The 113,334-nt window shown below is 36.9% G+C and overlaps 1 protein-coding gene across 1 annotated transcript; it reads left to right on the top strand.

Annotated features, from left to right (window-relative positions):
- The first annotated feature begins 30,433 nt into the window (after positions 1 to 30,433).
- Positions 30,434 to 103,669, top strand: LOC149781056 (general transcription and DNA repair factor IIH helicase/translocase subunit XPB-like). The gene is made up of 21 exons (XM_089938192.1): positions 30,434 to 30,571; positions 36,287 to 36,370; positions 44,525 to 44,649; positions 48,494 to 48,574; positions 51,597 to 51,752; positions 52,175 to 52,249; positions 56,294 to 56,422; positions 64,008 to 64,222; positions 68,494 to 68,565; positions 69,600 to 69,706; positions 73,115 to 73,218; positions 76,000 to 76,072; positions 77,416 to 77,535; positions 80,740 to 80,942; positions 82,412 to 82,477; positions 88,577 to 88,713; positions 91,231 to 91,327; positions 93,035 to 93,152; positions 96,955 to 97,103; positions 102,336 to 102,458; positions 102,620 to 103,669. The coding sequence occupies exons 1-21, from the start codon at positions 30,538 to 30,540 to the stop codon at positions 102,746 to 102,748; spliced, it is 2,397 nt and encodes a 798-aa protein (XP_089794318.1). The 5' UTR covers positions 30,434 to 30,537; the 3' UTR covers positions 102,749 to 103,669.
- Positions 103,670 to 113,334: the final 9,665 nt, after the last annotated feature.

Here is a 113,334-nt window from a genome sequence, read left to right on the forward strand (position 1 = left end):
ATGTGAATTATGCTTTCGTATGACTTTTAGCAAATATTTGACCAGCAGGTCGATCTGTGCTGACTCTTCCATCTTTGATCGTTTGAGAGCGGAATGAATACTCTGACGCTAAGACACTCTCCTTATATACAGAGACCTGCTGCGTATGAAACCTAGTCAAATGTAATTTTGCAATAAGATGAAACGATTTCATTGAGGAAGTAAAAGGCAATGATGTACCGTATCGCCTCACACAAAACCTGAAGTGTTAGTTCAAATCCGTGTCAGCGATTTCGAAGACGACATAACTGGGCTTTAATCAATGCTCTCCATTTCTGCCACAAAACCACGAGTCCTGATTCACGCCAAAAGAAATTTCGTTAGGTCCATAAAAAATAGTATCACATCTGAGAAACGCAAAAACGAACTTCCAGAAAACTGAGAACGACGGCTTACACCTACAACGTAAATGTATGAGTTCAAGTAGTGCGTAAAACTTAGTCAAATTAAATTTTTATAGTCAAGACGAAACGATCTCTTTTCGAAGAAGAAAGCAGACACCAAACGACAATGGCGATCCGTGTCACACAACACTTTTCAAAATGTGTATGATCAGAGGTTTATTTAGCGATCTGCACGGTTAAATTAAATGTTGATGTATTTTGCAATAAGACGGACACAATTTCCATGGGATCGCCCATGGTACGATTGTTCGTGCATTAGTTTAATTTTTAAAAATATTTTTTTTTATATAAATCGCCTATAGGATAGACCCAGTAAAGCATGGCCATTCTCGTCACTGTCTGAATAGCTACTCAAGTCAATTCGAAGCGAACGCGGTAAGAAAATAAGTATAGCCAATGAAATGGCTTACAATGGGTGATGCATTGTTTTGTTCTAGGACTGTGTGGCATAATAATCCCTATGTTCTTGCGTTGTTACCATTACAGTGCAGACACTGAAATGTGAACTTACAAGCCCTCTTTGTGTGTGTGTGTGTGTGTGTGTGTGTTGTACCATTTCCTCTTACCACATCAAAATACTGAGCGTCACAGTATTGGTTCGCGTTTTCAAGCTGACCATTTTTTTATATCTCACTTAAACATTTCGACATAAACACTCACACTCACATCGGTAGAATCAGAACAGACGTGTTACAGTATTGAGGGGCATGTTATCTTTTTTTTTTCAAACCAATAAATTTGGGGTTTGTATGAAGTAAAGAACCGAAAGTACAGTGAAACTCAAGGATGATGGCCCAATCTGTCTGCCTATTGATGCATGTATTTACTTAAGAAGAAATATGACCTCTAAAACACAAAGAGATACGGCAAGCATGATTAGATTAAACACAACGATGTTTTTCCTTCACGCCTGTGTAATTTAGAGTTTCAATCGTCTTTGAACACAAACTTGGTCTCCTTTTGTAGGGCTTGAAATAATAAAAAAAAGCTGAAAAATCTTAAGCACTTTGCTATAGATAATTTCATCAACAGACTAAACAACATAAATACCGTTACAACAATAGAAAGCCTTAAATCTTCTATCAAAAAGAAATGCATGAAAAAAATTAAAGATTAACGATAACTAACCAATGAAACCGAATTTAACAAAGGCAATGACATGTGAAGAAATGCCTCTCACTTTGGAAAGGTAGGCGAATGTACTCTGTCATGCACCATCAACTTGAAAAAAAATTATAAACAGAAAGAAACCTGAATTCAAAATTCAGTTGTTTTTTTTTCTTCAAAATTATTTCGTTTCTTTTTTCTTTTTTTTTGGAACAAATCTAAGCACTAATATAGAGTGGAAAAGGGAAAATGCACATACAAGCTTTGATATTTCTGAAAAAATGAGGGGATATTCCTAACGCTCATAACCACCTATATATGCTTGGACTTGTCTGTGACTTATCCACAAAACAAGATGTACATATTTCTGGTCAAGCTGCAAGTGTGTGCGTGTTTTTGAAAATGGTAAAAACTTGGATATACAATTTTCTCGTGACACTTATAAAGTGAAGAGTCTGTGCAAGTGTCAAAAGCCAAAGTCATATAAGTTTTGTATTTTGTACGGCTTGTAAAGATTTCCACTTTAGGAAATGTGAAGTATCACAAGTTATTATCACAAACAGAAGTGGAACATAGGGGCTTGCAAGAAAGAAAATAACCCAGACAGTTGGTGTCATCAAGAGTGCTAGAGACGGTACCCGAACTTGCTTGCTTGCTTACTTGAATTAAAGTGATTTTCGCTCTAATGGAGCATGTATCACTGGTTTAATAACGCACCGCGTGATTTTTAATTACTCCTGGGGAAGGAAAGAGAGCCTCATCCCCCAGGCTTTTATGTACTCACAGACTATTTTTAAATTTAGCCACTCAGGTGTAGGACTAACTAGTCCTTAACAACCTGACTGAAAGGCTTTACACATGAGTGGGAATTGTCTCACCACACACTCATTTTTCTGTCCGAGCGTGGTAAAGGAGGAAAAAGGTGCTCAGCAAGACAGCCATAGATGTTAAGTACTCACCAAAACGCTAGCCCGTACTTATTTCAAATCAAGTCCTGTTTTTGCTAATCGACAATAATAAGTACCAATAATGTGTTAACCACCTGTGCAATTAGTTCAAATCTAACGAGTCTGTTAAATTTCCTACTTCCTAACATATCTGTCTAATATTAGTACTTAGTGTACATAAAAATAGCCATACTGATCTTATTTTAAATTATTATGTCTAAGCGACATATACCAGTTTGGTCACTGTTAGGTTTAAAAAGTTAAGTTTGTTGTGGTGTTCCAATGGGTCAAGTTTGTTTCGAGAATAGTTTAGTCAAGGAGGGATACCAAGCCAAATATGGTTCCCTATTTAATAAAAAGCAATCTTTTGGAGCCCTAAAAAAAAGTCTGTTTTTCTGTTAGAAGGTAACACGTCTCTCTTTTGCTTTCACGTTCTTTCCCGCACTCCTAGTCACATGATTCTTGATATCAGGAAATGCGTAGCCATGATGGGCGGTAATGTAAGCAGCGGCTTCTACGAGTTGACTGAGGGGGTATCCAGTGTACGTTTGTCTGTAGAATTGGGGAAGAACTCTGACCCCTAATCCCCATTGAGAAGGTCTTGGTCTAAAGGTGTCTAGAGATCTGTAGGCAACGTATTGTATGGCTGTAATAAACTGCCCTGCAGCAGGGAGGGCGAATCCTACAAGATACTTTTCCGAGATAACCCTTCCAGGAAACTATTCCTCGATAGAGGGCTTATTTCGACGAAATAACACTTTTATTCAGAAAACGAGACAAAAAAAAATGTCCCTGAAAATGCTTTGTATTTCCGCTGATATAACGCGAGTTACTTCAATAAATCCGACTCGTATCCGACATAATTTCCACGGTGAGGTATCATCGAAAAATCAGGTGTAGTTTGCGCCTCCCTGCTGCTCTACGAAATGAGTTTCCAAGGAAAAACATTTTTATGTTAACCATACAATGTATCAAGTCCGATACGGTATCGTGTCCGCGGGTCGTGTAAATTTATTGTCACAAATCCATGCGGGGAATTAAATCATGGACAAATAAATAATGGCAAATATCGGAGAAGCACTTACTACTAGACTAGCACGAGAACGACTCGAAGCAATTAAAAAATTTATTCCCGTCCGTGATAGTGTCAGAGAAAAATTAAAGGCAAGACAAGAAGCAAAAATCGAATTTGCAACCGGTGTAGAAGAATTATTTAAGCCCGTTACAACAGCTACGGAAAAAGCCGCAACAGCCGCTGAAAAGGCAATATGGGGCGATATTAAAGAGGAGGAGAGAGAAAAGTTGGGTATTATCCCGTTGACTCAAAAAATAGCAAAAAGAACGAAGCAAACAAAAAAGATTTTACAAGATCTTCCGGCTGATATAGTTGCAGCTCAGCCTCCACCCGTCGCTGCAGCTCAGCCTCCACCCGTCGCTGAAGTCGCTGAAGTCTCCGAAGCTGCTACATCCCAACCAGCAAAGGAAATTGTTGAACTAACTGCGAGATTTGATCCGGGTTTTATTAAATTCCTTAAAAATACGCCAGAAGAAAAATTACCTGAATTGATATTAGATGGTTTATACTCCAAAGAAAAATTTTTAACCGAGAAGTATAAGAACACGACTGATGATAATTTTATTAAATGGACTTATCGTCTGTACTACGACAAGAAAACGGTTAAATCTAACGATCAGAAATACTCAGCACTTATAGGCGCAATAAAGAAAATTGACAAAAGTAGACAACAAGGATCTCCTCCTCCCTATTCACCGCCACCAGAGAAGCGTCCAGATGAAGGCAGTGATGTTCTCGGAGATATTGGCCTCTCTGGAGCTACAGGTAGTGGTCTTGGTGGTCACATTACTTGCCCTGATAATATCGTCAATGACGTATCACGGTTGGAAGTTCTCATCGGAGGAAGACGTGCCGGAAACAACTCTCCGGAAATTATAAATGAAGCCGCAAATATCTGTCAGAGACTATTTCAGCGTGGCATTATGGATATCGGCGTTTACCGGGGACTCATTGATGAACTCGCGGATGGTTACTACAGCGACTAGTAAATTTAGTTAGAGAAACAATAATTAAATAAAATGATCGTGCACAATTCTCAACCTAGACACACTAGCGTGTTACCAGTCCGCGTAGTGAACTCGCGATTACCAGTCTACAGAGCAACCTACGGAGATGGTCTCGGTGATACAGTTACTGGTTTGTTTTCAAGAATAGCCCCTAAGATGTTACCGATTGCAAAACAATTGTCGATGAAAGCTATTGATGTTGTCAAGGATAAAGCCCTTGGATCTGTTGGTGATCTCGCCGGGAAGGCATTCGCGTCAATCAAGGATAGACTGTTACGGTTAACTCGTAGATCAAAAAAACCGCCACCGGTGAAACTGGCCAGTACTGAACTTATGCCCGCGGACGTCAGTAAAGTAATAAATCAGGCTGCCAATCAAAAACTTGCAGAGCTTGTAACCCAAACACCCGAACAAATAAATACAAGCCTGATATCAGGAAGCGGATTTCGTTTTAGAAGACAATAATTTTATATAATGTTCAAACCTATATCTGATCCAGCGTTCGACATGGATGCACCAACACTAAAAGATGAGTCCGTGCGCGATTATCAGTATTATTCTTATGAGGCAACAGTACCTAATCAACGCGGACGAATTGAATTACGAGTCCAGGATACAAGTAGATATTTCCTGCCCGCTGAAGCATTTCTTGAAGTCACGGGTGAACTTGTAACAGATGTTGTCGCTAATACAGAATATGGAGCTAATGTTCGAGTTGGTTTTGTTAACAACGGTATCATGGCGCTGTTCAAAAGTGCTTCATACAGCATTGACGGAAGAGAAATTGAAATAATTCAGGATAATGTCGACGTTGCTACAACAATCCTGGGATTAGATCAGCTGGTCCGACTATGATGTTCGCTAAGGATAATTCTGATCATCCTGAACACAGATCTACTATTCAAGTACAAACAGCACAAGGCACTGCTATGGACCCGCAACCGGCTGGATTTCCGGCCAGACCAGGTGCTGCATTTCCAATATTAAGGCCTAGTCCAGATTACAATTTAGGTTTTGCTACGCGTAAATTAATGTTATCAGGTGAACGTAGGAGATTTTCATGCGCAATTCCACTGTCTCACATCTTTGGATTTTGCAGACATGTCAGAAAGGTTATTTTTGGAGCCAATCATACAGTTGTACTTAACCGAAAAAGTGATGACGTTGACGCTATCTGGCGAGAAGACGGTGTTGCTGGCGGTAAAGTAATATTATTCAAGCTTGCTTTGTGGATGCCAGTGATGTCCCCATCGATCACTGAAGAGCAACGATTACTCTCTTTCATGGACACAGGCGGTAAATCACTGATATCGTGGTTAACAACATCAACAGATTCCATTCAAGGTGCCGGTCTCGGGCAGTTTACGTGGCACATAGCATCACAACAGGGAATATCAGCGCCGCGACATATTTTTGTTGCACTCCAGCAAAATGCGAGGTTGACTTCCCAACTACAGAGTCATATGATATTTGACAAACTTAATGTCTCTGAGGTTTCGCTGCGGATAAACGGGCATCAGGAACCGTCCGAGGATATATTAATAAATTATGAGCGAAATGAAGTTGCACGGGCGTATCATCGTTTGATGACATTTATGGGACGTGATCAAAATATTGATACCGGGTTGCAGATATCACAACTGGATTTTACAACGCTGTATCCGATTTATTACTTTTCGCTGGAACATTTGGATCTAACAAAACAATCTGTCGTTGATATACACTTCAAAGCTCGTGTAGGTGAGTTTCCCCTCGGCCCGCCTGCTGGTTTTAGAGCGATCGCTGTCATACTCTCCGATAAAGCAATGCTACTTGAAGGTGTTGGCGGACGAATGAGGGTCATCGACGCTCCAGTAGAAAACATGTAACAATTAAATTAGTTTATAAAATATAATGTCATACAGTCACGTTAATGTCACCTTGACTTCCGGTCAAACGAAGAAATTGCAATCGAAACACGCTAGCACGTGCGGGACATCAATAACACTAAAACGAGATCAACTTGTTGGTGGTCCAAACAAATTGTCGTTGACTAATACTCAGCTTAAACATCTTAATAAGGCACTAACAGCAAAAACCGGTGTCCGACTTGATTTCTCTGCTGCAGCTATCAAGGACATGACCAAAACCGGTGGAATATTTCCGCTCATCCCAATACTAGCTGCTGCAATTCCAGGATTACTTGGCGCAGCGGCAAAAGCTGCAGCGTTAGGTGCAGTTGGAACCGCAGCTGGAATGGCACTAAAAAAGGCAACCGGAAACGGATATAAGGGGGGGCGCGTCGGTCTAAGATTATCGGGAACTCCATCACCAGCGGCAGCACAGGCGATAGCACTCGGTGCACTTGGACCGGCAGCTGGAATGGCACTAAAGAAGGCAACCGGACACGGGTACAAAAAAAAGGGACGCGGTCTAAGACTACCAGGAACTCCACCATCATGGTATCCAAAAAAATTCTAACGCCGTTGAGCAATTTTGATTTACTCGATGCTGTTAAAAAATTACGTATAAAACATTTCAGAGGAGTATTTATGCGAGATCAATTACCGACGCGGCCGAATAATCCAGAAACTGGCATTATCAATCTCGACAACAAAGATGGTCCGGGAACTCACTGGGTTGCTTACGCGATCGATCCACGTGGAATTATCTATTTCGATTCGTACGGTTTAGCACCGCCAACTGAGTTTCTCAGGTATGTCCGCGGAGTGCCTCGCACTCTCAACAGCAGATTTTTTAATATTCCAGTGTGGCAGTCGACGCTACCAACACAAACATTAGTTGATCCGCCCATTTGTGGAAACGAGGTTTTAAATGTTCTTGATGCAATCTCAAGAAATCCAGCAACGTCTCCGCATCGAGTAGTGTATGAATATACCGCATCGAGAAACGCTAGCGTTTCCAATGCTAAGCATTTTCATGCTCGCATTTGAAAAACAGCAATAAGAATAATGGTGGATATTTACGGAAGACCTTTCACAAGAAAAGTCAAACCAAGCACAGATGCTGATCTCTCAAAATATGCGACCAAAGATGAAGTCGATAATCTTTTGAATATAGCTGGAGTTGACCCAGATGAAGTTGCTATTTTTCAGGACAAGCAGGGAAAACTAAGAACGAGCAACATTAAGTGGAATGATATAATTCGCAGAGTTCTTGGAGCTACCAAGGATAACTTCGTTGCATTTAGTGATGGCGGCCGGATCAAGGACTCGAACATATCAATCGCAAGCATCAAAGACAGTATTGATAAAGGTGTTGATAAATGTGTGAAAAAAACCGGCGACGTAATGACCGGCGAACTCAGCATGAATGGAAACAAAATAACCGTACTCAGAGATCCAGCCTCGAACGACGATGCAGCAAACAAACAATACGTCGACACGCAGTACCAACACGTTGCTGGCCTAATCAGCGATAAAGTAACAAAAGCCGGCGACGTAATGACCGGCGAACTCAGCATGAACGGAAACAAAATAACCGCGTTAGCGAATCCCGAATCCGACCAGGATGCGTCAAACAAACAATACGTGGACATCGTCAACGGTAAACTAAATACGCTGCGGTCAGAGTATGATGTTCACGTGAACGGGTTTAAAAGACTCCAAAGAAACTTCGCAAAAACTGATGAGACCGTGGATAAGTTCTTTGGAACTCCTCCAGTCGTCGACACGAAACTTTCTGAAATCATACCAAATCTTACTAATAACGCCAACGATATCAATAAGATTAATACCCGGTTAGGTGTAGTCAGAACGGAAAAAAGTTTTTCAGATCAAGTTCAGATAATAGAAAATAACATTAACACGATCAAACAAACACAGCAGAATATCGTATCGGGTATTCCTGAGATCGTTAACAAAACCAGTCTGATTAAAGTCCCCGTTACAGTTACTCCCGGGCATATCACCAACATCGTATTCACGGTATCATCGGGATTCGCAACATGGTCACGACAAAATAACAACACTATCAAATATACAGCAACAGCCACCGGTGTTTACAGGTTGTCTGTGTTTTCATCCGCTAAATTTGAAATCTTCACAACATATCCTTGGAGATATTCCACCGATAAGTATTCGGGGGTTTGCACTGTAATACTAAACAGCGGAACCGAGGAAACATTTATGCTTGAAGCCGAAGACGAGACATTAACCGCAACATCTTACTGGTGGTGTTTGGAATTCGTCGCTGCAACACCTCAATTGGTTACCGCGTAATTGAAAATTACCAGCAATTGAAAATCGGCAGCGATTTTTAAATAAATGTCAACGACACCAGATGCTCAACAATATCGATACAATCAAGTCCGTGAGTGGCAATCTGAGTTAAAAACTGTCATCGAAGTAACCAGTCAAAAAGTAAAAAAATACAAGCGCCGCATAACAGTGTTAGACATCGCGGTTTATTCAGTATCTGCCGTTGTTGCATCCGCGGGAGTAATACTATCAGCGGTCACTCCGGTAACAGCAGTAGTCGCTGCCACGATCTCTGTTTGTGCGACCACAACCACGGCAGGAGTTTTCGGCATCATAGCAAAAAAAATATCCTCGTGTGCTAACACAAAATTACACGATTACACGACAAAATTAAATACAGCCACGACCGCATATCAGAAATTATCATCGCTGATATCATCATCGTTAGACGCGCAATCCAGCGACGCCGCGTTGATATCAGATTCTGAATTCAAACTAATGTCAGATGCGTACAATGACTATTTGAAAACTAAACAAATAAATAATGTCACTGATGGCAACGCCACAGGAACTGCTTCAGCAAATAGTCACAAACACAACACCGGTAAGGACCACAATGATCTCAGTGTCCTCGACGACACCAGAATTCAGCATTAATTTTCGAACTCCAATTCGGGTGAACGAAATCGCGTTGTCGAAGCTCAGTGCGTATCACAGCTGGCCCAATATCAGGTCGGAATCATTTGGCGGTCAGCAGCCGAATAATTCGTTTGTGTTTTCGTGGAAAACCAAAGCCGACTCTGACGAATTCGACTGGGATACAATTACGCTACCCACTGGGAGTTATCAGATCGAAGAAATCAACAATGAGATACAACGCCAAATAAAACGAATCACCGGCAAGGAAGCCAAAATATCTGTGACCGCGCACGAACCAACGCTGTCTGCGGTCATTGAAATCTCAACACCCGGATACGCCGTGGATATATACAATAGCTCAATTCGGACCGTATTAGGATGGCCACAAAAACGACCCGAGGTCGAACCGGGTCCACCAAAACCTAAAAAATCGGATTTTATGACCGATAAACAAGAACTACACGACCTCGTGTACGGCAATTATTTATTATTTTCAGATCAATTACAATCAGGAGAAGCCTGGTTTGCAAAATCAGATCCCCCCTTTGATATAAAGGCAGCTTTCACGGGGGGGGGAATACCGTCAATACCTTATAGAGGATATAGAAGCTCATTTTTTTAATCCGATCAAACAAGCACATAAACAACAGCTAGAACTGTTGAGAGTATATTTTCAGGATTATATTTCTGATTTAACAAGTGGAACTGCAAGCAGTTCGGGAACTGGAAACGCTAGCGTTTCTACAAGCAGTTCTCGCAATAAAATTATCACAGCCATAGAAAAACTAAACAAACTCGCATCCGCGATGGAAATTATAAATCTAAAAATAATTCAGTATCTACTGAATCTCAAGGGCGATTACGGAAACCAAAAAAGATCGGAGTTTGCAGCCCGATTTGGTATTCCCGTGAAGGATATTTTAGATTTTAAACTTCCTGGATATAACGCGCACACGCTGAGAAAATCAGTCCAGGATCTCATCGCGGAATCTTTCGAAGATATTTCTGCCACGTACACGCGAACAAAACCACAACCTGTTATTTTAAGACACGACAACAGTATAGCATCCGATGGCAGACACATCTCCGTCGGGATCGTAAATATCACAGATGTTATTGCGGTCAATCTTGTATGTGACGTCATCGACGGTAGCTACAGCGCATCAGATAATACTACACCCCAACAGGGGTTTATCCTGTATACGTTCACACCAAAAGATCCGCCCGGGTTTCTGATTGTGCAAGAACCAATCAATGTGGTCTATCTGCGGTGTAATAATCCGTGGTTGTCAACGATAAATTTCAAACTCGTCGACCAACGGGGGGATTTGTTGGACCTGCGTGGCGAGACTGTCTCCGTGAACTTACTGGTGAAATCCTGAAAATGCGCAAAGCACATTTTGGAAATGCTCTACTGGGCGTGGAAACTCGAAGAGTTTCTCCGGAAATGCAAAGCATTTCTCGTCCAAGGGACTTCTCATGCTAGCATCGCCAAGTGGTTATCAAAACCGGCATCGTTGGAAACTCGAAGAGTTTCTCGTCGAGGAGTTTCTCCTCAAGCGCGCATTTAAAAAAAACGGTTGTGTATAATGTGTGAGTACATTCACGCACGAGTTCATATTCATGATAAGCAAATTCTTCACACGGCAATAAAAACCGCATTTGGAAACGCTAGCGTTTCTGGAAACTCAAAGAGTTTCTCTGGAAATGCAAAGCATTTCTCAGGAAGTCCAAGGGACTTCTCGGGACAGTATTTCCCCGTTCGAATAATCGTTGACGTGTACGGCGACGAAGACTTCTTGTTGACGTCGTCACAATTAACACAGCTACAGCAAAATCATATGATCACAGCTTGGTGTCAACGAGAACAGATTATGAACTATTCTCATTGTTGTATTGATGTTGAAACGCTCAAGCAAATCCTGAACACTCATCGATGAGAAACTCTTCGAGTTGAGAAATGCTTTGCATTTCCAGAGAAATTCCAAGGCAAAAAAAAATAATACACTTTTTTTTTACCCTGGAAATTCTTTGAATTTCTCAACTCGACATTTCCACGCTGGCGTGCACGCGGTGGTATTTATACTTCTTCTGGGTCCGCGTCTAAGAAACTCTTTGAGTTTCCGTTCTTTATATACCCTTTTAACAGTCTCACCCTGGTGTTAATTAATTTTCGAGTCTCATACTCGGATGACAATTCAAGCCTGATCTTCTCAACTGCAACGCACAGTGGAATAAATTCAGATACCTGATTGGACGTTATCGTGGCAAGCGATCTGTAAATGCGATCTTGCAAACCCTTAATGAACCTATAACACGCAGGGAGATTGTTCTTCCCGGACCGTGATAGCTCATTCAAGGATTCAAAATCTGACATAATTGTTTCAGTGTCTAGTAAAATATTAAAACCCCGCTGTTGCAATTTTTCGAGTTCAACAATTATGACATTTATGTTTTCGTGATTCATATTATTATATATTTTTATATTTTTAAATGAGGAAACGCTAGCGTTTCTGAGAAGTCCCTTGGACGAGAAATGCTTTGCATTTCCAGAGAAACTCTTCGTTTTTTTTTCTTATACTGAGTTATCGTTGTTGTCAATGATATAACAGAATGAAATCTTCTGTTTGAGCTTCTTGGAAAATGCTGTTTTGTAGATCCCGGTTGCGACATGCTGTACAACAGGTGAACAAATACCGAAATACCTACTGGCGGCGTTTATTGACTGGAATACAATTTCTTCACCTGCGTTTATAGATTTAATAGCTCTTCTTGCAACTGTTTTACAACGCCCTGTGTTACCCAGTAGGCAGTTCTTGCTCTGAGTGACCACGCGAAGATTGTTTATAGAGTTATCAAGTATGTTACCGTTAATGTGATCAATGACAAAACCCTTAGGGATCACTCCGTTAAAAACCTCATAGACGAAACGATGACATAAATACCTCTTTGAGCACGTGGCAGTAAATCTTAAATAACCAGCATTATCAACTGTACCAACTGGTCGTCTTCGCGTGCAGTGTCGCACCGTGCCATCTCGGTTTGCCTCATAATTTGGAATAGTTGGATGTGGAACAAATTCTTGTTCGGGGGTGAATTCTTGATTCATTATACTATAAGCAAATCATTTGTCTAATTCATAATTTGTCTGAAAACTTATTTATGTAATCACGCTCCGTGAGAGCGTTCGAGGCTGGATTTTTTTTATCATAATACCGTTTTAGTTCTCGATAGCGTTTCCCCCCACACGCTGAACATAATTGCGTTTTTCCTCGTACTCCAATGCCGCATCTGATACACGGTATCGGTCCTAGACTCCCGCCGCGGACCTGTTGAGCATGTTGTCCACAGTATTCGCCTCTGCAACGTCTGTTACACGGCGCTGATGAATTTAGTTTGATCCACTTGCATGAGAAATGCTTTGCATGAGAAGTCCTTAGACTTCCAGAGAAACTCTTTGAGTTTCCGTTCATTATATATAATATTTTTGTCTATTTAAATACTTGTCTTAATTATAATATGGAGGAATTTGAAAGACTATCCAGAATAAAACCCGTATCAGGTTCTCGATTCGATCTTGACCGGTTAACCACTGATCGTCGACGAAGAGAGTTAAAGGAACTGCTTGGTGTTATCAAGAATGCCAAGGAAGAGTTTCGTCGTGATGGTGCCGCACATGTGTGGTCGACATATAAAATTATCCCCGACGCGAGCGTTATCATTGATGCTACCATGAACGATACAATCGCGCGTAACATAATTGGGTATCTCGACGATAGAAGATATTTCATACAGATAAAATTTATTGTCAAAGTGGTCAACGAAAACGACGATGACACGTGGATTATCCGTGATAAAAATGATCCTATCCTTGACATTAAAAGGAAAACTATTTTGTTGAGCAATAATTCTAGACCAGGAATGTTGACGGGGGTTGATATACCGTATTACGCCAGATCGTATCCAGTAACTGCAGTCGTTTACGGAATATATCCGATAAAGAAACCAAGTGTAGATAAACTCACGCCAATGAAAACATCAGTGGTGTTAAATTGTGTAGCTGAGCGAGTAATGGAACATTTTAAAAACGCAGCACGTGGAAATGGTCTAACTGAGATCAGAAAAAATAAAATAACAACATGGGCTAATCGAGTCAAAGATGTAGGGGCCACAATTAAGGATATTGCCGCGCTAGAAAAATTATTAAGATTTCCTATAACGGTATTATCACTAACAGGCGAGGAATTGTATAAATCGAAATACAACCGTAGTGGAGCTTCAATAACAATTATTGATCATAACAGCCACGCCTGGACGGAATCAGTTAAAATATTTCCACGCGATCGTGTTATAAGGTATTATTCCGCGGGTATGTTTGATTGTATTTATCAAATGAGTAAAACCGATCCGGTATCGGTATGGTTGTTTAGAAGTTCTGAAGTTGGTGATTATGACCAGTTCGTGACCCCGAACGGAGAAATATATAGAACTGCGGAGTTACAAAATGAAATGAAAGCGCTCACAGAAAAATATTCAACTGAGCAAGTTGATCAATTACTAACTAATTGTTTTACTGTTCCAAGTGTTGCCGCACATATAGCACGACAAAAAAATAATTGGAAACCAACCATGAAGAGTTTTCTCGAGAATGTTCAGCAGAGTTGCATCGAATACGGACACGGCGGTTTATGGAATAGTGTATTTGTTAGTGATAATATGGTATCGGTGGATATGATTGCGTGCTATCCAGGAAGTTTTCTTGGCTATGGCGAATGCGCTGAATACTTTAAACGATTTGGACATCCCACAAATTTAATGACAAGAGTAGCTATTAACGGACCTTTACCTGATTTTGACCTGACTGGATTTGCTCGCGTGGAATCGTTCGAATTTGCAACACGGTTACATCCTATTAATTATGCTTGGTTTGGCAGACATTTCCACGAAAGGAAGTGGGTGCCGTTTCCGTTGTTGCGGTTTATGGTTGACAAAACAATACTAACATCTGTTGTTGTCAGTGAGGGGATTATTTGTTACTCAAAACAAACCTCAGTTTGGTTACCAACTCCAACTGATACTGCGTGTTATTCTGACTTAAAATTAAATTATCCTACAGCGTCTGAAGAAGAATTACGCACACTGGCGTATAAACATGATGAGCGCAACTGTAAAGATCTCGGCCGAAGATTGATAGGTAAATTTACTCAAGGTGGAGCATATGATCATAAACGACATCACAGTCGATTAATTATGGATGAAGAAGAATTAAATTTCATTATCGCTGATACTACTGCGAAAGATACATTTTGTAGCCGCGAGGATATAATAATATCATTGCCGGGGATGCCTGGAAAACGATTAGGAACAGTTGTTAGTTATATCGACGGTGATTCAGCTCAGTACACTCATTTGAGATCCTCTATGCTGGCTTATGTTTCTATAAATTTATTGTCGATGGTGAATAGAGTTCCCTTCGCGGTAAGGGTTGCAACAGATTCGTTTTATATTAACGAAGACGATTTAACAGCGTTAGATTTACCAACATCGGATGATCAATGGGGAACATGGCGAGTAAAAAAGGAAGAGTTGCACGCGTACTGTGAATCAGCTGATGTTGAAATTAAAGATGAATATCGTAAATCAACAACCTTGTCGTGGACAACTTTGTCGTTGCCTTCTGTGTACGATCCAATTGCTAGACACAGAACAGTTTATTTGAACGGACCTGGAGGCTGTGGTAAGACAACTCGTGCAATCGAACTATTTCGCGGTTCTGATTTGGTCGTGCTAACACCAACACACAGACTTGCCAGAGAAATGATACAACGCGGAGTAAAGGCCTGCACTTATCACGGCTTTTTCAAATACAGCGGCGGTACATGGACTCCTACGCGAATGGGAACGAAGTATATCCCGGAGAAAATCATCTGGGATGAAATAGACACTGTGCCGCTGGATACATTACAACGGTTCCTGACGTGGTTGTTAACGAAAAATACCGCAGTTGTGATGTGCGGCGATCATGGTCAACCACCACCATTTGTCGGCGAATCTCCCCACGAATGGTTACGAGGGTTTGTTGATTATTACGAGGAAATGCGTGATGACATCAGAGCGCTTGATGACACATTAAAGGAGTTTAAAAAACTAATTAGGCTACAAACCAATAAGGTGCAATGTGAAATAATGCGTGAAATAATTCCAGAGACTTCATTTGATAACTTTTTAACGGCGTGGAAACCAGATGATTTAATTGTTGCAAGTAGAAAATCAGTCAGAGATACACTTCAGCGGCGACTATTTCAGTTACAGCGGCAGAAATTTCCAACGTTGGAAGTGCCGTTATGTTATAGACCAGATGATACACGATTGCAGAATATTGATGTTGATATTCCCGGAAAACCAGAGAAACAAAATTTAGTATTGAATGATATAGTAACAGTTAACGTCGATGCGGTCGAAGATGCATTAGCAATAAATAAATCACCGTGGACACTAGGATATGCTATGACGATTCATTCAGCACAAGGATTAACTATTTCTGATACAACTGTTTGGATCGTTGATGACCGCATCGAATGGTGAAATTTAGTTTATTTAGCCGTGTCCAGAGTAAGAAAGATGGCTCAGTTACGAAGAATTGTATTAGATACGTCAACGAAGTCAGCCGTTGTTGAGTTAACGCAAAAAGATCAAATAAGAAAAAAATTAGACAGTTACCGACAAAGCGATAAGAAAAATAATAGAGAGTTTAACCTGGATATCAACGCTGTGTTGTCGTTACGTGAGCGTCAGAATAATCACTGTGCGAGTTGTAATTGTTTATTGCTGTGGCAGTATCCGAAAAACGACCCAAGACAATTTACCGTGGATAGAATAGACAGCAATCTCGGTCATACGCGTGAAAATGTGATGTTGACCTGTCTTGAGTGTAATCGACGCAGAGGTGTTGCTGCAGTTATTTAAGTGATCGGGGTGGTAATTGTGTATCCGTGGGAATCACCTGAAGTTGCTCGCGTGTGAATCCACGCTGAGGAGCAGTCGAATCTAATCTGTAGATTGCGTTTCTCCCAGTTGATCTGGTTATGCTGGATATCTTGTGTGTGGTAACACTCCATGTGGGATCGGTTGCTCTTTTTTTTCCTCCTTCTAGTTCGCCTGGTTCGTATAAATACCTAACGGTGACATTACCCAGCAACGGGGACGCTAGCGTCGTTGGCTGCGTTGAAACACGTTCACTGACGCGGGGTATATATTTTTTTGCGATTGCATTTACAGGTCTCATGTTTGTTGTTCTGGTAATTTCATTATTCAGTGCGGCTATCACGTTTGGCAGTCTTGCAACCCATTCACGAGATCTCGTATCGTAAATGAATTCCCTCGCGTACTGGTATCCGAATAATCTCTCAGCGAGTGTTCTATTAAATCGCTCAACAATTGCCTGATCCCGATGAATTTCAGTATGTCCTCGTCGTATGGTAACGTTATGCTGCTTTGTCAGTGATGACACCGCGCCCTGAAATTCCTTGCCAGGATCAACTTGTAATAATCGTGGCCAGTTTAGAGGTCCTCGTTGATAAATTCGTTTAAACGCAGAGGCAACTTCAGCGGCTGTTTTAGTCGCTAACGGTTCTGCTTCTTTGTATCTACTAGCAACATCAACTACTGTTAGCGCGTATTTGTATGTTTTTCTACGGACAGTATCATGAGGCAGGAATAGTATGTCAGCCTGATGAACTTCATTGGGGGTACTAACATCAAAATGTGCAAAGTTGATTTGTCGAGGTGGTGGTAAGTAGATTTGCCATATTGCTTGTTTTGACAGCCATTTTTTGGCAACCTTGCGTGTTACTTTTGCTGCGCTGGCGAGTTTATTAATTGCTGAGTTACCTCTCCAGTATCCGGCCGGGGAATAATAAATCGCTTCCATTTTTATTTAATTATCCAGCGCCTAATACTAATTTAGATTTCATCGCTGATCTTACTAACCAATTAGCGAGTGACTCCTTAAATGATTTATTTTTTATGGCGCTTAGTGCATGAATTAATTTCACATCCGCGATATGCCTGTCTTGTAGATCTTTACTTCGATAAGCAACATCATGTATGTGACACGCTGCGTCGATAGCGTTTATCGGATACTCTCCCGGTTTTGGTTTAGATTGTTCATCAAGTCTGATATCTAGTCGTGTCCCTGGACCGCAGTAATTGTATCCTGGGAGATGCTTTTCTCCGGGATATTTAGCCCAAGGGGTACCTGGAAGTCGTCCGAGGGTTGCTGCGATGTCACCTCCGCCGACTTTGTCAGGCTTTTTTTTTGAAATCTAAATTTTTTTGTGCCACATCGCGCACACTTACCAGAGAGTGCTTGTCTGTTATTTTTTGTTGTAATGGTTGTTATGTCGTTTGTAGGGGTTCGTGCCTTACACTTTACACAATATAAATCCATAATTATTATTCTTTATATACAAATGGAAATTACAGATTTTTCTGCGACGCGAAGAAAGGAGCCAGTTAAGCATAATTCAGTGCTACCAAACTCTATCAGAATGATCATTATAGGACCGTCAGGATCGGGTAAAACGCAACTGCTACTGAACATGATAATGAAGTGGATGAAATGGGACAAACTATACTTGATAGCTCCGTCTGTGGATGATCAACGTTGTTATGATGTTATAAAAGATTTTAATGAGAATGCAAAAGCGCTGAGTGAAGACGGCGAGGATGTTGTTGAATTTATAACTGATATTGAAGAAGCTCCGTCCGTGGAAGACCTCGACGGGGAAATAAATAACCTAGTAGTGTATGATGATGTGATGCTGGACAAGCAAAAAAATCCTGCAAGAATATTTTCCCGGGGTCGTCATAAAAACACTGATTTTTCGATGATACCTCACCGTGGAAATTATGTCGGATACGAGTCGGATTTATTGAAGTAACTCGCGTTATATCAGCGGAAATACAAAGCATTTTCAGGGACATTTTTTTTTGTCTCGTTTTCTGAATAAAAGTGTTATTTCGTCGAAATAAGCCCTCTATCGAGGAATAGTTTCCTGGAAGGGTTATCTCGGAAAAGTATCTTGTAGGATTCGCCCTCCCTGCTGCTCCCTGCTATATTGACGTCATACAATGCTTGATCTAGCCCCATTTCGGTGTACTTTTCAACGAGTGTCAGCGTCCCCCTCCTCCTCCTCAACCGCCTCAATTTCTTTTTTCTGGTTCTGATACTAATTCTTCAGATAGTTTCAAATCCGCCGCTATGGTGTCTGTCGCTGTTATTGTTGTTGTGGTTGTTATTTCAGCTGAGATTGCCTGTAGTATCGGAGTGAGAAAAGAACGTAGTGCCTCCGATAATTACATTTGAGTTTGCCATACCGTTTGTCTAAGATAATTGGACCTTTGTTTTGCCACCACTCTTTCCGGGACGGGTTGTTTGTTAGGTATAGTCGGCTGTTGACTAGATGTTATTTGTGTTCTCGAGGTGGGTGGAGTGCTAACTGGCAGAAACCGTAAAGTGGGCAAACGACGTCAAAGAAGTCAAAGTACGTTGGAAAGGATATCCGACCAGTTATCGTTCTTGGATCGACGCTTCGCACGTCATCGACTATAAAAAGAAGTGACCATCATTCCCTTTCACACAGATTCAGCTACTGCGATCACTCCTTCACCCAATTCTTCTCTGCAAGATTTACAAAAACAACCCTTGTGGGTGTAGTGTGGAGAACGTGTGCCTAAAACGCAAATCGTCTTTTTCTGCCAAATCTTCGTGGTGTATTGTGTCATCGGGGCAGCCATCGCCAATTTGAGTTTGCAACAAGGAGACAAACAATTGTGGACCATTGTATTGAGCAGTTACATCGATTACCTGCTTCCCAATCCCTCCCTGAAATTCTCCTCGAACGGGAACCACGGGAACCTTGTGTCCAGTGTCAGTGCCAGCCACCACTCCAACAACAACTCCATTTTGGGCGGAGACACGCCTCTGACTTCCAGTATCGCCTCGGAGAGCCACAAAACTCTGGAATTATGAGCAATAACAGCCAATTTTACTTAACCTTACCCAGTGACAGTTCCATGGAGGTGTTTCCCAACAACACGTTGTGCTGTTACACGGTCAAATTACCTCAGACCATCCAGTTAGATCACGAAGCCCATTGGGAAGTGGCTTTAGTGGAAATCATTCACCCAACACAAATCAAAAACATCACCGAAAAGCAAAACACTTTCGAGGTGGAAATCCTGAATGCCCAATTGGAGGAAGAAATCAACAAAATCGGGTTTTTAGGGGACACAAGAGCAGCCAGCAATCCAGCCTTCATTATCTACACCTTGAAAATTCCTTCAGGTTATTATTTTAGTGGTGAACATTTGGTGGACACTATTGCGGACAGGTTCAACTTAGCCTTTGGCAAAGCACTGAACAGAGCCAAAAAAAGTGTGAAGATTGAGTACCATAAAGTGGCTCATCGTCTCGTGATCAAATTTCAAGATACGGACACATTGTCCCTCAGGTTCAATGGTAGTTTGTTTGAAATTTTGGGTGGACATGCAGAAATGGTCGCAAACAATATGAGCCCCAAGATCAAAAGTAATATGGATTTTTACAGAGCTTTTGGAAACCCGGTAGAACTGAACCAAGGACTTAATTTGATCTTTGTGTATTCCGATGTGGTGGAGTACAACGTGGTGGGACACACCTCTGTGCCGTTACTGCGTGTCATTCCTTTCAAAGTGGATAGTACCACAAACAATGACCAGGAAGGTGCAAACACCTATCACGTACACCGTGAATTTGTACATCCTCACTATTTACCCGTCAGTAAGTCGTATTTAGACACTGTCAACATTGCTATAAAAGGAGATCTGGGACAAAATATTCCCTTCTCCAAAGGGAAAGTTACAGTGAAACTCCATTTTCGAAAACGGTTCTCTAACGAATTGTAAGTCAAGACAGCGACGAGTGACATTTTCACCCTATAAAATCCGGCCAGATCCGTGTGGAATTTCAGTTTGCAGAAAATCTACGCGCAGATAATACGGTGAACGTCCTCCTGTATGCTGAATTGGACAATACGATATAAGCCAACAGTTTGAGAGAAGTCATTCTACACTATTAGAAGTCATGGAAGACTTTTATCAATGTTTGTATAGTAGGGATTCTTTGGACATGGAATGTGAAGATCCTGAGGAAGGAGAACCCCAAGACAAAGACGAAGAAGTCATCATGATGAAGTCTAGATGGCCAGAACAAGAATCACGTTTAGTTTCCTGTTATGCTATAGTCTTGACAGAAAAAACATAAGGAATTGATCAAGAAAGATTGCTATGGATGTCATAACGATCATCCCAGTCAAATTCAACACGATAAATGCTAATGCTGAGTCAAGAAGAAAAATTGGACGAATATCTGGACGAAGCTTGGAGTCTCATCTCGGAAGAAGACGTGTTACAACAGTGGCATAAAGGCTTGCGTGAACATTATTGTCCTCCATTAACAACTCAAGAGATCCATCGCATCGAAGCTCTGTTGGATCAGAGTTGGGAGACAAGGCGAAGAAAACGATTACTTGTCAGACATTTTCAAGCAGAATGTCAGGATCGAATTGATGACTTAAGAAAAAAAACAAAAAATGGATACCTGAGAACTTTATTACCTTTTGAACCACAGTTCGTATACGGCTTCTTGGAATCCTGTCGTCTGTGCTAAAGATGAACTCCCTCATCGCAAACCTAAAGACCATCAAGCTTACGTGATCAACACGGACGACAGTCATCTCCCAGGAACCCACTGGGTAGCCGTTTACTTTCCTCAAGAAGGATGTGTGAAATATTTCGATTCGTACGGATTGCCCCCTTTGGAAGACGATATCATTGACTTTATGAGAAGAAATGCTTAGACCACCCGATTCAATAATGTGAAATTACAAGGCACAGATTCCTTGGTGTGTGAACAGTACTGTGTGTATTTTCTGCATCATCGCAGCCTGGGCTATTCCTTAGAACATTTAGTGACTCATTTCGATCCTCGTTCTTCTTCAAGAAACGATGTGAAAGTAGATCGATGGTTTTGTGACCAGTATGCTTATCTTTTGTCTCTAACTAGGAAACGTAGTGTCCATCAATGGCCTAATGATTTCCAACAGTGGAAATCACAATTTCATTCACAACGTTGTCAGCCCTGTTTAAAGAAGAGTGTGAATTAAAAAAACGTTTGGTATTTGAAAAAATGTTTGATGTTATAGTGTTAGATTATTGTTAAAAAATGTTAGAGTTGTTTGTTAGTATGAATAAAAAAATGTTGTGTTTTGAAGAAAAAAAGTGCCTTTGTGGTTTGTTTGGCTATAAGAATCTTGATTCATGCTCTTTGACTTCTCTCTATCCCTCCCATAACACAATTTGAACATTCCGGCTCGAAAACCGTGTAGTAATGTTTTCCTTCACGTCCGCGCTTTGACCATAAAAACGGGGCAGTCTCCAGTCTGCCCATCCATTGTTAACTTATCTTCCTACGAAGATGTGCTCAAGATTAGCCAAGTTGAACGAAGCCTATGTGAATTTGCATAGGGTCATGACAAGTCTGATACCGAGACCTGAAGAGATAGACAATAGCATAATGTTGAAAGTCACTGAAGACCTGAAAGAAGAGCTCTTCAAGGAGGAATTCAAGAAGGAGAAAGAAGAATGGATGGAGAAGTACAGACTTCATAAACGGCAGAGAGAGTTGCAACAGCAGCAGCATGAACCTGACAGAGGCTTTGTCGATTGTCGTATCGACACCAAAGAGTTCTTCTTCTCTTTTCCGAAGAAGCAGACCTTATCCTGTGAGAAAGCCTGTCGTCAGAGGAGGCCGCCATCTCATAACCTAAGCGATCGCCATAGCTTCAAGTTCCCAAAAAATTTCAGGGCTACCCCATACTCTCGAAAAGAAATAACATTCCATTGCCTATGATATGTTAGTCAGTTAGAAGAAAAAATACAAAAGTGAGTCTATCAGCACATGATTTCTTTATCTTGGTTAGAAAGTGTGACTCTAAGTTGTTCGTTTCCGTCGATTATCAAAATTTTAAAAATAGTAATATTCTGTAAAAAAGTGAGTGAATGTTTCTTTTAGGTCTGTGCGTTTTTTTTTTTTTTGTTTTTTTTTTGTTGGTGATAATATGGATAATGTAAGTTCGGGTACAACGAAATTAAAATAATTAGGTCCAGAACTCGGTGTGGAGGGACGAAATATACACAACAGCAGCGGGAGCAAGAAATGCAGACCTAGCCAGTTAGCACTCCACCCACCTCGAGAACACAAATAACATCTAGTCAACAGCCGACTATACCTAACAAACAACCCGTCCCGGAAAGAGTGGTGGCAAAACAAAGGTCCAATTATGTTACACAAACGGTATGGCAAACTCAAATGTAATTATCGGAGGCGCTACGTTCTTTTCTCACTCCGATACTACAGGCAATCTCAGCTGAAAGAACAACCACAACAACAATAACAGCGACAGACACCATAGCAGCGGTTTTAAAATTTTCTACCTCAACTTAAGAATTAGTATCAGAACCAGAAGAGGAAATTGAGGCGGTTGAGGAGGAGGGGGACGCTGACCCTCGTTGAGAAGTACACCGAAATGGGGCTAGATCAAGCATTGTATGACGTCAACATAGCAGGGCAGTTTATTACAGCCATATAATACGTTGCCTACAAATCTCTAGACACCTTTAAACCAAGACCTTCTCAATGGGGATTAGGGTCAGAGTTCTTCCCCAATTCTACAGACAAGCCTACACTGGATACCCCTCAGTCAACTGGTAGAAACCGCTGCTTACATTACCGCCCATCATGGCTACGCATTTCCTGATATCAAGAATCATGAGACTAGGAGTGCGGGAAAGAACGTGAAAGCAAAAGAGAGACGTGTTACCTTCTAACAGAAAAAACAGACTTTTTTTTAGGGCTCCAAAAGATTGCTTTTTATTAAATAGGGAACCATATTTGGCTTGGTATCCCTCCTTGACTAAACTATTCTCGAAACAAACTTGACCCATTGGAACACCACAACAAACTTAACTTTTTAAACCTAACAGTGACCAAACTGGTATATGTCGCTTAGACATAATAATTTAAAATAAGATCAGTATGGCTATTTTTATGTACACTAAGTACTAATATTAGACAGATATGTTAGGAAGTAGGAAATTTAACAGACTCGTTAGATTTGAACTAATTGCACAGGTGGTTAACACATTATTGGTACTTATTATTGTCGATTAGCAAAAACAGGACTTGATTTGAAATAAGTACGGGCTAGCGTTTTGGTGAGTACTTAACATCTATGGCTGTCTTGCTGAGCACCTTTTTCCTCCTTTACCACGCTCGGACAGAAAAATGAGTGTGTGGTGAGACAATTCCCACTCATGTGTAAAGCCTTTCAGTCAGGTTGTTAAGGACTAGTTAGTCCTACACCTGAGTGGCTAAATTTAAAAATAGTCTGTGAGTACATACAAGCCTGGGGGATGAGGCTCTCTTTCCTTCCCCAGGAGTAATTAAAAATCACGCGGTGCGTTATTAAACCAGTGATACATGCTCCATTAGAGCGAAAATCACTTTAATTCAAGTAAGCAAGCAAGCAAGTTCGGGTACCGTCTCTAGCACTCTTGATGACACCAACTGTCTGGGTTATTTTCTTTCTTGCAAGCCCATATGTTCCACTTCTGTTTGTGATAATAACTTGTGATACTTCACATTTCCTAAAGTGGAAATCTTTACAAGCCGTACAAAATACAAAACTTATATGACTTTGGCTTTTGACACTTGCACAGACTCTTCACTTTATAAGTGTCACGAGAAAATTGTATATCCAAGTTTTTACAATTTTCAAAAACACGCACACACTTGCAGCTTGACCAGAAATATGTACATCTTGTTTTGTGGATAAGTCACAGACAAGTCCAAGCATATATAGGTGGTTATGAGCGTTAGGAATATCCCCTCATTTTTTCAGAAATATCAAAGCTTGTATGTGCATTTTCCCTTTTCCACTCTATATTAGTGCTTAGATTTGTTCCAAAAAAAAGAAAAAAGAAACGAAATAATTTTGAAGAAAAAAAAACAACTGAATTTTGAATTCAGGTTTCTTTCTGTTTATAATTTTTTTTCAAGTTGATGGTGCATGACAGAGTACATTCGCCTACCTTTCCAAAGTGAGAGGCATTTCTTCACATGTCATTGCCTTTGTTAAATTCGGTTTCATTGGTTAGTTATCGTTAATCTTTAATTTTTTTCATGCATTTCTTTTTGATAGAAGATTTAAGGCTTTCTATTGTTGTAACGGTATTTATGTTGTTTAGTCTGTTGATGAAATTATCTATAGCAAAGTGCTTAAGATTTTTCAGCTTTTTTTATTATTTCAAGCCCTACAAAAGGAGACCAAGTTTGTGTTCAAAGACGATTGAAACTCTAAATTACACAGGCGTGAAGGAAAAACATCGTTGTGTTTAATCTAATCATGCTTGCCGTATCTCTTTGTGTTTTAGAGGTCATATTTCTTCTTAAGTAAATACATGCATCAATAGGCAGACAGATTGGGTCATCATCCTTGAGTTTCACTGTACTTTCGGTTCTTTACTTCATACAAACCCCAAATTTATTGGTTTGAAAAAAAAAAGATAACATGCCCCTCAATACTGTAACACGTCTGTTCTGATTCTACCGATGTGAGTGTGAGTGTTTATGTCGAAATGTTTAAGTGAGATATAAAAAAATGGTCAGCTTGAAAACGCGAACCAATACTGTGACGCTCAGTATTTTGATGTGGTAAGAGGAAATGGTACAACACACACACACACAAAGAGGGCTTGTAAGTTCACATTTCAGTGTCTGCACTGTAATGGTAACAACGCAAGAACATAGGGATTATTATGCCACACAGTCCTAGAACAAAACAATGCATCACCGTTGTAAGCCATTTCATTGGCTATACTTATTTTCTTACCGCGTTCGCTTCGAATTGACTTGAGTAGCTATTCAGACAGTGACGAGAATGGCCATGCTTTACTGGGTCTATCCTATAGGCGATTTATATAAAAAAAATATTTTTAAAAATTAAACTAATGCACGAACAATCGTACCATGGGCGATCCCATGGAAATTGTGTCCGTCTTATTGCAAAATACATCAACATTTAATTTAACCGTGCAGATCGCTAAATAAACCTCTGATCATACACATTTTGAAAAGTGTTGTGTGACACGGATCGCCATTGTCGTTTGGTGTCTGCTTTCTTCTTCGAAAAGAGATCGTTTCGTCTTGACTATAAAAATTTAATTTGACTAAGTTTTACGCACTACTTGAACTCATACATTTACGTTGTAGGTGTAAGCCGTCGTTCTCAGTTTTCTGGAAGTTCGTTTTTGCGTTTCTCAGATGTGATACTATTTTTTATGGACCGAACGAAATTTCTTTTGGCGTGAATCAGGACTCGTGGTTTTGTGGCAGAAATGGAGAGCATTGATTAAAGCCCAGTTATGTCGTCTTCGAAATCGCTGACACGGATTTGAACTAACACTTCAGGTTTTGTGTGAGGCGATACGGTACATCATTGCCTTTTACTTCCTCAATGAAATCGTTTCATCTTATTGCAAAATTACATTTGACTAGGTTTCATACGCAGCAGGTCTCTGTATATAAGGAGAGTGTCTTAGCGTCAGAGTATTCATTCCGCTCTCAAACGATCAAAGATGGAAGAGTCAGCACAGATCGACCTGCTGGTCAAATATTTGCTAAAAGTCATACGAAAGCATAATTCACATGCGAAAGTGGCAACAAAACTTACTCTTTTGGTCGTTGATTTGATGAGAGTCATACGAAAGTGTATAAGTGCTAATGAAGTTTGCTATATCTGCAAAGGTAAATGGGTATTTGTCTCCAGAATACCTGCTTCGTCTAAGAAAGAGAGACAAAAGTCAAGATACCGAATATCGTTGTCAGGAGAAAGGACACTGGAATTCAGAGTGCCCTACGAGAAAAGAGAATAAACAAAAACAAGACGAAACAGAGAAGAGGGATTCAGAAGAAGAAGAAATTGAAGATAATGAAGAACTTGTGCCAGTAAAGACATGGAAATGGAAAAATTGACAATGTGAGCCGATGCGTTGGCCCTGATGTGAAATTTCATACTACCTTCTAAAAGAGAATAGACCAGAAAGAACACGTAAGTGTCTCTTGGTCTTGACATTGTATAATAAGGATGGCGTGTTTTGTTTTCTACTCACACTTTATGAAATTGTGCCCTTTCACCTATCTCTATCCCTCTGGATCATGTTTTAGTTAGAATTGAAATGGAAGGATGTTTTCCTTCACGCACGCTCTTTAGGCATGCAAGTCGGTAAACAATAGTCAGTCTATTCCTCCATTATTTTGTGTCTTGATGTTTCCTAAATCACACACTGATGCCATAAAATAACGGGTTAAATGGGTTTTGTAGTGTTGGGAGTGGGGATGGGGTGGGGTGTAGGTGTTTGGCAGAGTTGGTCATTGCAGGTGAGGGCTTAGGTGCTTTCAAAAAACTTTTACTTCTTCACTCTGTGTTGATAGTATATTTGGGGTTTGTATGCGTTCGCGTACGTTTGTGTGGATAGTTTATTTGGGGTTTGTATCATCTCCCTTCTGTGTTGATAGTATATTTGGGGTTTGTATGCGTTCGCGTACGTTTGTGTGGATAGTTTATTTGGGGTTTGTATCATCTCCCTTCTGTGTTGATAGTATATTTGGGGTTTGTTTTTTCCTCTTCCCTCTGTATGTGTGTGTGTGTGTATGTGTGTATGTGTGTGTGTGTGTCTGCGCGCGTACGTTGTGTGGGTGTGTGTATTGGTCTCTGTTTGTCCGTATAAAACTCACTTTATCCCTATCAGATACACTCTACCTACCTACCTGCAGTAGCGTGCATTCAGGTCAGCCACTTGCAACACTGTTGATATTTATCCCTAGTGTTCAGTACAGTGACGTCACTGACGCTGGAAATTTCGAGACTATAAATATCGACTTGGGGATTTCCACATTTTGTAGCTATACATATATACTAGAATTCATAAACAGGAACGTCACTCAAGCTGAGGCTATAAAAAGATAGTGGGATTTTCCAAAGGAAAAACCCACAAGTTGGAGCTATAAATAGATAGTGGGATTTCATAGGAATTTCAGCTGATTATAGATACATAGGTATTTATCGACGATCGTCACAAAATGGAACGAAAAAATTGAAAAAGAAGAAGAAAATGAGAAGAGGAAGAAAGAAGAGGAGGAGGAAGAGAAGAAAGAAGAGGAGGAGAGAAAAAGAAGAAAAAGAGTGTACGAGATAAAATAAGAACTTGGTGGAGAAAAAGAAGAAATTAGAAGAAGAAGAAGAAAACCCAAAGGCCCTTTTCAGGGCCAGCCATATATCTCGAAAGGAGATAGCCTTTATAATTGCCTACCCTTTTTTTTAAAAAAAAAAATCCCATGTTAATTTCCCTTGACGCTAATCAGACCCAAGATTTTTTCTCCATGTTAATTTCCCTTGTCGCTAATCGGACCCACGATTTTTTTTTTCTCCATGTTAAATTTCCCTTGTCGCTAGACAGACCCACGATATTTTTTCTCCATGTTAATTTCCCTTGTCGCTAATCGGACCCACGATTTTTCTCCATGTTAAATTTCCCTTGTCGCTAATCGGACCCAAGGGTCTCTGTAATGCTAATTCCCATTGTCGCTAATCCTACCCCTTTCACTACTAACAACCTTTTCTAGGATTTTTTATATGAATGGGAGATTAGAAACTGGGCGGTAGTTCTTTAAATCGTTATGGTCTAGTGTTGGTTTCTTCAGCAGAGGCTTTACAATGGCAGTTTTGAAAAATGATGGGAATTCCCCGGATGAGAGAGAGGTATTAATAACATCAGTTAGTGAAGGCAATACTGGATCTAAGCACTCAAGCAGCAGTGATGATGGAATTGGATCAAGTTCACATGACTTGGTGTACTCTTCAGCAGGATTGTATGTACGAAATCCATAGAGACAGGTTGAAATGCCGCTAATAGTTGCCGCTCAAATTCTGTATCCCAACTGTATGGTGACGACGAGTCAATTGACATTGTGGTGTCAAGCTTATCTCTAATGGTTTGTACTTTGTCACAGAGGAAATTTGCAAACATGCCCAGAAGCAAACTTAGAGAATTATTTAAAAGAAAATATGTCGGCTGCAAAAGATAATTTTATATGTGCATGGCTGTCTTTTTCTAGTCTTCTTGGTTTAAACCGCGCTGTTTGAATGTTCTAAGGCGACGTATCCGGTAAGATTCCTTTTCTTTCCTGGTTTCGGAACTCCCATTGGGGTTGTGAGCAATTGTAATAAGTGTTATATCACTGAAAGTGAGTCCAGGGGAGGAGAAGTGTTCTGCGACCGGGCTTCTTTAGAGCTTCTCTGTCATCCAACAGATATATAAAGCGTGATCTTTTTGTGTAGCTTTTCAGTTTCTCCGACATAATGAAGGATACAGATCTTACATGTGATGGGATAAACGACATTCTCTGTTTTGCACGTTTAGTTCGGACCATGTACCTTTAGTTTTCCTCTAGTCACTGTGCTAGAAAATGTCCTGGTCTCTATCGTATGTTCACAGGTTTTTCACCTTTTATCGCCACAGGGGCCAGATTGATTAGGGTGAATTGAATTGAAACCGCGTCCCGACAAGATTGAAAAGAAATACTGGCAGCAGTATCACCATTTTGCTACACTTACAAACAACAGAGTAGCACGGTTACAATGAATGGCGGCAGCATCTAATTTTTAGAACAATTGCGGAAGTTGTCTGAATTAGAGGAAACTTATAGAGTTCATTTTTAGCAGAGCTAAGACAATGAATTACATTGACTTGTTTCTCGGTATTTATATTGATCTAAATGAATCTACTCACCCCGATACATCGACTAACCCAGAAAATGTGGGAAACATTGAACAGCCACGAAAACAGGCAAATTTTCATTGAATTTATGATACGTGTATATAGTACTATATAAACAACATGGCTGTGCCGCGTGCCTTCTGCAAGGCATCGACTGTGTTCGTTATGCTCAATAGATGCCAACGTAAAGTAATACACATATTCTCTCAATCCAGTACATCTCTAGGTGTACCAAAGATTGTGGATGACGTGCATTTTGGGTGAAAAAGAAGTCTGTCGATTTTGTGGTTGAAATGTCAAAGGTCATGATGACCTCACTAAAAGAAGAAAATTGGTTTTGCATAATCATCTTAAGTTTTACACCAAGAACCTTGACCAAAGTTTGGAAACCGTTTAAAATGACATCATAGAAGAGGCTTATTGATTCTGGGATAAAAAGGTCAAAGTTATTGTACCTCAAAGTAAAATGTGTTTCTCAGAATAAATTTTTTTACCACAGTAATTTCATTGACCAATCTTTGTGGATGGCTTTACACTTTGGGGAATAAAAACCTATTGATATCGGGTCAAAGGTCGTAAGTCGTAAGTAAATAACGGTAAAACTAGTAGTCAATAATATCCAGAGTTAACTATACCATACCAGTCAGACCGCTCAGGTGGCCCAGTGGTTAGAGCGTCCGCCTCGGATGCGGGAGGTCGCCGGTTCGAACCCTGGCCGAGTCATACCAAAGACTTATTAAAAATGGTACTTACAGCTGTCTCGCTTGGCGCTCAGCATTAAGAGGTTAGTGTTAGCACTGGTCACCTGGTGTCAGGAAAATGTGACTGGGTGGCACATCATGCTACATGTTTGCATGTCTGCATGATGTCCCAGTGCTAGATATCACTATAAACTGCAGACATCGTAGCGATATGACTGATTTTTTTTAAAAAAAAGTTACTTTAAAAATCCAAAACACACACACACACACACACACACACACACACACTGCGGATTATTAATCACGGGAAAGGGGTATTTAAATGAACTTAATTTAGAATAAATCTATTGAATTTTACTGGGAACAAATTTACCGATGCACCGTTTGTTGTCTGCTGTTGGAAAGAAGAGTTCGTGCATGTTTTAAGAACCTTGCGCAACACAGGGCAGGACATGTAAAAGTAGACTCAAGCAAATAATAAATGGGTGGATCCAAAAGGGACAAAAAAGATAAAGGTTATCTTTCCATAGTCATTGCTTAACCCTTTGGGTGTTCTAAGTTCGGGGATGCAGTTTAATATGACATGCAATTACAGAAAACGTTCAGTGTTCAAAATACACAACTGTCCATTAAACTTAATGTAAACACATTTTTATTTATGAGTAGATGGACAGTACCTGGTAGAGGGTTTTATAATCAGACCCACAGAGGTGAAGAATAAATACTTTATTTACGTTTAGATTTTTGTTTTCGTTTTTGAACCGCAAATGAAGCGGAGATGCTCGCAATTTGTTACCTGTCATACATGTGTGTCACAGGCACTTGATTCTGGGGTAAACTAATGTGTACACTCACTATGTTATATAATGAGTGTACACATTAGTTTACCCCATAATCAAGTGCCTGTGATGTGCGTATACCATGTTTTCATCAATTAAAAGTTGCACAGATGCCTCCATGATGTCAAGGTTCATTGCTGGCAGATGTCAGCAGTGCTCTTTGCCTTGTGAGAACCAAGATAAAGCTGAAACTTTGGGCAACATATATCACACATCAACAGCAAAAAGCATTTGACATCACAAAGTTTTGCTCAACAAGGATAAAGAATTTACCATTGAGGTTAAAAATTGTTATAAGCCAGTGGGGAAGACCATAACACAATTGAAGTATACAATTGAAAGTACATGGTTGTTGTTGTTGTTGTAGGGTTTAACGCCGTTTTTCAGCACACGATAGGCTATACATGGTGGCCAGTATTAATGGTGGAGGAAGAACCCAGGAATACCCTGGAAAGAACCACCGACCCACAAGAAGCTACTGGCAAGCTTTCTCACATACCCACATTGGCTGAATCTGAGATTCGGACCCATGCAGACAGTGGTGAGATGGCAGTGATCCGTAATGGAGAGAACTTTAGATCACTCGGCCACTCGGGGCCCCCGAAAGTACATGGACTTACATACTCTGAAGCAGAACTGGCAAATGAGGCAGAACAAGCAGCAGCAGAGGGTCAACTGAACATGGTATACACTTTTATAAAACACCATTTTGGTCAAGGATCCAGCCAATCCATGCCAGTTAAAGCTAAAAAGGAAGAATGATAACAACGCAAAGGGAGCAGGCTGTGAAATGGAACCAACATTACAGCCGGAGCCTGATAGGCCAGCAGACCTGCCACCATCAGATAACGTTAATGTCATTTACAATAGACCCACAACCATCAGATAATGTTAATGACATTAACAGCAGACCTGCCACCCTCAGATAATGCTAATGACATTAACAGCAGACCCACGACCATCAGATAACATTAATGACATTGACATCAGACCCACGACTATCAGATAACATTAATGACATTAACAGCAGACCTGCCACCCTCAGATAATGCTAATGACATTAACAGCAGACCCATGACCATTAGATGACGTTAATGACATTGACAACAAACCTGCCACCCTCAGATAATGCTACTGACATTAACAGCAGACCCACGACCATTAGATGACGTTAATGACATTGACAACAGACCTGCCACTCTCAGATAATGCTAATGACATTAACAGCAGACCTGCCACCATCAGATAACACTAATGACATTACCAGTAGACCCATGACCATCAGATAACATTAATGACATTGACAGCAGACCCATGACCATCAGATAACGTTAATGACATTAACAGTAGACCCACGACCATCAGATGACGTTAATGACATTGACAGCAGACTCATGACCATTAGATGACATTAATGACATTAACAGTAGACCCACGACCATTAGATGACGTTAATGACATTAACAGTAGACCCATGACCATCAGATAATGTTAATGACATTAACAGCAGACCCACGACCATCAGATAACGTTAGCAACATTGATATCAGTTCACCTGCTCAAGCAGAGGTCCAAGCAGTCATCAAAGAGCAGCAATGCGCCTGGGATTGATTCCCTACAAGCCAAGTTGCTGAAAGTTGATACTGTAGTATCATCTATTTTCGTTGGGCTCAATTTTCATGCTTTTGTATTTTAAAAAAGGCATTTTCTTGGGTATTAAAAAATTTGTTTTTGCCTGTCAAAGTTTGCATATTAGTAGGTAGTTAATTTTATGGTTCAACCTCTACAAATACCTAAAATAAAGAATACAAAAGAATAAAACTATGCTGATACAAAAGGCATTCACTTTAATGTTTAAAACAATACTACCACCCGTATGAGCACAAATCAAAGACCTGGCAAGTTCAATACTTACAATGTGTTTTTGACCAAGTGAATAACATTAGTTGAAGCCGACACAGCCAACAACAGTAAAACAATACTTCCATCTCTATCAGCACATTTAAAACACCTGTCAAGATTAATCACTTTTGCCATGTTTTCGTGTGAGTGCTCAGCATCAACGGAAGCCAACGCAGCCAACAACACTAGGCCAATCGATTATTAAAGTACATATGAATGATCTCTTACTTGAACTACTGTCCATCACATTGCACCATCAGTACTTTCTGACAATATTGATGTTAACACAGTGGCTTAAGAGTGGTAAAATTCAACTTAGACCCCCCCCCGCACTGAATTGATAAATGCAGCTTATGCGACAATGAGTGAAAAATCAGACCTAAGTATCAGTGGTTTCAAGAAAGCTGGACTTGTTTAATTCAGCAATTTGGGGATTATTTACCTGAGAAGCATTTGTGAGTACCATGAGACTTGATTGACATGATGTTGATACAGGTACTTTGTCCAAAAATCACGATGTTGATACTGTGGCTATGTCCAAAAATATGTGAAGTGTGAGCTTTAATACTTTGCTGTAATTAGTGTATATACACAGTGTTTCATTAATAATTGTGTTTCAAGAAATAGTTATAGTATTTTACAGGATTGTTGTTCTTTTGAATTAAAAATGCATGGATAAAATGAAATGTGGTTTCAGAAGGATTTAAATGTTTCAACAACAGTTGTACTGTAATGAAAGATTGATTTGAATAAGTATTAAACTTAATTTTCATACACTGTTATTTTGTATTATTTTTTCATTCATTTTCAGTATTACTATTGTTTGAATACCTTATGCTTTTTCTCTATTTTCTCTCTATCCTTACTTTCCTCACATATTGATTTAAGGCATTGAGTGTAAAAGTACAGCTATCAGATACCTTATTGAACGTGTGCATTGAAACAATATAAAATTATTTATGATTCTTGTTTCAAAAGGTTAAAATAAAAAGTAAACACATGTAAAGCTAATATTTAATTACCAGATTACAGTATTGACCTTGATTTATCAAATACTAGTAGCTGATTTAATCTCTAGGAATGAAACACTTTAAGAAAATGGGGGGGGGGGCATCATCCTACGTGGCTCATTTTTCGTTGGGTATTTAAATTAGTGGTTCGAGGCAACAACAAAAACCATGAAAATTTGACCCCCATGAAAATTGATGATGCTACAGTATAACCACAAATGTGTTGACTGACCCCATTAGAAAGATATGGAAAATGATGTCATCCCACAGAACTGGTGCCAAGGCCTCATTGTCAAGCCACCAAAAAAAGGTGACCTCAGCAATTTTGGACAGCTGGTGAGGGATAAGACTCTTTCCATCTCCAGCAAACTCTTCTTCAGAATTCTTCTGCAAAGGATTGATACAGCCATAGATGACAAACTTGGTTGGGAATAAGCAGGGTTCTGCAAAGTAAGAGGATGCATAGATCAGATATTTGCTGTACACAACATCATAGAGCAGTGCCTTGAGTTTAATGTTCCCCTTTACATCATTTTCATTGACTTCAAAAAGGCATTTGACATTGTTCATGGCAAGAGTTTATGGAAGATTCTTAGAGTCAGTGGAATACCACCCAAGATGGTGAAATTCATTGGGAAGTTTATGAACTCCTTGAATGCAGCATTATCATTATTGACACTTTTGAGTGAAACCTGGTGTTAGGCAAGGTTGCATCCTCCTTCTGATTCTGTTGCTCATCACCATCGCCTGGATTATGTGTTAAACAACATCTGACCATGCCAGAGCGATCCAGTGGACACGCTTCTTACAGCTTGAAGATCTGGACTTTGCTGATGATCTGGCTGTCATTTCATCAAGGCACTCTCATCTTCAGTAGAAATTTGACACTCAGCAAATAGTATCAATAGATTGTCTTGAATTCAGTACAAAGAAAACCCCAAGAGTTGTGCACAAATGCTGCAGCTACTTTCCTCCATTTATCATTGACGGAGAGGCGCTTGAGTTTTTAGAGGGCTTTGCCTACCTGGATAGCCTAATTAACAATGATAACGGTGCCACAAAGGACATCAAGGCTAGGTTAAATAAAGCCAGAGTGCTGTCAGCAGACTCTACCTTATATGGAAATCAAGACAACATAGCCTCAAGACAAAGATCCGACTTAACAACAGCAACATAAAGTTGGTACTCTTGTATGGCTCCATGAGTTGGAGAGTAGTGCTGATAGACGGATTAGCAAAGTAGATTCATTCCACATTAGTTGACTTCATAAGATCTGCAACATCTAATGGCCAAACAAAATCTTCAGTGTGAACCTGTATGAAAAAACAGAATGCAACAGCATTTCCCCGGAGATTAGGATGTGCAGGATCATAACTAATATTAGAATTTTTTAAAATATTTGACTGATGTGAGAAATTAAAACCTTAGCCTCTGAAGCAGAACTGGTTTTAGTCTGGTTTCACTATTGGTAGATATTTTTGTCATCCAGCCTTGAAAAATTGCAGCTGGAAAAATTTCGTAATAAGAGTAATGGCAGCCAAATGTGTGTTGAATTGCAGAGCAATGTTAGTCACAAGCAACATCCCATGTTAAGATATGAAGGTAATTGTTAAGAGCCAAAACTCTATCCAAATTGAATTTGATTTAAGATGTTGGCTATATCATGCTATGGAAAAAATCTAAGCTAAGTGCCTTTCCCAAGGAAACACGGAGGCAGTTTACCAGGGCAGCTATCAAACCCACAACACTCTTCAAACTGAGCTACTACAACCCTCTCCCCCAGGTGATGAGATACAATGCTTCTAGTTCTGTGAGACTCTTGAAACACCTATGGAAATATGCAGTTAATTGTGAAGGGTGATGGCCAAATCCCAAAATGGACAATATTCATCAGAATGTGTTGGACGCTATTAGAACTATGATATTCAGAATGATCTACTGTAGTGAAATTGTAAATTTGATGGGACATGAGCAACAAATCCACTAAAATTGTACCTAAACAGATGAAACTTAAAAACACGTCTAAATGTAATAGGCAGTTCACCTACCCAATCAGATTAAAATCAAGATCTTATAATAATTTGATCTCATACCTGTCAGTCTGTCTTTTCTTTTCAGAAAGAATGGGACACAGTTGATGAAAATAAGAAATTGGTGTAGAAAGTTCAGAATTTATCTTAGTCAAAATATGTTTTTGTATAGATGTATTTTCATATTATATGGTTCACACTGGTGAAATACTAATAAATCTGTAGTAAAAATAGTTAAATTTGGTTTTATTTTTCTTCACCACAGTACTTGTATAACCTAAAAGGGCAGTGTTGAAAATTAGTCATATTTTACAGGTAAAAACTGGCAAATACTGGTGTACTGCACTTTCTAATAGATCTCCTGATGGTAGTCTATGATGTTTGTACTTAAGTACTTTGTTTTGTTTTAATGACGTTTTTCCTTAAATAATCTGTAGTATTTATTGCAGATGAAAGGAAGACCAAACGAGTGAGATTACAGGAGCAAGAGAAGGACGACGATGATGATGCATCACAAGATACAGAAGCAGCAGGTAACATTACAGTACATCTCAGATTGACAAGTTTAAAGTATAACTGGTAGAATTTCAAACACATAAATCGAGGTTCCTATGGTCTTTGAAGGTCTTTGACAGTTTGGGAAAAATGAGGTAGCATTTTCAAAGCCTTGAAAGTTTGAAAATTGAAATAAACCCAGACATTTTAATTTCTTTCCATAATCGCAAATAAAATTGTCCATGGTTGCTAGATTCAGATGTAGTCGAGTTTACCTGGTTTCTTTCTTTTGATGACCCATTCAGTTTCATTGCTGCTGCAATAACGAACGAGCATTTGAATTTCATCAATAAACAATATTGTAGTATTTTGCATTTATTATTTTCTCATATAACATAACTTGTGTACAAAATGTTAGCAAAAATCGGTCTTGGAAATCTATGTTTGTGGTCTTTGAAAGCTTGGGAAAAGTCTTTGAATTTATCATTCAGAATTCTGTATGTACCCTGTCACAGTGACCTGCATTTCATTCTGTAATGACTTTGCAAGGAATTTGGATATGTAAAGTTTTACTTTATTGGTACTAGTTAGTAACATTAGTGTTTGATTATTTAGGTTGACCAGAGGTATATCATTTTTTGAAAGATGTGTCCAAATGAGAAAAATGAGCTTGAAAATTGGGACTTGAATTCTATGCTTTTCTAAATATTGAAGGATAGTTAGGGCTGTTCCATACCTGGGATCCAGGGGAAGGCACTTTAAATATGGAGTAGTCATCCATAGATTAGATACACCTGACAGGAATATCCTTGGACCTAAGGGCCTGGGTACTTTATGGAGCAATCAGCTGCATGGACATGTGTTTAGATCCCTTCGGATCCCTGGATTGCAGCATATTTTGATAGGGTTCTTTGTGGGTTTTTTTATTTTATATGTAATAAAATTATACCTCATAAAAGGCTTTTCCTGCACATTAAGACCTTTTCAAACAGTGATTGGTTGATTGGCCCCACCCATTTGTACATGAACAGATGTCAGAACAAGTATCTGATAAGAACCTAATCAGATTTAGTAATAACTTATCAGTGATGGATAAGTGCAAGTACAAGGGAGGGGATTATCAAGGATCTTTGGATGTTGTTTGGTTTTCAAAAGATTTAATTAATAAAATTTACCACTATCTTTATACAGGTTTTTGTATTTACTGCTTTTTTTTATTAGCTACTGGTGACAGACCTGAAGATCTTATGGGATTATCTGTTGCTTGTCAGTCTTCCATTTTTATTAGCTACTGGTGACAGACCTGAAGATCTTATGGGATTATCTGTTGCTTGTCAGTCTTCCATTTGTAATCATTAAGCGTCCTAAACTACTGTGAGGATTATCTTGAAACTTTACACACACATTCATCCCATAGTCTAATTAGCCCTAAATGAAAATGGTGCTGATCTGAAGTTACACACCCATTCATCCCATAGTCTGATTAGCCCTAAATGAAAATGGTGCTGATCTGAAGTTACACACACATTCATCCCATAGTCTGATTAGCCCTAAATGAAAATGGTGCTGATCTGAAGTTACACACCCATTCATCCCATAGTCTGATTAGCCCTAAATGAAAATGGTGCTGATCTGAAGTTACACACACATTCATCCCATAGTCTAATTAGCCCTAAATGAAAATGGTGCTGATCTGAAGTTACACACCCATTCATCCCATAGTCTGATTAGCCCTAAATGAAAATGGTGCTGATCTGAAGTTACACACACATTCATCCCATAGTCTAATTAGTCCTAAATGAAAATGGTGTTGATATGAAGTTTAGTATTGCCATATCAACATGGTGTTTTCACTAAAAGACACCTTATGATGTTTAGTTGGTCCTAATATGAATGGTGCTGATCTGATGTCTAATATGGCTGCCATTGCAGCCTTCATGAAAATATTGTTACATAACCTCCTGAATGGGTTATCATACCATCCTATTTTTTTTATACAGAAAGTCTCCTTATGATGTTTAGTTGTCCTAAATGAAAATGGTACCAATCTGACATCCAATATAGCACCATGGTGGCCATCTTGCAAATCTCGTTATTACTGCTCCTCCAACATGGATGGTCATATCTAAGGCATAACCGACTTTTGATCCGGAAATCGGATTCCACCGGATAGTATGAACTTCCGATTAATCGGAGTCGGACAAGGTAGGAACGACCGATTCGGATAATAAAAATAATAAAGTTGAATTTCTATAGCACCGTGTCTAACACTGCGTGTCATTCGATAGTGCGTTAATAAAGTTAAATAAGAAGTCAGAAAAGTCCAATATGGTCAACACAATGGGGTGAAACGATAATACTTGAGTTAGACCGAAAGATTTAAATTTATTAAAATATATAATACAGTCCTACCCGTTTATGTCAACATCCTCAATAATGAAGGCATAATATTGAATACATTGACACATGCTAATGAGGTATTAAAAGAAAATAATTCTTACAATCGTAAATATAAATAAAGTTAATAAGGAAACTTTCACAGCACAATAAACTTGTTTCAATCACCGATCACTTTGGAAAATGCAAGAATCGATCAGATTTCATTGCTTTTATTTAAGTCGCCGCAAGAGGCCAACTTTATAGGACCAAACAAAAGCCTGTTTTATTTTTATTTGACCGCGACATTAAAGCATGGCGGCAAGATCAACTAATTGTTGAACAAAGAATGGGTCGGCACTGTAGCTTTGAACTTCGTTGCATTTTGCTATAGTCCTGCCATATCCTTCCCCTTGTGACATCGGTGTGATATGCAAAACGTGTGTAACACGGTTTAAAAAGTTAATTTGAAAAACCTTTTAATTTAGCATTTCCGATTAATTGAATCGTATCCAGAATCGGAAAAATTTCATGCCCAAAATCCGGAATCGGAAATCATAGAAAAATGCTAATCGGTTATGCCCTAGTCATATCATTGTGGTATTTTCATATAGACTTCTTATGTTGTCTAGCTGGTGCTAAATAGTGATGGTGCAGATCTGACATGGTTACAGTGGCAGCCATCTTAAAAAAGTCTTGTTATTGCATCTTACATGAAAATGGTGACATCCAATATGGATGCCACAATGTCTTAAAAATCTAGTTGTCTCTACTTCCCCTCAATAGATTATCATTACATGATGGGGTTTTCACTCAAAGACTTCTGTTTTACCTAAAGTGAAAATGGTGTCATGCTGACATTCAGTATGTGCACAACAGCAACTAATCTGAAAACATTTGAATTGCTGAAAAATATCCGAGATGGTTTCAGCATTTGATAGATAAAAGGAATAGATGTCTATCCTCAGTACCTGGAAATTCTTTTTGCCCTGTTTAGTCGCATGAACAAGTTATTGTCCATTAAGTTTTATTTCAATCCTAATTTTTAAACACTGTGTTAGCATTAGGCCTACAGGAAATGAATGCTTGTAATCATCCAGTCATCATCAGTTAAGTTCAAGATAGTGGTATGAATATGTGCCATGATTACATGTCATACAAAAAACTATTTTTTTTACTCCCAAAAGACCTGATTTGGTTGTGTTTGAAAATATATAATTCTCAGTACTTTTCAGGATGGGGTGGGGGTGGGGACACTACTTCACTTTATTCTCATAACATGTTGTATGTATAAACATCAAACAGTCCTGCTTAGAACTTATGTAAAACTATACTTAGGGTACTTTAAAATGCTAATTGTCTTAGAGGCAATTAAAAGGCATGATTTTCAGGCATAAAGAGCCACCTTTTCACTTAGTACTTAATTGGCTGATGATAACTAGGGCAATGTGAAGACTGCTAGGCTAATTTGTGTAGGTAAAGTTTACCAAGTGGAACAACCCAATTAATTTCAGATTGTAGGTAACTCAAGGAGACGTGTAGGACAACATGAGTTATTATACATCATTGCCTTGAGTGAGAATATGTAATCCATCTGTATTAAAGATTATTGGCAAGTTTGTGAACATCAGCAACATTTCTTGGAAGTTGCATTTTTCTTCATATATACAGCAAAAAGCATGATTATTTCAGTTGTCGGAATAGTGTTCAAGCGTGATTCATTTTTGAAAGCAAAATGTCAGAACGCATTTCCTTTAATTCAGGAAGCACCATTCTATCAGCAAGACAAGCATATCCCAGCAAAACTAGGTTTCAGAATTTCTGGTTGTCTGAGTTTGACTTTGTGAATCATAGGAGCAAGGGGGAGCATTTAAGTTTTTGCACATGCTATAAACTGCATGTTGTGATAAGTCATTCTGGAGTATACATTGTCTGTCAAAATAGCAACATTACCTGTCTGTGATAAGTCATTCTGGAGTATACAATGTCTGTCAAAATAGCAACATTTCCTGTCTGTGATAAGTCATTCTGGAGTATACAATGTCTGTCAAAATAGCAGCATCACCTGTCTGTGATAAGTCATTCTGGAGTATACAATGTCTGTCAAAATAGCAGCATCACCTGTCTGTAACACTAGGACAAACAATTTTGACATACTGAATTGAACATTCAGATCAATTATTGTTCATTGTCTTAATTTTGTTAAAATGTGAACTATTAATTGACCCATGCTTTTTGGTTACGAAGAGATATTCCCATTGTTGGTCAAATTCAGTAGAGATATTCCATTGTTAGTCAGATTGGGTAGAGATATTCCTTTGGTGATCTGATTGGGTAGAAATATTGCCTTGGTTGTCAGATTGCATAGAGATATTCCCTTGGTGGTCAGATTGCATAGAGATATTCCCTTGGTGGTCAGATTGGGTAGAGATATTCCTGTGGTGGTCAGATTGGGTAGAGATATTCCTTTGGTGATCACATTGGGTTAAGATATTCCCTTGGTGGTCAGATTGTATAGAGATATTCCATTGTTAGTCAGATTGGGTAGAGATATTCCTGTGGTGGTCAGATTGGGTAGAGATATTCCTTTGGTGATCACATTGGGTTAAGATATTCCCTTGGTGGTCAGATTGCATAGAGATATTCCCTTGGTGGTCAGATTGGGTAGAAATATTCCCTTGGTTGTCAGATTGCATAGAGATATTCCCTTGTTGGTCATATTGCAAGGAGATATTCCCTTGGTGGTCAGATTGGGTAGAGATATTCCCTTTATGATCTTACTGGGTAGAGATATTCCCTTGTTGGTCAGATTGCATAGAGATATTCCCTTGGTGGTCAGATTGCATAGAGATATTCCCTTGGTGGTCAGATTGCATAGATATATTCCCTTGGTGGTCAGATTGCATAGAGATATTCCCTTGTTGGTCATATTGCAAAGAGATATTCCCTTGGTGGTCAGATTGTATAGAGATGTTCCCTTGTTGGTCATATTGCATAGAGATATTCCCTTGGTTGTCAGATTGCATAGAGATATTACCTTGGTGGTCAGATTGCATAGAGATATTCCCTTGGTGGTCAGATTGGGTAGAGATATTCCCTGGGTGGACAGATAGGACTGTCTAATACCAAGAATCATAGATAGGACTGTCTAATACCAAGAATTACAGATCATACTCTCTAATACCAAGAATCACAGATAGAACTGTCTAATACCAAAAATCACAGGAAGGACTGTCTGATAGCAAGAATCATAGGAAGGACTGTCTGATACCAAGAATCACAGATCATACTCTCTAATACCAAGAATCACAGATTAGACTGTTTGATGCCAAGAATCACAGACTAGACTGTCTGATACCAAGAATCATTGATAGGACTGTCTAATACCAAGAATCATTGATATGACTGTCTAATACCAAGAATCACAGATCATGCTGTCTAGTACCAAGAATCACAGATAGAACTGTGTAATACCACAAATCACACTAAGGATTGTCTGATAGCAAGAATCATAGGAAGGACTGTCTGATACCAAGAATCACAGATCATGCTCTCTAATACCAAGAATCACAGATTAGACTGTTTGATACCAAGAATCACAGACTAGACTGTCTAATACCAAGAATCACAGATAGGACAATCTAATACCAAGAATCACAGATTGTCTCTGATGTGGAGAATCACAGATTGTACTGATATCAAGAATCACAGTTAAGACCGCCTGGTACCAAGAATCACAGATAGGACTGTCTAATACCAAGAATGAGCAACCACTGCACCAGTATGAAAATTTAATTTATGTTGCTTTTCAGAAATGGAACAGATAATTTCAGTTTCAACCATTTTCTTTACCATATGTCTGCCATTTTTTTTATCTGTCACATGAAGTGTTGTTACATCATTCACAAGTGCAACTCTAAAATATACAGATATTGTATCTGTATGTTTGCCCCTCCAATTTTTTAGATACACAGCCTATATATACATTAATTAGATACACAGCCTATATATACATTAATTAGATACACAGCCTATATATACATTAATTAGGTACACAGCCTATATATACATTAATTAGGTACACAGCCTATATACACATTAACCAGAACAAAATCTTTTGCATTAGAATGGTTCAGTTCACATACATCACAAATACAGACCAGTTTTCTTTGAACCTTTCACCATCTCACCAATGTGAACATAGAGAATCTAGGTTTGAACTCTGGCTGAGTCATAGCAAAGACTTATGAAAATGGTAATAACAGCTGCCTCACGAGGCACTTAGTATTAAAACATTAGTGTTAAGACTGGTTGGCCTGGTGTCAGGATAATGTGACTTGCCCCAATGCTAGACATCACTATAAACTGCTCACTGCAGACATCATAGCGATATGACTGAATTTTTTTTTAAAGCTACGTTAAAAATCCACCCCACCCACCACAGAATCTACCTCTCTGTGCAAATACTTTAGGAAAACATACATTGTTTTTGTTTTATACATAAAGTGTTAAAAATTGTATAAAATAGTTGTATTGTGTAAAGGGGTCTCAAACTCAAACCACCCTGAGGGCTGCATGAGTGCACTTTCAGTGGCCCAAGGGCACTACCACCTTTGTTCTCTCTCATGACACCTTCTGACAATAATCATTTTGCAGGCTGCAGGATACACTGTAGTGGGTTGGATGTGGCCCATGGGACACTTGTTTGATATCCCTTGTGTAAAGTATATATTGGGACATATTTAAGTTTTACACTTGAGCAGGGACTTCATAATTGGGTCTTGTGTCTCACATGATTTCCTTTGAACTCTCTATATTTGGAGCCAGGAGCCCCAGACTTCTGTTTTTCAAAATCAAGGGAAATCCCTGTATTAAGAATTTTGTATAATTATTATATGAACTTTTTTGATAAGATTATGCTGGAAGATTTTTAAAAAAATGGCCTAACTTGGCTACCATGTTTTTTTTTTAAATGGCCTATCTTGGCTACCATATATGGTTAAATTGAACAACTCTGGGAAAAGTTGAATAAATGCATGGCATACAAACTGCAGTAAATAGACTACTGGGAAAAGTTGAATAAATGCATGGCTTACAAACTGTAGTAAATAGAATACTGGGAAAAGTTGAATAAATGCATGGCATACAAACTAGTAAATAGAATACTGGGAAAAGTTGAATAAATACATGGCTTATAAACTGCAGTAAATAGAATACTGGGAAAAGTTGAATAAATGCATGGCATACAAAGTGCAGTAAATAGAATACTGGGAAAAGTTGAATAAATGCATGGCTTACAAAGTGCAATAAATAGAATACTGGGAAAAGTTGAATGAATGCATGGCATACATACTGCAGTAAATAGAATACTAGGAAAAGTTGAATAAATGCACAAGATCTGAGCTGCAAGGTCATTTGCTGGGTTAAACAGTCAGATACACTGGTTCCAAATTTTGCCAAATAAAATTATATTTTGTTTTAAATATAGTTTAATATAGTTTTAAATATAGTTTAATATATAATATAGTTTAATATAGGTTAAAATATAGATTAATGTATAATATAGTTTAATATAGGTTAAAATATAGTTTAATATATAATATAGTTTAATATATAATATAGTTTAATATAGTTTTAAATATAGTTCTTCATTTAAACCTGTGCCAAGTGAAGAATCACTTATATTTAAATCAGTTTGTTAATTATCACCATCCAAAGTATGAATGTTATGAACCTTTTATTTTAAATTTACTTTCATCCTTATATAGGGTCTGAGTGGATTTGGTTTTTCATTTCTCCTTCTCTCTTTAACCTAGTTGTCCCAGCCTCAGCCAGTAGGCAAGTCGATGAGAAGACATCATTAGATGATGAGTTTGGGGCCAAGGACTACCGCCGCATTCTAGACCTGAAACTTGATCACAAGTCCAGGCCCCTCTGGGTGGTCAGTATTGTTGTCATATATTATAGTTTATTTATGTTGTACATGTAGTTTTAAACAAAGGTCCATCAACGTTAACACATGTACACTAATCAGAAGTCAAGCTAGACTTGAATTTTAGGGAGAAGTGGGAGTAAAGCAATGTGTGTGTGTGTGTGTGTTTTTTTATTTGAATTATGGCATCAATTTCCCATCAAGCATATTTGCATTTGACGTTGATTTATTTTCAAGTAGAAAATTTCATGAGTTGTTTGTATACTATAAACACATTGGTATATGTATAAAAATTATTCATATGCAATATATATTTGCCACATGATTTAAAATAGAACAATAGAAGCTATACATTGTAATGAATTTTAGCCAAGTAACTAGATTACAGTATTGAAATTGCAGCTTAGTTAAAAATGCTTAACCAACTACCCTTTATCAAAAAAATTTTTTGCTTTCCAAAAGTTCAGTATAAAATGGTACCTAAAAAGATCTCTAAACTTGTTTGAAACAACTTTTTGCCATGTATATGTCTTCAGATCATACTGTTAGTCCTAATTTCTTTGATGCCGATGAAACTTTACCATAAATATTCATAGACAACACACTGAGGCATTAAAGTTGGTATAAGAATCAACTAGACCCTTCTTTGCAACAGAATCAAAACAGCCAGCATGTGAGTGCATCTATTTTTAGAAAGAGGGGTTTTCTTGATGTAACCACTCACTTTATAGCTTTGTTATAACAGTCCATTGATAGGATTGCAAATTTAAGGTTTTATTATTTGTCTACACACTTGTAGTAACATTAGGCATTGGTTAAATAGTATTTGCTTCACTGATTTTTTTTCTTCATATTTTTTGCTGAAATGAGGTAAGTCAGAAAAAAATTTGACCATACAGCGCTTCTCAGATTCCACAATGTCGCATCGTCCCATACATTTCTGACCTACATAATTGCATTTTAAAGGTAAATTTTTGATAGCATAATATTTAGACTTTGCTTTCTTCAGTTGTATCATTCTCCTGAATATATTTGTCCAGTTGTTTACGAAAACAATCTAATGAAGTGGTACTTCCAAGAAACAGTAATGTCCATCATTATTTCTCCATGACAGGTTCACTACTAATGGTTTCAAACTGATTTTATGAAGAAAATATTGTACACACAGCAGTTAAAATATTAAAATCACTGATTCTATTTTTAAATCACAAATGGCTATTTACATATTGTTTAAGCTTTGAAACACAAGTTTGTATGTTTTTATCATCAAAGGATAACTTGGGGAAATCGGGCAGTGATAGTTGCTTAGTTATTTGGGAAATGGTTAATTGTCAGTCAGCTATCAAAACACATGCCTATGAATGGGCAGGAGTTAATTTGTCTTCACAGTTGATATCAACATCACCTGCTTGATGACTTAATGCCTACATTTTGCCTTGAGCTATGCCACAACACAGGAACTAACTTGGCTATAAAAAAAACGTTGGTCACTCACTGTTCCTCTAAGAAATCACAGGGTGAAGTTGTTTTACTTTTCCAACAGAAGAAGGTGAATTTTTTGTTTTTTATCAACATAGTCGCCCACTTTGCTGGGTAGCATAACCTCTGGCTAACGATATTTCCTAGGTAACCTCCTTTGTGGAACAATGATTAAGGGATCTGTTATGGGTTTAGTTGCCATCTGTACTAGGGATAATAGTCTGTGTTCAGTCTTTTGCATATGTGTCTGTCATTTTATTGGTCAACTTGCGGGGAATGCCAATTCTGACACGTGTTAGTGTGCAGTAAGTCATTGTGTTTCTTTGCTAATCTATTTGTTCAACTTTGTTAAGGATTTGTCTTCTCAATAGTAAATTGTCTTCTTAATATCACTGTATTTGCTGGTCGATAAGGCAATACTTTTTGACCAGAAAATCTTAGTGTTGTCTTATACTCCAAATCGACTTATATATGGATATTGTCATCAGAATCGCTCTATTGTATGTCACATAAGTTTACATGTGGAAAAAATTCTCCAGATCTATTAAAAATAATGTGTACAAATATATTTCATTTTGGGGAAGAGAGCATGTATGAAAAAATATTGGACCCCACATTGAGAAGGATTTTAAATAATTACATGATCATCAGTATTAAAAATTAATGTACGTCAGATGTCATTGCACATGCACTTGTAATATGTATTGTTTAAATTTGATATATGTGCATTAGAATTGACATGATTAACCATGACAAAGACATATTCTATCGCAATTTTTTGATTGTACCTCACATGATCAGATAAAAATTATGCCCTATTATGAGAGGGAGAGGTCTTGAAGTTTGTACACTAATCTATATTGTTCACTTGATGACTCTGATCTTACTCATGTACAAAAGAGCAGTACCATATTCCATTATCAGTTAATACCACTAGGCAAGCAATTCCTTCTAGTTGTAGTTTTAACTTCATTATCCAAGAATCATGTCGTTTTGTAGTGGTATTTACGTGCTAATTAAATATGCTATAGCTGTAGTCAGATTTTCCAAGCTAACATCTGTTTGAGATCAAGATTCAGTAGACCAGATCAGATTAGTGAGGCTACCAATAAGGAAATGAGGCTACCCAATGATATTGTGAATACAATACCATATAATGAAAGGAAATGCCAGGTGGTTCCTCAGGTAAATTTCTCAATCATTGACATCTTTTTAACTTGCTGATAGGACAGACAGCAATTTAAAGTAACATATAGCATGACCAAAGATCAAAAACAATTTCTGCCTAAGTATATGCACTTTAAAAAAAATAATCGTATTTGTTGGGAATGGAGAGTTCGTTACACTGGTAAAGAAAATTAGACAGCATGCAAAATGGTAATTCTTGGGATTTGATCAAAATGGATATGACTCTTGTGAATATTTAAACCCTGTATTTTCATAGTTTACATTTAATGTTCAATTTATTAGTGTTTTCTCTCTTTGATAAAAGCTTCAGCTAAACAGGAGCAATAAGGTAACAAAAAACCCCACAAAGAATATATATATATATATACACACACACACATGTCGGACCATATTTATTTTCAATCACGAGGTGCAAGAAGAAAAATGCAGTGGAATACATATGCATCTTTCTGTGTATCTCTCTTCTTCAAATGTGATGGAATACATATGCATCTCTCTCTCTTTTCCCCCAAAAATGTTTGGAAAAAGCATTTTAGCATTAATGATGCAATTTTCCTATTGCTGGTAATCTGATATAGAATGCACTGATACTTTTAATATTTATGAAACCAGAAGTTATTATTGATAATTCCACACACAGCATCACAAATTTTATCATATCTGTAAATTTTCAGGTCAGCATCATTATTTATGGCTAAAAGTACATAATACATTTAAAATACTTAAAAATACTTCATGTGAAACAGATAAATACTTTTAATCTCATCTTATACTGGTCATAGACTTGATGAAGGATGGAAAATTTATAAAATTTGTTCATTTGACTTGTACTCTGCATTGACTTACATGCATTAGACTTACACACCGCATTGACTTATGGGCATTCATCTTATACTCCGCATTGACTTATAGGCCAGCAAATACTAAATTGTCTTCTTAATAGTAACTGTAGTAAAATAGAAGAGTCAGTAGACTTGAGTAAATTTTGGTCGGCAGCAAAGGCAATTATTGTTTATTGGTGAGGCCAGCCAATATGAAGATTTGAATAATTTTCAGGTACAATATTAAATTTACAGATATGTAACTTTTGTTGCATGAAAGGATGAAGGGTTAAGGTAAATTATAAAAAGAAAGTCAATGTTTTAAAGAAATTTTTTTGATGGATTTATGTATAATTTACTTGTAGGCTCCCAATGGCCACGTCTTTCTGGAAGCATTTTCTCCAGTGTATAAACATGCCCATGATTTCTTGATTGCCATTTCTGAGGTATGTATTATAAATCACAAAATTATATGACAAGTTGTGACAGAATTAAAAGTATGGAAATTTATTGAGCATATACAGTGTCTTCACTGTAAGGATTATGTTTTCACTGTAAGGATTATGTTTTCACTGTGAGGATTGTTTTCATTGTAAGGATTATGTTTTCACTGTAAGGAATATGTAAGGATTATGTTTTCACTGTAAGGACTATGTAAGGATTATGTTTTCACTGTGAGGGTTGTTTTCACTGTAAGGAATATGTAAGGATTATGTTTTCACTGTGAGGATTGTTTTTACTGTAAGGATTATGTTTTCACTGTGAGGATTGTTTTCATTGTAAGGATTATGTTTTCACTGTAAGGAATATGTAAGGATTATGTTTTCACTGTAAGGATTATGTTTTCACTGTAATGAATATGTAAGGATTATGTTTTCACTGTGAGGATTGTTTTCACTGTAAGTATTATGCTTTCACTGTGAGGATTGTTTTCACTGTAAGGATTATGTTTTCACTGTGAGGAATATGTAAGGATTATGTTTTCACTGTGAGGATTGTTTTCACTGTAATGAATATGTAAGGATTATGTTTCCACTGTAAGGATTATGTTTTCATTATTAGGATTGTTTTCATTGTAAGGATTACCTACCTTCCCAGCCACCCTGCCACCTACCTACCTACCTACTTGTTTAGACATCAGTACCTGACTGAAACAGATATATCTGGTTTGATTCCATGGCAATGGTGATACTTTGTATTCTATTCCATTATAAATAAAAGTTTACTTGATCATTATTTTGCAAAACTTTTGAAACAAACTGTGTTGCATTTTATAAATTTGCAAAAATCTTCATGACCTGAATTTTTGTAATGTACTGAGTTGAAATGCATTATAGGGCATTATTTGTTATCACTCTCACCAGCATTTGTTAAATGTTATTTGTTATCACACTCACCAGCATTTGTTAAATGTTATTTGTTATCACACTCGCCTACATTTGTTAAATGATATTTATTATCACACTCACCAGCATTTGTTAAAAGATATTTGTTATCACACTCACCAGCATTTGTTAAATGTTATTTGTTATCACACTCACCAGCATTTGTTAAATGTTATTTGTTATCACTCTCACCAGCATTTGTTAAATGTTATTTGTTATCACACTCACCAGCATTTGTTAAATGTTATTTGTTATCACACTCTCCAGCATTTGTTAAACACGGCAGTAAGTGTCATTGAATATCAGTGCTTCTAATTCTTCTGATGACAGGACCATAAATGACCAATTCTCACTTTTTCTGACAAAGTTGATTTTAATCATTTGGAAATCTAGTGAATGATAAATTGTTGAGAATAAAATGTTTTCTCTAAAAGTCATGCTGATATCCCATATTTTCATGAAATATAGTCATGGTTCACTATCAGTGATTTTGATCTCAGTTCATTGATTCTGTTCTAAAAGTAAGTAAAAGTGGTAATAATACTTGATTTGTTTCTTTTAATTGCTGGTAGGTTATGAAGACTTATTTAAGAGTCTTCGTTTGAAACTGCTCCTTGTGTTTGCCATATGATGGGATAAATATGGCAAACAAAAGAATTTATTAATTCAGAGAATTTTTATTATATGTGTAAATGTGAGATATGGACAATAGGCAAAATAATTTTCTTATTTTTCTCATTCCTTGAATTTTGCATGAGAGACATATACCCTTATATTTTCACCTGAAAATGGAAATTTCCCATCATGCCATACAACACTTTATTGTGTGTGCCTGAAGAATGTATACCCCACCTCCAAAAGAGATGACATTGTGAGTAAAGAACAAATAAACTGAAACTGCATTGCCTTTCAGACATGGAAATTGTTTTGGGCTGAATAAATTTGTTTCAATGTCATTAACATCACTATGAAATTATTTCCCCTTAAGACCTTGATAACAATGATAAGCCCGCTGTGAGATATTGCTGATTCAGACTTTTTTTAATCAGATGGGGTCAAATAATTTAGAAAATGTAAAAAGATGTAATTTACTACAACAGTGCAACAGATTTAATAGGTCACCTGAATCCAACCGCTTTCTTACATTGTAAATATTTATAAGATCAGTTAACAATAAGGGTTGAAAATGAGGTGAATTTATGTAAATGGTGGTGGCAGTGAGTGCAGATGAGTGAGCTTAATTTTCCAAGTTTTTATTCAGGAGCAGTTTTGGTATGAAGAGAAAATTTTCTTTCCCTGCATAAATGCCAGATACATTTCAGCTGGCGGTACAGAAAACAATGTATTTTAACTCATTAACCCCATGCGCCAAATTTGCATGTCAGGAGGTAGTAACCTACGTTTGAGCTTTGTAGCGTCAAGGTCATTTAAGATACACCAAAATGGATGGTATTACAGAAAAGTAGACAGACATAGCTCTACAAGGATACCAGATAATCTGGACTTACTACTCACATTACAAAATAGAGGAAAAACAGAATTTTTGAGATTCTATGTTTTTGCACCAAAAATGTGCCTGCTGTTGGAATAGATTTTGTGTCCAGATTTTAGACTTTTTGGCCTAAAATCTAAGGCAGACTGGTCTGAACTGCACACAAACAGGCGAATCTTTGCAAAAAGTAGGATAAGTTAGATATTTGGAGTAAAAAGTGGCCAGGACACGAAATTGATGGGTCCAATTAGCAAAACAAATATAATTTAAAAAACCAAAAAAACTTCAACTTTTATTCTTTTGCACATGTGCAAACAAAATAGCCAATGAAAAATGAGTTTTAACACAACTAGGCACCGGGATAAACAGAAATGTCTTGCATGCAGACTTATTTAGATGCATTCAGGAGCAGCCCCCAAAATGTGTTTCCTACTCGCATTTCAAGTGAAAATGACAAAAATCTCCAGGGGTTAATGAGTTAACTTGTGACTTGGCCATCATTAAAATAACACTTTTTGGTACCACATGATGAAATATATTCTTTATTAATGTAGGAAAAGAAAATATACTTTATATATTTTTTCATTGCAGCCGGTATGTCGCCCAGAGCATATTCATGAGTACAAACTGACAGCATACTCATTGTATGCAGCTGTTTCAGTTGGACTGGAAACAAAGGATATTGTTGAATATCTTCGCCGACTCAGCAAAACCACATTACCTGAGGGAATAGAAGATTTCATTAAGGTCAGCATTGTCAATTCAAGCAGTTTAATTTTAATTGTCAAAAGAAAGGTTTATATCATTAATAGAAGCCAAAGTTTCAGCATAATAATCTAAAAAATATACACTCTGCTGGTTTTGATCTCCTAATATTAATAAAAGAATCCATTAGGACCACATTAAATGAATGATGACTTGAATGTAATAATATAATGTTTTGCATTTTTTCCTTTTATTGAAAATAAATGAATACCTATGAGAATCGTATATGAGATGGAGAACATATTAAACCATTCAACTATCAGGTTAAGCACGATGCACATAGAACAATAAATAATCCAAGGCTGTCTGTGCTCACATAAAGATATACATCTCATTTCTTACAGTTTTGTGGAACTCCTTGTATTTTAAAAAACATAAAATTCAGATTATTTTTTCTATTCCAGCTGTGCACACTAAGTTATGGGAAAGTGAAACTGGTCCTAAAACACAACAAATACTATGTAGAAAGTCAGTATCCAGTAAGTATGAGATGTATATTAAATAAGATCATTTATAATCCTGCTTGGAGAAAGGACTACATGGCTCCATTTATGTATACATGTACGTGTTACTTCACAGCCCAGGCTGTAGCTCTTTCAGTAAACCTGTTGAGATCATACTTGAATTGTTTGGTCAAGATCAAACTTGGACTGTTGGATTAAGATCAAACTTGGACTGTGGGTGCATTTTCAGGTTTAAAAGATTAAAGTTTATCATGTAACTAAATTAAATTGCTGTGATGTACTGTGCCAGATCAAGTGAATAGCCACCTGGGTATGAAAAGTCTCACTCATTTTGAGAAATATGATTTCAGATGGTCACTGAATGGATAAGAATTATTCTGTAACTTTATCTGTGTGCACATATGAGAATCTAGTCTGAAATTGTAAACTTGTAATGAGTTCTATTTTTAGATCTCCCAACAAAACATGGTACCAGACAATAAGAAATTTACATATGGTTAGAAGCAGATGATAATTTAGTTAGCCAGGAAGTGTTCCAATGATAGAACAAACATCTGAAATAAGTGGAATATTGTATGATATAATTGAGACACTTTGAAGCTTTCACAGAAAGGGGTCCATTGGAAACAAGAAATAAGTAGGGAGACCAAAAGGTACACGCAGATGAATTGATAATGTATCTAGCATGTATTTTATGAGTATTTGACAGTTTTATTGGGAATATATCAAGCTTTAGCCTGGCCATCACAGACCCTGGACCTTAATATTATTGGGAATATACCAAGCTTTAGCCTGGCCATCACAGACCATGGACCTTAATATTATTGGGAATATTCCAACCTTTAGCCTGGCCATCATGGACCCTGGACCTTAATATTATTGGGAATATACCAAGCTTTATCCTGGCCATCATCAACCAAGGACCTTAATATTATTGGGAATATTCCAACCTTTAGCCTGGCCATCATGTACCCTGGACCTTAATATTATTGGGAATATACCAAGCTTTATCCTGGCCATCATCGACCAAGGACCTTAATATTATTGGGAATATTCCAAGCTTTAGCCTGGCCATCACAGACCCTGGACCTTAATATTATTGGGAATATACCAAGCTTTAGCCTGGCCATCACAGACCCTGGACCTTAATATTATTGGGAATATACCAAGCTTTATCCTGACCATCATCGACCAAGGACCTTAATATTATTGGGAATATTCCAAGCTTTAGCCTGGCCATCATGGACCCTGAACCTTAATATTATTGGGAATATACCAAACTTTAGCCTGGCCATCATCGACCATGGACCTTAATATTATTGGGAATATTCCAAGCTTTAGCCTGGCCATCACAGAATCTGGACCTTAATACTATTGGGAATATACCAAGCTTTAGCCTGGCCATCATCGACCATGGACCTTAATATTATTGGGAATATTCCAAGCTTTAGCCTGGCCATCACAGACCCTGGACCTTAATATTATTGGGAATATTCCAAGCTTTAGCCTGGCCATCACAGAATCTGGACCTTAATATTATTGGGAATATACCAAGCTTTAGCCTGGCCATCACAGACCCTGGATCTTAATATTATTGGGAATATACCAAGCTTTAGCCTGGCCATCACAGACCCTGGACCTTAATATTATTGGGAATATTCCAAGCTTTAGCCTGGCCCTCATGGACCCTGGACCTTAATATTATTGGGAATATACCAAGCTTTATCCTGGCCATCATCGACCAAGGACCTTAATATTATTGGGAATATTCCAAGCTTTAGCCTGGCCATCATTGATCATGGACCTTAATATTATTGGGAATATTCCAAGCTTTAGCCTGGCCATCACAGACCCTGGACCTTAATATTATTGGGAATATTCCAAGCTTTAGCCTGGCCATCACAGACCCTGGACCTTAATATTATTGGGAATATACCAAGCTTTAGCCTGGCCATCATCGACCATGGACCTTAATATTATTGGGAATATATGGCAGACAACTAAATCCAAACATAAAAAGTATACATGAAATCAAATCTCAATCATCAAATCAAATTTTATTAAATTCATGTTGTTCGTGAGATTTGGGTCTCCATCATTTGTACATGAAAATAAATCAGGACTCCTTACTAAAGTGTTCAAAAGCTGTGATAAGAAGCACATACCTATTGCAATCTTTTAGATGTTCAAGTTTCATTTTCTTTAATATTTTCTTCAAGAGATTGTTTAGATATAGCAGTGAATTTTCCTCGCATGAATTTTGACCCTGTATGGACTTCTCATGGTTTAACTTTTCTTTGAAAGTAGGCATTGACTTGGAACTTGAAATCTTTTCAATTATTGCCACCAAATTTGTAGTCTGAGTGCATCTGGGAATACAATTTTAGCACACATAAAAATTTTGGTTACTATGATGAAGATTTATTTAACATTGGCTATGGTACTGATGGTAAGAATTCTTGTAAGCTTATTCATGATAATAATAGTTGTCCTGTGTCTTTGTTTGGCTGTTACTTGCTAGGAAGTCAGGACATGAGCTTGTGCTTCATTGTAGATCTTGACATCATTTAGTCAGGACATGAGCTTGTGCTTCATTGTAGATCTTGACATCATTTAGTCAGGACATGAGCTTGTGCTTCATTGTAGATCTTGACATCATTTAGTCAGGACATGAGCTTGTGCTTCATTGTAGATCTTGACATCATTTAGTCAGGACATGAGCTTGTGCTTCATTGTAGATCTTGACATCATTTAGTAGCTAGTGACAATGTAAAGCTGCAGTGTCATTGTTCTTCACATGAAAATGTCAGAAATCTACACATCCTATTTTACTCGCAAGAATTAGTCTTTTCTCATAATTTTGGTAACATTAGTTAAGAAACAAATGAATTTCCAGTTTTCTTTCTCAGAATTTTAATTTCTTTTAATTACTTACATCTGTTTTGGGGATTCCATAATATGCATTTACTCAGGTTGGTTGGTTGTTGTTGTTGTTGTAGGGTTTAACGCCATTTTTCAGCACACGATAGGCTATACATGGCGGCCAGTATTAATGGTGGAGGAAGAACCCGGGAAAACCCTGGAAAGAACCACCAACCCACGAGAAGCTACTGGCAAGCTTTCTCACATACCCACATTGGCCAAATCAGAGACTAAAACCCACACAGACAGAGGTGAGATGGCAGCGATCCTAACGGAGAGCGCTTTAGACCACTCGGCCACTCGGGGCTTCTACTCAGGTTGGTGGAAAACATGAATATTGGCATCAATAATGGGTTATTTACATCAGAGAAACCTGATTTTTTTTATCTCAGAATGATTATTTTAAAGTATGATTTGCTGTGCACATGTATGAAAGTAGCTGGTTCATATGAAAACAAAGCATTTCTTCTGGTTCTTACCTTGTTAGCATCAATACAGCATTCACCTATCACTAAAAATTTGTGTGTTTGTGTGTGTGATTTGGATTTTAATTTAAAAAAAACAAACTCAGTCATATCACTACTACGATGTCTGCAGTGTGGCATTTTATAGTTATGTCCGATACTAAAGCATTATGCCACAGTCATGGAGCATGATATTCCACCAAGTCACATTATCCTGATACCAGGCTGACCAGTCCTAACACTAACCGCTTAATGCTGAGCACCTAGTGAGGTAGCTGTTAGTACCATTTTTATAAGTCTTTGGTATGACTTGGCCAGGGTTTTGAACCTGTGACCTCCTGCATCTGAGGTAGATGCTCTAACAGTCCTGAAAATTTTTGAAATGCTCTATTTATGGAATTCAAAGTGATTGTGTGAATTTCAGCAATAAATAAAAACAAAAATTTCAGACATTGCAGTTTTGAACTGTTTATGTTGGAACTGATCTCTCTTCTCCATTTTACATTTATTTTTGTTCTCTTTTTGGAAGATATAAACAAGTTTACAAGAGAATATTTTTTAATTTTAAATGTCTTGTACTTGAGACTAAATCATACATTCTCTTTGTCACCTTCTTTGTCCATGCCAACAGTAGTGAAGCATAGCATAGCCATATTTCTGCATTTCACTTCAGGAAGTGATACAGAAGCTTTTAAAGGATCCCCAAATACAGCAGTTTCGATATCGACCAGAAAATGAAAATGAAAACACTCAAGCAACTGGAGATCTTATTGAGGGACAGGTGGCCACCAAAGGGATCCAGGTAACCCAAAGTTCATTACAAATGTATCTCAGTAGTAATGCATAATTTAAATTTAGAAAAGTTGAATTACAGTATATTTATTTTTAATTCAGATTGTTGGCTATTTAATTTACTAAACAAATTTTAATAATTTTATATTCTGCATTATATCAGTTTTCATCAGCCACATTTGATAAATTTGATTATATACCTTGACAGTATCCAGTTAGTTTGTCCACTGCCAAAAGTTCATGCCGTAGGTTCTGTTTTGAGGAACATGAGAGAAGCAGTTTAATGAGGTTGTAAGTAATGCACTTTTTAATTGCCTTAAAATTACATTTTAAAGATACAAATGTATGCATCATTGTGTCAAATTTTATACAAGTTAGTTACATTATGGAGATATTAATTTGCGCTGGTTATTTGTTGGTGGGTAACATATTTCATACTATTTATATTCTTGGCGGATCATTCTCATTTAAATACATTCCCTGATCTGATTAACGCCTGAATATATAAACCTGCTATCTCCCAAATCCAGCCCTACTAAAATGATGAAAATTCATCTTTTCTAGCGCTTATAGACAAAGGGCATTAACTCTTGCCCATTACCTCCCCTTGCCACCATACAATTTTGCTGGTTTTTAAGCTTTGCTTCCATACAACAGCATTGTACAAGACATCTCCCATGAATCCAGAGCCAAATTTGTGTTAAACTTGAACCATCCATGCATGATTTTGGATTTATTTGGATTAATGTTCGTTCCTAAACAGGTGGCAAATATTTTTTTTTTTAATTTTGTAAATATTTTGTGAAATATTTATGCTTTCTTGGACATGACAGTTTTTCGACCACATGGTACAACATGCAAATGTTGATCTATCCAAACGATGTCTATGTCTACATAGTTACAATTAAGGGGATCTTAGTGATAGATTTTCCATCCAAACACGTATATGGCTACAGTTACAATTAAGGGGATTAAGTGATAGATCCGTCCATCTCACCTGGTATACGGCTTCTGCTCTCTGACAGTATGACAGAATTGTCTGGCAGAGCCTTCTTCTTTATTCACTGCTTACCTGTAGTTTATTGGCCTGGAATTTCCTACAGATGGTGACATTGTGTCATTATTGCCACAGGGAATGTTTTATCCCAAAATGTAAGTAGTCTGTTAAGAGTCTTGTACAAGGCCCATTCGACCGGTCCAGTGGCCTAGTGGTTAGAGCATCTGCTTCAGATGCGGGAGGTTGTGTGTTTGATACCTGACCGAGTTATACCAAAGACTTATAAAAATGGTACTAACAGCTGCCTCGCTTGGTGCTCAGCATTAAGAGGCTAGTGTTAGGACTGGTCAGTCTGGTGCCAGGATAATGTGACTGGGTGGGACATCGTTCAACATGTCTGTGGCATGATGCCCAAATGCTAGACATCCACTGCCCTCAGACTGAACTCAAAGAGTTTGGAACATTGTTGCCATATCTTTGATGCTAGATTTGGCTCCCTTGGTGATTTTCAGATTGGGGAGAAAACTCAGACAAACATTACACATTGGAGTCGATGACTCAGTTTGCTCAGCTCATTAACAGAGTGTTGATTGCCTCTGCCAGTCTTAACTTGATACTTTGACACATGTATTTGCACTCTACGAAATATTTGTTTAAAACACACAACAACACCATCACATTCTGGCTTTAAGGATAATTCCATATGTCTTGCCATTGCTGTTTGAGGACAGATCTGAAGTAGTTTGGAAGCAGGCAGATCAAGAGCTACCCCTCCAACTTGTAACTCCACCAGTAACATTGTAGAAATCATGGCCACTTTGGATGGAAGATAGGCAATACAAGCAATAGGCGCCATTCAGATCTCAGCCTTATTTCAGCAAATAAGAGCCGAACCAGTCTAGGAGACACCCTTGGTTGGGAGGTAAGAAACCAAGTTTATCCATCCCTCCAATTCTCATGTTTCTTGCCAGTCACTTAAAATTCCCACTACCTGCAGACAGTCTACTTGAGGGTGTACGCCATATTCCAGTCCATTGCCACCAAACGAATAGGTGATCTAAGTCGATATGGACGGCCTTCAGATTTTATTTTATTCCACCCACAGATCAGGAGGACAACATTCTTCAGTAGGCGATACAGTGCTTATCAACAAACAAACGGTGGAGATTGCACGAAAACCACAATCTCCGGGTTCTATTCATGGCTGTTCACTGACCAATGGCAAGTTCAGGTCAATCATAGACTCTGTATTCTCATCAAATTCATTGAATCCAATGGGATTCAAGATAGAGACAGTGAGATCTATTATTGCTCCATCTGAAGGGGCAAGTGTGCCATCTGTCTTGATCTCACATATGCCTTCTTTCATGTCACTGTTCACTTGGTATTGCGAAAGTTTCTTTCCTTTACTACTGTGACAAGTTTACAAGTCCTCTATGCAGTCTAAATATCAACTCCTTGGTCATTTGTATTGTGACCCTGTTCTGGTAGACTTCCTGTACAGCAGTGGCGGCATATCTGGATGATCTCCTCCAAAAACATATGGTAAGTTCTGTTCTTCTCAGAGACAAATGCGATTCTTGTCCCTTTTCTTGTGAATTTGGAAAAATCTATCCCAGTGTTTTGTCAAATTGGGTATGGTGCTTATAGCCAATCTCCCTCATGTCTGCGTCATTTTGATTGTCAAACATCTGCATCATTTGGATTGTCAAACTCGCAGTCATTTCCAACAGGACAGGAATTTTCACGAAAGAGTTCTCTCAACTCCTTGTGTTATTGTATACATCAGCATAATTGATCCCTGCTGGTCTTCCTTTATACACCGCTCCCTCGATAACTCGCGCCCGGATAACTCGCGATCCCGCTTATAACGCGGTGTCCGTCTTGGCTCCCGATTTTTTTCCAGAGAAAATGTATTTAAAATATCTTTAAAATATGCTGAACATGAAAAAAATTACGATAAGAATTGATAAATTAAACCTTGATACATTGCTCGTTTTATCATCGAAAATGGTGATTAATGCCCATAAAAATATAATCCATATTTTGAAATTTGCAAGTTCTAGAGAAGAATTAATTTCAGAGATCTCGAAAACGCTTAATTACGCGTAGTTGGACGCCAATTTTTGATCTGGGACGCAGAAAAGGCGGGAGTCCTCCGCACGCATGTAATAGGTGCGCGGGAAAATTCAAAGATTTGCCGGTCCTGTTTCAGCCACCTGCTTTGTGGGAAAATGTGTTGATCAGTTTACTGTGCTGATATTTACAATGACAGAATTCAGTGACTGAAAGACTCTTTGATGTACTGTTGCTATTTCATAAGAGTACATTAAAAAAAAAAAAAGAACATGATGCAACAGCTAGGCGGCTAGTTCAAAGGCTTTGACTTGGCGGCCGAGTGAAAAAATATACTGATATTTAGTGATTGAATTCAGAGGCAGAAAGACCCAGTTTTAAAATCCTAGCGAGACCTCTGTTTAAAGATATCATATATTATGTAAGTTTTTAGGATAAATAGTTGTCATTATACTGTAAATAAACAGTCTGGTGAAATAGCGATCAATGAAAACTTCTGGTAAATGTTAACAGGTGGCAACAGAGAATGAAATAAACACCAATTAAACGACTTCCTGTGTGAAAGTCACGTTCTAATCCTTTAATTCCGTTTCAGTGTAAACATTATAATTACAACATAGTCTGTTCATTGAAAACATGAAAAGAGTCAATCGACCGTCACATCGAAACCCGTGAGTACTTCTGTGAGAACCTAATTACATGTACATGCCGGCTTTGTTTTGATCAACAACTTGGGGAAGTGTTTGTTGCATTAAAAAAAAAATCGATTACAAGAGACCTCGGGTGCTGGATTAAGGGTCTTGGAGCTGCCTTTGACGTAAAGCAAAACAGTAACAGAGACGACGACGATAGTGACTTCGAATGTTTCAGTGAAACTGATGTCATTAATGCCGAGGCTGTTTGGGAGAAATTAGTACAGACTCATGGTCCTGAGATGGGCGTTTCTCTTGATGGAGGAGTGGATTTGTTCTGACAATGATTGCCCTACAGCCGCATACATGTCAGATGAAACTATAATTATTTCTATAGAGAACAAATTTGCAGCAGAAGACGATTCTAACTGGAATAACACAAGTGTTGAAAGTGATGCAGACACAGATGTTGCACCCCCACCCCTCTGCACAGGAAGCAAATATTTTGATATTGCCATAAGGTGGCTGGAGACCCAAAATGTTGACTACGTAAAGCTCATGCAGTTGAGAAATCTGAGGGATTTTGCTCGGCGGCAGAGAAACCAAGGAGTAACACACACAAAAAAAATTAACTGATTTTTTCAAAAAGTGAATTGATATTTGTCAAGCATGGCACAAATGGCAAGTATTAACTTGTTCTAATTTACGTTGTTTTAAATTTGAGACCAATTAAATACGTTAGTACTGATTAACTCTTGTTTTTTTGTTTTTTTTTCCATTTTACTTCTATCGCATTCAAATCTATCTATCTATCTATCGTTCGATCGACACTGTTTCTCGAAAAGAGTCGATCTTTTGTGTAAAAAAAAATTATAATTTGGCTCAAACAATAAAACTAGAATGTATACAATTCAACATAAAAATTAGTGACGTAGTACACAATGTGTGAAGTGGTACACATGTTCAGCGAACGGAAACCACGTGGAATAATGTTTTCGATGATCGCCTCAATATACTGTAATTTATCCTGAAATTTTTAATGTTGTCCTATGAGAAAATAATAAAGTACACCGTTATGAAGAGATATTTATTAACAGTTAATCTCAGAACGATTATAAAGTGAATATTCAACAGTATAATCTGCCTACCCCCCCCCCCATTTTTCCGTTATGTCGTCAATCACTTTATTGGTTTTGGGCTTATTTTATAGGTCCCTTGATAACTCGCCCCTTGCTTATAGTGCGGTCGATGTTTCTGGACCCCGATGTGCGCGAGTTATCAAGGGAGTGGTGTATGTGCCTGTTACAAATGACTTTGCTAGCTGAATGGTATCAATTTCAGTGCCACTCAATCAAAGCGTCAATATCATGAATTAGGTACAATTATTTCTGTGTATGTGTCACAACCATGGTTTGCTGATGACAGGAATTCCTCTAGATTAGCCCAGTGATGGTATGTACACATGCCAGTACATACAGTTGGAGATCCCTCTAGTTGCCAGAATTCAGATATGGTCAACAGTAAATGGGGATCAGGTGAACTGCTTCTTGCATCCTCAACCACTCCGGTGGCTTAGTGGTTAGAGCATCCACCTTCGATGCGGGAGGTTGTGGGTTTGATCCCTGGCTGAGTCATACCAAAGACTTACAAAAATGGTACTAACAGCTGCCTCGTTTGGTGCTCAGCATGAAGAGGTTAGTGTTAGGACTGGTCAGCCTGGTGTCAGGATAATGTGACTGGGTGGAACATTATGCAACATGTCTGTGGCATGATGCCCCAGTGCTAGACATCACTAAAAACTGCCACACTGCAGACATCATAGCGATATGACTGAAAAATTGTTAAAGCTACGTTAAAAATCTAAATCACACACACACACACTCCATAAGTAGCTATCAAGAATGCCTTTTAGTTCTAGAAGGACAGACTCTGGCTATGTCAATCCAGATTTTTTCAATTTTGATTTGAATAGGCCAAAATTCCTCACAGTGTTTTTGATTGAAATCTGTCAACTCTGTTAAAAATTTGAGCTATTAACCCAGACCTCTGTGAAGATGTTATCTTAAAACTGTTTCCTGATAGTTTTAGCTTCAGCATGCTGCTTGAGAGGCCATCTTTTCAGTCGACCCAAACTGTCTTCAGATGATTTGGTGACTCATGACTCAACCAGGTGTAGCAGCCAAGAATCTGTGACCATCAGTGACCATCAGGGCAGTCATAAGCACCCTATCACCTGTATATAAGTTGATGGCAGTAGTCATACAAGATCTTGTTTGTGCCCTCAGGCATTGAATAAAGTGCACTGAGATAATTTGAGACATGCGCAAAGGTCTTTTTTGTCCATATGAAGGCGAGTAAGCGGGTCATCACCTCCCAAGCCAGATCTTTGTGGCTTAAATGGCATACATTGTACTATGATATCTCAAAAGATCAGTCACCTCATGAGTATCACTGTTTCTCCTTCAAATAAGTTCCCTAATCTCATAATATTAGGAAAGAAGCTCTGCTATTTCTTAAATCCAGCAATCACGGACAGATTTTTGGAAAGCCGGTGTTCTTGTTATGTTTACCTTTGATCAAACGGCCTTGTGTTGGTTTATTCTGGCGACATTAAGCTGTTTGTGCAGTCGAACACATGTTTTGATCCATCGTTTCACCTTTAGCAAATCACATTTTGGAGTCAGAAAATGTATAAAACGGCCTCCTTCCAACCTTTCCGGATATCTCTCATCTGCATTGCACGTTCCCCTTGCACATCAAAACACCATTTTGTCAATGTATCCCAAAAATCATGAAAGATAATAGCTTAAATCTTTGATAATAGAACCTATCGTGATAATATACACTATCTTGATAATAGAAATAGACCCTATCTTGATAATAGACCCTATCCTGTTAATATACCCTATCTTGTTAATAGCCCTTATCTTGGTACTAGCCCCTATCATGATAATAGAAATAGACCCTATCTTGATAAAAGCTGCGATTGTGATAACATACCCTGTCTTGATAATAGCCCCTGTTGTGATAATAGCCCCTATCTTGATAATAGCCCCTATCTTGGTACTAGCCCCTATCTTGATAATAGCCTCTATCTGGGTGAATGATCTACTTGATAATAGTGATGGATTTGCTGTACCTACTCAAAAAGCCGTCTTTTCTAGATATGCGTCTCCTTTTGTCAGGAGAGCCTTGTGAGGAAAATGTCTTCAACATTCAGCTGTGGAGAGAATCTCACAAGCCAAGAAGGCTCTCCACATTGAAGGCTTACAAAGGATAGTGGTGCATTTTCAGTGACTAGTGCAAGGTAGAATGCACTGTCCCGTCTAGCATCAGAATCCCCCATCCCCCTTTTTTCTCTGGCTTGTTTACTATCAAAATACTACCACTTTATGGATTGTTGGCAGAGGAAATATAGGATATGTTAAAGATCTGTTCAACCTGCCTGGCAGTTTTGACTTAAGGAGACCAGAGTCTCTCAGCCCTTGCCCAAAACTGGAATCTTTTGTGGGTTTTGACACGGTTTGGTTCATATCAATTCAAACCTGTTAGCCAGTTTTTTACTGAAGCTGCCATCATACAATACATGCTTTCTGATAGTTTTAGCTTCTGCATGCAGAGTGAATGAGTTACGTGTCCTTTCGATGAAACCAAACTATGTCCGGTTCAGTTGTAGTTGAGAGTCAGAGGATGTCAGCAGTAATATGAGCGGTCAGTTGCTCAGATTGTATGTGAGGGATCCATGACCTCATCATACACTTGCAGTCAGTTTTCATTTAAACTCCTGTTTATTTATCATTTTTCAGTTCCATTGTTTATTTATGATTGTTAGGATTATACTTTTTTTTTGTTTGTGATTGCTAGGTTCATATTTTTGTTTTACTCTACAGTTCAACAAACCGTCCACCTCCAGTAATGAGCCTCAGCCAGGGATTTCTGGGACATCTGCAAATGGTACCACAGCAGAAGATGAACAGCCCTCAGTGCCATCAGACATTTTAAAGTTCTATGAGAAGATGGACAGGGATGATGATGAGGATACTGAGGACCTGAAAACTGTGTCCTTTGAAGTCAGGCCGGAGCATATAGAGAGCATGCAGAAAAAGTGAGGACATCAATATACTTGTCTCTATGAATTCATTAATAGAACAATCCGATGGTCTATAACATTTTCTTGTACTTTGAATGCTGCATTCATAGCAGCCTTTTATTTTTGGTAATTACTAGTTATTATATTTGTTATATATGTACTAGTTATTTTATTGAAATGGTATTATAATGTTACCCATTTATTCCATACCATCCCACACTGTCTTTTGTGAATCCCCTTTGAATGACAAAATGGATTGAAATGAAATTAAGTGTGTGATCATGTGTAGAGAAAATGTAGGTTTGACTTAGTTACAACCTGTGTTTGTCTTAAGAATTTTCCTTTTCATCAGGATTTCCTTTCCTGCTTAGTACCTTTTGAGGGACAGAAAGAATTGAAACCAAATTTAGTGTAAGCTTTGTGTTGAGATTGTGTAGACCAAGTTCAGTTTGCACTTATTGTTGTAAAATTTTTGTCTGATCTGTGGCCTGTTTGACTGCATCATTTATTCTGTTTCTCCTTCAAATACATTCCTCATTCACATTAACATAAAGGATATAAGCCTGCTACATCGTGATTCCAGCCCTACTAAAAGTCAAAAATGGTCTTTTCGTGTCTATGTCATATAGACAAATGGCAATAACTGTTGCCCATTTTCTCCCTGCCACTGCCAGGTGTCACTTGTTTTTAAGCTTCACTGCTCTACTGATAACTTTTGAAGAATCTCATGGAATGTAACCAGATTTAGTGATCTTTGTATTAAAAACATTGCAGCTCAGTTCCAGTTTCCAATTATTTCTAATAATATTGGACAGAGTTGGAACCATTTTTCTTAATTAGAGTTTGCTTGTGTATCGTTATTTACATATTTGCACTTGATTTGAAGGACCTCTAGGATCTACGTTTTGTACTCAGAAGGTCTAAATGAAGCTTGACTTTCACCTTTTTCTTTCAATATGTGACAAATTTGTGACATTAAGTTAAAATTTGATGTTCGGTAAACCAAGGTTTCTTTTTCAGTACCTTTTCTCAATTATAATACATTGGGAGAATATCCACTACCTCATAAAGTCAGCCCTCCCAAGTTAAAAAGTCCTTAGCCACATCTTTTGGTTTGTTTTAGTAATAAAAGTGCTAAAGATCGTCTACTTGCCAAGATCAAAGTCAGATGAGGGTGGTCTACCCTTGAATTGAGGGATTGGTCTACAAGTTCAGTAAACTTTCAGTTTCTGTTTTTGCTTTGAAGCGTGCTATTTTTCAAAGCATCACAAATATCAACTTGTGCATTTTCGTTGCACACCAGGGAAGTAAACTTTTCTGTTCTTCTCTCACTCTATCTTCATAGAAGATAAATATCATACAACTTAGTTGCCTAACTCTGTAAATCAAATAAGTTTGTCACTGCCATTAGGTTTATATTACTTTCAGTTCAGCTCGATACTTAACCTTATTTATGAATTTTGTCAGGTAGTTGTTCTTTTGTAAAGTCATACATGTGATTTCCTTGGGCATTTTTCTTTATTCATAGAGTCCCCTTCACAGTAAGTTCATTGTGATGCTTGACTTATTTCACCATTGGTGTGCAGTGTTAAGAGCATAGGGTGCAGAGGTTTAAGCTGCCAAAGACCAACCACCCATACCTGTATAATTTGTATGGGGTGTATTTAAGGCCATACATACAATAGTTGCTAATGCTCGTCTGTTAATGAATGTCATGTCCAGCATGATACGCAGGTAAATGAGAAAGCTGAGAAGCACAGGATCAAGGATTCTGATGCCATTAGTATTGCATCTGATGTTGTCTCTTTGGACATTGTCCATTTGCCTGTATCCCTGCAAATGGAAAGCTGGTCCATTCAGAAAAACATTTTGGCAATTCAGGCCATTAAGTCTTTTCACATAGTGCCAGTGCCAGTGTCATGCTTTTGCTGCAGACAGAACTGATCTCAGTAGTTCCTAATGGGCTAGTACCATTAGTTCATATAGCATCAACATAGGCAAACTCCTTCATGGAAATGATTTGGCCAGTACCAGCATCTAGTACCAATAGTAGATATATTATCAACACAAACCTCTTCATGGTAACTACTGGGTCATTACGAATGTATTGACTGTTTGTTGATATAACATCAACAAACAAACCCCTTCATGGTAACTATTGGGTCATTACCAGTGTATAGACTATTAGTTGATATAACATCAACAGTGGCAAAATCCTATGTGAGTACTTATTACACATCAGTCTCCTGCAAATGAAGGCTGTAGTAAATACCTTTCATTCATTGCTGGAAAGGTTGTCTTTACTTTATTACATAACAATGCTTGGGAAGACTGCATTAGTTTTAGGTTAGGGTTAGAATTAGCATTCTTGCTGTGAGAAAAGTGGTGCTCAGATTCTGCTTCTGGTTTGGGCTCTCCTATGGTGGTGTCATTGTTGACAAATCTGCATCCAATCTGCCATATTCAGGACAGTCACAATATTATTTCAGACATGTTCTGGTATAATGGAACAATGATATAGTAAAAAACAAAGACCTCTTCAACCTTCTTGTGAGCTTGTTTCGACTGAAGGTTTTGAGCCTTTGTCTGAAGTGGAATCTTATGAGTTTTGACATGGTTGAATAAGACACCATTTGAAATATCTGTCTAGAACCTCCATGATTGACCATTATTACAAAATGGCTGTCTAGTACACGACAGCAGGCAGAATCAGTTAGACATCTTGTTGGTCAGCCATAACTATCTGCTCATGACAGGACTCCTACTAACAGGACTGCCAAATCCTTTGCCCTGAAACTGTTGTCTTTGGACCTTCATCCCCAGCATGTCAACAGGACCCCCAAATCCTTTACCTTGAAACTGTTGTCTTCTTTGGTCCTTTCATCCCAAGGGTATCTACAGTACCCCCTAATCGTATGCCATGAACATTTGTCTTCTTTGTACCTTTCATCCCCAGCAGGTCACCAGGACCCCCAAATCCTTTGCCTTGAAACTGATGCCTTTCTACCATTCACCCTAAGGGTGTCGACAGGACCCCATAAGGCTTTAAATTGGTATCTGAAGCAGTCCTGGCCTTTTAGTATTGTTGAAGAATATTTCCACATACTCTCATGCTATTTACCTTGTATGGCAATAAGGCCTGTGAGCTTATGGTATGGCCCTGCATCCATCTTGCATCATATGTCTCAAGAATTGCTAATTTCAATTTCTATTCAAAATCTGCTTGACAGATTGTGACCAAATTTCCCTGCATCCACCATGCATCATAAGTCTCAAGAATTGCTGATTTCAGTTTCTATTCAAAATCTGCTTGACAGATTGTGACCAAATGGCCCTGCATCCATCATACATCATATGTCTCAAGAATTGCTAATTTCAATTTCTATTTAAAATCCACTTGACAGATTGTGACCAAATGGCCCTGCATCCACCATACATCATATGTCTCAAGAATTGATAATTTCAATTTATATTTAAAATCCGCTTTACAGATTGTGACCAAGTGGCCCTGCATCCATCATGCATCATATGTCTGAAGAATTGCTAATTTCAATTTCTATTTAAAATCCGCTTGACAGATTGTGACCAAATGGCCCTGCATCCATCATGCATCATGTGTCACAAGAATTGATAATTTCAATTTCTATTCAAAATCTGCTTGACAGATTGTGACCAAATTTGGCAGAGCATCCTGTAGATGATGCAGACTTGCCAGCTATTATGGCTGTTATTACTAAAAATAAAAAAAGCATTTCAGCATCTTCCAAAAACACACTTGACAGAATTTGACCAAATTTTACAGAAAGCATCCTGGCATAGGGAACTTTCAGTTTAATTTAAGTGTTGCTGATCACAATCACATTTGGCAGCTGTTGCAGAAAAATAAAACTACTTCTCAAAAACTGCCAAACAGAATATGACCAAATTTGGCCAAATGTATCCTGGCATAATTGGCGTTAAATTTTTTACAATTGAAACATATCTGCCATCAGATATGACTGTCAAAATTCAAAAAGTCCAAAAATCTCTACATGAATTTTTGATGAAAAACCACTCAAACGAATCTGACCAAATTTTACAAAAAGACAGATTAAGGCCTTTCAGTCTGAGTAACATTGAAATAGCTGTTTTCAAAACATTTTGCAATCAGCAACATTGGAAGAAATTTCTTCAGAGCACATTCTGCTGACCCCGATTTCAAACTGCCCTTAAATTTGACTGTTATGCAGATGTCAGACTGGTTATCAATCTGAAGCCCACTTAGGGATCTTGTTTTTTTTCTTCAGGTGCATTGAGATGGAATATCCTCTGCTGGCAGAGTATGATTTTAGGAATGATACAGTAAATCGAGATATCAAGTAAGTTTTCTCACAATGTCTATGAAAAATTGATTGTACAGATTTTCTCAGTCCCTGTGTAAAGTGGGTCCTTCACCATTGCTGTTGAAGTGTAAGAAGTGGACCGAAAAGACACTTCTCAAAGGTGACAATTTTATAAACAGCTGCCATTTTATTTTTAATCCATTTTCACCTTTATATACATAACACCTTTCACTTTGATGTTATGATTGCCTGGTTAGAATATTTTTGGTTAAAAGGGCTTTATATCCTCCAGCTTTTCTTGAAAGGGGGCATATTATCTGCCTATCATTCTGTCCATCCGTTACACTTGTTTCCAGTCAGTACCTTTAAAGCCATTGGAAATTAAGGATGACATTTGGTATAGTGATGCATCTTTGTTAGGAATTGTGTTCCATACCACATTAGGGGTCCTATCTTCAAATTGCCTTACAGTTCTGTCACAGTCAGATTTCATCACTTTTGGTGACCTGACCATTCTAGTTACGTGACCAAAATTCACAGAATCGGCTGGTTTTAATTGATGAAATGCACTCTAATTGGAAACATAATGATCCCAAAATGCTGTTTTCGAAAACTGCTTAATATGTACTTATATGCAATCACAGTGGCAGGGTAAATTGATAGAGTTTTGTGTCAGATCCTTTGCTGATTAGATTAAAGCAAACATTAAGTGGTATGATTTATTGTCAGTGTCTGATGGGGCAAATTCAAAATAACTAATGAATTGAGTTTTTGCCAAATGATGGTTATTTGTTATAAATCCTGATTATTTTTTCTAACCAATTTTTTTCAGGTAAAAAATGGTCTTACCTCTTTGTTAGAGGTTCGTTAGATGATATAATTTAATGTACTTGAATATTTCTTGGTAAGACTTTCTACTTATTCTTGCAACCTGGATGTTAGAAATATTTATTGCGCTACACAGGTTTGAGTAAATTGTTCTGGGATTAAATAATTCTTACGCTTCAGAAATAAGCATAAATAAACTTTATGATTAAAGGTCATTTTTGGCTTGTGATTTTTATTTTCAGTATTGATCTCAAACCATCCACAGTGCTCAGACCATATCAAGAAAAGAGTTTGCGGAAAATGTTTGGAAATGGGCGTGCACGATCAGGAGTAATTGTTTTACCTTGTGGTGGGTTATTTACTGTGTTGTTTTTTTTTTGTGGTAACAATATGGTAATTAAATGTTTGACTCTGTGGTGGGTTATGTACTGTGTTGATTTTTTGGTAACAATATGGTAATTAAATGTTTTACCTTGTGGTGGGTTATTTACTGTGTTGTTTTTTTGGTAACAATATGGTAATTAAATGTTTTACTTAGTGGTGGGTTATGTACTGTGTTGTTGTTTTGGTAACAATATGGTAATTAAATGTTTTACCTTGTGGTGGGTTATTTACTGTGTTGTTTTTTTTGGTAACAGTATGGTAATTAAATGTTTTACCTTGTGGTGGGTTATTTACTGTGTTGTTTTTTTTGGTAACAGTATGGTAATTAAATGTTTTACCTTGTGGTGGGTTATGTATTGTGTTGTTGTTTTGGTAACAATATGGTAATTTAATCTTTTACCTTGTGGTGGGTTATGTACTGTTTTTTTTTGTTAATAACAGTATGGTAATTAAATGTTTTACCTTGTGGTGGGTTATGTACTGTGTTATTATTTTGGTAACAATATGATAATTAAATGTTTTACCTTGTGGTGGGTTATTTACTGTGTTGTTTTTTTTGGTAACAATATGGTAATTAAATGTTTTACCTTGTGGTGGGTTATATATTGTGTTGTTGTTTTGGTAACAATATGGTAATTAAATGTTTTACCCTGTGGTGGGTTATGTACTGTGTTGTTTTTTTTTTGTAACAATATGGTAATTAAATGTTTTACCTTGTGGTGGGTTATGTACTGTGTTATTGTTTTGGTAACGTTATGGTAATTAAATGTTTTACTGTGGTGGGTTATGTACTGTGTTATTGTTTTGGTAACAATATGGTAATCAAATGTTTGACCTTGTGGTGGGTTATTTTCTGTGTTGTTTTTTTTGGTAACAATATGGTAATTACATGTTTTACCTTGTGGTGGGTTATGTATTGTGTTGTTGTTTTGGTAACAATATGGTAATTAAATATTTTACCTTGTGGGTTATGTACTGTGTTGTTTTTTTTGGTAACAATATGGTAATTAAATGTTTTACCTTGTGGTGGGTTATGTACTGTGTTATTGTTTTGGTAACAATATGGTAATTAAATGTTTTACTTTGTAGTGGGTTATTTACTGTGTTGTTTTTTTTTTTGTTGTAACAATATGGTAATTAATTGTTTTACCTTGTGGTGGGTTATGTATTATGTTGTTGTTTTGGTAACAATATGGTAATTAAATATTTTAACTTGTGATGGGGTATGTACTGTGTTTTTGTTTTGTTATAACAATATGGTAATTGTTTTACCTTGTAAGTTCTGTAATGTGTCTTTAATTGTAACAGTATGGTAACATGGATAATAACATGTTGTCTAACTTGTTCTCAAATTCTCAGACAAAGGAAAGAACATCAAATCCAATTAAATGCTTTTCTTGGTCAGACTGAATTTTTTTCCGAAGTTGAAATATTGTTACATTCTAGGGGCTTAAACTATGTGACTAGGCAAATTAAAATAAACCAGCATTCAATTTTCCAATATAAAAATTTATTTCCTTAAAATATAAAATCAAAGTGAAAGAATTTAAAATTACTGAGCATATTTCTAAATTTAATATAAATTTCACATTAATCCAGAATTGATCCAAACAAAGGATCTAAGGTGCTTATGTGCTTTCACAATGAAGAAACTTCTAATATTCAGAAGTTTTCCATCAAGGTAATCTAGTGAAAGCTGAATGTCACAAAAGTCCTTGAATGTTTTACATCATTCAGTGAAATTAATTTTCCAAGTCCTTCAGTAATTTCACAATAGTCCAGCAAGGAACTGTCTGTTTAGAATAAATAGTTTTTCCAGTCTGCAATTTCAATGAACAAATTGTAAATAGATCAGATTTCCTCTCATGTCTCTTACAAGACTAAATATAACTGAAGAATCAGAATGTAGTGCTTTTATTCACCTATTTTGCTTTGAATAAACCAATCTGAATCACTAGAAAATATTCCGAAATATTTAAATTATTTTATTTTGAAATATCTTGGTTGTCACGCTATGTTGACATGAACTTGCCAATAACCTTACACCCTGTATCACACTATGTTGACATGAACTTGCCAGTAACCTTACACCCTATATAATGCTAAGTATGTTGACATGAACTTGCCAATAGCCTTACACCCTATGTCATGCTATGTTGACATGAACTTGCCAGTAACCTTACACCCTATATCGCACTATGTTGACATGAACTTGCCAATAACCTTACACCCTCTATCACGCTATGTTGACATGAACTTGCCAGTAACCTTACACCCTATATCGCACTATGTTGACATGAACTTGCCAATAGCTTTACACCCTCTATCACGCTATGTTGACATGAACTTGCCAGTAACCTTACACCCTATATCGCACTATGTTGACATGAACTTGCCAATAACCTTTCACCCTATATCATGCTATGTTGACATGAACTTGCCAATAACCTTACACTGTAAATCGCACTATGTTGACATGAACCTGCCAGTAACCTTAATTTATGAACAAAGAAAGTATATCCATGTACTATTCCTATATTAAAGGCCAGCCACTGAATCAAAGACTTAAAAAGTAAATGTCATTAATCCAAATGACTTAGATAAAACTATATTATGAAATAATGTATCTGGTAGATGTTATGTCATATTTATATATGGAATTTGTGAAATGATTAATGGAGTTTGTAATATGCTTCTATAATGTATATGAAATATATATATAATATATGTATGCATGGAGATTATGAAATGTTTATATAGAATTTGATATGCATATATGGACTTAGTAATTTGTATGTTATGCTTATTTAATTTGTATTGTATGATTGATCTTTGTCCATAAATCATGATTGGAGTTTGGGCCAACTGGACTAATGTCTTTTTATTGTAAACAACATATTACATAGTTAATTTTTATCTATGATTATTACTATTCAGTAAACAGAATAATGAACAAGTTCATTAGAAAAAGCGCATTAAAAATTATTATCAATGTGATTGTAAAATGAGGATTCAGTCATTAAACAGCCCAGTTCCCTAACGCCGCCCCCCATCCCCCCTACGGTTTTCTCGATGTCAAAGCGATTTTTACAAAAATGTTGAGATCCCTCAGTAACTCAGCCTCGCTTATAGTGCGGTCTATGTTTGAGGACCCCATTGTGCGCGAGTTATCGAGGGAGAGGTTTATATGGAATTTATATCATATGAATATTTGGAATTTGTGGGATGCATCTTAAAATAATATCTTAATATAATAATTTCTTAACTTTAAAGAGTTCACAATACTGCTATTTTGTGTCACAACAAACCAGTAAAAAAAACTTGAATGTAATGTCAGAAAGTGAATGAATAGTTTCCTGCATTTGTATCACAGGTGCTGGAAAGACATTAGTGGGAGTTACTGCTGCCTGTACCATTAGAAAGAGATGCATCTGTCTGGCTACCTCTGGTGTGGCAGTGGAACAGTGGAGATCTCAGGTATATGTTGATTGTGTCAAGTACAGAAATGTTCTTGTACACCAACACAGAAATGTTCTTGTACACCAACACTGAAATGTCCTTGTACACCAACACTGAAATGTTCTTGTACACCAACACTGAAATGTTTTTGTACACCAGCACTGAAATGTTTTTGTACACCAGCACTGAAATGTTCTTGTACAACAACACTGAAATGTTCTTGTACACCAACACTGAAATGTTCTTGTATACCAACACTGAAATGTTCTTGTATACTAACACTGAAATGTTCTTGTACACCAACACTGAAATGTTCTTGTATACCAACACAGAAATGTTTTTGTACACCAACACAGAAATGTTTTTGTACACCAACACAGAAATGTTTTTGTACACCAACACAGAATTATTTGTCAACATTTAGCCTGGAGTTAATGCAATTTTCAAGCCTGATTCTTAAGAACATTAATCTGACCTATAGGGATAAAAAATTATCCATAGAATGCTTTATCAGGTCATAATACACAAGGACTTTATCCACTTCCTCCCTGTCAAACCCTCCCAACAAAAGTGCTACCTCTCATCTGTACCTAGGGGAAGTCAGACACAGGTGATCTCCCCTTGGATTGAGGGATTGTTACTGAGTCCAATCCATACTACAGTTACAACTTCCATTAGGAAGCATGCTTTCTTTGGACATCTCGATGCATTTTCAGAATAATATGACTGGGTGGGACATGCCCCAGTGCTAGACATCACTATAAACAGCCACACTGCATACTTCATGGTGATATGACTAAAATTGTTAAAGCTACATTATATATATATATATATATATATATATATATATATATATATATATATATATATATATATATATATATATATATATATATATATGAGTGAGTCTGATTAATTACCCTACACCAGCATGTTGACCATGGTGTTTCATCCCCAATATTCAATTGAACAGTTATATTTGCACTGCATGCACAGTTCAACAACTTCTTAACATGAAATTGGCAAAAGTAGTAGAGTTTGGTTTTGGCCACCACATTAATAGCCTTGCTAGTTTTTGTTATAATTTCTACCAGAATATAACAGGATGGAGTTGCAGTGTTTTCCTAAATTCACTGCATTATTGCACATGTTACGTTAAAATGCTAGTAATATTTTCTGTATCACATCGCAACAAATTAACTTTTCTTATTTCATCCCAGATCTTTGGCACATCTTTCCTCTTTGTACTTTGATAAACGGACCTGACATAAAATGTATGACTGTATTTTGTTACATTGAATCAATCATTTATCATGTTATGTTGCATGCTGCTTTTTAAATGACTTCATTTGTTATCTAATTTACAATTGGTTTTTGCTCTTTTCTTTTACTTAAAGACCTTAGGGCCATAAGACTGAAGTAAGGGTATGTAACTCTCTCCATCCTTTGCCTATTTCTGAATGTATTGGGTAAAAAATTTGAGGAAGAAGCAAATTTTGGAGTAAAAAATGTTTCTCTGTTTCTGTCAGATGCATTACCTGATCACATTACATTAGGATAACAACTTTCTCTCCTTCTTACGAATCTAGCGCTCCCTGAAAGACAGAATGCTTTTTGTTATATTGTTTAGACTCTAGTCTTAAACTGAGTAACAGAAAAGAGTGGAAACCAACAAGTTTTGTACAATGCAACAGATAATTTATTTTCCATAAATACAAAGTGAAAAATTAAAATAACTTAGTATGGTGAAGGAAATCCCAAATAGTCCTAAAAGTTTTATCACAAGTCCAAAAGTATCAAATATTTTAAATGAGTTCTAGTGGTGTTCCGAATAAAGTCCAATCTGTTGTGCTGATGTACTAATAGTCAGGAATAATTTGATGTACTGACAGTTTTGATGTATCACAATGATATAATACAGTGTCTTTAAATGAATTCACAGTAATTGCAAAATGGCCATGTAATCCAAAGATTAGGAGCACTTTGTAATTCCAATGAATAATTGAAATAAATTAAGTCCTTTCAACTAAAACACAACTAAATGACTCCACTGACTGATGTTTTAGATAGGAATATCTAATTCTCATTTACATCATCCCTTATTTGTTGCATTCACTTGTTTGTTTCTCTCCTTCATTACAGAGATGACAACAAAGTGCAAATAGTTTACTATTAAGGTAATGGAGGATTGACATGCGATATGTCTACAGATACATTTACTCATTGATTAGTCTCATTGGGGATATAGAGATGCCCTCTTCACCCTCGATGCAGATGCAGAAACACCATCAAGACATAGTGTATCAATGAATCGTTGATTATTCATATGGGTGATGTCGAGATGCTCTCTCAACCCCCCTCACCCAGTGAAGACAGAACATTGCCAAAATACACTGTATCTGAATATAGAGAATTGTTCGGTGATGCCAAGATGCCCACTCTCTCTCCTCATCCCCACCCCATGCAGATGCAGAAACAGTGCCGGAACATACTGTACTCCATGAACACGGTAGAAAGCCAGGCGATTCTAAACAAGCATTGAAACAAATGTATCTAATCACATTCAGCCAAATATGATTAGACATACTTGTTTCATCAAAGAAAATGCACTCATTGATCAGTTTCAACAAACTCAAAGGGCAGTCAGCACAATAAAGGGTCATGATGGTGGGGTGGGGTAGACATATGATGCATTTTTTGGTGTGTCAAGTACATGCTAATTGTTATTTATGTATGTATGCTGATTGATATTTAGTTATTGGGATGTTAATTTATATTGCCTGTTCCATACTATTTCAGTTCAAGATGTGGTCCACAGCTGATGATAGCATGATTTGCAGATTTACATCCGATGCCAAAGACAAGCCAATTGGTAATAATGCATTGTTTTTTTTGTGAGGCCATTACACCATTTCATTTGGAGAAATTTGTCCAATCCCTGACTTGAACCAGTAATAATTCTGTAAACCTATGGCACATTTTTCTTTGCAATATGTATTTTTTCTCATAATTTATATGGAAAAGGTTTTTAAAAATGCTTCCACATTCCCTTATGTGTAGGACCATGTTTTTTGTGTGTCAAGCATTTAGGTAGAATTTTTCTGTCATACTTCATGTGATATCCTACCTCACATGATGTCATAGTACTTTATCCAGATCTGGCCCATTTTATGACAGGAATGACTTGTTTTTCCTGCTTCTGTATTTAGTCTGATCTAGATGGGGATTTTGTTTGCTTGACCTTAACCTCATTATGAATTCAGCTCCTGTCTTCAGCAGCGCATTGTAATGTGATATTACTGAGTCAAATACTTTTAATGATATTTTGCCATTGAGTTCACATTTCTTTCCAGCATATTGTGAACACCGTATTTATTTTTGCCCTGTAATATACATACAAGAGTTATGGAAGGCTTTACTAATGACATATTGCAACAGAAAGTTCCAGGTTTTATAGATTTATTTAACACCATTCATACATTCATTACTCCAGACATGTTATATAAGTTGTCTTTTTCTTCGGAGTAGCTCAAATCTCACATCGTCAGACTCAAAATCCAAGGTCATTACCTGCCCAGATCAGTGTCTGCCTCGGTTTCTCCTTGGGTTAGGCACATTGATTCTCTTTCCTCTGCATGATATTGCCAGTAATGTTAAAAGTTTCATGAAAAGCATGATATGGCCAGTAATGTTAAAAGTTTCATGAAAAGCATGATATTGCCAGTAATGTTAAAAGTTTCATGAAAAGCATGATATGGCAAGTTTCATGAAAAACATGATATAGCCAGTATTGTTAAAAGTTTCATGAAAAGCATGATATGGCCAGTAATGTTAAAAGTTTCATGAAAAACATGATATAGCCAGTATTGTTAAAAGTTTCATGAAAAACATGATATAGCCAGTATTGTTAAAAGTTTCATGAAAAGCATGATATGGCCAGTAATGTTAAAAGTTTCATGAAAAACATGATATAGCCAGTATTGTGAAAAGTTTCATAAAAAACATGATATAGCCAGTATTGTTAAAAGTTTCATGAAAAACATGATATAGCCAGTATTGTTAAAAGTTTCATGAAAAGCATGATATGGCCAGTATTGTTAAAAGTTTCATAAAAAACATGATATGGCCAGTATTGTTAAAAGTTTCATGAAAAGCAGCAAAAACAATTATCTATTTTTCCACATCAATTAATTGTGTTGTTTTATTTCCCTGCAGGATGTTCCATATGTATCAGCACTTATTCCATGTTAGCTCACTCAACCAAGCGGTCATGGGAAGCAGAACGTGTGATGGAATGGATGCAAAGTCAGGAGTGGGGACTTATGATTCTGGATGGTAAATGATAGGCAGTTTGTATATATACATCCATATAAAGGACACATCCATATAAAGGACACATCCATATAAAGAACTTTTGCTCATAACATATTGGAACCATTGTTTGAATTTTACTTGCATGTTAAACTCTGTAAAACCTGATATGGGTAACTGTTGAAACAAAAACTGTGCAAGTGTAATAAAGAATGAATGCAAACAGAGTACAGAATGAAAATGCAAACAAAAAGTATAAGTGCAAATGAAATAAATACATTTTGGAGAAATTGGAGAGTGAAATTGAAAAATGCAGAATGATAAACAAAATCGGAATGAAATGTAAATGCGTATCATGGATTTGAAAATCGAATCATTTTCATGCCACTGCTGAATTTTCAATGGTCTGAGGCCTGTTTGATCCATTACACTGTGCTATCTTTTCTTTTTAATGCTGTCAAAAACAAAAAACCTGACTTTGGTAAATGCAATTCTCCTTTCAGGATTAGAAGCAGACATCAATTTTTTTTTTAAAACAAAAATTTCATTTTGACTCTAGAAACCTAATAAAAAAAGCTTAAAAAAACCTTAAGAAAATCTAAATTTAAAACCAAACTACAAGTTTCAAAAAATGATGAATGGCTCTACCCAGACCCCACCAAAAATGTTTTTTTTTGCACATAGTTTTTTTTAGGCTTGTCTGGTCAAGAAAGCATGCAGGTTCCTGAGCACTTGCAGGTATTTTTGTTTATTATTTATTTATTGTCACCTTATTTTTATTTTATTTTGAAACAAACTCAAGGTATACCTTATCAAATTTTTCATGAATATTATGCTCACCATGGAGACCTCAAACTCTTTTAAAACCCTCAAATTTTCAAATTTAATTTCAGTTCTTACCCTGTCCTCTGAATACATTGCCTGATAGCATTAGTATTAATATTAGGAACTAAACTCTGCTGCTTTCGAAATACAGCCCTCCTGAAAAAGGTGAAATTATGTATCAAAGCAAGGGAAGAAACTCTTACTCTTGTCTCCCTCATACCACTGGTAGGTGGCTTCCGTTTTTAAGCTGTAGCCAGTACTATTGACATTGACATCCTTCTGAAATCATTGAATATGTTCATGACCCAGACAGACAGATGGAATTATAATACGTTGTAAGGTATTTGCTATGTGAGGTATGCTTCTGAATTTTGATCAATATTTAGTAGGATTTTTTCACACTTGTCAATTTTGTTTATTCTTACCTTGCACTTCACTGCTTTGGTGGTCTAGTGGTTAGGGTGTCTGCCACAGATGCAGGAGTTTGATGGTTCAAACTCTGGCAAAGTTGATGCTGAAGCTGCTGTCATACAAGATATGCTTTCTGATAGCTTTAGCTTTGGCATACAAGGGGAGTTGCATGACATTTTGTTTCAATGGGCCAGAAATGTCTCCAGGTTTTGTAACTAAGAATTGGATGCTGTCATCAGGCAGTCAAAGAGTGGTCATGTGCTCCCTGTTTTCAAGACAGACAAATATGCAATGCCTTGTCCATGTCTGCCATTATTACTTGAACACACAGAAAAGTCTCTTTCTTCCAGTGAAGGCTGGGAAAGGGGATATTACCCCTTAATGACTGTGGCTTAATATATCTGGCATTCACTGAAGTCTCAGAAGATTCACCACATGAAGATTTCAGCTCATGCAGTTAGAGTGATCTCTGCTGGCTGGCATGTACAGTCAACTGTCTTGAGTTTTTGTCTCTGTGATCTTGCTTTACAGAGACAAGAATTTAACCTGGTGGGATCAGTGGCTGCAGCCCAGAAAACCACCAGACCCAGTGAACATCAGCACATACTCATCACGGACACGAGTTTAGTGCTTTCACTGGATTCTCCTGGAATTTGTGCCACCAAGAAGTATTCATAATTTCTTCTAGTTTCATGTTAGGAGAGTGGGTCATGCTTCATATATGGAATTCAGCCATTCTTCCCTTGAAGAGTGCCCATGGTAGAGTTTGGATGCTCAGCATTCCCTCTTATTGCCGAACATTATGGTTTTCTGGGGAACATACTCCAGATTATTTAGTATTGAGCTACATAATGAAGATGTTGGTATTGACTCTCTGGTAGTTTCAACACAGATTTTCTTCTGGCCTTCTAACTAGTTCATCACTTGCCAATCTTTTTTTTCACTCGCATGTTCTGGCTGATAGCACTGCGATAAAGGTTACAATTAGTATACAGGTAAGTGACAGGTAAGTAATGAAGGACTTTGGTATTGACTCATGTTGTCCATGTCAGAGTTACATTCATGATATATTTTTACATGCACATGTGGGATTGTGCTAATACCATATCCAATTCCACATTACTATAAAACCCTCCCACTCCTTCCTGTGAATGCAAACATTCTAGTTGATGCATCATTCAGCTTCAAACTGGAGCCACCTAGTAGTGGTATGTTGGAGGTACCAACAGAAAGCAACTTTGATACAGTTGCAAATTTCAAATTCTTTATATAATGGACACCTGTCTATCCTTGAATGTCTGTAAATTTGTTTTTTTGAGCACTGTTTAATTTTTTTCTGCATTTGAAGTACTGGCACCAAATGGTTGACAAGTTCATTTTTGGCAAAACTTAAGTGTACATTTTTCCCTTATTATTTTTTAAATAATAATTTGTATTGATTTTCATGTCTCATATTTTCCGATTTTGAATATTGTACAACTTTTTTCATTCCTCAATTGTACAAGATCCATGGGTGCCCACATGAAGGGACAAGCCCCTCTCCCCCGATTTCACCTCAAAACATATTTTAGCTTATATCTGTAAAATATTCTACACGTCTCTGCCCCCCCAAATAATTATGTAGGTGCCCCTGAAAGTATTCATCAAGTTTTATAGCAAAATAACGAAGCTGTTTTTAATCTAGCCTACAAGAAATAGATTGCTAATGCATTTGTGATCTCAAGCTTATTCATCAAGCCTCCCAACGATAGTTTAGATTAGAAAATCTAAAGCTCCATTGTTGGGTTCAGAAGTAAAACATTTTTCTCACTTATTGGTCAGGTTCCTGCATAAAACATTATACCAGTTCTTTGTTTCAAGTGAAATCAAAACTAGCTGATATGAGTAAGATTATTAACTCCTTGAAGTTAAATGTATAGAAAAGTTTACAATGTTCATTAAGAAATGAGAAAAGTGTACTTATAAACATTTAGGATGATTCTGTTCTTGTAGAGGTGCAGACAATTCCAGCCAGAATGTTTAGAAGAGTTTTGACAATTGTTAATGCCCACTGCAAGCTGGGATTGACAGCCACACTGGTACGAGAGGACGACAAAATTGCAGATCTCAACTTCCTCATCGGACCAAAACTGTATGAAGCTAACTGGATGGAGCTACAAAAAAGAGGATTCATAGCCAAAGTGCAATGTGCAGAGGTTGTACATGCATCAAATTGTAAACTTTTACACATTGTATATTGCTGTCAGGCTCAGTTACTATAGTAATTAAATAAGTCATAACCTGTTCAGAGTTTTAAAAAAATTGGTATGGTGTTTTTATATGAGAAGATGAAAATGGCAAATATCATGAAGACCTCTAGAATACAGACAAATTGCAAGAAACAAAAACAATACCGTGATGGATACCAGTTGATCTGTATTAGTGTAGTAGTATGGTCTGTATTAGTGTAGTAGTATGGTCTGTATTAGTGTACTAGTATGGTCTGTATTAGTGTACTAGTATGGTCTGTATTGGCATAGTAGTGTCACCTGTATTAGTGTACTATTATTGTCTGTATTAGTGTACTAGTATGGTCTGTATTGGTGTACTAGTATGGTCTATTAGGGAACTAGTATGGTCTGTATTAGTGTACTAGTATGGTCTGTATTAGTATACTAGTATGGTCTGTATTGGCATAGTAGTATGGTCAGTATTAGTGTACTAGTATTGTCTGTATTAGTGTACTAGTATGGTCTGTATTAGTGTACTAGTATGGTCTGTATTAGTGTACTAGAATGGTCTGTAATATTGTACTAGTAAGGTCCGTATCAGTTTATGAGTATGGTCTGTATTAGTGTACTAGTATGGTCTGTATTAGTGTACTAATATGTTCTTTATTAGTTTACTAGTATGGTCTGTATTAGTGTACTAGTATGGTCTGTCAGTCTATTAGTATGGTCCATATTAGTGTACTAGTATGGTCTATATTAGTGTACTAGTATGGTCTGTATCAGTTTACTAGTATCATCTGTATTAGTGACCTAGTATGGTCTGTATTAGTTTACTAGTATGGTCTGTATTAGTGTACTAATATGTTCCATATTAGTTTATTAGTATGGTCTGTATTAGTGTACTAGTATGGTCTGTATTCGTGTACTAGTATGGTCTGTCAGTGTATTAATATGGTCTATATTAGTGTACTAGTATGGTCTATATTAGTGTACTAGTATGGTGTGTATTAGTGTACTAGCATGGTCTGTATTAGTGTACTAATATGGTCTGTATTAGTATATTAATATGGTCTGTATTAGTTTATTAGTATGGTCTGTATTAGTGTACTAGTATGGTCCGTACTAGTTTATTAGTATGGTCTGTATTAGAGTACTAGTATAGTCTGTCAGTGTATTAGTATGGTCTATATTAGTGTACTAATATGGTCTATATTAGTGTACTAGTATGGTCTGTATTAGTATAATAATATGGTCTGGATTAGTTTATTAGTATGGTCTGTATTAGTGTAATTGTATGGTCTATATTAGTGTACTAGTATGGTCTGTATTAGTGTACTTGTATGGTCTGTATTAGTGTATTAATATGGTCTATATTTATATACTAGATTTGTTTGGAGAAATTGATGCAAGAAATGTCAATTGAAAATGCACTGTAATGTTCCTTTTTTTTATAGGTGTGGTGTCCCATGACACCTGAGTTCTACAGGGAATATCTACATATGAAGTCCATGAAAAAGCTGGTTAGTGTTGATCTCTTAAAATCTTGAACAAAAATATCACGTCATTGCTAATCTTTCTAGTCAATGAACATAGTCCCCATACTTCCCTTGGTCACTGTGATTATATTTCACACTTGGGATTTACCCCCCATACTTCCCACTTAGGTCACTGTTATAATTCACACCTGGAACATAGCCCCCATACCTACGAATTAGGTCACTGTTATTATATTTCACGCTAGGGACATAGCCCCCATACCTGTCAATTAGATCACTGTGATTATATTTCACACTTGGGATTTATTCCCCATACTTCCCACTTAGGTCACTGTTATTATAATTCGCACCTGGGACATATAACCCATGCCTACGAATTAGGTCACTGTTATTATATTTCAAACTAGGGACATAGCCCCCATACCTGTCGATTAGATCACTGTGATAATATTTCACACTTGGGATATAGCCCCCATACTTCCCACCTAGGTCACTGTAATTATATTTCACACTTGGGATATAGCCTCCATACCTCTCAGTTAGGTCACTGTGATTATATTTCACACTTGGGATATAGCCCCCATACCTCCCAATTACAGGGAATATCTGCATATGAAGTCCATGAAAAAGCTGGTTAGTGTTGATCTCTTAAAATCTTGAACAAAAATATCACATCATTGCTAATCTTTCTAGTCAATGAACATAACCCCCATACTTCCCACCTAGGTCACTGTGATTATATTTCACACTTGGGATATAGCCCCCATTACCTCTCAGTTAGGTCACTGTGATAATATTTCACACTAGGGACATAGCCCCCATACCTCCCACCTAGGTCACTGTGATTATATTTCACACTTGGGATATAGCCCCCATACCTCCCAATTAGGTCACTGTTATTATAATTCACACCTGGGACATAGCCCCCATACCTATGAATTAGGTCACTGTTATTATATTTCACACTTGGGATATAGCCCTTATACCTCACACCAAGGTCACTGTGACTATATTTCACATTAAGGACATAGCCCCCATACCTGTCAATTAGATCACTGTGATAATATTTCACACTTGGGATATAGCCCCCATACCTCCCAATTAGGTCACTGTGATTTTATTTAACACTAATGACATAGGTCTCATACCCACTTAGGTCACTGATTATATTTCACTCTAGGTACATAGCCCCCATACCTCACACCTAGGTCACTGTGGTTATATTTCACACTAGTGACATAGCCCCCATACCTGTCAATTAGATCACTGTGAAAATATTTCACACTTGGGATATAGCCTCCATACCTCTCAGTTAGGTCACAGTGATAATATTTCACTCTAGGGACATAGACCTCCCAAAAATATCACATCATTGCAAATCTTTCTAGTCAATGAACATAGTCCCCATACTTCCCACCTAGGTCACTGTGATTATATTTCACACTTGGGATTTACCCCCCCATACTTCCCACTTAGGTCACTGTAATTATATTTCACACTTGGGATATAGCCCCCATACCTCCCACCCAGGTTGCTGTGATTATATTTCACACTAGGGACATAGCTTCATTACTTCCCACCTAGGTCACTGTGATTATATTTCACACTTGGGATATAGCCCCCATACTTCCCACCTAGGTCACTGTAATTATATTTCACACTTGGGATATAGCCCCCATACCTCCCACCCAGGTAACTTCGATTTTATTTCACACTAGGGACATATCTCTCATATCTTCCACCCAGGTCACTCTGATTATATTTCACACTTGAGACATAGCCCTCCCAGTTAGGCTTCTGTGATAACATTTGACACTAGAGACATAGCCCCCATACCTTCCACCTAGGTCACTGTGATTATATTTCACTCTTAAGTAGCTTTGTTTGGACTGTAACTTTGTGAAAGTTTATAGGTTCACATTTGTTTTGCCACCTGTAGCAGGACCATATACAGTAATACCTCGTGCATTCATGTTTCTGGATTTGTGAAATCACGGATTCGCGAAATTTTCATTGGTGCCCTCTACGTACATGTTTTCTTTATTTTATTGAATTGTACCTTCGTTATATGACTTCTGTGACATATGAAGTTTACCTAGTTTACCTTCCTGACAATGACAAAGAAAACATCAGTCATTAAGTTTACAGTCCCTTTCGTTAGTTGGTTTTACCTTACTGTGAGTGCAAAAGAAAACAGCAGCCAATGAATTAGTATAGGGGTAATATTAGTATACATGTACCGTACTGTAAATACGCTAGTGTGGCAAATACCCATTAGGCGATACTGTACTCTGTTTTTATGTCAACCATTTATTTCTCTTTTTAAGGGTAATGTATTAAGCTAACTTTTAAATGAAATGAAATTAAAGTGCTTTGGGAACATGATTTGGGTCATATTTAGGGTTTAAACCCTAGAAATAAGCATTTATTAGCATTTTTAGTGACTCGTACCAAACATTCGCAATTCCTCCTGATCCGTGACTGGTTCTGGAACCTAACCTCACGAATGTTCGAGGTATTACTGTAATAAATTAAATATTATATATTTTAGATAACGTAATTTTAGTCTTGCCTACTTTAAATGTGTTGTCTTTGTTGTAAGTATCTGCATAAAGTTTTTGCATATAGTACAGTTTGTGTGATACTGTTTTATTAGCTCAAATGGACATATAGCTGTGTGATCTTATGGTATGACTTGGCTTCTGTCGTGTGTTATGTATCCATAGAATCCGTCAATTTTTTTTAAGCTTCTCAAAAATTCCACTAGTTTTGACCCAAGTTGGAGAGAATAATGGCATACAGACTTGTTCAAATGATCTTGATATGTTGGTGGATATTTCTTCCATGACTAATATCAAAATAATTTTAAACAACTTCTTCTCAAACACTGGTGAATAGAGATTGATCAGGATTTTACGGAAAGCATCAAGGCTTGAAGACCTCTGAAGATTTTTACAAATGATGCCAGTCTGACTTTACTTTTGGCCACCAGTACTAAAAGTTAAAAAAATCCAGCCATCACGTGTCATAATATCTATTTTTAACTTTTTAAGAATTCTCAAAAATCTTATTTGACAAAAGTATCCTCCTATAGAGGGCTTTAAAATTTATACAAGTGGCGCTGATTTAACATCAAATGTATACAAGTGGCGCTGATTTAATGTCAGATGTGGCTTGCATTTCTAAAAACATACAAATTCAGCGTCGTCTTCAAAACCCACTGAACCGAATTAGATCATATTTGACAGAACCCATGCAGGTACTAGATAGGAATACATGTTGCTGACCATCCATCATTTAGGACCACTCTATGGGTGTGTTCATTTTGGAGGGTACTACTCACTGTGGGCATAAAATGGGTCACAGTGACATACTTTTCATGTGCAAGCAATGAAGTTGATCTGCTTCGCACATTCCAGCAGTTATTTAAGTTTTGGGATGTATTCATCATGGAAGTTACTACTCACAGTGAGCAAAAGTAGATCACAGTACAGGGCTCAAAATTAACATTAATCTGCTAACTCTAGGTCAGTGATTTTGCTGACAGAACAATAAAACATCTGCTGTCACTAATCCAGTGGAGCAGTGAAAATTTCTACCAGTTGATAACATAGGATAGGTGTCATTCCACAGATCAAGTTAATTAGGTGATTATTATTAAAACAGTTTTCATGTGCATGGAACTTAGTCTGGGGTACTGGCCCTAAACACTGATTTAGTGTAGATCATAAAAAGTGATGTAGGATTTCAGGCTGATATTGGCCAATAGGAAAATGTCACCAAGGTTGAATCAATTAAATAATGTAATATTATACTGAATAATGTGTTTTAATATTTATATCGTTGTTGATAAACATTCAGTACATTGTGCTCTGAAAATTAAAATATATGTACGTAGTAGAAGAATAGTGGCTGTAAGGTGCCAACTAAAGGTGAAGTTTGAAAAACAATTTTTAAAGCTGTTTTGCTTGGTGTTCAGCAGTCATCAAAACGTCAGAAATTTAATGATGACAGGAGAGTGTGATCGTAAGTATAATCAAGAGAAGAGAATGAGAAAATACCAGAAAAGCTGGAAAAAATGCATTACAAATACCTGATGTATGACTCAGTGACGCAGGAAAGGACATAATGTTAATGCACAGTATGACTCAATGACTCAGGAAAGGACATGATGTTTATGCACAGTATGATTCAGTGACTCAGGAAAGGACATGATGTTAATGCACAGTATGATTCAGTGACTCAGGAAAGGACATGATGTTAATGCACATTCTGCACTGAGAGACTGACCAATTATTCTGATGGAGGGGGAGGAGAGCTGGGATTTTCTTTAGACGAAGGATATTTGTTTTTTTGCCCATTTACATTTTGTCAACTAATGTAATGGATCAGATCAGGGTTTTCTTGAATCAGAGCAAGAAGATTTTGTTCAAGCTGCTGTGGTACCCTTCTTGCAAGCGGCCTCTTTTGTAGCCTTACAAGAGCAGTTTTGGCAACAGTTCATTCCTTCATTGGCAATTTGAAATTATTACATGAAATGCCCATTGTTTACAAAGGACATCAACTTGTCACATGCTGGAACAAATGACAGTGTGTTGAATTTAGAAATCAGTTAAATATACAGAAGATTTCTTTTGGTATATCCCACTATATGGAGCTTGTGAAGGGTACATTAGTAGGTGTTTGCACTTATATGATGGCCACTGTTAGAAGGGTTGTGGTCCTTGGTTGGTATATTTGAACACAAACTCAAGTGGGTGGCCTCTGATGAAGGAGTCGTTCAGGAAAGGGGATCAATGTATTTGAAACTTTTCATGAAAATCCCAGGGCTTCTCTTGCAAAATTGAGGTTGGTTCCTTAGTATTCAGAAAAATAAGAAAGTGCTAGGTGTACTTAATTATCATCCGTGTAAAGTCCTTCATCCTAAATTGTCCATCAAAATCATGCTAGTAGTTGTGCTCCAAAACTTACTACAGCCAAGACATGCCATCAAGCTGTGGCATGCTGCTGGATGAAGAAGAGAAGGCCAGAGATGAAGCCTCATGGATCGGATACATAAGATAATGGGGACTTTTGGCAAGTCTTGTTTGGATAACACTGGATCAAGAAAGAGAAGGCCAGAGATGAAGCCTCATGGATCAGATACATAAGATAATGGGAACTTTCAGCAAGTCTTGTTTGGATAACACTGGATCAAGAAAGAGAAGGCCAGAGATGAAGCCTCATGGATCAGATACATAAGATATTGGGAACTTTCAGCAAGTCTTGTTTGGAAAAAACAGTTGTGATTGTTTTGAGTTCATATTAAGGAATAATAAATCAACTGAGGATTAGTGAAATGTGTGCAGGGTTAATAATTTAATGCTGTGGGTTAGTGAAAAAATCCTAATTTCAAGTAATGCAGTGATGTTAGAAATTTTAAGTTTACTTAGTAAAATTCTTTATAAATTCTGTATAAACTTTCAATGATGTTGAAACACATTTTAGCTTTCAAAGAATAGTGGTTGAAATTGATATGATAATGGTAATTCACAGTGTCTAAATTGTGTACTGCAGATAACAATGATAAAGATTTGAAAACAGATTTAAGAAAATAAAACTTTAACTTTGATCTAAAATCGATTTACATTTCCAAAATAGGAAGAATGATATTCTAAAAGTAACATTTACCATAACAGCTTTTTTTAAATACTGCAAATGAGCTTAAGAATCCATTGCTAGGTCAGACAGTGTGAAATGGTCTTTTAGTGGAACACTTCAACTTCAGCTTGTTTTTATGCATAAATGGGTTACACTTAATGTTTATCTTGATTATTGTGAAAGAATTTGCAAGTGATTTTTTTAAATTGGAAGTTTTGCTCTGTTATGTAAACTATGCATGCAGTATAGGGTCAAAATAGTCCACGGGTCAGGATCATGTCACATGTGAGGCATGATAGCACACTCAAACACATGACCATACATATATTGGAATGTGAGAAATAGGTTTTCTGCAGAATTTGTGTTATGAATCAGCTTTGAACTGACTTTAGATGCAGAAGATATCTTGCCATTTTAGAGAATTGCTTTCGTAGAGTCATCTTTTTATATTAAACTATTGTATATTTAATTTTGTACTTTCAGTTGCTAGCAATTATGAACCCTAACAAGTTCCGTGCCTGCCAGTTTTTAATCCAGTACCACGAGAGACGAAATGACAAAATCATTGTTTTCTCAGATAATGTGTTTGCTCTCAAGAACTATGCCATTCGTTTGCACAAGTAAGAACATGTGTTTGCATTACAAACTTTTTTTAATATGGTGCTATATACATACAGCCCAATGGTATTTTTGGTGCTATATACAAATAGCCCGTTGGTATTTTATGGTGCTATATACAAATAGCCTGTTGGTATTTTATGGTGCTATATACAAACAACCCAATGGTATTTTTGGTGCTACATACAAACAGCCTGTTGGTATTTTATGGTGCTATATACAAACAGCCCAATGGTATTTTTGGTGTTATATACAAACAGCCCGTTGGTATTTTATGGTGCTATATACAAACAGCCCATTGGTATTTAATGGTGCTATATACGAATAGTCCAATGGTATTTTATGTTGCTATATACAAACAGCTCATTGGTGTTTTAGGGTGCTATATACAAATAGCCCATTGGTATTTTATGGTGCTATATACAAACAATCTGTTGGTATTTTATGGTGCTATATACAAACAGTCCAATGGTATTTTATGGTGCTATATACAAACAGTCTGTTGGTATTTTATGATGCTATATACAAACAGCCCAATGGTATTTTATGGTGCTATATACAAAACAGCCCATTGGTATTGTATGGTGCTATATACAAACAGTCTGTTGGTATTTTATGGTGCTATATACAAACAGTCCGTTGGTATTTTATGGTGCTATATACAAACAGTCTGTTGGTATTTTATAGTGCTATATACAAACAGTCCGTTGGTATTTTATGGTGCTATATACAAACAGCCGGTTGGTATTTTATGGTGCTATTTACAAACAGTCCGTTGGTATTTTATGGTGCTATATACAAACAGCCCATTGGTATTTTATGGTGCTATATACAAACAGCCCATTGGTATTTTATGGTGCTATATACAAACAGCCCGTTGGTATTTTATGGTGCTGTATACAAACAATCTGTTGGTATTTTATGGTGCTATATACAAACAGTCCAATGGTATTTTATGGTGCTATATACAAACAGCCCGTTGGTATTTTATGGTGCTATATACAAACAGTCCATTGGTATTTTATGGTGCTATATACAAACAGCCCATTGGTATTTTATGGTGCTATATACAAACAGTCCGTTGGTATTTTATGGTGCTATATACAAACAGCCCATTGGTATTTTATGGTGCTATATACAAACAGCCCATTGGTATTTTATGGTGCTATATACAAACAGCCCGTTGGTATTTTATGGTGCTATATACAAACAGTCCAATGGCATATTATGGTGCTATATTTAAACAGCCCTTTTATTATGATGCTATATACAAACAGCCCAATGGCATATTCTGGTGCTATATACAAACAGCCCTTTAGTATTTTATGGTGCTATATACAAATAGCCCAATGGTATATTACTGCAAAATGCTTGGACTTGAAACAGATTAATTAAATAAAAAACAGCCCTTTTAGTATGATGCTATATACAAACAGCCCAATGGCATATTCTGGTGCTATATACAAACAGCCCTTTAGTATTTTATGGTGCTATATACAAACAGCCCAATGGTATATTACTGCAAAATGCTTGGACTTTAAACAGATTAATTAAATAAAAAATGTATCAGAAATGCTCAAAATCCTTGACTTCCAAAGTCTGGCACAGTTTACAGGCCAGTCATTCATACAGAGTGCAGTCTTGTTAGTCTAAAATCAATTGATCATCCTTGAATAATTTAGATAAACTCAGTTATCAGACATGTCACATGGACAGCACTTGGCTGTATATTGGCACTGTTGGACATGCCACTGGATGTGTACTGGCACTAACATGTCACATGGACATATCTGTTACACAAAAAGGGCCATCTACTAGTGATGTCTTGCTTTGCAGAAGTGTTTTGTTTTGTCTAATTGCTTGTACAAGTAATATGATCAGATTGCTATAATCTTAGGAGGAGGTTAAAATAATGAAAATGTAAAGCAAATTTTATCCTTGTTGTTTTAGGCCTTGTGTAGTCCCACCTTTCAAAGGGAAATAGGATATAAATTAAAAGCCAGATTTTATCTTTGTTGTTTTAGGCTTTTTTTGTATGGTCCCATATCTAAATGAAAAAAAGAAATAAAAGCAAATTTCTACCCTTTTGTTTTAGGCCTTGTTTGGTCCTACCATTTTAGCCCTTTCGTTTTAGCCTTACTTGTATAGTCCTATCATTATATTAATGTTTTAGACCTTGTTTGGTCCCACTGTTTTCTCTTTGTTGTTTTAGCCTTACTTGTATGGTCCCACCATTATATTAATGTTTTAGACCTTGTTTGGTCCCACTGTTTTCTCTTTGTTGTTTTAGCCTTACTTGTATAGTCCCACCATTATATTAATGTTTTAGACATTGTTTGGTCTCACTGTGTTCTCTTTGTTGTTTTAGGCCTTACTTGTATGGTCCCACCATTTTATCCTTGTTCTTTTTGGCCTTGTATGGTTTCACCATTGAATCCCTTTTGTTTTAGGCCTTGTTTGCATGGTCCCACCTGTTGCTTTTATCATTGCATAGTCCCACAATTTTATCCTTGTTGTAGGCCATACCTTTATGGTCCCACCTCTCAAGGGGAAAGACTTCAGATTTTACAGAACTTCCAGCACAACCCAAAAGTCAATACAATCTTTGTGTCAAAGGTATGTACGTTTCATCTTCACTTTTCTTTCAAGTATTATGCCTTGTGAATATTGATCAGAAGCTCAAGTCTTGTAGAGAAAATATTTTTTTTTTAAAGTACAGGAATAGACTGAATTTGGCAATATGGGAATTTTTTCTTTGTCTATAATTCATTACAGTGATGTTTTTTTCCATGCTTTGGGGTTGGGTGAGAGATATATTCATTGCCTGTGTAGTCCATCATATGACATATAATTACAATATTCATACATGTAAAAATTTGATCAAATTGAGTTAACAAGATGCACATGTACATTATATTATCTATAAAGCCTAATAAATTAAGAAACCTCCAAAGCATACAGCTAAGCTCAAATTATAAATTTCATGATGCCAATTATTTTCATGGTATTTTTTAGCCTGAATTCAGTTTTGTGTTCAGAGAGCATTTTTTAAAACAGAATCTGTAGTTTCTTAAGTGCTGTAAATTATTTTTACTATTGACTGTTGTTTTCAGATGAGAAGAGCTTAAGGGATGGGGAGTTGTCTGTTGTATGTCCATATTTTAGGACAGGTTTGTTGTTGCTACTCCTCCTGAACTACTTGGAAGATTGTTATGAAGCTGCACACATTCATCCAAATGTCTAGTTTTTTATTCTAATATGGCTGCCATGGTGGACACCTTGATAATTTTGTTTTCACTACTTCTTTTGAATTGATGGTCATATTAACATGGGGTTCCCACTAAAAGACTTCTGGTGATATCTTGTTTAAGCCAGAATGAAAATCATGCCAATCTGATATCCAATATAGCCACCATGGCAGCCATCAGCTTCTTTTGATATCTGGTTCTTCCTAAATGCAAATGGTGCTGATCAGACCTCCAATATGGCCACCATAGCATTCATCTTGACATTTTTTATTGTTGCTCTGTCCACACTGAAAGTTGGATCAACATGGGGTTTTCATCAAAAGATTTCTTTTGATGTCCAGATGGTCTTAAATGAAATTGATGCTGATATGTTATCCATTGAAAATCTCGTTATTACTACTCCTAAATGGAAAGCTTATCAGCATGCAGTTTTCTTTTAGTTTCTTGTTGGGTCAGAATAAAAGTAATGCCAATCTGTCCTCCAATATGGCCACAGTGGCAGCCATCAGGAAAATTCTTATCACTGCTCATCCTAAATGAAGAAAAAAAAATCAACATGCAATTGATTTAGTTTCTTGTTAGGTCGGAATAAAAATGATGCCAATCTGTCTTCCAATATGGCCACACAGTTTGTTCTGTCTTGCATCTGGTTATTGCTATTCCTCCTAATGGAAGGTCATTTCCGAGTTTCAATAAAAGATTTTGTATAATATCTAGTTGGTCCTAGATTAAACTTTCATCAAATAGGGCTATTATGATGGCCATTTTGAAATCCTTGTTATTGATACTGCTCCACAATGGACAATCATATCATCATAGTATTTTTACCAAAATACTTTCTTTGGTGTCTAGCTGGAATTAAAATGAGTTGGTGCTGATCTCTCATGAGTATGGTGCTGATCTCTCATGTGTATGGCCACCACTGTGACCATCTTGAAAATCTTGTTATTATTTAAGAATATCAGAGATGGTTTCAGCAATCATAAGTTAGAAAGAAGAAATGATTTCATCTTTCAGGAAACTATTCTGGCCAGTAGAACTTCAGTCCCTTCAGAATTTTCTGTCTATACTTCAGGTGGCAGACACGTCCTTTGATCTCCCAGAGGCTAATGTTTTGATCCAGATCTCTGCTCATGGAGGCTCACGTAGGCAGGAGGCTCAGAGAATGGGGAGAATTTTGAGAGCTAAGAAAGGTAATCAATTGTGTAATTGTTGGAGGAGGGAAAGGGAGGCAACTCTTCCAAAACATACTAAAAATGTTATGCCAAGGAGGTACTGGCCTTTCAAGAAATCTAATCATTCAGATAAAGTTTGATTTAATTTCTAAATGTTTCTCCACAATCAAAAGAAAAATTGGGGGCTCATAATAAGTTACTTTACATTTGACTCATTTTACCGGGCTTTTTAGAATTAAGCATATTGAGGGTTAAGAGGTACTTGTTGAAGGAGCCCCCCCCCCATACATTTTAATTTCATTGGCAGAGAAAAAACCTGTAGAACTATGTATGAAGTAGAGATTTTTTTTAGCATCAGTGTCCACAGAGAAAAAAAAATGTACACCCTGACTGGATGTCAACCATTCTCTCTTCCATGGTCCTAGACAGCAGCTTGGAGAATGTTTCATAATGCCTACCCCCCAAAAGGTGTGCATGTGTGATTGGGATTTTTCAACATAGCTTTAACAATTTTTCAGTCATATTGCTACAGTGTCTGCAGTGTGGCATTTTATTCTGATGTCTAACATGTCAGTAAATTTGTATTTTAAGTTTATTTTCTAAGCTCTATTTATGTTAGAATGATCAAACTAGATGATTGTATGCATATCTAATATTGCCATGGTGACCTTCATTTTACATGTTACTGGCTTATGCTACATTTTTGCATGTAGCTCATAATCAAATAGGTTTTTAGCACTCTGTATGCAGTGTTGTTGTAGCAAGTTTCATTAAACTTTGGTGATGGTAATTTAACTTGATGACAACCACAACGTGTTAGCATAAGTAGGTCATTGTGATCCATCCTACATGCTTCACTAGCTTGGTTTCAGATTAGAGCATTATTCATGCCAGAATCATCAACTTAGGTGATTGTATACATACCTGTTGTGACCTACATTTGACATTTTACTAGCATATGTTTTGCATTTAGTTCATGATCACACTATAATACTGGTATACATGGAATCGTTATACATTTTGATGCATACTGCAAACTCTGTTATGACTTTGTGGTCTTAAATTAACTACCAAGAAAAGTGAAAGCAACAAGTTTAGTAAAACTCAACAAAGAATTTGATTACAAAGTAAAAATGTTAAAGGAACTTACAGTTTTGTGAAATAAGCCCCAGATAATGCTAAAAGTTTTATCACAAGTCCAAAGTATAATGTTCTGAATAAATCCCAATGAATTCCAATCTTGTATATGCTGATGTACTAGTAGTCTTTAATGTGACACTGTGCTAACAGTCTTGTCATATCACAATGATGTAATTCAAATGTCTTTGAGTGAATTCACAATAAACCTAAATAAACCTAAAATATTGTCCAAAAGTGGATGAGCACTTTGTAAATCCATTGAATAATTTAAATAAATAATACCTCTCAGATTATAACTGAGCACATCAAAAATTGATTCTACAAAGACATGTTAAGATAGGAATGAAAAATTGTTTGCTTCTTCCTCCTTGTATACAGACTGTCACCTGACCTATGGTAAAACAAAATGCCCTGAGCCTAGGTCATTTTCAATGAAATTTTCATTCAAATTAGTGAAAAGGGTCAGGTCTTAAATTTGTAGTAAATAACCCGTACAAACTTCAGGTAGACAGTGTGTTTTGTTGTCCATGATAAAAACCTGAACTCAAATCCAAATAAAGATATTGCTTACAAATGATCATTATATTAAAATATAATTTACAATCATGGACAAAAAAAATAGCTTTTTAATATATTGTTTACAAAAAAATTATTACAATCTCCAACCATAGACAAAAGTTAAACACAATATTGATATACATAACACCTCCCCTCATAAAGAAATAGATTTATCCAATCAAGCGTTCATTTGCATATTAGTCAAACATACATTTGATATTATGTGTTAGTGTTTTTATTGATGTAGCTTTAACAGTCTGAGTCATATTGCTATGATGTCTGCAGTATGACAATTTATAGTGATGTCTATTACTGGGGCATCATGTACCACCAAGTCACATTATTCTGACACCAGGCCCACTAGTCCTAACACTAACCTCTTAATGCTGAGCGCCAAGCGAGGCAGCTGTTAGTACCATTTTTATAAGTCTTTTTTATGACTCGGTCAAGGATCGAACCCACGACAATGAAAATAGAAGTAATCTATTAGGAGTTTCTACCATCTTAATGCTGAGAGCCTAGTGAGGCAGCTCTTAGTACAATTTCTATAATCCTCCTGCATCTGAGGTGGACGCTCTAACCAAATATAAAAATGCATATAAATTTATTGAGCTATTATTACCTCAGATATGTAATACTTCTTTAGAATACAACATAAACATTAGGCACATCAACAAAAAACATAATTTGATTGCAGATGCACTGTAAAAATACAAATCACACATTTGACATTATTTTTAATGAACAATAATTAGCAAGACCATGAGTTTGAAAAGTCAATTATTGGCAGGAAAATGTGAGTTTGGTTACTTATAAATTCCTTGTTACCACTATGCATGGACAATTGCCCATTTGGAGTCATCTTGATTTAAGCTGTTGGATTTGAGTCTTCGATTTTCTTTTTTTCTGTGCTCCATTTTTAGTGATTGGCGATTCCAGTCAGGATTACATCTTTGAAAGTATGACTGGGAGAAAACAATCGTTCTACCACTGGGCATCTTTTCAGTTTTTTGGTTTTTGCAGTCATATTTTTGGAAAATCATTATATTTTCTAATTAGTTTCTCTGTTTCTACAACATATTGGGTGCTGTTGTTGTTGTTGTTTTAGGGTTAATGCCATTTCTCAGCACAAGATAGGCTATACATGGTGGCCAGTATAACTGGTGGAGGAAGAACCCTGGAAGACCCAGGGAAGAACCACCGACCCACGAGAAGCTACTGGCAGGCTTTCCCACATACCCAAGCTAGACGAGCCTTGGACTGTTGGGTGCTGCATATCTTGTATGTGATGAGGTAGATTACATTTTCTGTGTTGCATGTTATAATATGGCTGTGAATATTAAAATTTTCACCTGTGCTGGGAAATATGTGTTGGCATGTCTTGCATCTATTGTTCACACAAGGCATTGATTTCCTTTGTATTTATTTTGAGAGTGACATTAAATTTTCTCTGACTAGCATGTATCTCACATTTTCAGGTCTATGGAATGCTACAATTGGTTTGTGTGGAAAGATCAAATTTAAAGTAGCTTACATGATTCAGTGGTTGGCCAGTGTTTGTAAATGATGCAGCCTGCTTGGGATTTATGGGTGGAACATATGGATGAAGGATGTTCATTCCATGTTTTCTTTTCACTGGCATATAAGGAGGTCGGCACAGTTTGTTTGTTTGGCCAATTGTATCATTTCTACTATTATATCTTTTGTCGTAGCAATGCATGTCAGATGTTGGGTTAGCTCTCTGCACCTCTAAAAGTTACGTATTTGAGCAAATTGTTCTAAGTGATTGACTATAGTGGATATTTTGGGTGCAGTGCTTTGGGTGAGAGCTGGATGTTTGTCAGTCAGTTTGGAATAAATATCTGTTTGGAATGTGTTATCGACAGTTTTAATTTTTATGTACGGAATTATACAATAAGTAGTCTACATATCGTCATGGAATTTCTGTGGTTTAATTAGGCATTCAGTTCATAGTCTGCTTTTTAACTCTATGAAAGTAAAATGCATAGCATGTTTGTATTGATAGATTTAATCAGTAAAAATTTATTTAAGATAAATTTTAAAATTGGATATAATTTATGATCTGACATTACTATTCTAATTAGTCTGTCTTTCTCAATAGGTGCTGTGGCAGAGGAGTACAATGCATTCTTTTACTCACTAGTCTCACAGGATACGATGGAAATGTTCTATTCTATCAAGAGGCAGCGTTTCCTTGTCAACCAAGGTTACAGCTATAAGGTCATCACAAAGCTTGCAGGCATGGATGAGGTAAAACATTTGTGTCTTTACATTTACATAGATCCAAGCACTCATCCCCCTGCTCAATACCCTCCTTTACATTTACATACATCCAAGCACTCATCCCCCTGCTCAATACCCTCCTTTACATTTACATAGATCAAAGTACTCATCCCCCTGCTCAATACCCTCCTTTACATTTACATAGATCAAAGCACTCATCCCCCTGCTCAATACCTTCCTTTACATATACCCTCCTTTACATTTACATTGATTCAAGCACTCATCTCCCTGCTCAGTACCTTCCTTTCCATTTACATAGATCCAAGCACTCATCCCCCTGCTCAGTATCCACCTTTACATTTACATAGATTCAAGCACTCATCCCCCTGCTCAATACCCTCCTTTACATTTACATAGATCCAAGCACTCATCCCCCTGCTCAATACCTTCCTTTCCATTTACATAGATCCAAGCACTCATCCCCCTGCTCAGTACCCACCTTTACATTTACATAGATTCAAGCACTCATCCCCCTGCTCAATACCCTCCTTTACATTTAGATAGATCCAAGCACTCATCCCCTTGCTCAATACCTTCTTTTACATTTACATAGATCCAAGCACTCATCCCCCAGCTCAATACCCTCTTTTACATTTACATAGATCCAAGCACTCATCCCCCTGCTCAATACCCTCCTTTACATTTACATTGATCCAAGCACTCATCCCCCTGCTCAATACCCTCTTTTACATTTACATAGATCCAAGCACTCATCCCCCTGCTCAATACCCTCTTTAACATTTAGATAGATCCAAGCGCTCATCCCCCTGCTCAATACCCTCCTTTACATTTACATAGATCCAAGCACTCATCCCCCTGCTCAATACCCTCTTTTACATTATAATAGATCCAAGCACTCATCCCCCTGCTCAATACCTTCCTTTACATTTACATAGATCCAAGCACTCATCCCCCTGCTCAATACCTTCCTTTCCATTTACATAGATCCAAGCACTCATCCCCCTGCTCAATACCCTCTTTTACATTCACATAGATCCAAGCACTCATCCCCCTGCTCAATACCCTCTTTTACATTTACATAGATCCAAGCACTCATCCCCCTGCTCAATACCCTCTTTTACATTTAGATAGATCCAAATGCTCATCCCCTGCTCAATACCTTCCTTTACATTTACATAGATCCAAGCACTCATCCCCCTGCTCAATACCCTCTTTTACATTTACATAGATCCAAGCACTCATCCCCCTGCTCAATACCCTCTTTTACATTTACATAGATCCAAGCACTCATCCCCCTGCTCAATACCTTCTTTTACATTTACATAGATCCAAGCACTCATCCCCCCCCCTCAATACCCTCCTTTACATTTACATTGATTCAAGCACTCATCCCCCTGCTCAATACCTTCCTTTCCATTTACATAGATCCAAGCACTCATCCCCCTGCTCAGTACCCACCTTTACATTTACATAGATTCAAGCACTCATCCCCCAGCTCAATACCCTCCTTTACATTTAGATAGATCCAAGCACTCATCCCCCTGCTCAATACCCTCTTTTACATTTACATAGATCCAAGCACTCATCCCCCTGCTCAATACCCTCTTTTACGTTTACATAGATCCAAGCACTCATCCCCCTGCTCAATACCCTCCTTTGATAGTCCATTAAATCAGACCCAAGATCTGTGTTGATACTGATGGACGATATGTAGGATTGATTTCACCTGTTCATTAAAATGTGCAATTTTGCTGCATGCAGATCTTTCCGGAACACACCCACGTACAATTTAGACACCAGCAGTTGGTAACAGCCGTATTTAGCACAAAAAAATTAAAAATGTCAGCTGGACAAAGGGTTGTATTTTCCCATGGGGATTTTCAAGTTGTGAAACATAGGATTGGGTCCAAAAATATTCTGTACATACAACCAAAAGGACCCTACAATGGACATTAGCTCAAGAGAGGTGAGAAATACCATGTCTAAAATGTACATTGATATCTTCCTCGATTTTATGAATATGTCTGACTCACACGTAGTCCATCAGTATCATCATGGATTTGAGGGTCTGATTTCATTCACATAGAACTGAGAACCCATCTCCCTGATCAGTACCCTCTTTCTGACAACCTGTTCACTCCAGAATCAAGGACAAAATCCCTTCTGTCTACTGCATTTTGATGACTGCCAAAAGCCCAAATAACTTATCTGAACTAACCAGTATGTATACTCTTTCAACAACTTGTGCTCTTATTCAGACACCTGAATTCACATTATTCCCGTCAGTAAAACCAGTCCTATGGCAACATTCTTTTATACATCAGGGACCATGTACCTGGAACAGATTGGCTCTTACATAGACACAATGATCTCATTCAAGGGTGCTCTAAAAGCTGACCTTTTTCAGCTGCAAGAACAGACTGAACCAGACTTGAGAATGATTCTTCACCCTTTATTATTGTTACCATGCATTTGTTTCTAATTCCAGAGTTTTGTGTTTTTTTTGTAATCTTGTTTATTTACATGTCCTTATGTGTTAACCAGTATAGTAAAGTGCTGAGAGCTTTTACAAAGTAAGCACTGCACTAAGTCGTCATCATTATTAATGTATGGGGCTCTGGGTGGCCATGTGGTCTAAAGTGCTTTTTACTAATCACTGCCATATCACCTTTATCTGCTGCAACAGTTCAGGTCTTGGAAAGTTCGCTTGTAGCTTCCCATGAGTCGGTGGTGTTTACCAGGTTTTCTTCTGCGAGTTATTCCTCGACCAGTTATACTGGCTGCCATGTATATCCTATCATGTGCTAAAAAATGGCGTCAAACCCACAACAACACGCAAGCAACAACAAAAGTCTCAATTTAGCCAATATGAGCAGCTTAGAAGGCCACCTTCCCATGTTCCTCAGCAGCTTTGTAATGAGACAGGTTACTGTAGTTCCACTAGATCCGCATGAAGGAGATGTTTCCCATTCAGACCATGTAATGAGACAGGTTACTGTACATTCACTAGATCTGCATGAGGGAGATGTTTCCCATTCAGACCATGTAATGAGACAGGTTACTGTACTTCCAATAGATCTGCATGAGGGAGATGTTTCCCATTCAGACCATGTAATGAGACAGGTTACTGTACATTCACTAGATCTGCATGAGGGAGATGTTTCCCATTCAGACCATGTAATGTGACAGGTTACTGTACTTCCAATAGATCTGCATGAGGGAGATGTTTCCCATTCAGACCATGTAATAAGACAGGTTACTGTACATTCACTAGATCTGCATGATGGAGATGTTTCCCATTCAGACCATGTAATGAGACAGGTTACTGTACATTCACTAGATCTGCACTAGGGGGATGTTTCCCATTCAGACCATGTAATGAGACAGGTTACTGTACATTCACTAGATCTGCATGAGGGAGATGTTTCCCATTCAGACCATGTAATGAGACAGGTTACTGTACATTCACTAGATCTGCATGAGGGAGATGTTTCCCATTCAGACCATGTAATGAGACAGGTTACTGTACATTCACTAGATCTGCATGAGGGAGATGTTTCCCATTCAGACCATGTAATGAGACAGGTTACTGTACATTCACTAGATCTGCATGAGGGAGATGTTTCCCATTCAGACCATGTGATGAGACAGGTTACTGTACATTCACTAGATCTGCATGAGGGGGATGTTTCCCATTCAGACCATGTAATGAGACAGGTTACTGTACATTCACTAGATCTGCATGAGGGAGATGTTTCCCATTCAGACCATGTGATGAGACAGGTTACTGTACATTCACTAGATCTGCATGAGGGAGATGTTTCCCATTCAGACCATGTAATGAGACAGGTTACTGTACTTCCACTACATCTGCATGAAAGAGATGTTTCCCATTCAGACCAGTCATTTTGTCAATCTGCTGACTTTGCTTTATTTCATACAAGACAAAGCTGCTGATCATTAATTAGGAAATTGTGATGTTATGTGATTTTTATTTTTAATGTAGCTTTAACAATTTTTCAGTCATATTGCTATGATGTCTGTAATGTGGCAGTTTATAGTGATGTCTAGCACTGGGGCATCATGCCGCAGACATCTGGCATGATGTCCCACCCAGTCACATTATCCTGACACCAGGCTGACCAGTCCTAACACTAACCTCCTAATGCTGAACGCCAAGCGAGGCAGTTGTTAGTACCATTTTTTAAGTCTCTGGTATGACTCTGCCAGGGATCAAACCCACGACCTCCCGCATCCGAGGCGGACGCTTTAGCCACCGGAGCAGTAATTAGGAAATTGAAGCCAGGCTCAACATCAGGGTAAGGGATGTAACCCCCTCCACCCCTTACCTGTTCTCCTTTGATTAGGTAGAGTATTTGGATAAGAAACCAATTTTTGAAGTAAAATGTTTCTTAAGTAATACTTATCTAATAATAGTACAGGCTGTCCCTCACAAGCTCTTCCCATAGTTGCATCCTTAGAACAACACAAACTTCCACATCAGTTGTAAATGACCTCTGTTGAAGTGGAGACCACTCTTGCCTGACTGGGTAAGCACGTGACATTTGCACTTTTAATGCAAAGACAAGTCAGTGAAGACTTGATGATGAATTTTTTTTTCACTTAGGAAGGCTAAATGTTCATGCAGTTGGTTGAATTTGCCAAAAGCTTCATAAATTTACCAGAGGGAATACAAAACATTTAAACTGAGCAAAATATCTCACATTTTAATTCAAAGTTTGTGTCCTTTATTTATTTTCTCAAAATAATGAAATGGGATGAAATTCAGCAAACAAAATGATGCATGACACCAGTTATTATCAGGTGGAGTATGATCTTTTTAGCAGTCACATTTTTAAAACATTCCCATCTTGTCCAATCAGAGACACATATGCTTCATGAAAATGTTTGGAAGTCCGTAAAATAAACTCCAGAACTGTATGAACCATAAAAGTCCGTAAAATGAACTCCAGGACTTTATGAACCATAAATGGAGAATGTTTTCTATCATTTCTGCTATAGTAAATTCCATGTGAAACATCATCTGTGTATTGGATTTTTCTACCCCATTCAAAACATTTGATTGATTGATGCAAATGCTCATAAAGTATTGTATAGCATAGTATAGCATCAAAATACCATCATAATAATAACAACATAATAATAACAGTTATAATATTAGAATATAGTTATATTATATAACAGGAATAATAATAATGATTTGTGTTGTCTTTCCAGGAAGACCTAGCCTACAGAACAAAGGAGGAACAGGCACAGCTGTTACAGAAAGTTTTGGCCACCACAGATCAGGATGCAGAGGAGGAGGAGGGCATACCAGGCGAGACACATGGCAAATCACAGGTTAGAAAGAGAGAGAGATGTGAGGAGAGACATAGTGAGTGTGGTTTTGTTTTTTGTTACATGTTAAAATATTTTATAAATTCTTAATAAAATATGAACAGAAACTTTCTATTTGTGATATTAATTCATATTTTATGCATACTGTCGTTATCTTTCCACAGGTGGTGCGAAGGGCTGGGAATATGAGTTCTATGTCTGGAGCAGACGACACAGTTTACATGGAGTACAGTTCATCAAAGGGAAAGAACAAAAATCATCAGCACCCTCTCTTCAAACGCTTCAGAAAATGAGATTCAGATACAAATTTGGTACACTGCAGTGCCAAAAACATGGTACATTGCAGTGCCCAAACATGGTACATTGCAGTGCCAAAAACATGGTACATTGCCGTGCCAAAAATATGGCACACTGAAGTGCCAGATATGTACAGTCTGCATATGCTCATGAAGGAACATATTTTGTGAACGATAATCATGGAATGAAAATCTATCAATTTTTGCATAGGCTTGTGATCCTGACAATGGTTGACTCCCTGGGATTTGCTACAGTGATAGCACTTGAAAATTTATTTCAGTGTTTGGGCTTAATTGTACATAACAAAAATACGAGTAAGTGGGGTGTGAATTTTCAGCTGTACATGGTGTGTATGTATTATGAAGACTTCAGAAATCTGGTCTGTTCTGTTACTGGCACGTGTTTTATTTAAGTTCCAGTCATTTCATTTGCAAAAAATTGTGGGAGAAGAAATTAGCTTTAAGCATATCTTAGCATGAAAGAGATATTTCTCATAAGTTAAGGTCAGCAAGGCCAACCTTTCATGGTAGATTTGTTATCATCCGGATTTTCACCTCGATACAGAGTGATAAATACATTTTCAAACTGTGGTATTTCACTGTTTATTATTAATTATGTTGATTAATTATTAATGTTGCATTTAATGACATTTTTGAATGAGCTCACAATAAGAATTCAGCTTTTGCTCATTGTACTATTATCTCTTTCAATCGATTTCTGCCATCATTTTATCTCTTTGTCAGTCTGTCTGTTGTAGATGGCATTCATTTTGGATAAGTGAAGTCCAAAGTTCCTAGTGAACTTAAAATTCCCAAGTTGGCATTCTTGAAGATAGACATCAGTTTCGTGATTACTTGCAGTCAAATCATAGTTTATTTTTATTCATAAAACAATAAAAAACATGGAAAACATTACAAGTTTTGATGTTCTTGTTTTGCAAAATAGATGTTTAATCTCTTTTATATAAAAAGTCTTGTGTTCTTCGGAGTCAAGAGTAACACTGCTCCCACACACATAATGTGCATTGAAACTTCTTGGAGTACTATTTTTAAGAATCTTTCAACAGTTGGTTATCTTTGGGGAAAAAAAGTAATCAATAAACAAAAATGAACGATTTAATTAGCAAAAGCTATGTAGTGACATACTTCAAACATAAAAGCAGTACTTGACCATTAAACCTGTCCACCCCCTCTCATTTGTTTGAAAATCATTCTACGTTGTTTGCATTCTGTTTTGTTCACTTGAAAAATTACCCATTTCATTGTCTGTACCCACAGAAAATAGGTTACTGCAATCTTAATTTACACCTGCATAGTGCTAAACCTTCACTGCATTGTTAAAGCTTGAGAGGGTAAAGTTAATGCATAGCTGGCATATGAATGTGTCTTGTGTATTGTTAGTATGTGTGTATAAACTTCCCATGGATAAATTGTATAAACTTAAATTGTATAAACTTCACGTGGATAAATTGTATAAAATTCCCATGGATAAATTGTATAAACTTCTCATGGATAAATTGTATAAACTTCCCATGGATAAATTGTATAAACTTCACATGGATAAATTGTATAAACTTAAATTGTATAAACTTCACGTGGATAAATTGTGTAAACTTCACATGGATAAATTGTACAAACTTCCCATGTGTAAAATGTATAAACTTCACATGGATAATTTGTATAAACTTCACATGGATAAATTGTATAAACTTCACATGGATAAATTGTATAAACTTCTCATGTATAAATTCTATATACTTCACATGGATAAATTGTATAAACTTCACATGGATAAATTGTACAAACTTCCCATGTGTAAATTGTATAAACTTCACATGGATAATTTGTATAAACTTCCCATGGATAAATTGTATAAACTTCCCATGGATAAATTGTATAAACTTCACATGGATAAATTGTATAAACTTCTCATGTATAAATTCTATATACTTCACATGGATAAATTGTATAAACTTCACAGGGATAAATTGTATAAACTTCACATCGATAAATTGTATAAACTTCACATGGATAATTTGCATAAACTTCACATGGATAAATTGTATAAACTTAAATTGTATAAACTTCCCATGGATAAATTGTATAAACTTCACATGGATAATTTGTATAAACTTTCCATGGATAAATTGTATAAACTTCACATGGATAATTTGTATAAACTTCCCATTGTATAAACTTCACATGGATAAATTGTATAAACTTCACATGGATAAATTGTATAAACTTCACATGGATAATTTGTATAAACTTCACATGGATAAATTGTATAAACTTCCCATGGATAATTTGTATAAACTTCCCATGGATAATTTGTATAAACGTCCCATGGATAAATTGTATAAACTTTCCATGGATAAATTGTATAAACTTCACGTGGATAAATTGTATAAACTTCAATGGATAAATTGTATAAACTTCACATGGATAAATTATATAAACTTCAAATGGATAAATTATATAAACTTCACATGGATAATTTGTATAAACTTCACGTGGATAAATTGTATAAACTTCACATGGATAAATTGTATAAACTTCACATGGATAAATTATATAAACTTCCCATGGATAAATTGTATAAACTTCACATGGATAAATTATATAAACTTCACATGGATAAATTGTATAAACTTCACGTGGATAATTTGTATAAACTTCCCATGGATAAATTGTATAAACTTCACATGGATAATTTGTATAAACTTCTTATTGTATAAACTTCACATGGATAAATTGTATAAACTTCACATGGATAAATTGTATAAACTTCCCATGGATAAATTGTATAAACTTCCCATGGATAATTTGTATAAATGTCCCATGGATAAATTGTATAAACTTCCCATGGATAAATTGTATAAACTTCACATGGATAAATTATATAAACTTCATGTGGATAATTTGTATAAACTTCCCATGGATAAATTGTATAAACTTCACGTGGATAAATGGTGTAGACTTCACGTGGATAAATTGTATAAACTTCACATGGATAAATTGTATAAACTTCACGTAGATAATTTGGATAAACTTCCCATGGATAAATTGTATAAACTTCACATGGATAATTTGGATAAACTTCACGTGGATGAATTGTATAAACTTCACATGGAAAAATTGTATAAACTTCACATGGATAAATTGTATAAACTTCACATGGATAAATTATATAAACTTCCCATGGATAAATTGTATAAACTTCACATGGATAAATTATATAAACTTCACGTGGATAAACTGTATAAACTTCACGTGGATAATTTGTATAAACTTCCCATGGATAAATTGTATAAACTTCACATGGATAATTGGTATAAACTTCTTATTGTATAAACTTCACATGGATAAATTGTATAAACTTCACATGGATAAATTGTATAAACTTCCCATGGATAAATTGTATAAACTTCACATGGATAAATTGTATAAACTTCCCATGGATAAATTGTATAAACTTCCCATGGATAATTTGTATAAATGTCCCATGGGTAAATTGTATAAACTTCCCATGGATAAATTGTATAAACTTCACGTGGATAAATTATATAAACTTCATGTGGATAATTTGTATAAACTTCCCATGGATAAATTGTATAAACTTCACGTGGATAAATGGTATAGACTTCACGTGGATAAATTGTATAAACTTCACATGGATAAATTGTATAAACTTCACGTAGATAATTTGGATAAACTTCACATGGATAAATTGTATAAACTTCACATGGATAAATTGTATAAACTTCACATGGATAATTTGGATAAACTTCACGTGGATGAATTGTATAAACTTCACATGGAAAAATTGTATAAACTTCACATGGATAAATTGTATAAACTTCACATGGATAAATTATATAAACTTCACATAGATAATTTGTATAAACTTCACGTGGATAAATTGTATAAACTTCCCATGGATAAATTGTATAAACTTCACGTGGATAAATTGTATAAACTTCACATGGATAAATTGTATAAACTTCACATGGATAAATTATACAAACTTCACATGGATAAATTGTATAAACTTCCAATGGATAATTTGTATAAACTTCCCATGGATAATTGTATAAACTTCACGTGGATAAATTGTATAAACTTCCCATGGATAAATTATATAAACGTCACATGGATAAACTGTTATATTTTCAGTTGTTAACTGAATAAAAAATGATGTTCAGCTTAGTTGCTGTCTGTTTGAGAGGTCATTTGAGTGGTCATATGTGTTGTTAGTGTGATGTCTCTTTTTGTGTTCTTATTTGAGTGGTCATATGTGTTGTTAGTATGATGTCTCTTTGTTTTCTTATTTGAGTTCATATGTGTTGTAAGTATGATGTCTATTTGTGTGTTCTTATTTCAGTGGTCATGTGTTGTTAGTATGATGTCTCTTTTTGTGTTCTTATTTGAGTGGTCATGTGTTGGTATGATGTCTCTTTTTGTGTTCTTGTTTGAGTGGTCATATGTGTTGTTAGTATGATGTCTCTTTTTGTGTTCTTGTTTGAGTGGTCATCTGTTGGTATGATGTCTTTTTTTGTGTTCTTATTTGAGTGGTCACATGTGTTGGTATGATGTCTCTTTTTGTGTTCTTGTTTGAGTGGTCATGTGTTGGTATGATGTCTCTTTTTGTGTTCTTGTTTAAGTGGTCATATGTGTTGTTAGTATGATGTCTCTTTTTGTGTTCTTGTTTGAGTGGTCATGTGTTGGTATGATGTCTATTTTTGTGTTCTTATTTGAGTGGTCACATGTGTTGTTAGTATGATGTCTCTTTTTGTGTTCTTATTTGAGTGGTCACATGTGTTGTTAGTATGATGTCTCTTTTTGTGTTCTTATTTGAGTGGTCACATGTGTTGTTAGTATGATGTCTCGTTTTGTGTTCTTATTTGAGCGATCATATGTGTTGTTAGTATGATGTCTCTTTTTGTGTTCTTATTTGAGTGGTCACATGTGTTGTTAGTATGTCTCTTTTTGTGTTCTTATTTGAGTGGTCATGTGTTGGTATGATGTCTCTTTTTGTGTTCTTATTTGAGTGGTCACATGTGTTGTTAGTATGATGTCTCTTTTTGTGTTCTTGTTTGAGTGGTCACATGTGTTGTTAGTATGATGTCTCTTTTTGTGTTCTTATTTGAGTGGTCATATATGTTGTTAGTATGATGTCTCTTTTTGTGTTCTTGTTTGAGTGGTCATGTGTTGGTATGATGTCTCTTTTTGTGTTCTTGTTTGAGTGATCACGTGTGTTGTTAGTATGATGTCTCTTTTTGTGTTCTTATTTGAGTGTTCATATGTGTTGTTAGTATGATGTCTCTTTTTGTGTTCTTATTTGAGTGGTCATATGTGTTGTTAGTATGATGTCTCTTTTTGTGTTCTTGTTTGAGTGGTCATATGTGTTGTTAGTATGATGTCTCTTTTTGTGTTCTTATTTGAGTGGTCACGTGTGTTGTTAGTATGATGTCTCTTTTTGTGTTCTTATTTGAGTGGTCATATGTGTTGATAGTATGATGTCTCTTTTTGTGTTCTTATTTGAGTGGTCATGTGTTGGTATGATGTCTCTTTTTGTGTTCTTATTTGAGTGGTCACGTGTTGTTAGTATGATGTCTCTTTTTGTGTTCTTGTTTGAGTGGTCATGTGTTTGTATGATGTCTCTTTTTGTGTTCTTATTTGAGTGGTCACGTGTTGTTAGTAGGATGTCTCTTTTTGTGTTCTTATTTGAGTGGTCACGTGTTGGTATGATGTCTCTTTTTGTGTTCTTGTTTGAGTGGTCACGTGTTGTTAGTATGATGTCTCTTTTTGTGTTCTTATTTGAGTGGTCATATATGTTGTTAGTATGATGTCTCTTTTTGTGTTCTTGTTTGAGTGTTCATATGTGTTGTTAGTATGATGTCTCTTTATGTGTTCTTATTTGAGTGGTCATATATGTTGTTTGTATGATGTCTCTTTTTGTGTTCTTATTTGAGTGGTCACGTGTTGTTAGTATGATGTCTCTTTTTGTGTTCTTATTTGAGTGGTCATATATGTTGTTAGTATGATGTCTCTTTTTGTGTTCTTGTTTGAGTGGTCATGTGTTGGTATGATGTCTCTTTTTGTGTTCTTGTTTGAGTGGTCACATGTGTTGTTAGTATGATGTCTCTTTTTGTGTTCTTATTTGAGTGTTCATATGTGTTGTTAGTATGATGTCTCTTTTTGTGTTCTTATTTGAGTGGTCATATGTGTTGTTAGTATGATGTCTCTTTTTGTGTTCTTGTTTGAGTGGTCATATGTGTTGTTAGTATGATGTCTCTTTTTGTGTTCTTATTTGAGTGGTCACGTGTGTTGTTAGTATGATGTCTCTTTTTGTGTTCTTATTTGAGTGGTCATATGTGTTGATAGTATGATGTCTCTTTTTGTGTTCTTATTTGAGTGGTCATGTGTTTGTATGATGTCTCTTTTTGTGTTCTTATTTGAGTGGTCACGTGTTGTTAGTATGATGTCTCTTTTTGTGTTCTTGTTTGAGTGGTCATGTGTTTGTATGATGTCTCTTTTTGTGTTCTTATTTGAGTGGTCACGTGTTGTTAGTATGATGTCTCTTTTTGTGTTCTTATTTGAGTGGTCACATGTTGGTATGATGTCTCTTTTTGTGTTCTTGTTTGAGTGGTCATATGTGTTGATAGTATGATGTCTCTTTTTGTGTTCTTATTTGAGTGTTCATATGTGTTGTTAGTATGATGTCTCTTTTTGTGTTCTTATTTGAGTGGTCATTTGTGTTGTTAGTATGATGTCTCTTTTTGTGTTCTTATTTGAGTGGTCATTTGTGTTGTTAGTATGATGTCTTTTTTATGTTCTTATTTGAGTGGTCATATGTGTTGTTAGTATGATGTCTCTTTTTGTGTTCTTATTTGAGTGGTCATATGTGCTGTTAGTATGATCTCATGTACATGATAAGAATTCAAGCTTATCTCTTTCTATCATCATTTGTCTGTTGTCCATCTGTCTTATTGAAGTCCTGTTGTACATTTTTTTATACAACTTCTGACTCAAGGCCATGCAAGACTCCATTAGAATGGTCATTTTTAATCAGGCTAGCTATAGTGAAGTGAGAGCTCCTTGTCCAAAAAAGCTGACAAACTTTTCTGTTTGAGAAGGAATTTTTTTCGGTTAATATCTTTTATCTTTTGGTAACTGTTTTCTGATGAAAAGAAATTTTAATGAGTTTTATTAAGATTGTCTTTATAATCGGGTCAGTCCCAATCAACCCCTGTTACATATATACCACTCCCACATTGTAGCATGAACAGATCACTTGCAAACCTGCTTAAAATGTGAGGGCTAGTGTGTGTACCTTTTTAACTTTTAAAACCCCAAAATAGGCCACTATTTAGCTGAATGTGATAAAATGATGCTTAAAATTGGTCACTGAGACCTTGAAATATCTGTTGTTTAATTTGGTAGATAAAACCTTGATATATTGCTTGTTTTACTGTAAAAACAGGCAATTACTGCACAGAAATTTGGAATCAGTAAAATTTGCCTAATTCATTTTTAAATAATAGTTTAATTTTTTTTAAAAATTCTTAGGGCAGCATGAATAACAATATAAAATGAAATATTGATCCTTGAAAATGTTGGTAATGCCTACTGGTGTCAAGACCTTAAGAAATAAATACCAATTAAATAAGTGCTGGTGTCAAGACTTTAAGAAATAAATTCCAATTAAATAAGTGCTGGTGTCAAGACTTTAAGAAATAAATACATGTACCAATTAAATAAGCTTGTCAAATGAAACTCGTGTCTCAGTGCAGTCATCATAAATGTGATCCCACTTCGAAACAGATGTGAAAGTATCAATCGACAATCAGCATTTCATTGAAAACCTTGAGAACCTACTTAAGTGCCAACTATGTTTTAATCTGACCTGCAGAAGTGCTCATTGCATTGTTTTGATCTGACCTGCAGAGGTGCTTATTGCATTGTCTTGATCTGACCTGCAGAGGTGCTCATTGCATTGTTTTGATCTGACCTGCAGAGGTGCTCATTGCATTGTTTTGATCTGACCTGCAGAGGTGCTCATTGCATTGTTTCAATTAATTAAATGTAGGCCTGCTTTGTATTGTGACGTTAATTACATCTTTGTATCAAATCAAGTAAATGAGGTAGAATAAAAAAATGTACAATGCAAACTTTGTAGATAGTTTGTACTTGGGGTAAGGAAGAACCCTGTTGATTTCAGAGTTGACAGATTAATGATAAAGGTCATAGTTACAAAGAAGATGATTTCTTTACAATGAGATTAGTTCCAAATCACAGACGTAAACCAAACTTTGTGGATGGTTTGCACTTGGAATAAGGAAGAAGCCTATCGATTTTGGGATCAAAAGGTCAAAGATCAAGGTCATTGTGATGGGTGGGGCCCAAGTGGTCTAACATGCTCACCATTCAGATCACTGCCATCTCACCTCTGCATGGGTTTGAGTCTCAGGTTCAGCTAACTTGGGTACATGAGAAAGCTTGTCAGCAGCTTCTCGTGGGTTGGTGGTTTTCCAGGGTTCTTCCTCCACCAGTTATACTGGCTGCCATGTATAGTGTCTCCTATTCTGAAAATGGCATTAAACCCTACAACAACAACAACAACAACAACATTGTGACTGGAAGAATAAAAATGTTTTCTGAAAAACATTTTGTTCTTGACCATGATCCTTCACCAAGTGTTTGTGGAGGACTTGAATGTTGGGTGAGAATGTAGCCTATTGATTTTGAGGTCAAAGGTCAAGGTCACTCTGGAAGAAGAAAAATGTTTTGTTGTTTTTAATATAACCATTATATACCCCAATACCTTTACTAAGTTTATATAGGTTTGTGGATGAAGTTGAAAGATGTCTACAAGTATTTTGGTAAAAGAGTCAAATGTCAAGGTCATTGTTGCTCAAAGAAAGATGAGGTTTTGTAGAATAACCTTTGTTTTAGAATAAGTTCATGGACCAAACTTTGTAGATGGCTTGCTCTTGGGGAAATTAACAAAACCTATAGATTTTTAATGTAAAGGTCAGCGGTCACAATCATGATTAGTCTAATAAGAAAAAATTGTTTCTCCATACATCGTTTCATTCAAGATTGTATCTTGACTAATGGTCAGGTCACTTTGACCCATTGGTACTGTATGATCTACAAAGTCACCTATACCCAACTAGTTCCTAGAATACTATTAAAATTGGGCAGACTTATAATATGCCGTTGATGGTACTCTTTATTTTATAAGACATAACAATGTTTATATCATTAAATGCACATGTTGTGGTAAACATCCAGCTTTTGACAAATTGCAATTTTCTCCACCTGTTGGTCAAAGCATGAAAACATTGCAGATTTCATTCCTGACTGGCAGTATTGCAGGCACTTTGATAGTTACACTAGAAAGTAATGGTTAATGCACACAGATTACTAGAAAGTAATGGGTAATGCAATGGTATGCACACAGATTCCTAGAAAGTAATGGGTGATGCTCATATATTACTAGAAAGGAATGGTATGCACACAGATTACTAGAAAGTAATGGGTAACGCACACAGATTACAAGAAAGTAATGGTATGCACACAGATTACTAGAACGTAATTGTATGCACACAGATTACTAGAAAGTAATGGGTAACACACAGATTACTAGAAAGTAATGGGTAATGCACACAGATTACAAGAAAGTAATGGGTGATGCTCATATATTACTAGAAAGGAATGGTATGCACACAGATTACTAGAAAGTAATGGATAATACACACAGATTGCTAGAAAGTAATGGGTAATGCACACAGATTACTAGAAAGTAATGGCATGCACACAGTTTACTACAAAGTAATGGATAATGTATACATTACTAGAAAGTAATGGGTAATGCACACAGATTGTTAAAAAGTAATGGGTAATGCACACAGATTACTAGAAAGTAATGGGTAATGCACACAGATTACTACAAAGTAATGGGTAATGCACACAGAGAGCTAGAAAGTAATGGTATGCACACAGATTACTAGAAAGTAATGGTATGCCCACAGATTGCTAGAAAATAATGGTATGCACACAGATTACTAGAACATAATTGTATGCACAAAGATTACTAGAAAGTAATGGATAATGCACACAGATTACTAGAAAGTAATGGGTAATGCACACAGATTCATAGAAAGTAATGATATGCACACAGATTTATAGAAAGTAATGATATGCACACAGATTGATACAAAGTAATGGGTAATGCACACAGATTACTAGAAAATAATGGGTAATGCACACAGATTACTAGAAAATAATGGCATGAACACAATTTAATAAGGCACTACTGTATTTTAATCTGGCAAAGGAGGCAGAGGGGGAGGGGGCACAATCTTGTTTCTATAGCTACAGTACTGAAAATGAGTAGATGAAGTTAATCTTTGAATACAAGAAATTGTAAACTTTAAATTCTTCCAATGTTGTTGGGATTGAACTATTCTTTATTTGGAATATTTCTTGTAATAGCTTCACTTAATAACAAAGAGAGCTGCTGATATATTTAATAATAATAATAATAATAATAATAATAATAATAATAATAGAGG

Source organism: Sinohyriopsis cumingii, chromosome 16 (assembly GCF_028554795.1).
Source record: "Sinohyriopsis cumingii isolate HCF-2022 chromosome 16, ASM2855479v2, whole genome shotgun sequence".
Taxonomy (NCBI): domain Eukaryota; kingdom Metazoa; phylum Mollusca; class Bivalvia; order Unionida; family Unionidae; genus Sinohyriopsis; species Sinohyriopsis cumingii.

Coding starts and splice junctions, on each gene's coding strand:
- LOC149781056 (XM_089938192.1), top strand. CDS start 30,538: ATGGGTGGATCCAAAAGGGACAAAAAAGATAAAG. Junction 69,707..73,114: donor AGTAATTGTTTTACCTTGTG/GTGGGTTATTTA, acceptor TTTGTATCACAG/GTGCTGGAAAGACATTAGTG. Junction 88,714..91,230: donor TATGCCATTCGTTTGCACAA/GTAAGAACATGT, acceptor TCCTTGTTGTAG/GCCATACCTTTATGGTCCCA.